Below are 144,179 nucleotides of genomic sequence, written 5' to 3' on the forward strand. Positions count from 1 at the left end.
AAAAAAATACCAGATGTAGGAGGAAGAGTAGTACATTATTAATGAATAGCCTTTAGGAAATAAATGTGACATCACTGAGAAAAGACCCAACCTCACCAAGTTTCCTAGTTTAAAGCCATTCCTCTTAGACTATGTTGTTGATTCCTCTTGAATCACTTGCCAGTTATGGTCTTTCCTGTTGCAGATGGGTGGCTCCAGGAATTATTATCAGGTTTCAGCTCATTTTGCTCGTGGGGGAACCGGAGCAGCAAGAACATGGAGTCTAAGGTGCATGTGTGAGGCTGAGGGTGTCCTCAGGCTCCATGACCTCTGTTAAGTATGAAAAACCTGAGGTGGGTTCTCAGGGGATCCTGTGTTGGGTGCTGTGACCCCCTCTCCTGGAACAGCAGTTGTACCTAATGTCCTTCCTAGAGAGAGTCTGGCTAGTACAAAATAGGTATCTTCAAGTTCACAGAGTTCTGCTTTGTCCATCTTATTAAAAAAAACAAAATTCCAAGCTGGTATTTAAGGAATGTGGTTATCATCTTGATGCTTGAATGCAGAGCACTTCCAGGCAGTTCTCAGAGCATTTCTTCATTTAACCAGTGTTTATTGAGCCCCTACTCTGTGCCAGGCTCTGTTTCACACCCAGGGGGACAGTGGGGAACCAGACAGACAAGGGTCGGCTGTCAAGGAACTCATCCTCTAGAGGAGAGAGTAGTAGTGTCAGTCAATCAGCTGTGTCCAACTCTTTGCGACCCCGTGGACTGTAGCCCACCAGGTTCCTCTGTCCATGGAATTCTCCAGGCAAGAAGACTGGAGTGGGTTGCCATTTCCCCTCTCCAGGGGCTCTTCCCAACCCAGGGATTGAACCTGGGTCTCCTGCATTGCAGGCGGATTCCTTACCATCTGAGCCACCAGGGAAGCCCCTAGAGGAGAGAGGCTGACAAGAAAGAAGGAAACCAACAAATAGGGTATTTGAGATCCTGAAAATTGCTGTGGTGGGATAAAAAGGATGCCCTGGTGGGCAGTGACACAGTGGGGTGAAGTGAGCAGAATGCTCCAGGCAGAGGGGGGATCAGAGGCAAAGAACCTGAGAGGGACCACATTCAGGACAGCAAGGGGGTGGCTGGCTGGGGCTGATGGAGGATGGAGGTGGCCAAAGGGGTCTCAGGGGAATCCGGAGGTCACAGGAGGGCCGGCCTCGAATATGAAAAGTTGAGTCCTAGGGAATATTGGCAGGTAATTGACTCCTGGGCTCACGTCCGTGTGATGGTGGTTATGTATGACAAGGCAAAGGCTGTCTGTCACTTAAGGCCTTAAGGAACAGACTGGGGGTCTCACACTGCTGCCCAGGTGACCCTCTCTGAGCAGAGCAGCCCCTCCCCAGCCGGCTCCACTAATGGCTGGGAGGGGGTCCAGGCCGGGCTGGCACTGATGTTAGTCCCTCCCTGCGGCCGGAGGCTCTGCCCCTCCCCGCTCCCGGCTGCGTCACGGGCCCCAGGGACCAGAGCCACTGCGTCACCTTGAGCTGCGTGGCTCAGGCCAGCTGCACCGCTGGGAGACTGAGCACATTCGTTTAGAGAAAGCAAAGAAATAACTTCTGTTGATAATCAGCATCTGTTAGTTAATAGGCCTCTGAGAGCTGTAGACAATTTAAACTTTTTATTAAAAAAGAAAAAAGCTCATTTACCCTCCTGGGAGCCTGTGCTATGAAATTATAAACTGCACAGGTTTTTTTTTTAAAACGTGACTGAACATACAATGGAGAACATTAATTTTGTTTTGTTTTGAATGAGAACTGTTGGCTTTACTTTCCCCTCTTCTGATTAAAGCTATCTTGAGTTCTCTGTGGAAGGTCCAGACATAATGATAAGGTGGGTCCCCAGCCCTGGAAGAGTCCCCTCAGTCCTCTGGGTAGAAACCCACCCCTCACTGGAGCCCAGAGTCTGGGAAGCTTGGCTTCTTGCCCTGGAGAAAAGAGCCTGGAACTTTCTGTCAGCAATGAGTGGGCTTTCCCAGGTGATGCTAATGGTAAAGAACCCATCTGCCAACGCAGGAGATGTGGATTCGATCCCTGGGTCAGGAAGATCCCCTGGAGGAGAGCATAGCAACCCACTCCAGTATTCTTGCCTGGAGAATCCCATGGACAGAGGAGCCTGATGGGCTATGGTCCCTAGGGTCGCAAAGTGTCAGACACGACTGAAGCAACTTAGCACACACACATCGAATGTTCCAGAACCAGGAAGCCCAGGATGGGAGGGTGCTTCCATCTCGTCCCTGGGGCCAGGAACCTTCTCTCTTCCTCAGCATAGGCTTCCTAATTAGGGGAGGCTCAGTCATGTCCTCCAAAGCAGCCCTGAACTGCTTTCTTCAAACACAGTCATGACTCCCACCCCTGCCAGGAACCGGTGCCCCAGTAGGACGCCACGAGTCAGAAGCTCTGCACTCAGGCTCTTGGGGCTCAGCTGTGGGGGCCTGGGGCTGATCCCTCTCTCCTCCAAGCCTGGGTTCTCTCTGCTAGTTGCAGAGTCCCACTCTACACTGTGGGGTGCCCCCCTCATGGGATGCCTCACCAGGCACGTGGCAGTGCCTTCTTTGCTGGTGAAGGTTAACTGCGATCACTAGCCTTGGTTCACCCAACCATATGCATCCCGGTGCTACTGAGCACCAGGTATGGCTGTACCAGTTGGAAAAGATCCCGGTGACTGATTCAGTCCTTCCCTCGAGGCAGAGAATAAACATGGATAAATCTGACAGTGATCAGCAAGCATTATAAGGAACATAAAGCAGAGTGATGGGGTGGATAGAGAGGAGAGCAGGAAATGGAGGCTGCCTTGGGGGTGGGGGGTGGAATATTCATGTGGCTTCCCCAAGGAGGTGGCACGCAGTCTGAGATGTGAATGAAAGGAGTCGCATCTCTGTGATCTGGGGGAGGAGGCACCGGGTGGCAACAATGACACGTGCAAAGGTCCTGGGGCACGAAACAGCTTGGCGTGGTCAGGAGACAGAAGCACACCCAGGGCAGCCAGGGTAGCCAGTGGTATGTCCAGACCTGGGATTTTATTCTGTGTGTGCTGGAAGCCCCTGGAGAGCTTTAATTAGCACAGGGCAGTGGTGTGAACTGAAGGAGCAACACAGAGAGAGCTAGGGTTCACCTCCACTGGTTTTATTCTCTTTCACATGTTCTCCACAAGATACTTCACTTCCTTTCTTTAGAACCATAATCCCCTTGGTTGACTTTAATAACCAGCAGGAACATTTTTCAGGCTGTTTAATTTTATTAAAAGATTCAAATTTGATGATAAATGGCAGTATGGCTGCCTCAAGCCTCGGATACAAGACTTGCTCAGCCATGGACATGTTCCCGCCACCCACCCTCATCCCCACCAGGAACACAGACACACGCAACCCCCACCGTGATGCAGTCTGAGACTGTAAATAATCTAATTATTTCTTGTACTTTGGTAAATATGCCAGGAACACTCATAGCTCTCTGAGACCTATAGAGAATATTAACTTGGTGGTTTTTTTTTTTTTTTTTTATAAAGAAGAATGGGTAGATAAGTTAGCAATTTCAGCAGACTGATTGAACCCCACACTGTTGAACAGAGGACAAGGGCCTCCCTCTGAAAGCATCATTAGCCTCACAGACAATTGTTCAAGATCTGCGATAAGAGCCATAGATAGATAGGATTCTAGGATTCAGGCAGAGGAAGGAGGGTGTGACTCATCAGCACAGCGTCCCGGAAACCCTTGAGCCCACCAGGAGGCCAGTTAATTTCGCGGTGTACAGACGAGGCCCTGGGAACACAGGCAGGGTCCCTGGAGAGGCACAGCCTGTCCCCACCATGATGACAGCTCCCTCTGAACTGAGAGCATGGGCACAGCAGCACTGCAGCAGGCAGGCTGGGCACGGTGTGGCTCTCCAGCTCATCCTCCAGACACTGCTGGGCAGCCCAGTGACCCTCGGATGGTCCCAGAGATGCACCGGAGGTTTCTCTCCCTCCTTGTCAGCCAAGCACAGGGAATCTTGAAAACAGAGGATGCCAGTGCAGGCCTAATTACAGAGCACGTTAGTGTTACCGCTGTCATTAGTATTAATTACTTTCCAAAGGCTGGAAACACTGCTTTCCTCCAAAGACCTGGCCCCGGCCGCTACCTCCACGCACTGGCGTACGGGGTGGGCAAGGGAGGCCGAGCTTCTAGGCTCAGATGGGGCCGCCTTGATTTGCTCCCTGGCCCAGGAGGGCTCAATTTCTCTGCACATGCTGTTGACAGCTTGAGGCCTGACTCGCAGAAGCACAGGCGGGCGCAGACAAACGCCAGCAGTCACAACTCAAGAAAGCCGAGTTGCCCCCAAAGAGAGACGAGCCCCTGCCGGCGAGCTGAGTTGTGCTGAAAGCCCGAAGCAGCATCTTTAATTCATGGCTTGGTTTTGAGTTGGTATTGCTAAATGCAAATTAATAATCTTTAAACAGCAACCCACAGACTCAGGAGAACTGTGGCAGCATGCACGCGGAGAACCATGTTCCCAGTTCACTGAATCCTGGGGCTCCAGGAGAGAACTGAGGCACCATCGGGCAGGGAGATGGGCGTAGTCCACTCCTCGGACTACCCAGGAAAATCAGAGTGAGCATGTAGAAACTCGGAGCAGGTGACTTTGCTGCCAGGCCTGAGTTTGTGGTCGTGACTTAAGTTGCTGGCCGTGGTGCAGACCCTGCAGGTGCTGAGCTGACGCAGCCAGGCTGTATCACTGTCCAGGACAGCCATGGGTGTAGGAGTCTATGGCCAGGAGGGAGTCCACGGGCCAGACGAGTGTCCTGAGGCACCAGCTGGAAGTATATACCTATTTCACAACCACTGGAAGAAGGCCGGCCTGAGGACCAGGAGTAGGACAGGGAGAGGGGCCACGTGGGGACATGGTGTCCCACCGCGGACAGGCGTCTGCAGCCGAGCCCCGTGCTGCGGGGAGAAGCCCCAGGTCACGCTGTCACAGAGCACCAGGGGTGCTTGATAGGAGGTGGGCCGCTTCTCCGGAGTGTCGGGACTCGAGCCGTCGGTGGGCCTTTGTCCAATGAAGAGCAGGCTTTGCCCAAGGGGGTCCCGCTCCATCCTGAACAGCTCATACTCCACGTGGGGCAGCCTGATGCCCAGTGGCAGGCACCCATTGGTGGCAGTGATGTCACGCTCAGCTCCCAGGGCCCAAGCCCCCGGGCCCCCGCAGCTGCTCGGTTCAGAGAAGTTGAGCATGGCCGTGGTGACCCGGTCCATGGGGGTGACGCGGGCCCTTGTGACCTGGAACACCAGCTCAGTGCCACCTCGAACCTTGACAGATGGTGTGCCCTTGGTATAGTGGCCGGCCGCATAGACAGTGAAGGTGGGCTGCCGGCAGGTGGGGTCTGAGAAGTGGTGGTAATATCCTTCCCAGGATCGGTTGTGACCGTGGAAGGTGAAGAGCCTGGTGAGGAAGAGCACGGCGGGGCGTACCTCGCACCCGGGGCTGACCCAGTGGCCGCCCAGGCGCAGAGGCAGGGCCGCCTGAGGGGGCAGCACGGGTGGGTGGTGCTCGTCAGAGCGGGCGATGAGGCTGCAGGCTGGACAGGGGTGGGCATGGTGCTGGCAGAGACAAAGGGGAAGGGGGTGACATCAGAGGTGGGGTGCCAGGGTGTGCCTGGAGTGGGCTGGCTTGTAATCCCACCCACCGCCCCCGCACCCATCACTTCCTTCATTCCTGCCTCCAGCCCCATGGTCACTTCACTCTTCTTGAACCTCTGTCAGCTCCTCCATCCTCTAGGCCTTTGCACCTGCTGCTGCTTCCACCTGGACCCCACCTTCCCCTCCGCCCCAACACGTGGCCTGACTGCCCTCTTCCCAACCTCTAAGTCTCAGCTCAGAGACCAGCCTCAGAGAGACCTCTTCTGACCTCGCCTTGGATGGTGGCCCTCAGAGATGCACCATCCCCTCTTTCCTCTTCTCTCCGCCCCTACCCCTTCATTGGACAGTAAGCTCCAGAGAGCCAGACCGTCTCTCCCTGGCTGTTATACCCCCAGCCGCGCAAGGTTCCTGTTCACAGCAGGTGTATTGGGTGAAGGAAGGAAGGAGAGATGGAACTTGTATCCTGGGATTTGAAAGGAGGTGTCCTTTCCCATACCTGGCCTGCTTGGTCCTAAAATCTGACCATTAACATTTATTATCCTTCTTGCCTGTAGTTACTCCCTTCACTCCCAACTCATTCTTTGTTAGGTGCTTCTTAAGGGCCAAGAGCTGTGCTGAGCGCATTCCACGCGCTGTTACTTTAGAGCCGCTAAAATTCTCATGCCCCCAGACCTGCTTGCTAAGGGTCTGTGCTGAGGTGTGGCTGAAAAGTTGGCAAAGTGATGAGACACAAAGATGTTCATTCCTGTGTTGTTTAGAACTGGAAACCCAGTCCCCACTGCACTGTCACGTGAGGGCACGGTCCTCAGTTGTCTGAGGCTGTGGGTTTGTTTTCCTCGCGCTTTGGCCTTATTTACAGTTGCCTCTGCCTTATAAATTCTCATGAGTTGGGTTTACAGTAAAACACGTCAACAGGAAGCAGATGCTGAACCAAATTGCGTGGGAGGAGTCAGTCTGCTTTTGGAGTGAAAAAGCTCAGTCCAGGCCAAGAAGAAACAAGATACTGACTTCTTTTTTTTTTTAAAGGGAGCTGCTGCCCAGAATTTAGTTGAGAGCATCATTCTGAAAGGTAAATGTCCTGGAACAGCCTCTTGTCAAAGCAAGCATCTCTAGCTTTAGCTGCTCCAGAAGGGGACTCAGGGCCAAGGGCATACAACAGGGCCAGGAAGGGAAATGCTTCTTGAGGGTCCAGCTGGGAAAACAGATCCAATTTTTTTTTCTTGCCAAAAAAAACCAAAAAACAAAAAAACATATTTCCACAGATTGCTGCTGGGTGAGTCTCCTGCCAAACAAGGGGCATTTGGGAGTTCTGATTTAGAAAGGAAATATTGGATGAGTGAGAACTTTTTTTTTTCTTATTTATTTCTATGATGAACCTACACTTGCCCGGAATTCTACTTCTATCATACAGAAAATGATATTCTTTTTGTTTTGGGGGATTTTGACCCAGAGGACCTGAAGGCACTTGGCACTGCTAAATAAATGGCTACAGAAGTGTTTATAACAAAGAAGCAAGAAAGCTGGGTAGTTAGCTGGAGTGCTGGTAATTGGAGTGCTGGCTGATAAGAGTCTCCTCTAATTTAGGCATTTTAACCCACATTCCAATTGTTGTTACACTAATGTGTATGGACAGGACATAATGTATTATATCAAAATAATCTCTGGGCTGCCTTTCTCCCTCAAAGGATATCTTCTGCATACAGGCTATCTGGGGATGCTGGCTGATGATCTGGGGCAACCAGTCTTCTGCAATGGCAGAGACAAATGGAGAACAAGCACGACTGGAAGCTGAGAGAGGGGGAGAGAGAGCATTTCCTTCTCCGGTGCTCTGGAAGAGGCTGGAAGGAAATACCCATCTCCCTCAAAAAGCCTTCCCGGGCATCACTGTGCACAGGTCCGGAGTTGCATGTGTTAATACACAAGACTCTGGCCAGCAGAATTCACACTTGTGTGCAAGCCAAACGCCTTCTGATTTAAGCTTGTTACATAAAGTTATACCAACAACACAGAACAGTTTCTAATTAACCCCTAGAGGTGACACCAGGCTTAGATGATTTTGGTCGATTAGGACTCTATATCCAGGCAATGAATTTGGGGATCAAATTGGCTTTAAATTAACTTCTAAAAATGTTCATATTTACCATCTGGTTTGGGTTGTGGGCAAGGCTTGGGACCCAGAGAGCTTAAGGTAATGACTAATTCGTTACTTGGGAGTCTATCTGCAGTGTATCCATCTTTGAAATTATCTTCCTTTTTCTTTTTCTATGGGGAGGGGGGCAGTTGGTGAGAAGACGTTTAATTTAATGTCTGCACATCTGGCCTGCCGGCCCAGGCTCCCATGCACGTGTGTCCTGCTTCACAATCATGCTGCAGATTGCATGGGTACCCTGGGTGGTCAGGCAACAGAAGGGCAAGAGTGTGTGGCCCCAGGGACGGTGTCATCCTCCACACCTTGGGGTCCTTCCTCTCTGTGTCTGGAGCAGACTGCCCTCCTAATGAGGTGATGGGTGCCAGTAACCACCCCACCACCAGCACTTGCTCTGCTCTGAGAAGGATGGACATCAGAGCGGCCTGGAACATTGGCTGGCAAACAGAGAATTGTTTCGAGGTCATGAAAAGAACTCGGGCTAATTTTCTGATTGCGAGAACTTATTATTGTGCTTCCTCCCAGATCCTGAGTTGGGAGGAGGGAAGAGGGAGAAGGAGAGAGAGCAGAGGGTGCCCCTGCCTCCCGCCACCCCCACCCCCAATACACAGTGGATGCTTCGCCTCATTTGATTTAATTCCTTAAGTGTCTAGTATACAGCAGGCACTCAATACACGCTGAATGTGTGAGGGTTGCCTGTGGGTTCAAAGAACACCTGATAAGGATACCTGAACAATTTTCACTTTTGAAAAATATCCCTTGGGTATCTCTTACAGACATTCTTAACCCAGCATCCTAACCTTGACTTCATTTTTACTAACCTCAACGTAAACTCAAAAGAATTAAAAATTCTTCCAATTGTGAGAGCGGGCAGCAAAGCCCTGTAGCCCTGTGGCTTCAGTGCCCCCCAACCCCCCAGTTCATATAGCAACGTTTATGGGCCCAGCAAGTGTGCCAGCCCCTGGGCTCTGGGTGGGGACACAGAGGAGCAGAGGGCTTCCCCCTTGCAGAGGATCCAGTGCTGCTGGGGCAAGGCAGTCAACTGCAAATTCAGTGCAGCCCTGAGTGTGTGCAGAGTGGGGATGGGAGGGGACAACTGAGCAGAGACCTGAGAGACAGGGACCTGCACCGTCCCAGCAGGGGCAGGAAAGAACCCTCTAGAGTCCAGGAGGGCCACACTCAAGAAGGCAACCCAGGAGTTCCTGCTGGAAAAAGCCAGTCCTCTCCAGACCTGAGGAAAGGCCTCAAGCAGAGGGAAGAGCATGTGCAAAGGTCCTGAGGCCGGCAGACCAGTGTGGGGTTGGAGTCGCGGGGAAAGAGGGCTCCAGGCAGGGAGAGGCCCCACAGGCTCTCAGAACTCACCCTCCCTGGACCCCAGACTCACCAGGGCGCTCTGCAGCGGACGCTGGTAGCCGGTGGGCCGGTAGTGCCGCCTCTCGGCCCGCTCGGTGTGGATGTCCCCCAGGTAGAGCTCCTCCACCAGGCGAGGCGCGGCCCGGGGCTCGGGCTGCAAGCGGCGCTGCACGCGCACCAGGCTGAGCTCGTGCATGGTGAAGCCCAGGGCGGCCGCGCAGTCACGCTCAGCCCCGGCGCCCAGCAGCTCGTACAGGGCCCCGGACAGCCAGGCCCGCGCCGGGGGCAGGCGGTGCGCGCAGTCCCGGCCCGCCTTACTGTGGTCCAGGCGCCTGGCCACGTCAAGCAGGGCGCGGCGGCTGTGGAAGACGACGCCCACCTTGTGCAGATGGTAGTCGGCCTCCGTGGCGCCGCGGGTGACCCAGGAGGCCCGGCGCAGGCGCACCCTGCCCTTGATGAGCAGCGAGTGGGTGGGCTCGCTGCACGAGGGGTCCCGGTAGAAGAACTGGTAGGCGCGGAACAGGCGGTTGGGGTAGAAAGTATAGGAGCGGATGAGGAACTCGGGTCCCGGGCGCACCTCGCAGCTGCGGGGCAGAGGGAGAAGAGTGCTGGGCAGTGAGCTGGGCTCGTGCATGGTGAAGCCCAGGGCAGCTCCGGGCTCCACCTCCCTCAGCCTTCCTCTCAGGCCTGCAGGCTCAGTTCCCCCAGCTGCCCTCAGCCCCACCCTGCATGCTGGGGGCCTTCCCCTTTTGCCTTATGGTCTCAACAGAAGCTTTCCTTCCATTCGGTCCTAAGCACCTTTTTCAGCCGACATCTCCCCCTTTCTGGCCTGGGTCCCCCAGGGATTCCCATTGGTCCAGGAAACACACAGGCTTTGCAGCCAGAGGCCCCTGGTTCAAATTCCATTTCAGTCCCTCATGAGGAGTGTGACCCGGGATGATGCCCAGCTTCTTCCTCTGGACTCAGGCATCAGATCCACAGGCCGGGCTCCCAGGAAGCAACCAGCGCAGTGACGGCACCTGGGAGGGGTTTAAGAAATGTGGGCTCCTTTGCTTTGTGTGGGGAACCCTGTGCTCTGAGCTCCAGGAGGCAGGGTCCTGCCTATTCTTTCCCCGGTGGATTCCTGGCACCTGCTCCAGGACCAGGCACACACTGGATCCCCCAACCCTGGTCCTCATTGAGTGACTTATGAATGATGAGCACTTACATTGTCTCCCCATTTGCCAAGCTGACCACCACTGCCCCCCCACCCCAAACCAGGTTTCATCCAAGTCTGTGACAGACTTGTTGGTCTAAACCGGGGGGGTCAGCACACTTTTCATGGAGAGGGTCAGACTATAACTATTTTGTCTTTGTGGCCAGGTGGTCTTTGTTGCAGTTACTCAAGATTGTGGTCTTGGAGCCAAAGTGGCCAGAGACAGTACTGTATGTAATGGGTGTGGTTGTGTGCCAGTAAAGCTTTATTTACAAAGCCAGCCCTGGTCCTCAGGCCTTATTCTGCCGGTGATGAAAACAGGACTCCTGGACCCTGTCACATCCTGGGCTGGGGCCAGGGAGCATCTGGGACTTTCCCGTGGGGGCTCAGCTGGGGTGGACGGTGGACGAGTCCCCCCACAAATAGGCAGTACCTGGACTGTTATTTTCTCAGTATCTTTCGTACTGGGGCTGCTGGAGCAGGAGAAAAGTTCTCACCAGCCTTTTCTTTCTATCCTATGTCTTTAATACCAACCTCCCCTTTCTCCCAAAGCAAACAGAATCGGGGCCTCAGGCAGGCAGTGAGAGACTCGGGTGAGAACCTAATGATGTTGTTTCGTTTTCAGACTTTCTTTTTAGGGTTACCTCCTATTTATGGCAAGTGGCTCAGCTCTCCATATCCATAGTGATACGACATTTCCTTTGAAACATAATCACAGTACTGTAAATGTGTACAGTGTACCAATTATCCCCCAATAAAGCTGTAAAAATACATGAATATATTTACACCAACAAAAGCAAGTTGGTTTAAAGAAGAATCGTAAGGAAATCATAAAGATTCTTCTTAAGAAGAATCGTAAGAAGAACTACCACCTGTAAGAATCAGTACAGGTGGTAGTTAAACACAGAGAGAAGTGACTCACACTCCAGCGTGGGGAGATTTGCCCAAGGGAAGGTAGCAGGTCGCACTAGATGTCCTCGTGGTTCTCAGACTCTGGGTCCTTCCCTATGCTGCTCCCAGAAAGCAACAGACCCTATCTGAAGGGTACAATGGAGGACTTTCTAGGAAGAAAATACTAGAAGCTTCTAGAACTATCTGGAATGCTATTGTCCCAGGGCAAGAACAGCCTGCAGCCAGCCCCCTTCCTCCCCATGTTCTGTCTCACACTGACCCTGGCCAGTGATGCCTGAATCCCACCTGGCCTGTGAAAGGTGGGGGCAGAGCCTGGGAATGCATCCAGAGCAACTTTGCAGATGTCAAGTCCCCACCCACCCCAGGGAGCTGCTAGCAGATGTTTGGCAGTGGAATTTCCCCCTGACCTCAGGAGGTGCATGGAGGACGTGCAAAGTCCAGTCCTTGACCCCAGAGTGGGACTGGCCCAAGGGGATGGTGGGTGAGGACGCTGCCTGCCTTCTCTCTGACCCTAGCGGGGAGGACTCTCCTGGCTGCCCCACCAGTGAGGGCAGAGCGCTAAGCCCACCCCTCAGAGCAGCAGTGGGCCTCAGAAATGTCAGGTGAGACTATCAGGTGAAAGGGAGAATTGGGTGGATGGCTCCTTCTGGCCTCCTAGGCTCACTCTGGGGAGGGTGACAAGCAAGCCCATGCCTGGGCAGCCTCTGGACAACCAGATGAATTGTGCCCGTTTCACAGATGTGAACACGGAGGTTCAGGGTGAGGTCTCCCGGCCCACGGGCCTGTGCTCAGTATGACCCTCAGGTCTTACCCAGTGGAGATCCAGGGCCCGTCCAGGCGTGGGGGCAGCAGCGCAGTGACCAGGGCTCTGTTGGGCAGGGGCTGCTGGCAGCTTGGTTCCCAGTGCAGATGGCCCGCCCCTGCCATCCCAGCTGCCTCTGAAGTGCGGGCTGCAAAGCAGACAGACCCAGGTCAGCGATCTGGGCACACCCTAGTTCTCTAGCTGACTGGCACCCCCCTCCTGGCTCAGGGTGCAGCAGAGAGCTAGGCAAGAGTCTGTGCCCACCTGCACCTCCTCCTGTGGCCAAGTGCCACTGGGCGGCTGTGAAAAGGCCCTGCACCAGGGGCAGGAGGCCGCCAGGACCCAGACAGAGAAGCCGGACAGTGGGACTGCCATCCTCTCCCTTACGAGCCCAGGTTCAGCTTGACCTCTGCCCCCTGGAGCAGCCAGACCTGCACCTGCCCCTCTCGGCCACTCCCTTCGTGGTCTCTCGGTGGTGCCAGGCCCAGGCATTGTCCATCCCCACATGGGTGGACCAGGAAGGCACTGGGGTACACAGTGATGCTCAGGATGTGTGTGGTAGGACCCGGGCTGAAGCACAAGGCCATCAGAGGGGCGGTGGGGGTGGGGTTGGGGGTGGGGGACTCAGAGGCCTCATGGAAGAGGGCCCCCCACCCTCTTCAGGGACCCCTCCCTCCCCTGCCAGATATGATCATCTGGTGGAGACCAGACAGGCCTGGCCAGATCTTCACTTCTAGGAGCGGCCCGGAGGTGAGAGCACCAGGGCCTTCATCTGCTAAAGAGCAGCAACTCCCCTGGAAACTGTCATCCCCACTCAGAGAGGCGGGCTTGACGTGGCCCAGATGCGGGAGGCTGTAAGCTTGGTGGTAGCAGCGTCCAAATGTTATAGCTGCTGCAACCCGCTGGCCCCACTCCATCGCCAGCCTTCCTAGGGTGTTTCCCCCTACACCACACCAGGTTCAGGAAAGGTGCTCGGGCCGGGAGGCTTGGGGTCCCCTCCTTGCCCCTTCACAGCAGTCTTCTGGGGCCCCCAAGCTCTCTGCTCCCCCTTGGCCTGCCAGAGGTCTGGGGTCTCCCTGGGAGACTCTTGGGTTCCCATGGGACTGGCTGAGAAAGCTGGAATGACGCTGATGGTGACGACGACACGAGGCGGCAGCAGCCCCTCTTAGCTGGGTACCGACTCTGGACATCTTTATTATGTTATTTTATAAATATTTTTACACGTTAGCTCACCATCGCGATGACCCTAGGGAATGGTGTTAGTCTCGACTTCCCATGATGGGCAGAGCCAAGGGCTCAGTGAACTGGGCTCAGCTGGCCCCAGGCCTGGCCTGCCCCAGGGGATGGAGCCGGGCTTGGAGCCAGGCCGTGGGCTCTGGCCTGTCAGCTTAACCGTGGCTCCTTTTGAATCACAGGCAGGGGAAGGGGTTGAAGGAATGAATGAGTGAAAATGCTGCTGCAGCACTGGGTCCTTGTATGTTCCTGCTGTGCCCTACACCTGATTTGTGGACTTCAATCAGCCAAATAAGACAGATGGAGACAGACAGCTGGTGCACCAGCGCTGCGGTGTCCCCAGGGACAGGGGGCACTTGGATTACCCCAAGGGCTGTCAGGGCCACTCCTCAGAGTAACTCCATGCAAGGAGAGGCTTGAAAGAGTAGTTCTGTGCTCACTCGGGCACATCTAGTCTTTTGGGGACCAGAGCCAGGACGCTGAGGCGCCTGAGTTGGGCCAAACGCCCAGCAAAGCTGATTGGGAGTCTGGAGCTGAAATACACACGCCAGGGTATCCACGCTTCACACCTTCTTCTTGAGCTCCCAAGAAGACGTTGGGTTCACAACATGCTGTTTTTTTTTTTTTTCAACTTTAAAAAAAAAAAATTTTAGTTTTTTTTTTTTGGACACCAAAAACGTTTTGTATTTTGACATGAATCCTCAGATACCATCTTCCCACTAAGTGTCTTTTAGTTTGTCTTGTTTTTCTGCGAAAATTTGGGATTTAATTAATTCAGGAGATGATGAGATATGGTGGGATCTCACCGTATTCAGAACATGTACACACGAAACACAAAATGGAGCCCTTCTTGGTAAAAAGCTCAGAGTGGAGCGTGATACTGCCTCCTGGCTGGAGCTTCAACTTCAAGGTTACAAAAAATGAAACCAACCGATGAGAAATGAACTCGTGAAATGCTTCCAGTCCCAGCTTTGGAGGCTGCTTATAGATTTTCTTTTCTCTCTCTCCCTCTCTTCTCCCCTAGAAAAGTCTGGGCTCAGGAAACCACGGCGGAAAGCAGATGGTGCCATGGGCTGGCTTGCACGACTTTTCTCAGGGACCTGATAGACGGAGTTAAATGCGTGGGCCAAATTGATTTTTATCAACCATGGATTTTTAATTAACAGTGGTGTCCACTTGCCGCCATCCATTATTTACTGTTTACCCACTAATTAAAAATTATGCTGCTTTTGCACTCATAGAGCAGGACATTTGAAATTAGATCGTGTCGTTGAAATTACCTGCAGAATGAAATCCGGAGCGTCCAATTGCTCAGACCAGACTACTGGGGTTTCAGATCTGATGTGCTCCAGCCTGTTGTGTGATTGTGAGTCAGAATGCCAGCAGTGGGCTGCACCGCAGACATCACGTGGAGCCTGCCTGGGGCCTTAGTGGAGAAGACGACTTCGGAGCCTGTCTTGAGCACTGGTACTTTGTGGTCTCAAGAGGTGGTCTCACCCCATAAGCACCCAGGAGGCAGCCGGTCAGCACCCTGATGGAGTGCCTACATGTGCCGGCCATTCCTACGGACCATCTGCAAGACCTCCCATGGCCCAGGTTCCGTCTGTGCCCCCATTTTGCAGACAAGGAAACTGAGGTTCAGAGGATGGAGAGTTGGCTGCCCCAGGCAGGTGCTTCATATTCAATTAACAAATAAAATAGGGTAAAATACACCTAACATAAACATTACCATTTTAACCACTTTAAAGCATACGATTAAAATTCAGTGGCATTTAAGATGTTCACCAGGTCACGCAAACATCAGCTCTGTCGAGTTCCAGAATCTTTTCATCACCCCAAAAGGAAGCCCTGCACACATTAGCAGTCACTCTCCACGCCTCTCTCCTCTCAAACCCTTGCAGCCACTAATCTGCTTTCTGTCTCGGTGGATTGGCCTATTCGGGGGTATTTCTTAAAATAAAAAATATGTGCCCTTTTCTTATCTGCTGTTCACAACACTTCTGTTAGGTGGACGTGATTATCTTCATTTTCCAGATGAAAAATGGAGTCTTGGGAGCCGGTTTATACCCAGGTGCACCGTCCTGTTTTCTTCAAAGATCATGAGACACGTGGGTCTGGATCAATAGGGGAGGGGGCGGGGGAGGGAAGGCGTGCGGTTCGTAGCCAGAGCAGATGGAGAAATATCAGGTCTTCAGATATCTTTCTGTTGGGGGCAAAAAGCAAAAGAAAAACACTCGCTTTTTTTTTTCTATCCTAATTGGCTTGTTCCGAGGTTCTGGGAGGTGTGCCAGGTGATTTTAGGTGCAGTGGTGAGCATTTCTTATTCCAGTGGTTATACATCGATTTTAGAGGGTGTTAAAAAGCAGCGGCTGTTACTGTAGCAAAATCAGGCTTTCACAGCCCACAAAGATAAGACTGAGTTTTAAAAGGGGTTTGGTCTGCATTGGATTTTTTTAAAAATTAAGTAACACTTTACGTAAATGATATTTAATAAGCAACTATTTAATATGTAGATGTGGTCAGTAGCCCGAAGGGGTGCACAGAATGGCAGAGGCCAAGGTTATCGCCTCTCTTCCCAACATGGCTGTGCATTCTGGAGCCTTCATGACCAAGGACAGCAAACTACGAGACTGAAAATGGCAGGACTTTATTCTTTCACAGTCTGGAGACCAGAAGTCTGAAATCAAGGTGTGGGCAGGGCTGCCTCTCTCTGGACGTTCCAAGGGAGGGTCCTTCCTGCCTCTTCCAGCTTCTGGGGGCCCAGGGCATCCATGGCTTTTAAGTGTATCATTTTACTCTTTCCCTGTCTTCACATGACTGTCTGTTCTCTATGTGTCTATGTCTTTGTAGCCAAACCTCCCTCTCCTCTTTTATAAAGACATCAGTCACTGGGTTCGGGTCCACCTTTATCCAGTACGACTGCATCTATATCAGCAGAGACCTTTTTCCAAATAAGGTCACATTTACTGGTACCATCTTTTTAGGGACACAATTCAATTCACAACCCATACCAAGCCACCCAGGCCTCCCAGGACCATACCCTTTGTCCATTCTCTTCTCTCTCCCCTCCCCTACCATGAACTTTGCATGGCCGTTACATGCTTTGTAAGGGAGCACGTGATGGCCAGAGTTCCTGTTCTCTCGGGGAGGCTGGCATTAATCAAGGAGACCCACTATGGATTGTAATTTCAAAGAATCATAAGTGTCTCAAAGGAAATTTACACAATGGCCAAAAACTTCCTAATACACTTGAAGTAGCATTCCATGCTTTTCCTTAGGATCTCCAGGGCCCTTCAAAATTGGCTGTCTTCCAAGGCCATCCGTAAGCCCCCACCATACTTCTCCACTGTGTGTTCCTGGGGATGAGCAGCAAAGACTCTCCCGCCTCGGGGCCGTTGCAGAGCTATTTCTTGGCCAGAGCATCCTCCCTCTGTTTTGAGCTGGGTGCTCTCCGCTTGCTGCGGCCTCAGCATAATTGGAATTCCTGGCAGGCTGACATCAAACCTTCCCTTTTGCTCTTTTCTACCTCTCTTCTCACCTGTACAGCACTCATCACCTCTCTCAATTACTTACCTGCTTACTATTGTTAATTTACTTTTATTTTTTGACTTTGCAAGTTGAGATCATTTCATACCTTACAAAAATATTGCTGAAGCAGTAGAAAGAGCTCTACTAGCCCTGATTTCCCCAAAGGTTACCATCTTGCATAGACATAGTACAATGGTCAAAACCAAGAAATTAACATTGATCCCATGTTATGACCTAACCTACAGATTCTATGCAGATATTACCAGTTGTCCCAGTAATGTTTCCTTTCTGGTCCAGAATCCAATGCAGGATCAGACATCACATTTAGTTGTTACGTCTTTTTGTTGTTGTTCAGTCGCTCAGTCACGTCCAACTTTTTGCGACCCCACGGACTGCAGCACACCAGGCTTCCCTATCCTTCACTATCTCCTGGAATTTACTCAGATTCATGTCCATTGAGTCAGTGATGCTATCTAACCATCTGATCCTCTATCACCCCCTTCTCCTTTTGCCTTCAATCTTGCCCAGGATAAGGGTCTTTTCTAACGAGTCATCTTTTCACATCAGGTGACCAAAGTATTGGAGCTTTGGCTTCAGCCTCAGTCCCTCCAATGAATATGCAAAGTTGATTTCCTTTAAGATTGACTTGTTTGATCTCCTTGCTGTGCAGGGGACTCTCAAGAGTCTTCTCCAGCACCACAGTTTGAAAGCATCAATTCTTCAGCCCTCAACTTTCTTTATGGTTCAACTCTCACTTCTGTACATGACTCAGGGAAAAACCATAGCTTTGACTACTTGGACCTTTGTCAGCAAAGTGATGTCTCTGCTTTCTAATATGCTGTCTAGGTTTGTCATAGCTTTTCTTCTAAGGAGCAAGTGTCTTTTAAATTCATGGCTGCAGTCGCAGTCCACAGTAAGGTCTCTTTAGTCCTTCAATCAGAAATGCTTCTTGAGTCTTTGTTTTTCATAAACTTGACACTTTTGAAGAGTACTGGCCAGTTATTTTGAAGTGTGTTCTTCAATTTAGGATTTTTGGATATTTCTTCATGATTACATTCAGTTTACATGGTTTGGGCCCAAACCCCAAAGAAGTGATTTTGTGCCCTTCTCAGTGCATTGCTTGAGGAAGCACTGGTGATATTAACTTTGACCACTCACTTAAGGAGGCATCTGCTAAATGACTATTTTCCTCTTTGTAATTAATAATTATCTTATGGGGATATACTTAGAGATCATGCAAATATCTTGTTTGCCATTATACTCCCCCTGCTAACTTTAGCATCTATTGATGACCAGTGATGATTCTTACTTACAAGTTATAACTGTGGTGTTTTCCAAATGGTCATTTGCTAGTTCCACCCTTCTTTCTGAATCTATTAACTGGGATTGTGCTATAAAGAAGCATGCTCTCTCCTCCTTGCTTATCTCTTTATTCGATTATTATTTGTATTAGTGTGAACTCAGCGATATTTGTTTTACAGGTTACAATCCATTGCTATCATTATTTAGTCTGTAGCTCAAATTATCCCTGTGGCCCTCAGGAGCACTATCGACTTACTTCCTGGGTCCTTTCTAAATGCATTTGTTATTTATTTGTTTTAGCATGTCCTCACTTTCTGGCACTAGATCTTCTAGGCTCATTATGTACGTATTTCTCCAAGGTGTCCTGGTTCCTTTTATTGGAGAATGGTATTTAGAAACCAAGATCTGGGTGCTGGGTGCTCACTGCTAGTGAGGTGTCACTCCAGACACCCCAAGTCTCTCTCTTCTTTTTCCTTCCTTCCTTCCCTCCCTCCCTCTTTTCTTTCTCTCTTTCTCCTCCTGCCCTCCCTCCCTCTCCTCTTTCTTTCTTTTCGTCCTTTATTTCCTCTTTTCTTTCTCCCTCCTTTCCATGAGGACAGGCCCTTATCTCTCTTGTTCCCTGCCGACTCCCCAGCCCCTTAGGACAGTGTCCAGTGGATGCTAACGATCTGTTGTGTCAAGACATGGACACCACTTAGGACAATGCCTTCACATAGTTAGCACTCAGTAAATGCTAGTCGTGGTCGCTGCTTTTAGTTGAATGGATGAATGAATGACTCATGCTCCATGAGATCAATGCCCATAAATTCCTTGTTGATACTTCGCCCATCCCTTGGGGCTTCCCCTCCTAAAAAACTGGCTGGTGATTTCCATCATGTGTGTGGCTAATAGGGTCAGGCTTGAAATGGAAGTGAGGAAAAAGAAGGCTTGCAGCTGTTGGGATCACTAAGAATCTGGCTGAGGGTAGAAGGATAATAAGTAAGGGAGTTCCCAGCAGGAAGGGAACCCTGGTTTATCCAAGTAGGGAGAAAGGAAAGACAAGTAGTCAAAGGGAGATTTAAGTCTGAGCCTCAAGTCCTGCCGAAAGTTTTGAGGATGGGTCAAATCTGGCATAAGCACCTGATGCTAGCTCCTTGGCTTTAAAGCCTTTTTGATCCTTGGGGCCTGCCCCGCAAAACTAGGACCCTGATATGGTTCTTCATCCCAGGGCAGGCTCCAGCCTGGCTCCACAGCACTGCTCAATAGACACATACTGTGAGTCACACATTATAAAAAGCCAAACAGTAGCAGGTGCAATTAATTTTAACAATATTTTATCCAGACCCAAAAGTGTCTGTAGTAAATTCAACATGTATAAATACAAAAACTAGCAGTGAGATATTTTATACGCTCTTTCAAACACAAGTCTTCGAAGTCGGGTGTGCATATACACTCCAGCACAGCTCAGTTTAGACGGGTCCCATTTCAGGGGCTCAGGGGCCCCTTCTGTACTGGATAGTACAGAGATGTCTGCATCAGATTTCACTGTATCAGAGGTTTTCAAGCTGGTTTCCAAAAACCAGAGATGTTTTTTTCAGGAGAGAAGGGGAGACCCAGTGAGTGGGACCCCGGCCTTTTTCAGCCCACGAAGGCCCCCCACCCTTTGCTCTGGTTTATGTCCTGGGAGGCTAATTAAGATCTGCTTTGAAAAAAGTGTTCTCTTGCTTAAAAAAAAAAAAATTCTGAAACCCTCTGGTTTATTTCAAAATCCTGAGCTTGAGGTAATTCACCTAGAATGTCTGTACTTGGAAGCTTACGCACATTTTCAATAAAAATCCCCACCCCAAAATAACCTCTCTTGATTAGAGGCGGCCGCCCTTTACACTCTGAGAAATGCTGGCGTGCAACGGCACACAGGGGACGTTTGGCCAACAAGCTTCGGAATCCGGCTGTTGAGATGGCAGCCGTCACCGCGTCGCTACAGCAGAAGACGTGCTTTGCAAGGCGGCCACGGCACAAAAGCCACGCAGGGTTTCCGTTTAAACTCCCCTGAGAAGGTCACAGATTGACATGCGGTGCCGGTACCAGCAAGTCACAGAAATATGAACATAAACTTTGAATTCTAAGGAGCCTAAACTTCCCCCTCTGGTGTGGACGGCCAGCCCTCACACCCCTCATATGGCCCTCATTTGGCCGTAATTGAATCTCATTATCCATCTGATCCGAGGGTCTTTGCCTTCAAGGCCAGAGGGAAGGGGCGTTGCGGGGGAGGGACTGGACAGGACAGACTTTGTATTTTTGGGAAACTCAGAAATGGCATGCTCTAGAAAAAGGACACTCTGCTTCCCCAGCCCTGCAGCTTCCCGGGACTGAGAAGTGTGCCTGCCTTTGCATGGTGAGTTTGGAGAGTTGGTGAGTTGAGCGAGCAACTTTCTGCTCCCTCAGGACATGGTCCCTCCTGAGGGAGCAGAAATTCTGGAGGGACCGCATGCCTAGGAAAACAGATTCTGAGCTTCTGAGATGCAGGAGGGCCTCAGACTCAGATGTCAGTGTGTTGAAAGGCTGTGGAAGGAACGTAGCTTGGTTTGTCACTGTCTCCCCTGTTTTGCATGAAAAGTTCCAGTTTGGGCTGGACCAAGGGATCGGTGGAAAAGGTGGACGTTATAGGTGCTGCTTGGAGAAGGCAACTGTTTTATTATGCTTGTGTTTCCAAAATTGAAAACATGTTGTCGAGGGGACTGGCTGACCACGTAGATCTCTCCCCAAGGCCTGTGTTGAGCGTTTCCTGCTAAGCGGAGAGAAAATGCAGGGCTTATGGGATGGGAAGGGAAGGGGGGATTTGGGAGACAGAGTCTGGCCCACCAGGCCTGGCTCATCAGCCAGGTTTTTTTTTTTTTTTTTTAAATTTGTTTGTTTGCTTAGGAATGTTCCAGTACTAAAACCGTTCCCATCAAAACTCCCTGAGCCCCATGATAATGCTAATCACTCCTCTCTCTGGCCGGGTCTTCCACCCGGATGAAAACTAGGAATTCCCAGCCAAGGTCCAGCTGCTTCCAAGCAGCCGAGGCGTCCGGGTGATTCATGGGAGCTTTTCCCTTTTCACCCAGATGTTCTGGTGTCTTGGACACATGTCCTCCTGAGCTCAACTTGAGTGCCTGTGTTCCCAGATCTGCACGTTGGCCCTGTAGATATTCATAATTTATACCAAATTTCCTGCTTCAGCCTCATCAGCACCTGCCTTCTCTCAGGGAAGAGTGGCTGATGACCCCAGGAGGAGAACGCCTGACATTTGGCCCAGAGCCTCTAGGGTGGGGTTGTCCCAGCCACCGCTGGGTGACTGCAGTGGGGAGCGAAGGGTCTTCCCAGGTGCTGATAATGGTAAAGAACCCACCTGCCAATGCAGGAGACATAAGAGATGTGAATCCCATCCCTGGGTTGGGAAGATCCCCTGGAGGAAGAAATGGCAATTCGGTGATCTTGCCTGGAGAATCCCAGAGACAGAGGAGCCTGGCAGGCTACAGTCTATGGGGTCACAAAGAGTCGGACATGACTGGGCATGCATGCAGCAGATACCAAATTTGGTCGATACTCTCCACAGATACCAGCCCTATGCTTTGAGGGGAGTAACAAGTGGCGTGGGGGTGGGGTGCTGTGCTGGAGTGTGAGGTCTCTGCTGGCTTCTGAACCTGCCTGGGTCCCACCGAGCATTCTAGTGCTGCCCTGAGGGCTGTAGTTACAAGTCCGTGTTTGCGAAACAGAACGTGTGTCTAGAAGTCTCCAGTTGCATTGCATCCTTGTTCGCTCTCCTGGCAGAAGACTGAAGGTTCCATTGTTCCATAGGACAGGAATTTGGCAAGGCAATCACAAGGCTTTGACACGTTCAGTAAGAAAGAAGATGTTGTGTCCTCGCCGTGAAGACTCCCGCAAAGAGGCTCAGAAGGGACCTTGGGGAGGCACCTTGGGGAGGCACCTTGGGAAGCTTGGTTGTCCACCAGGTCTTGCCTGGAGGGGCCAAGAATCCTCTTGTCTCACAGAAATACTTAGGTTTCTAAGAGAGAGGATTGGAGACTGTTGGTCGCCTCTTGAGTGCCTTTGGGTCTGAGAGCGGTCCGGAGGTGTGGGGGGGTCCCGGGTCGCAGCCCCCGGCGTTGGGGAAGTATACCACGTACGGGGCTGTTCTTGGAAGTGTCCACAAGGGGGCCCTCTTGAACTTTGGTTGGGGCGGTTGGGCGGCCTCGGTTGAAACCCAGCACCGTCTCCTCCAGCCTCGGCGTTCAGCCGAGGGCCAGGGCCTCTCTCCGCCCACCTTGGCGCTGGTGGAGGAGCCCTTGGAAGGCCGGCTCCGGGGCCCATGCCTTCTTCCACGTGGGGGAATCTTGGGCTCCAGTCCTACCAAGAACGCATTTGGAGACCCAAGGGCGAGGGTAACGGGGTCACCAAGCTTGGCCTCCTTTGGAAGAAGTTTGCAAGGCAGAGCAAACGCTCCAATTTGGAACCGTGAGAAAGGGGTCCGGGAAGCTTCATAAACAATCAAACAAACCATCCCAGCTCCTCTCGGCCTTTCCCCAAAGACGCGCATGGGAGGGCCTTTGGGTCAGCTACGCTGGGAAGCATGGAGATTTTAAATGCAAGAAAATTATTGCAATTTAACAAGTCAATTTTTCTTACATTGTGTTGAGATGGAGTTCATGGTCTCTTCCATACATTCAAAATCAGGAATTTCCCGAGAGTGTAGTTTTGTGGGAAAACCTACATCATGTTTTGAAAAACCCATTTTGTTAGGCATTACTAGATTTTATTTTTTTAAAAGAAATGGTAATATTTAATTACTGCATTATTTTACTGTCTAGAAAATTAAAGTGCTTTTGGAGTTTCAGGAGAAAGGTGAGCTGTAAGTCCAAACCCTATTTTTAAATTACCATACAAATAGAATCCCAAAGATGTAAATATTGGCTTAAGTGTTGCAGGCAAGGTGCAGGAAATGGGCTGGCTTCTTAAATGTTAAGTAAACAGGCTTGTAATTCTCACCTTTCCTTGCCACCCTGGATCAAGGGTTCACATCCCAGGGAGGCATCCCGGGGAGGGAGCTCGCAGCTCACCCAGGGGACACAGTCAGGCTAACTGTGTGACCACAGTGGATTAAATTTTGGGCGTCTAGTTACCATACTGACAAGACACAGGTTTCCTGTAGCTCTAGAGTCTGCAGAACCCACGTTTATTTATCTGTGGGGTCCTCACAGCAAGCCTTTGGGGTAGGTCTTGGGGTTGCCCACATTCTACATACGAGGAAACAGAGGTTCCAAAAAGGAGTGTCTGAGAGTGTCTAACTTCTGTCACACGAGTCGGTGGGTGGAAAGGCCCCAAATCCAAACCAACTGTGTTCCCTGCAAACCCCACGGTCCTTCCAAGTTCACACACAGGCCCAGGTCTCTGTGCCACATTGCACCTACCAAGTGCCTGACCACGGGATAGCAAAGGTGCTTTGACAAGGGGGCACACGGCCTGATGTTCTGCACTCGGGAGACAGAGGTGGGTGTTCTGGTCCGGTCTGCTAAGAGGAGCCTTGCCGCCTCTGTGCTCCTTGAGAGTCTTGGAGCAGGAGCGGCTTGATGGGTGGAGAGGGCCGTAATGGGCCCTGGGCAGAGGCTGGAGGGGTGGGGAGGTGTGAAAAGCAAGCCGGCTGAGCAGGAAGTCATTAGTCCCCAAGCAGAGAGCAGCAGAGAGCACACGGAGCCGAGCCAGAGCCAGCGGGCAGGAGAGGGAGAGGCAGGGAGCAGCAGGAGCTGCATGGAGGATTGCCCGCCCTCACTCTGGGGGTGTGAGGAAGCCTCGTGGGGGCGGGAGGAGAGCCAGTGGGCATTCTGAAAGGCATGCTTTCCCAAGGGCACTGTGCCCACCTGGGTGGCACAGGGGTAGGTGATGGACAGTTTACCTTTGAAGTTTACCTGTCTTATTTCGATTCAGCTCGATAACTGACACATCCAGCCTGGAATTTTGTTAGCACGAGGCTAAAGCATACAAGGATAGATTAATTTTTAAAATAAGTGAAAATGAGTTAGTTGATTTGGAGAGAAAGGTTGACCCTATTATAGGACAGGAGAATCAGATATGGCCAACTGCTGTTGGTGGCTCACAGTGACAGCGGCTAGGGACCGAAGCGCTAAGGCTCTGCGGGCTTGTGGTCAGGATGGTCGAGTGTATGCAGTGGTGGTGGGGCGGCTCACAGTGACCCGTGGGAGACCACCTCAAATCCCAGCACGAAGGTGAGGCTGGGGAAGAGGGGTTCTCAGGAGGAGGTGCCAGGGCGGCTGAGATGTGGGGTGAAGACAGGGAGGAGGGAGTGTGTCTGTGTGGGTTCTCAGCCGGGAAACTGGGGTCTGGGAGTCCATTCCTGAGAAGGGGGCCTGGGGAGAGTTCCATTTTGGGCGTGTGTCATTTAAGAAGCCAACAGGACATCCAGGAAGAGCCAGTCATGAGGAGCTGGCTTGGCCACACACCTGTCCACAGCACATACATGGGCGGAGGACAGAGGTCAAGTTAGACAGAGGCAGAGTCCCAGGGCAAGCCGCCCTGCTGGAAGGGGCAGGCAAGGGCCAAGGAGCCCCCACCCCCACCCATCCCTGCCGGAGATGCAGAAGCGCTGAGAGCAGGTTGTGTACGCAGATACAACACGGGACACCCACTTACATTTGATATCCAGATACAAAACAAGCTTTAGCATCAATGTCTCAGTGATTGCACTGACGAGTGTAGGGGTTTGGAGAAGAGAGACAAGACCAAAGGGATAGATAGATTGCGTTTTATGGCTTAATTATTATTTTTATATAAGTTCTTCCATGCCATACACAGGGCAAAAAATAAATAGATAAATAAACAGAAGATACAGAAAAGCATGAAGGTGATGTACAAGCTCACCCACATCACCTCACACAGAGCACACTGCCATTACCCTGCTGGTACACAGGTGACTCCCTGAATTCTAGAGTCTGGGTTGTCAAGAGAGCTGAGCACAGGGACCCTGGTCCCCTTTGATCCTCTACCACAATATCTGGCCCACAGCAGGCGCACAATACGTTTTTCTTTCTTTTTTTTTTTAATTTTATTTTATTTTTAAACTTTACAATATTGTATTCGTTTTGCCAAATATCGAAATGAATCCACCACAGGTATACATGTGTTCCCCATCCTGAACCCTCCTCCCTCCTCCTTCCCCATACCATCCCTCTGGGTCGTCCCAGTGCACCAGCCCCAGGCATCCAGTATCGTGCATCGAACCTGGACTGGCGACTCGTTTCATACATGATATTATACATGTTTCAATGCCATTCTCCCAAATCTTTCCACCCTCTCCCTCTCCCACAGAGTCCATAAGACTGTTCTATACATCAGTGTCTCTTTTGCTGTCTCGTACACAGGGTTATTGTTACCATCTTTCTAAATTCCATATATATGCGTTAGTATACTGTATTGGTGTTTTTCTTTCTGGCTTACTTCACTCTGTATAATAGGCTCCAGTTTCGTCCACCTCATTAGAACTGATTCAAATGTATTCTTTTTAATGGCTGAGTAATACTCCATTGTGTATATGTACCACAGCTTTCTTATCCATTCATCTGCTGATGGACATCTAGGTTGTTTCCATGTCCTAAATCTTCCTAGACTTTTCTTTTCACACACATGTATGCATATTCAAAATATATATATGAAAGTGAAGTGAAAATGAAAGTCACTCAATCGTGTCCTACTCTTTGGGACCCCATGGACTATACAGTCCATGGAATTCTCCAGGCCAGAATACTGGAGTGGGTATCCTTTCCCTTCTCCAGGGAATTTTCCCAATCCAGGGATCGAACCCAGGTCTCCTGAATTACAGGCAGATTCTTTACTATCTGAGCCACAAGGGAAGCCCAAGAATACTGGAGTGGGTAGCCTATTCCTTCTCCAGCGGATTGTCTTGACTCAGGAATTGAACCAGGGTCTCCTGCATTGCAGGTGGATTCTTTATCAACTGAGCTATCAGGGAAACATTTATATATATATATGTTTTCATATATATGTATATTTTTTCATATATATATATATGTTTTCATATATATATATATATATGAAAAAAATAGGACCATACTATGTATATTATATGGAATCTATATTTTTAAATTAATAATGGATTTTGGAAATCTTTGAGGAAGGCTGGCCTTTTAGGACTGGAGGGACTTTGAAGGAAGTCTTTGAAGGAAGAATCTGAGGAAATAATGAAATGGCACAAACAGAAGAGGTAATAACCAGGGAAAGTGGTGCCCTAATCAAGAAGAGTCCAATAAAAACAGGCTAAACTCTTCAAACAAAACAATATGTGGCTTGCAGCAGAATTTTCAAAATGTATAAAAAAGGTGTAAAATGAAAAGTGAAAGTTGCTTTCCACCCTGAAGCCCTTGTTGCTCCCTCCAAAGTGAATCATTTTAAGTTTCTTGTGCATCCTCCCAGAAAATGCATTCACGCCAATCTCTGCATATAAATGTAAATGTTTTTTTTATTTGGCTGTTAAATTTTTTTTATGAATGCAATCTTCCTATACACATCATTCTGCATTTTGCTTTCTACACTTAAATTATTGGGGCTATCTTTCCATCTTAGCCTTCTCTCTTTGTGGAAAAAACAAAACAGTATTCCATTATATAGATGAATCTTGATTTAGTTAACCAATCCTCTGCAGATAGTTATTTAGATTGTGGTCAATTTTTTAAACATACAGTAACATGTTGGACATCCTTTTAATACATCTTGGTATAAATTTTATGGGTGTCTTTTAGAGAAATTCCTAACAAAGAAATTTGTATGTGCATTTAACATGTTGACGGGATTTGACCAAATTGCCCTTTAAAAATGCCATTTCAATTTACCTTCCATCAGTGGTATATGAAAGTATCCATGTCCTTACACATTTGACCACACTGGATATTATCAGACTTTTCACTTTTTGCAAATCTAACATATGAACAATGGAAGAGAAATTAGAAGCTAATGAAAGTTTGTCGTCAAACACATATTTTTGTGTGTGATTATAAAATACTGCCAAATAAAGGGGCACAGGTTAATAAGCAGTTACTCCACTAACTTGGATTCATACCCTTATGCTTATTTTTATTGCCACTACTCTGGGTAAAGCCATCATTTCTCACCTGAATCGCAGGGAAGCCTCTGAATTCTCTGGTCCCCTGAATGAGCTGAAGTGGGACCTGTGGAGACTCTACTGAGGACAGAAGCCAAAGTCAGCATTTAGGGGCAGGGAACCAGGACTTACAGGGTTGCTGGTGCCCCTTGACACTTAGGAGAAGTAAATATGAATATTCTCCTGCGGAAAGCATGATCATTTTAGGTCCCAAAATTGTCCATGATGTCCCAGTTAAAGATCACCAAATACACAGTAAACAATCCACTATGGAGTAAGAGTTAGCAGAAAGAAAAGGCTAACATACCAAGAGCTTCAGATATTGGAGTTACTATCACATAATAAAAGTATATATGAAATATTTAATGAAGTAAAATATGGAATTAAAAAAATGAACAACAGACATGAACCTATAGAAATGACCGAACGGATTCAAAAAAGAATCAAATGGAACTTTAAGAAATAAAATAATGTACTTGTTGGTATAAAAACTTAGTACTTAGATCATGGGGTAGATTAGATGCTGTTGGAGAAGGAATTAGTGGACTGGAAAATAGATGCAAAGAAATTACCCAAAATTCAGGAAAGAAAGAGAGGGGGCTAAAAACTTAAAAAGGCTTTAATAGACATAGCAGCTATAATGAGAAAGCCTAAATAATATCTCCTGGAAGGAGAGAAAAGAAAGTTATAGAACAAGCAATAGGTGAAGGAAAAAAATGTCTCAATATTTTCTAGAAGTGATAAAAGAACCAAATCATTGGTACCCAGAAGGACAGTGAATACTAAGCAGGATTAATAAAAATAAATCAACAATTGAATCTGCAGAACTCTGAAGAGAAGAAGAAAAGAGCCATCAATCTAGATTTTTTTTTTTCAGTTCAGTTCAGTTGCTCAGTCCTGTCCGACTCTTTGCGACCCCATGAATTGCAGCATGCCAGGCTTCCCTGTCTATCACGAACTCACGGAGTTCACCCAAACTCTTGTCCATCGAGTCAGTGATGCCATCCAGCCATCTCATCCTCTGTCGTCCCCTTCTTCTGCCCCCAATCCCTCCCAGCATCAGGGTCTTTTCCAATGAGTCAACTCTTCACATGAGGTGGCCAAAGTACTGGAGTTTCAGCTTTAGCATCAGTCCTTCCAATGAACACCCAAGGACTGATCTCCTTTAGAATGGACTGGTTGGATCTCCTTGCAGTTCAAGGGATGCTCAAGAATCTTCTCCAACACCACACTTCAAAAGCATCAATTCTTCAGCGCTCAGCTTTCTTCACAGTCCAACTCTCACATCCATACATGACCACAGGAAAAACCATAGCCTTGACTGGACGGACCTTTGTTGGCAAAGTAATGTCTCTGCTTTTGAATATGCTATCTAGGTTGGTCATAACTTTTCTTCCAATAAGTAAGCGTCTTTTAATTTCATGGCTGCAGTCACCATCTGCAGTGATTTTGGAGCCCAAAAAATAAAGTTTGACACTGTTTCCACTGTTTCCCCATCTATTTCCCATGAAGTGATGGGACCAGATGCCATGATCTTAGTTTTCTGAATGTTGAGCTTTAAGCCAACTTTTTCACTCTCCTCTTTCACTTTCATCAAAAGGCTTTTTAGTTCCTCTTCACTTTCTGCCATAAGGGTGGTGTCATCTGCATATCTGAGGTTACTGATATTTCTCCTGGCAATCTTGATTCCAGCTTGTGCTTCTTCCAGCCCAGCGTTTCTCATGATGTACTCTGCATAGAAGTTAAATAAGCAGGGTGACAATATACAGCCTTGACGTACTCCTTTTCCTATTTGGAACCAGTCTGTTGTTCCATGTCCAGTTCTAACTGTTGCTTCCTGAGCTGCATATAGGTTTCTCAAGAGGCAGGTCAGGTGGTCTGGTATTCCCATCTCTTTCAGAATTTTCCACAGTTTATTGTGATGCACACAGTCAAAGGCTTTGGCATAGTCAATAAAGCAGAAATAGATGTTTTTCTGGAACTCTCTTGCTTTTTCCAGGATCCAGCGGATGTTGGCAATTTGATCTCTGGTTCCTCTGCCTTTTCTAAAACCAGCTTGAACATCAGGAAGTTCACGGTTCACGCATGTATTGCTGAAGCCTGGCTTGGAGAATTTTGAGTATTACTTTACTAGCATGTGAGATGAGTGCAATTGTGCGGTAGTTTGAACATTCTTTGGCATTGCCTTTCTTTGGGATTGGAATGAAAACTGACCTTTTCCAGTCCTGTGGCCACTGCTGAGTTTTCCAAATTTGCTGGCATATTGAGTGCAGCACTTTCACAGCATCATCTTCCAGGATTGGAAATAGCTCAACTGGAACTCCATCACCTCCACTAGCTTTGTTTGTAGTGATGCTTTCTAAGGCCCACTTGACTTCACATTCCAGGATGTCTGGCTCTAGGTCAGTGATCACACCATTGTAATTATCTTGGTTGTGAAGATCTTTTTTGGACCCTGCCAAACAACCTTTCAAGATTAAGGATGAAACAAAGACACTTTCAGATAAACAATACTAAGAGTGTTTATGACTGTATGAAATGATCTTCTATGCAAAGGAATTTATGATGAAGGAAGATCTAATTTTTAAGAAGATATAATGAACAAAGAACTTGAAAATGTTGTAAATCTAAAAAAAAAAAAACTGAATAAACTTATGATCTGTAATTTTGTAGGGTTAAAAAAAGGACATCAACAAAATTGCTGGAAAACAGTAGCATGTAATTTGGAGGAGAAATGATCAGGTTAATGTTCTAAATTCCTTGTACTATCAGGAAAAAGATTAAGATATTAAGATGCTATAATTTCAGAAGTAGCCACTAAAATAATAAATAGTATTATATAACTTCTAAATTTGAAGAAAGAAAAAATGGTATAAACAGAACCCAAGCTTATTAAAAAAAAAAAAAACTACAACCCTTGTTTAAAAAAAATACAAGAAAATAGGAAAAAAAAAACATAAAAAGCACAATTTTGAAAACTAAATATGATAAAACAAATCTCATTTACTAACCTGTTAACAGACACTATTAAATTGGATGTTTAAAACTTCTGCTTTATGTTATTTATATACTTGATGTGTAAAGACACAGAAAGGTTGAAAGTAACAGGATTGAAAGTCCTTACCAAATACAAAATAAAAGGAAACTGATATCAGATAAAATAGGATTACTAGAAAAAGCATTATTAAGGATAGTGATCACTCCATAAAAGATCCAATCTTCCAGGAAGATATGACTATAAAACGGCATCAAAATGCACAAAGCAAAAATTGCTACAGATATAGGGAGACAGTGAAAAATCCGTCATCTTAATGAAAGATTTTAGCACAGCTCTTTCAATTGTGTATAGGTCTGGCAGACAAGAGTAGTAATGTAATGATACACAAGGCTTAAAAAGACACAACAAACATGATTCATTTTATACAGGTGTGTGTACAGTACACATAAACATGTACCTGTGCACGTTTGTATGTATTGTTTAAATGTATATACACATTATTACTGGGCCAAACAATTAGAGAATGCACCTTTTTTTTTTTTTTTTGAGCACACATGGAACATTTACAGAAGTTGACCCATATGAGGCCACAGAATGTCTCAACAAATTCAAAGGACTGGTATCATACAGGTGACACTTCTATAACCGAAATAAAATAAGAATCAGAAATAAAAACAATTTAAAAAAAATCTGTGTTTGTAAATTTAAAATACTTCTGAAACAGTCAGACCTCAATTAAGAAATACAGATAAAATAAAGAAATAGAGCAAAAACTGAGCAAAAAGAGAAAATAGTCCCTATAAAAACACATTTCATATGTGGAGAAAGCAAGTCTTCAAAATAAGCTTATAGGCTTATACTTAAAAGAAGAAAGTCTGCAAGTTAAAGATACTTATCCAACTGAAAAAGGTAGAACATGAAAAGTAGGGTAAGCCCAAAGAAAGATAAAGGAAAGAGATAATCATAATAAAAAAGAAAGCAGACATTGATAAAGTAGAAAACAAAGCTTTGAAAGACAATCAACAAGGCTCAAGTTCATTCTCTAAAATCCTTTATAAATGGGAATCATCTCTGGTAAGACTGATCATAAAAACAAAGAAAGAGCAGCATAGTGGATGGGTGGGGAGAGATGAGAGGGAAATTAATAATACTGGGAGTGGAAAGGGGACATAACTACAGATCCTGCAGCAATATTGAAAAGAAGCTTCTGATCCAACAACAATATAAATCATCTATACCTCATTAAAAAAAGTCCATGATCTAGCATTTATACATACTGGTATATATATATATATGGGTAGTTCTATAACGGAGAAATTGAACAGTAATTTACCACCATCCCCCAAATAAACAAAGACCCAGGCTAGGGTGTTTGTACAAAAGAGTTCCACTAAAGGCTAAAGCAGCAGATCATTCTGATGTTACATAATCTCCTGCAAAGAGCAGGAGGAAAGGGCAGCCCCGAGCTCCTCTGTGGTCCTTTGTGTACACAGGGCAGATCCAGGTTTTGTGGAGCCTGAAGTTTATTCAATTTACAAGCCCCTCCAAAGAAAAGGGCTGCAAATTTATACAAAAATTCAAAATTGGCATAAAAGTACATATTGATTGAAAATGAGAAAAAAATCATATGAGATTACAAATTTTATACAGTTGACAAATGTTAAACTAAGATCATGGCATCTGGTCCCATCACTTCATGGGAAATAGATGGGCAAACAGTGGAAACAGTGTCAAACTTTATTTTGGGGGGCTCCAAAATCACTGCAGATGGTGATTGCAGCCATGAAATTAAAAGACGCTTACTTATTGGAAGAAAAGTTATGACCAACCTAGATAGCATATTCAAAAGCAGAGACATTACTTTGCCAACGAAGGTTCGTCTAGTCAAGGCTATGGTTTTTCCTGTGGTCATGTATGGTTGTGAGAGTTGGACTGTGAAGAAGGCTGAGCACTGAAGAATTGATGCTTTTGAAGTGTGGTGTTGGAGAAGACTCTTGAGAGTCCCTTGGACTGCAAGGAGATCCAATCAGTCCATTCTAAAGGAGATCCAACCAGTCCATTCTGAAGGAGATCAGTCCTTGGGTGTTCATTGGAAGGACTGATGCTAAAGCTGAAACTCCAATACTTTGGCCACCTCATGTGAAGAGTTGACTCATTGGAAAAGACTCTGATGCTGGGAGGGATTGGGGGCAGGAGGAGAAGGGGATGACAGAGGATGAGATGGCTGGATGGCATCAGCGACTCGATGGACATGAGTTTGAGTAAACTCTGGGAGTTGGTGATGGACAGGGAGGCCTGGCGTGCTGCAATTCATGGGGTCGCAAAGAGTCAGACATGACTGAGTGACTGAACTGAACTGAACACACATTATAAAACCCAGAACATACTATTTTCACTAATCAATGACTTGAATCTTCTACAGCAGTTTCTTTCTTCATCGTCTGGGTTGTACAAGCTTCGATTCCCTCTTTATATGACAAAGACTGTATTTTCATTCTTTATGGGAAAAGTGGAAAGGCCTTTCAGTCTTTCTTTTGCTTTTGTTGGTTGAGTGTATTTTTGGCTATTGATAGTTTAGAAATGTTTCTTTTTAGCTTCACAGCTCCTTATAATAGCAAATATTTTCCAGGTTGTCATCAAACTTTGGAAAACCCTAACCTCTGTTAAGCTGCTTTCACCTACAGGCTAGGAGATGTGAAGAAACATTTCCTAGCCTCGCCCCAGCTCTGGGCGGCTCGCGCCTTGTCTCTCCTCCACCCTTGAACTTCTGATGCTAGAGGACAAATTTACACATGCCTTCATGTCCTCACAGTGGGAAGGGAGTCCAGTGAGAGGCACGTCTTCTTGGAAGCCAGCCCCCCTACATGCTCAGCCAGCTATAACTACACAGGGGAGTAGCTTTGAGACACATGGACACATCTCACTAAGTAAAAGAATCTCCAGCTCAACTTCTCCTTAAGCTGATGCCTGAGTGCCCATGGTCACTGCAACACTTTACAGCAAGAGGCAGGGATGAAAGGTAGTCGGGGGTAAAAGGACCGACCAAGGAAAGAAAAGGAAGAGACTGTCTCCTATGTTCACATAGCTTACAGTTCCAGTGTCTGCAAAAACTGATGTCCACATGAAGACATGTGGGGTCTTGCTTCTCCTGGGGTCCTGCTTCTCCTCCCGGTTTTGGAAAGGACACTCAGGAGAGAGAAACCCTGAAGCCTTTTGAGGACAGTGTGAGGAAGGGAAATTAAGAATGATGTGAAAAAGGAAAGTTACAGAACAACCTCATTGATGGACCTGGTTGCAAAAGTCCTAAATTAACTATTAGCAAGGGACTTCCCTGGTGGCCCAGTGCTTAAGAATCTGTCGTACAATGCAGGTGATGTGGGTTTAATCCCCGATCAGGGAATTAAGATCCCATAGGCTGCAGAGGCAACCAAGCCCACGTGCCACCAGAAAAGATCCCACACAACAAAGACCTGAGGCGGAAAAATAGACAAATAAATATTTTTGAAAAATGAGCAACTGAAATACATAGTATATAAGAAGATCATGCATTATGTCCATGTTGGGGTCTATCGCAATGTGTTTAATGTTAGAAAAATCTATAAATGTCATTCACCACATTCCCATATGATCAGAAACACCACATGATATGACTCATATATGCAGGAAAGTCAGTTCTGTTCAGTCACTCAGTCACGTCCAACTCTTTGAGACCCCATGGACTGCAGCACACCAGGCCTCCCTGTCCATCACCAACCCCGGGAGCTTACTCAAACTCATGTCCATTGAATCAGTGATGCCATCCAACCATCTCATCCTCTGTTGTCCCCTTCTCCTCCCACCTTCAATCTTTCCCACCATCAGGTCTTTTCAAATGAGTCAGTTCTTCGCATCAGGTGGCCAAAGTATTGGAGTTTCAGCTTCAGCATCAGTCCTTTCAATGAATATTCAGGACTTGATTTCCTTTAGGATGGACTAGTTGGATCTCCTTGCTGTCCAAGGGACTCTCAAGAGTCTTCTCCAAAACCACAGTTCAAAAGCATCAACTCTTCGGGACTCAGCTTTCTTTACAGATGCAGGAAAACTTTTGATAAAATTCCACACCTCTTCACAATTAAAAAAAAATCCTTATCAAAAGATATCCTTATGCTGATTATGGGCATTACCCTAATATCTCTTAATAGTAAGCAAGCTCCGAGAGTTGGTGATGGACAGGAAAGCCTGGTGTGCTGCAATCCATGGGGTTGCAAAGAGTCGGACACAACTGAGCGACTGAACTGAACTGAACTGAATAGTAAAATACTGGCCAGCTGGGATCAGAACTGAGATGACATCACAGTGGATGTCAGTTACTCTCAACATTTACTGAAGGTCCTAGCAGTAGGATAAAAAAAGAAATAAAAGATTTAAGGATTAAATAAGAAATAACATGGTCACTATTTGTGGATGATATGATTATCTTAGAATAGAAGTCAAAATCTGCAGAAAAATGATGGGAAACAGCAAGAGTGTTTAGCAAGATCGCTGGATAAAATAAATCAATGTAAAAAAATTGATTACATTCTATAACAGCAAGAAAGAGATGGAGGGGGGCAGATACCATTTATAATAGTAATAAGAAGTATAAGGTACCTAGGACTATGTCTCATAAAGATGTGCAAGACATATTTGGAGAAAATTATAAAAACACATGGATAGATATTAAAGAAGATAGAAATGATATATATTCATGGGTAGGAAATATTGAGATGCCTGTTCTCTGAAAACTGATCCATAGATACAATGGATTCAGATCAGAATCCCAATAGGTGATTCTATTTTATTTTATTATTTTAGGATATTGACGAGATGGTTATAAAATTTATATGAAAGAGCGAAGGTGTCAGAAATTGAAGAAAAACAAGAAATGGGGGTGTGTTGTATTAGAGACCAAGATTTATGGAAAACTAGAGTAATTATAGCATTGAACATTCTGTGAAGAGATAAACAAATTAACTAAAAGAATACAATAGATCCTTCAGATACTGACTCATGAAATTCAGAAGATTGATAAGGGACAGGACTGCTGATCAGCAAGGATGAAGGCTATTCAATACATAGCCTTTGGTTATCCACATGGAAAATAAAAAGAAATTCTTCCCTTTCCTCATGCCAAGCCCCCAAATCAACTTACAATGGATAAAAAACTTAAATGTAAATTGTTGTGACTGTATAGTCGCTAAGTCACGTCTGACTCTTTTGCCACCCCGTAGATTGTAGCCCCCAGGCTCTTCTGCCCATGGGATTCTCCAGGCAAGAATACTGGAGTGGGTTGCCATTTCCATCTCCAGGGTATCTTCCCAAACCAGAGACTGAACCCATGTCTCCTGCATTGCAGGTGGATTCTTTGCTCTTGAGCCACCAGGGAAGGCCAAATGGAAACTGCAAAGTACTGAAACTCTCAGAAGAAAATATGGAAGAATATCTTTACAACTTCAGGGTAGGGAAGGATTTCTCAAACAAGATGCAAAAAGTGTTACACTGAAAGACAAGCAAATAAATACATTAAAGTTAGGAACTCCTGTTACTCAAATAAGGGAGTGAAAAGGAAGACCACCAACTAGGAGGAGACACCTGTCACACAGAGAACCAGCAAAGGGCTGATGTGCAGAACACGAAGAAGTCCCATAGACCTTAAGGAAAAGACAACACAATGGACAAAGAGGTGCAAGACACAAGCCAGGATCTTACAGAAGAGAAAACAGAATGTTAAATAAAGCTTGGTAGAGACATTCCAGCCCATTAACTGTCAGGGCCATGGAAATTAAGGCCCAATGAGGTAACATTTTACACTCACAAGATGAGCAAAAATCAGGAATTCCCCAAATAGCAAGTGTAGGTAAAGATTAGTGGGAACCCTGGTGTTTTATAAAACCACTCCCATACATGAGCATCTTAAAAGTTTGCAGTGTGAGACCAGTGGGCTTTACAAATGTTTGCTGGTGCCCACAGTCAGAAATCCATTTTACATCAGCAAGCAGCATTCACACATGCAAATTACAGAAACAAGGGATTTAGGAAACAATATTGATTCTTACCATGAGACAGCCATGCCTTTCTTACTGGTGCTGTTTTGTAGAACAATGTTGACAGGTTTTGTGGGAGTTTTTTCATATACTTAAAAAACATTAGGCTTCTCTTTTCATGTTTTAGCATTTTCATCATTTTTCTTTTGGTAACTGGAGCCATGTATCAAGTATGGGGGAAATTTTCCCTTGTTTCAAAAGTTTTGTCAATTTTTAGGTTGAAAAATTTTGCCTAGAGTTTGCTTTATTATGTTGAATTAAAATCGGTATTTCTCTAAAAACAGCAGCAACAAAACAAAACCTTTAAGAAAATGCACAGATTAGGGTCCTCGAGTGTGGTTTCCTGATGCATTAACAGATCGTGACTCTGATTTTATAACTCTTGCACATGTGTACCTGGTGCCAAGTACAAGAATGTCTATAAGAGCCTTGCTTGTAATAGCCTAAAACTGAAAACAGATGTAACAGACTGAAGAAGAGAAAGATAATCTAGACTGTTTTACATATTGGAATATAACACAGCAGTGGAAAAGCATGACAGGCAGCCACGTAGAACAGCATGCACACACAACTTAGAGACCTAATGGGGAGTGACCCAAGTGCAGAAGACCATGCACAGCTCCTAATAACTTATTCAGCTCAAGAACAAGCAACATATGTAACAAACTTACATTCAGGGTACACATACCCTGAAAAAAGCAAGGGACAGAAAACACAAAATTCAGGAAGGAAAGAAATATACAAGGATAGAGATACTAGTAAAGTTCTGGTTCTTGGTGTAAGAGATGGGCTCACAGGTGTCTATTTGTGACCCCATGGATGGTGGCCCACAAAGCTCCTCTGTCCATGGAATTCTCCAGGCAAGAATGCTGGAGTGGCTTGCCATTCCCTTCTCCAGCAGATCTTCCCAACCCAGGAATCAAACCTGGATCTTGTGCATGCAGGCAGAATGTTTACCATCTAAGCCACCAGGGAAGCTCTATTTTTATTTTTTGCATTAATAATTATCAAACATTATGTCATAAAAACATATTTGTGAGCGAATACCTATTTAAAATCCTTCCCATTTCCGAGTCCTTCAAAACCCAGTCTCTGCCTGCAATTCCTTTCTCTTAGTTTCTCCCAGCACTTGGCACATCACACACTGATTTACTGCCAATTTTTTTTTGTAATCACACCCAGTACTATGACAATGTTTGTGCCTGCCTCAAATACATAAGCTGAAGCCCTGCGCCCCAGTGCAATGGCATTTGGAGGTGGGGACCTTTGGGGACATTCATTTTAAATGAGGTCATGAGGGTGGAGCCCCCAGGATGGGATTAGCCCCCTTATAAGAAGAGAAAGTCCTGAGCCCCCTGAGGACACACCAAGAAGGCAGATAGGGAAGTAGGCCTTTAGTAGATATGGAATTTGCTGGCACCTTGATCTTGGGCCTCCCAGGCTCTAGAACTGGGAGAAACACATCTGTGGTTGAAGCTGCCCAGTCCATGGTAATAGCCATGTGGTAACAGCCGCCAGAAACAACTAAGATGCCCAGCTTGTACTAACCCCAGGGCTTTTTCCCTGGCAGCTCCTTGGCCCAGGAATGCTCTTTAGGACCTTTCAGCTCCTTCTCATCCTTCAGCTCAGATGTCACTTTTTTAGTGACAATTTCCCCATGATCCTGTCTCAAGCCTGCCCTCCAGTTCCCTCTTTGGCCTGTGGCCCCACTTCACTGTCTCCAGAGGGAACAAGGGAGGTTCTGGTTACCACCTTCCCAGCGATGACTGCTGTTTGTGCAGCACTTGGGGATCGTGGGCATCTTCAGCCGACTGAGCTTGGGGGGCGGCTGGGACCCTTCTGTCTAGGGTCGTGCCACTCCTGACAGATGCATGCAAGAACATTGGCCACTGGGACCAGCTCCATAAACTGGGGGCCCAGTGCATGCTGAAAAAGCAAGGCCCTTGTTCAGAAAGCATTAAGAATTTCAAGACTGGGAGCAGAGCGTGACACCCACATAGCCCCCCGTGTATGAATGTCTACAGCTGCCCCCTTGCAGATCAGTGCGTGAAAGGGGTGTGGTCTTAAGAAGGCACGGCAGAGCCTTGGGATCACATTGTGTCATCTAACCACACTGTGCATCACGTCCCTACTGAAGGCATGCCTCTGCCCAGGGAGCAGGAGGGGGCCTCTGTGCTTCCCTAGCCCCCAGTACACACCTGTGCTTCACCCCTGTGCTGAGGCCCCTTGAAGGCAGGGACCATGGTGGCTAGAGCCCAGACTGGACCCAGCAGATCCAGGCTGGAATCCAGGTTAGTGGCTTTGAGGGAGAAGCTCAGTTTCTCCATCTGTATAATGGGTTCAGAGGCTCACTGTGCAGAAAGAGGTAACACAGGCGAAGTACTCCACGTTCAGTCCATGCATGTGATTACTGTTGTAACCCCAAACATCAAACGCCAGGCTGTGATGCGCTGCATTTACTAAGGGTCTCCTGTCTCCTCGGCACTGACCTGACCATCCACACAACACGTGCTATCTCCTTGCTCTCCTCCAGCCTTGGCAGGAGTCAGGACCCTCAGCCCTGGGGTCACTGCTTGTGTGATCACGCAGCCCCATCACTCACTTCCGGCACAGGGACAGAGTGCAGAGCTGGGGCCGTGGAGAGCTGAGCACAGGGCTTGCCACGAGGCAGGCCGTGGCCACGCTCACGCTTTATGAATATTTTTATGAGCAGAGGAGGGCAAGGGGGCATTTCTATTCAGTCCTGCTACCCCTGAGGTTAATGAGTTCAGGTTGATTTTCTGAATCCTGAAAAGAAATTTTAGTGTATGCAATTACAGCTTTTATTTAGCAATAATCTACACCAAACCCTGGGTCAGGTGTGGGAGAGACTCGAAGAAGAATAAAACCCATTGTGCCCTGGAGGGGTTCACAGCCCCGCCTGGGAGCCAGATCCCAGATAAATCAACAGTGTGCGGTGGGGCAAGGAGGTGGGTCCCCAGAGTGGAGGGCGGGGGTGGGATGCTGGGTGCTGTGCTGGGTGAGTGGGGACAGATAGTGTTTACATAATCTCAGGGATGAAATATCACAACAAATGCTGAGGATGGGTTTGAGGGGTGAAGGGGAAAGCTAGCCAGGAGGGCTCCCTGGCTGGGGGTCCAGGGGAGTTTGGGGAAATGATATGTGGAAAGTAAGTTCAAGCTAAGGGAACAGCATGTGCAAAGGCCCTGAGGATGGGCTGAGCTGGAAATGGGCAAGGGGAGGACAGAAAGCTGCTGCAGCTGCAGCTCTGCCTGCAGGGAGAGTGGGGCCCACAGGGCACGGAGACTGCCTGGGTGGAGCAGGCTGGTTTGGGCAGGTGGGGCCGTATTGGAGGCAAAGGAGCCCTGGAGGTGCTTCAGGCAGAAGCAACTGAGGGAGCATGGGCCTGCAGTGGAGAGAGGGGTGGGGGAGCAGGGGACCCCTCAGGGGTCTTCCTGGCGCCAGGCAGGGATGGGTGAGGCTATGTCTGCGATCAGGGGCTAGGGAAAGGGGAAAGGGCTTCTTATGAGTGGCACTGAGGAGATGTTAATAAGATTCTGATTTACTTTGAGTGAAACAAAAAAAGGTAGGCAAGTCAAACTATATGAAAAACAAAAGTCACTGTGTGAATTTGCAAGTGTGTAAGGTCTTCCCTTGTGACTCAGCTGGTAAAGAATCCACCTGAAACACAGGAGACCTGGGTTCAGTCCCTGGGTTGGGAAGATCCCCTGGTGAAGGGAAAGGCTATACCCACTCCAGTATTCTGGCCTGGAGAATTCCATGGACTGTACAGTCCATGGGGTCGCAAAGAGTCCGACACGACTGAGCAACTTTCACTTTCGTTGCTAGGTCTGAACTCAGACCTGCTCACAGGGACCCCTCTGGGGATCGAGGCTGCAGGAGAGAGTATAGGGAGAGTTTCAGATTGCAGAAAAGCTGGGAAGAAAGTAGAGTCCTCATCTACACTAGCCCCAATTCCCCTGTTAATAGCATTTTATGTGAGTGCGGTGCGTGTTGTCATTGTGCTGCAGTCACTAAGTCATGTCCGACCCTTTGTGACCCCATGGACTGTAGCCGCCAGGCTCCTCTGTCCATGGGATTTCCTAGGCAAGAACACTGGAGTGGGTTGCCATTTTCTTCTCCGGGGGATCTTCCCCACTCAGTGATCGAACCTGCATCTCCTGCGTTGCCAGGCGAATTCTTTACCACTGAGCCACCTAAGAAGCCCACACTTACTACGATTACATAATCAATCTTGATGCATCATTATTAACTAAAGTCCATACATATTTTATTCAGATTTTCTCCAGTTTTATCTAACGCCCCTTTTCTGAGAAACATGATTCTAGCTTATATTTCAAAACTAAAATTCAGTTCAGTTACTTAAAAGAACACTTTTAAGCTTTGGAACAACTTGGGTAAGCATGTGCCTCTCCTTTTCAACAGTAAATTTTATAAAGCTTAAATATATAATGATTTCTGATAGAAATTTTATGCCCCAAATTTTGAATATTATCGCACATTATTTTAAAAATAATGCCAACTCTCAATAATTTTAAAATATTGGTTGTGTGTGGCAATGATAGTATTTTGGATATCTTGGGTTAAGTAAGAATGTCTTTAAATATGAATCAAACTGTGAGTTCAGTTCAGTTGTGTCCAATTCTTTGTGACCCCATGGACTACAACATGCCAGGCTTCTCTATCCATAATCAACTCCTGGAGCTTGCTCATACTCATGTCCATCGAGTCACTGAATCAAACTATATAATTACACAACTTCATTTTATTCTTTTTTCCTTTTAAAAGTGTGGCTACTAGAAAATTTAAAATTATACATATGGGGACTTCCCTGGCAGTCCAGTGGTTAAGACTCCACTTCCACTTCGGGGACATGGGTTCCATCCCTGGTCGAGGAGCTAGGATTCACGTGCAATACGTGGCAGCCAAAAATTACATACGTGGCCAGCATCTAATTTCCGTTGGCCAGCACTGGTTTGAGGGATAGAAGCCTGTGAAATGACCGAACAGGGATATCCAGAGAGAAGGGAGGGGTGTCAGAATGAGGGAGGCTGGGTGGGCCGGCAGGGGGCCAGGAAGCAGGCAGCGGGGAGAGGGGGAGGCAGGAGGAGGAGGGGGAGGAGGGAGAGGCAGGGCCTAGGGCAGGGCACGCCTACGAGAAGCCCCACGGAGGCCTGGATGCCCCGGAGGAGAGGAAGGGCCCGTGTGGGGACCCAGCTGAGGGGGATCGTAGGATCTTGGTGGGGACGTGGGACTCCTGGCCAGCAGTGCTAAGGTCTCAGTGGGCCTTTCGAGGACAGAATAGGGGAACGTGGTTACCGTGTGGGGCCAGGTGCGTGAGATGCGATGGTCCTAATCCCTCCAAAATTGCCTGGCTTCCTGTGCAGACTGCAGACAGGGACTGGGGAGGGGGCGCCGGCGTGAGAGCTGCTTGGGTGGGGGCTGGGCCTGTTGTCCAACTCGGGGCAATCTTGATGCCCCACTTCATGGAGGAGGATGCTGGACCCCCGCCCACCCCCATGCCTCACTCTATTAGGTCCCAGGGGAGCATCACCCAGCCCCCCACACCGGGGGCTTAAACCACAGAAATGGATTCTCCCTCCCTCTGGAGACCAGCTGTCCCAGGTGGAGGTGTGGCAGGGGGGGTTCCCTCTGAGGCTTCTCTCCTGGGCTTGTAGACGACTCCCTCCCCCCGTCCTCACGTTGGTTCCCCTCTTTATGAGGACGTCAGCCATTTTGAATTACAGTCCCCCTTCCCATGACCTCACTTTAATGCTATCACTCTGTAAAGACCCTTTCCAAAAAGAAGGGCACATTATGGAGTTCTGGGGGTTAGGACTTCATCATACAAATTTTGGGGGTAAGGTGCGGGGCATGCTTCAACCCATAACACAGGCCCCTGCCTGCGGGGCTGGCGGAGGCAGGACTCTGTCTACCCCCTATTAGTGTATTGGCATTACTAAGGAATAAGGCAGGGCAGCAGAATTCCCTTTAATCAGCCTTCAACCTCCTTCCTTTCCCAGCAGACCATTACTATCAATCTGCCTGTCTTTCTAGACCTTTGTTACGGAGGGATACACAGAAATACGTGTTGCAGGTGGGTGGGGGGCGGCAGACTGTTTTTAAAACAAAATTTAAATCCTCTTTACGGTGAAAAACCTAGCTAATGAAAATTATGTTTCAAAACAGACAGAGGCGTTCTTTGTGCTAAATATGGTGTTGTCTCATTTGCAATGGAAAAGTCCCTCATTAAAAAAAAAAAAATTATTAAGAGGCCTTACAATACAAACCACATTTTCCAACTCAATAGCGTATAAGGTCAGCCAAGCAAAGACAATGTAAACTAGCTTCGAAAGTGTGTTGCTCAATAATGAAATGTTTTCAGTAGGGGGAGGGAAGCAGCAAGATAATCAGACTGGTGGTGGTGCGGCTGAAATTTCAGCCCCCCCGAAATGTACCCCTTCAGTAATTGGGGACCTATTAGACGATGCTTAAGTGTGGCTTCAGATACTGCATTCCTGATTAACAAGGATATAATTTCTTGAAGGGAAGAAGGACTCTGTTCACACCCTTGGTTATCCTGAAGTGGCCCTCGTGCACAAAGAAAGGCCATTTGTCCAGCGGGAGCTGATGGGACACACCTGGCCAGGAAAAGGTTGAAGGGGCTGGGAGGGATGGAGGAGGAAGTTCAAAGGTGTCTGCCTGAACTGGCTGCCTGTTTGGACGTGGAGTCCAGTTTGGACGTGGAGACCAGCCAAACCCACACCTCCCATCCCTGAGAACTTTGGTTTCCACTCAAATGCCAGCCTCCCTGATGACAGGTCCTAAGCTGGTACTGCTTGGAGATCACAGGTCCTCCTCCCTCGGACAAAACCTCTCATCCTTGGAGGGTGCCCTGACCTTCATCACCTCCTGGTGGACGTCACCTCCAGCTGCTGTCCTTCCCTCACCAAGGCCACGGGCCCCACTCTCACATCTCCCTGTCCTCTGTGGAGTCTCATCTCCATCCTGTGTCCACCTGGGAGGCTGGCCTCCTCCTGGCTTCAGACCCCGTTGACTGCTCACGCCCTTCACCTGCGTCAGGACCACTTTTGGGTGCTGTGGTCAAGACCCTCAGCAGCAGTCACCAAGGTTGGGTGGACGTTCATTTCTCGTCTGCAGGTGGGGCTGGTGTGTCTGCTGTGTCCGGCAGAGTTCTCCAAACCCCAGCCTTCCGCTGTACCCTGTCCCTGGCTGTGACCTTCACCGGCGTGGTCTCCTGAGCCTCTGCTCCACATCCCACCCCACCACCAAGACAGCAGGCCCCCGTGTTCTCAGAACATGTGACCCAGGAGCATGGTGTCTCCTGGCCTGGACGCCCCTCCCTCTAGCTCGTCTCACCTCTGGGATCTTCAACCTCCTTTCCTGGGCCTCAGACCTAGTCAAGTCCTCTCTCACACCCCCTCTTCCTCACACCACTGCGCAGCTCAATTCACCTCCTCTGGAAGCCACACTTCCCCAGTCACCATCTTTCCTTAGTACCACTCCATCAGTCATTCTCTTGTTTCTTATTTATTGTCTGCGCTCCCCTACCCCACCCCACCACTCAATTAGAAGGCAAGCTCCACAAGGGCCATACCAGGCCCATTTTGTTCATGCCTGTGTCCCCAAGACGTGGAACAGTGCCTGGCACACTGTCAGCATCCACTGAACACCCCTTGAAGAATACTTGAATGAAGAAATGTTTCCATCATTGGAGTTGAAATTATACCAAGTTATCCAAAAACATAGTAAATGCATATTCATTCATTTCGTTCTAAATTAGAATTTGGAGGAGAGAGACAAAGAAGTTTGTAGTTAAGTGGGATTTAAAAAAAAGAACTTTCTGAGCAAATTATCTGTGTAAACAGGGGACTATGTTTCACCCTCTTAATAATGAACTCCAGCAGCTCTGGCCTCAAACACTCTGAGAAGCTCTGTGGTGATGAATATGCAAATTCCAAGCAATTCCATGTTTTGTTGAAGCCCTTAAAGGATTCTGGAAGCTCGGTATCCTAACCTCTATTCCCTGAGGCCCCTGCCAGCAGTAATAATGTAGAGCCTGATATAATGGGACTGGGCTTAAGCTCTTTACCTGGAACACCAAGTTTTCAAGAAGTCAGCATCAGGAAGTTTTCAGGAATTCACTGCTAAGCATGATGGCATTTCACTGTGGCAGAGATGAATACATCTCTGAATTGGCCCCAAACAGGCATCTCTAGTCCCTGAAGGCTTGGGGTGGGGTTTACCAGGAAAATGCAGCTAGTCACTCCATCACCAGGTTAACAGTTTTCTGAGGTCTTATTGGTTACTTTAAGTTGACCTCCCTGTAAAAGGCAGACGAAATGTAAAACTATCGTAAGAAAAAAAAGAAGGGCAAACATCAACTGGAAAAGCCCAGGCACTCTCACCCCCTGGCAAGTTGGTCTTCATTTCAGTTAACTGGGGGTTGCTGCTAAGGAAAGTGGAGCCCATCTGAACCCGGTTAGAGCTGACAGACCAAACAGTAGACTTCACTTTCAAACTATCTAGAAACCACACCCAACCACCAAAAAACACATGTTAAAACAACTCTTAATTGTACATTTCAGAGGACAAGTAATTTTGTTTTGCTGTGGTCACTGGTAATTCCAAGCTAAATACATCTCTGTGTTGAGCTCTGTTTTTACTCGTATTTGGGGGCAAGAAGAGGGTTAGGTGTGATTGACTGCTTTGCTTCTCCCTTTTTGTATAATTTAATATTGAGGTTTGGAGAGGGCAGCTCAGATTTTGTAATGCACATTGAGCTCTTGGAATAGCTGTGGGCACAGGCCTGAGAGTCGTGTCCCAGGTAGGAGGGGAGGCACCTTGGCTCACAAGTCCTCCAGAACTGGAGTTAGTAAGGGAAACTTTGCTGTTAGAGCAGAAAAAGGGAGCAAGGAACCTAGGCAGGCAGACCCAGCACTTGTCCACTGCAGTTTGGCTTCAAACAGAAGAAGGCTTGAGAAGGGGGTGGCGGGAGAGGATTACTCAGGACAAACCCTCCACTGTTAATTAGACCAACAGGTAGCACCATGGATCTCCCTGGCATTTGTGAAGGATCCCACCTTCCCTGGTTCCTCTCTGTGATGGGGAATGGGTCTCCTGGTCCCTGAGCTAACCATGTAGACAGACTATTAGTACCTTAGGGCCACCAGGGAGCAGTGAGTTGTGTGGACTTACTGGGTTGGTATCTCACATGCTGTGGATGGTTGCTGAGCAACCAAGAGCTCACTGGTCTGCAAACTTTTTAGGAACCCTAGCCCGTTGGCCTCCATTTCTTCAGGTGTGAAATGGCAATGACTGTAGTGTCCAAACAATACGGCAATCGTAAAGAAGTAATATAATGCTCCTACAATGCTTAACAAAAGCAGGTGCCCAGTGGATGTTGACTTTTTTACTTTTTTTTAAATTTAATTTTTAATGGGAGGAAAATTGCTTTACAATGTTGTGTTGGTTTCTGCCATACAACAATGCAAATCAGCCATAATTATATACATATCACCTCCCTCTTGAGCCTTCCTCCCTTTCCCCCATCCCACCCCTCTAGCTCATTGCAGACCCCTAGGCTCAGCTTCTTGTGTATACACTAGCTTCTCACCAGCTATCCATTTTACACACAGTAGTATATTTATGTTGATGTTACTTTTTCTGTTCGTCCCACTCTTTCTTTCCCCCACTGTGTCCACAAGTCCGTTTTCTGGGTATGTGTGTTGGTTGCTCAGTCTTGTTCGACTTTTTGCAACCCCATGGACTATAGCCCACCAGGCTCCTCTGTCCATGTAGTTCTCCAGGCAAGAATACTGGAGTGGGTAACCATTCCCTTCTCCAAAGGATCTTCCCAACCCAGGGCTCATCCTCTGTTGCCCTCTTCTCCTCCTGCCTTCACTCTTTCTCAGCATCAGGGCCTTTTCCAATGAGTCAGCTCAGGTGGCCAACGCACTGGAGCTTCAGCTTCAGCATCACTCCTTCCAATGAATATTTAGGGTTGATTTCCTTTATGATTGACTGGTTTGATCACCTTGCAGTCCTAGGGACTCTCAAGAGTCTTCTCCAGCACCACAATTCAAAAGCATCAATTCTTCAGCATTCAGCCTTCTTTATGGTCTAACTCTCAAATCCATACATGACTACTGGTAAAACCATAGCTTTGAGTATTTGGACCTTTGTTGGCAAAGTGATGTCTTTGCTTTTTAATACGCTGTCTAGGTTTGTCATAGCTTTCCTCACAAAGACCCCCCCCCCCCCGCCATCCCTCCTTCCTGAAATTCATGGCGCCGTCCCACCCACTGGATGGGCACTTCAGGTCCACTACCAGGCAAAGGCAACCCAAGCCCCCACATGCCTTTGAAAGCAGGAAGTCAGGCTTCTGACTCCTTTTTCATACTTTGCATCCCTGTCCTCCTCTGACTCTGTCCATCACCCTCTTTGACCCCTCCTCCCCAGCCACACTCCTGACATCCCAGACTGCCTTGCAGTTGCCCTCTCCGCAATCCCACAAGGAGAAGGATAGCATATTCCCCAGATTGGACCTTGCAGGGCAGTGTCTGTCACCTTAACAGTGATGTGAGTGACCTCACCAAGCCCCTGCTGTGTGCCTGGTGCTGTATTAAACACTCCACATGGATAGTAATACCGACTTCTCACAGTAGTCCCTTGGGGTCAACTTCATGAAGGAGGAAACTGAGGCATGGAAGGATGAGGTAATCTGCAGCAAATGGAGCAGCTGGAATTTGAATGTGGGAAGCCGAATTCCAGAGCCCAGCAGCTCTGCAGCCTTTGCAGATGGACAATTAGGATCCTTCCCTCTTCAACAACTCTCAGATTAACATTTAATTGGGGATTTAAAACGCTGTTCTTGTTAGCATGCCTGTGGTCTCTGCGCTGCGATCTTCCCCATTAAGTCGTGTTATGTAAACCATCAGCCCAGATGCCACAGAGCCTGTGGATCTCCTGGCGCCCAAACTTGGCTCAGAAGCCCAGTTCTTTCGAGCAGCAGCAGAGCAGGGAGCCTCTTGCCTGAGCTTTGAGCTGAACTGCCTCAGGAGAGGGCAGCTGAAGCAGGAAGCTTGGTGGTCCGCAAATCTCAGCCCCTGGGCTTGCCGGCTGGACGACCTTGGGTGTGTGGCCTTGCTTCTGTCATCTGTAGAATGGTGCCCATGGCACAGGAGGTTGCAAGAATCATGGGGTATCATTTATGACATGCTTGTTAGCATAGTGCTTGGGCTGTATCTCTCCCCTCCGAGGAAAGTCAGTTTCTCCTTCACACACAGACACCATATGTGGTCATTCATAGTAAGACTATCTGGCCATCTATTCTTCTCTTGGGTGAAAAAATGCACATTTTGCTTAGAAACCACATGCCTTCGCATGTTTCAGCGGAATAAATGTGAAAGAGACCAGGAACAAAGAGTAAATTCTCTTTCAGGAAGTTTGGGTGGACAAACAGAAAGCTAGGGAAAATGGCAATGTATATGGGAGACAGCTACTTCTCTCTATATAAAAAGCACTAACAAATCAATAAGGAGAAAAAAATTTTTTTTAAGTTCGATATAAAAATGGGCAAAGGAGATTACTGGAGGTGTCATAGGAAAGTCAATGAAAGGGGTTATATACAGACATTCTTCTTTACTCATAACTGATGGAATGCAAGTATAAATAACCAGGCATTGCCACTGGCAAGATTTTTAAAGAAAAGTAATGATGAAGGTTGGCAAGGATGTGGGGAAAGGGTCTCATAGCCCTTCCATGGAGGTTGTTGACTGTGCAAGCCCTTAGAAAGGAAGGCTCTGGGGAGAATTTACACACATATTTTGCTGCAGCAATTTCATGACTAGGGATTTACATCCAAATCTGCAGATGAAGGGGAGGCTGGGGGCAGGGAACAGTATTCTAAGCAGAGGAACAGCATGTGTGTGTGTATAGGCTGCGGTGGAAAGGGGCGTGGCCTGAAGGACAGGCTGACAGAGTGTTTCTGTATCCTGGTGGTGGCTGGTGATACCTTCTCTGAGGAGGAAGAAAGCCTGTCTGTGAAGTGTGCGGGGAGGAGGGTCACACAGGAAATGGGGCCACGGACAGGGGCTCAAAGGAGAAGGCACGGGTGTGAACACAGCTGAGCAGGACAGAGGCTCTGGCGGGGACTGAGTATCCCTGGAGGGTGGGGCTATCATCATTCCCAACTCGCTAATGGGGACATAGGTGACAGGGCTGGAAGGTGACAAAGCCAGGATGGGACCCGGGTCTTTTCAGTTCCTAAGATGCTGCTCTCAAGCTCTCCATAGCACACAAGACGTGTTAAACTCAGCCAAGACCAACCAACCTCCCAGTGCACAGGTGGAGGTCCTGGGGGACTAGTCCTGCCTCCCCAGGGAACCAAAGCCCACTTGAACCCCTGGTGGCCCTTCGCACAGGGAGGTCTGATGTTCTCTGGGACATCTGTTCACCATGACCCTTGCACTCCCCACTCTGGGTCGGGGGCTGGCTTTGGGCAATAAACTTCTGAAACCCATTCTGGTTTGAGGATCAGTCTCACTGCCTACCACCCAGCTACAACTCATGGCCACCTCTGGCACCAGCTTCAGAATTCAGTTCCTTCCCCGGATCACCCCCAGCTCAGCCTGAACTGCCCTCAAGTTCAAACTGAACTCAGTGGCCTCTTTTGGCATTGGGTTCTTTTTAGTTACTTTATTGATTAATTTACTTGGCTGCACCAGGTCTTTTATTTTTTGCCTTTTTAAATTTTTACTTTGCGTTGGGGTAGAGCCTATTAACAATGTTGTGATAATTTCAGGTGAACAGCGAAGGGACTCAGCAGGGGCTCATTTTGGCTTTCAGCTTCCATGAACATAGTGAGTATCCAATACATTTCCCAAATAGTTCTTCACACGTAGCTTCTTACTAGTTTGCCATCCAGATGGTTTGGAGACCAACGAAGCTGTTCTGTTTGTCTTGAGCTGATTATTTAGACTTTGGAGATTCCAGCGTCAGTCAGAATACAAGTGAAATAGCTGGCCACAATGATCCAAGCAGTGAGAGGAAGTTTTCATTCAAAAAAACTTTTTTTTGTTTTACGTAATGAATACAATTACCTATCTCCTTTCACCTTTGATTTTTCGGACCCATCTACTAAGTTCATTTTCTCCCCAGCTTTCACTCTTAGTTTTGAAACAGAGCCCCATATCCACAAGTAATTTATTATGGAATAGCCTGTGATTTTGTCCTAGTTAATCTGTCTCTAAATGATAACTTGCCATTGCAAAGTATATGGCTAGAGATAAAAGCAGGGCTGAAATTAGAAAAAAGAAATACAAATGAGAGGGGGAAAAAAAGAAGCTGTGGTTTTTCATTTTCCCCCTCAAGCATAAATTGTTGAGTAAGGAGATTTTTAAGAGCCAGAAATTGCTGAGGAGTGAACCAAAGCTGGAAGCCACTGCACTGGCACAAGACACATCTGGCGATGGAGGGTTTTGACAAGGGTCTGCTGCAGCCGGTAACTAGCCACCCTCACCCACAGCCAGCTCCTGTCATCTCCAGGGAGGACATTTTCAGAGACCAGGGGAGAGTGGACAAGCGGGAAAAATCAACGTCTAGATTAGAAACTACTTCAACTGTGTTGTTTTTCTTGAGGTCCCACTGTGCCTTTGATTTCCTGATTGCTCAGAGCAAGAATAACAAAATCCACCTAACCTGGTGATTTTTGACAGATTCATCTGAAAGTTGAATTTGATCTGCCCACACCAGTGGGTCTCAGCAGGGAACAATCGTGGCCCCTGGGGACATCCAGCAGTTTCTGGGGATGTTTGTGGTTTTCATAGCTGGGAGGTGTTGTTACTGGCGTGTGGTGGGTGGAGGCCAAAGATGGTGTTCCATGTCCTCCAGGGCATGGGATGGCCCCCAGCAGAAAAGGGTCTGGACCACAGTATCAACAGTGCTGAGGCTGAGAAACCCTGGTGGGGTGTATATGTGTGTGTGTGTGTGTGTGTGTGTGAGAAGGTGCATTCCCGTGGTGGGGCCGTTGGTGTGCCTACAGTAGTTTCTTGAACCTGGAGACATGAAGTCCAGGCTTGCCTCTGCTCAGGTACCTCAATTATCTAAGTATCTGAAGGATTAAAAGGGTTCTGTCTCCTTTCACTAAAGCACAAGGAACTTGTTGCCTGGTGATGCAGCCAGTGGTGAGAAGGACTTTGGGAAAAGGGTTCAGTGGAAAATGGGGCCCAGCTCAGAGCGAGGAGCTGTGAAGGCAGCCCGCACGGGTCTGTCACCCCAAGGTTGAGACCTGGGTCTCAACCGCAGGCTCCACAGCCGCCCCTTCTGTTCACCCAGGCCTCCGGGTACTCTCGGCTTCTCTCCTGTGGAGTCTGTCTGACTTGGGGTGGCGAGAGGTCACCTGGGAGCGAAGCAGCAGGACTCCAGAGAGCCAGGAGCGAGGCTACACTGGCGCTGATTTTATTGGCGTGACAGAAGCACGGGGCCTGCCAAGGACAACGGCCCTGTGCTGTGACCAAGGCTGCAGGTTTCTGGGGAAATGTACCCTACTGGGCTGGCCCGTCCCATCCCCATGGGATGGAACCACTTGGGAGGAGGAGAGGTGAAGACACAGCTTCCTCCTTCTCCCCCTCCCAGCTCTCTGCCCACAGGGCAAGCACACAGACTCTTTGCCCAGCCTTCCCCTCCGTGCCCCCTTCCTTCCACTCTTACTTTCCACTCTTACTTACTTTTGTGCCCAGTGAGAACTCCTTGGCCATGGACAGCCGTGCGACCTCTCGCCCCAGCCCTGAGGTAAACATCCCCTTTTGGCAGATACGTCTGCAGCTCTTCAAACTGCCTACACATCCTCCCTTGACCTTCCTTCAGACCCAGCTCATCTCTTCTTCAGATATCTAGCTGAGAAATTCGGGGCTGATTGAAGAGCTGCAGGGAGACCTGACTTTGCTCCTTGCCTGTAAGTGGAGAAAAGCGTGCTCAGCGATAACTGGGCAGTGTGTCTTCCTGCAGGATAGACACCTTGGGGCTGGGCAGTGTGCTAGTCGCTTCTCCTGCTCTCCTTCTTGTAACCCTCACAATAACCCCAGACAGAGGTGAGGATCTCATGAGCCCATTTGATAGATGAGAAAGTTGAGGCTAAGAGAACTGATGGACATGCCTGTCCAAGTTCACACAGGCTGATATGAAGCTGATCTGGACTTCTGAGTCAGGTGATCTGACTCCAGGGATAGAATTCTTAATCCTTCACAAAGTGAGGGTGCTTGGGGGTGAGCCCGGCACACTGTGATTACTATTGTCATCTTTGCCAATGGTGGTACGCCACGGTCAGCGGGCATAACAGAATTTTGATCTTCCTACCCTCTAAGAAGAGGCAGCTGGAGAGCAGTTAGTTCTGGAGACGACACTGTCCCCTCTACGGGGGTCCGGTCCCCTGACCCCCTACCCCAAGCCTGCTGGGCACCAGAATTTGAGGGGTGGGGTGAGGGTCACTGTGCCCTCCCCTCACTTCTTCTGTAGCTCTGCTGTAGGACAGCAGCTCTGAGTCCCAGCCCATCTAGGATTCAGTGGGCAAGACCAGATTCCGCAGCCCAGGTCTGAGTGACGTGGAGCTTGCACCTTGCTGAGGGGCTCCCAGTGGGCTCGGGATCCCTGGAGGTCAGGCTTCGCGGGCACTGAGCACAGAGGGGCGCACACGTGGTTCCGCGCCCGGCTTCCCAGCACAGGGTCCAGGAGGAGGCTGGAGGTGAAGCAGGTGCCCGGCCAGGTGAGGCTGGAGAAGAGCGCGCAAGACGCAGAACTGCCGGCCTGGCTCACCAGCCCACACTGCAGTCCCCAGGAAGCCCAAGGAATGTCAAATGGCAGCTCCCTCCCTTCTGACCTCAGGCAGCGAGGCAGTGGGGGGAGGGTGGCACCTACCTCCCAACAGCACCAGGACGCAAGCGTAGGGGAGCATGGCAGCCGGCATCCCGTCGAGGGTGGCAGGACGGCCCCTGGGGCGCCTCCACACTGTGTGGAGAAGAGGCGCCGGCGCAGGGCTCTCAGGCGGCCTCGGACAGCGGCGGCCCGGCTGGGGTCCTGCGAAGAAGTCAAGAGGGTCCTGCGCCCCTCTCCGCTCTTGCACGCGCTCGCCCTCCCGGGCTGTTGATAGTTGTAAGGAGAGCAGCGCACTCATAGGTCCAACTTTCCAGAAGAGGTGGAGACAGCCCCCGGCCTTGCTCGCACAGCCTCGCAGTGCGCCCAGCCCTCTGGCGCAGCTCCTCCTGCCATTCAGAACCCAGTCGACCCCCCTCCGTGCCCTGGTTCTTTCCTCTCCCCACCAAGTCTCTGCAGTGAGCCAGGAGGCCTCCCGAAAACTCTTGTCCTGGCCAAGCCAGACGTTGCGGTGCGCTCCTCCGCAAAAGCAAAACCCTATGCAGGTTGTCCCCTCCAAGGGCAAGGGGGTCGGGGGCAGCTCATCTGTGCCCACTGGGTCCTCAGACCCCCAAGGCTTCTCTTCAGGCCTTCCAGACACTTTTGGAAAAGTCGCGTCAACTTGGAGTGCAGGAGCGCAGTGAATGTGGCCAACCTGGGGCGCCCAGCAGCCCACAGCCGCTCCCTGTAATTAGCTCTTCTCTGCTCCAAAGAGCATCTGGGCAAACAGTGTGGAGCCGACCAGGGCGGTTCCCCCCACCCCCAACTCCTCCTCCTGCCCCCACTCCTAATCCCCATCTGAGTGAGTCAGCTGAGGGTGGCTGCTCAGAGGCAAGGCAGCTGGGAGAAGGAGGAGGGAGATGGATGGGTCAGGCCACCTCAGGGCCTGACCTGAGGGCCTGGGCTCCCCCAGGCAGCTCCTCAGTGGTAGGGAAGACTTGAAGGACAGGAGTAGCATCTGGGGAAGGAACCTCCCAAGTTATTGGATTTATGGATGAAGAAGCGACAGAATCACTTGGATTGGAGAAGTGGAAGTTGAAGGGCTTCCCACCTGCGGGGACCACCAGGAGAATGGAAGTAAAGCCGTGCAGGCGGGGTTGGTGGGGGGCTGAGATGTGTAGATCAAGGTGTCCATTTTCATTGTGTTGTCCTTAACAGTGAAAGAAGAAGAGAGAGTAGATAGAACCAAACGAGAGGTGAAAGAGAGAAGCTAGAAGGAGAGAGGGGGAAGAAAGATAAGGAAAGAGAAAAGGGCAGAGAGGGAGAGAGAAAGACAGGGACAAGGAAGTAAGGCAGAGAAGAGAGGCAGATAGAAAGGCAGATGGGAAAGGGAGGAAGAAGAAGAGAATGAAAAAGAGGGAGGAAGAGGGAGAGACAGAGATGGAGGATGTCCCTTGGGGAGGACTTGGGCACGTGGGGACATGTCTGTGCCCAGGGTGCGTGTCCAGGCAGCTGACCTGCCCTCTGAAGAGACCCACCTGTCCACACTTGTGGGCTGCTTGGCCCTGGGGGTCAGGAGACAGCACCCCGTCTTTTGATTTTTTACCCTGGGCCTCCGGAACCCTTCAACTTCCACCAGGGACCCCTCAGCCAGGGACCCCCCGTCCCCGGGATGTCCTTAGCTTTTCTTTTCTCTGGAGGAACAGACTCGACAAGTGTGGAAGGAGGCCACAGCGTGATCTTACACAAATGGAAATGTGAGAGAAACGATCAATTCCCTTCCTGAAAATGACATTTTTTTCTGGTCTCTATGGATTGCTGAGAACAGCATGAGGCTCGAGGTGGCCTTGCTGAAGCCGAGATGCCATCAGCTCCCCGGCAGACAGCGGCCGCGCGCCACATATTAAGTTTCGGTGAAAGGGGTAACGTGGGTGGGGGGTGGGGTGTGCTTATTTATAATTGCATAATGGTGATTGTTTGTGGCAACTTTGTGCCTTTAAATTTTAAAAATTTACAATTATGGATAGTTTTAAAAAAACTGCATGCTCTTTTGGCCCTGACTGTTTGAGGCTGTACTTTCTGTGCTTCCAGCTTGAGGGCATTTTTGCAGTCCCAGTTCACTGATGGGGCTTTGAGTAAGAATGGTTTGGCTTGGGAGGTGGATGTTACGCTGATGCGACGTGGGGTTATGATTTGGTACTTTCAGAACCTACTGTACTGCTATTAGAAAACAGAGCTTCCCTGCAAAGCCTGGTGCTCATGTATTAATTGTTATTTTGGCTTATTTATTTATATTGGCTTATTTATAAGAGGAATTGCTGATAATTATTGCAACCTGGAGAAGGAAATGGCAACCCACGCCAGTATTCTTGCCTGGGAAATCCCATGGATAGAGGAGCCTGGAGGGCTACAGTCCATGGGATTGCAAAGAGTTGGACACGACTGAGCAACTAATACCCACATTGAGACCTTGGTGTGGGCCAGGTGCTTTAGATGCATAGACTTTATATCTGGACAGCCTGATGAGAAATAAGAAGTATTGTTGGCCCCATTTTACAGAGCAGGGTAACTGAGTTCAGAGAGGTTGGGCCACTGCCTCAAGGCCACACAGCTGGAAAGTGGCAGACTCCTTAGTCCCTGCTTGTGTCTGGGATGCTCTGTGTCTCCATGGGATTCCCTGACTGACCGGGCTCTTGGCTCCATTCTGAGTTTCAAGTTCCTAAATGAGAAAACCCATTCTATTAATATGATAACACCCTTTCTTCGAAGAGGCTTAGGAATGGCAGGGAAGCCCTATTGCAAAGTGCTGCCTAGGTCTTAGCCAAACTCCTCTGTTGAGATTGAGATTTATAGGTGGTATCGTACTCGCCCAGCCCGACATGAACAGTGGGTGATGCTTGGAAGGATGGGAGAAGCTAGGAGGGGTCTTCAAGGCCCACTGGCGCTGCTCTCCTGGCTTTACAGGTGAGAAAACAGAAGCACAGGGTCAGATAAGTTCCCTGTTCAATGCAGATTTTACTCCAAAAAAAAGAAAGAAAATGAACAATTAGTGTTTGAACAACCCTCTGGTCATAAGATCTAACAAAAGAGAGAGAAGGAACCGAAGCTAAACTTACTTGACTTCAAACGTAGATATTTATTTTTAACCCCCCAAATTTGTATTGTCCAGACCTTGCATTTTGCTGCAGCAAGGGTGTTAATTGTTCTATTCCTGATCCCTTTCGTACCTACAGACCCGAGAATATTTGAAATGATTAGTAATTATAAGGTTGTCTGGGGAAGAAGCAGGTTCTTTCTTGAGCCTCGACTCTGCTAGCCATGAGTCATGTCTGTGGGCTTTACCATCGGCCTCCAGAGCTGACTTCTCTGGGTTGATCACTGCAGGGGTCTTCCCAAGTGGTCAGAGCTGCGGGAAGAGTGGGGGGACACAGGGCAGGCTTTCTGGAGCCATCCACAGCTGGTGTGAGGGAGGGGCCCTGAGCCAGACATCCACCCCACCCTCCCCCCAAATCAAAGCCCGAGGCTGGCGCAATAGGAGAGCTTTGCAGAATGAGCCTCTTTCTTTCCTCCCCACCAAACACCTACCTCCTCATCCTCCTGCATATTAACAGCACCACGGGAAGATAAGATCACCCCACGAAATCTTGCTGTAAAATGGTCTGTTTCCCCTGCTCGTTATCAGGGGTGTCTGATCAAAGAAACGGTGCCCGGGCCTGGTTATCTAATAACCCAATAAACATCCAGGCCAGCTTCCCTGGTGGGAAAGGCAGGCGGGGGCTGCTCTGGATGAATTGAGGGGCAGGTTGAACACCCTTCCCCCCACGTGGTGACCATCTCTGTCTAAAGAGCATCACACTGCCTGTCCTGGAGCCCCCCAGACCCTCACAACCAGCCCTCTGTTTCAGATGGAGAAACTGAGGCAGGGAGCCTGTGTTCCTGTCCCCCGGGAAAGCCCTTGATCCCCCCGCAGTTGTCCATCCAGTCCCCCGTGGCACTGGTACATCTCACCTTGTGTGTGATGGGGACTTACTACGTTTTGTTGAATGAATGAGCAAATGATCAAACACTCTATCACAGGATGAGCACTGGGCCCTGTTGGAAGACTCTGTTGCAAATCTTTAAAAGAGACTTTTATTTATTTATTTGGCTGCTCCAGGTCTTAGTTGTGGCATGCAGGATCTAGTTCTCTGACCAGGGATCGAACCCAGGCTCTCTGTACTAGGAGCACAGAGTCTTATCCACTGGACCACCAGGGAAGTCCCTCAGTTGCAAAACTTAATGCTACCACTTAGCAGCTCACCAGGGCCACAGCCAGCGTGAGGGACTGGGGCTCGAATGCTGAGGGGCTGCTCACTCTCAGGCTATGGAGCTACAGGGTGGGTGCCTGAAGCTGAGCACTGCCTACATTTTGAGGCCTGGGTGCCTCTCTGGACTCATCTGGTCCTAGCCTGCAACTCCCCACCTCAGTTTCCTCCTCTATAAAATGGGGATAATGCCCATGCGACCCTGAAGGATTAAGATGACAGTGTCTACAGAAGTTGACATTGGGTATAGGATCCAGTCTTCTCAGGCCCTGAGACTCCCTGGAGGGAAGTCAAAGGTCATACAGCTGGTGTGAGATGGAGCCTGAATGAGAAGTTGCTCTGGGACTTGAGAGTCCTGCTCCTCAACCTGACCCTAAACTGCCTGAGTCCTGAATGACTTCCAGTTCACCAGCTCCTGGGGAGGCAGATTGTGAGAATGTCCTGGGATGCCCAGAAACCTCCCCACCAGCCCTCACACCTCAGTCTTCTTGCCCCATCAGGCTGTAGTAGGGGTAGGGGACATTGGAAGGATCAACTCAGCACATTGACACAGAGGTGTTGAGTGAACACATTCTGGATGGATATGTAGATGAATGAGTGGGTGGATGGATGGATAGATACATGTTTGTGTGGGTGATTGGATGGATGGGTGGATGGATGGATAGAATGAATAACATTACAGTTGTCATGATTGTTGTTCTGGGGTGGTCCCTAAGCTGGTTTGTTGATTTTATCCTCTCATTTATTAATTGATTCATAATAATTCACTAATGTACCAACTCACCCTTGGGCTGCCGGTCCCCATACTGTGGAGATACATCCCAGTCCCTCATTCACAGAGGTGGGGCCATGTGTTCCCATATGAATAGCTTCATGCTAGTGTCCAGGGGTCTGTCTAGCTAAACTGCACGGGGGTTCCTGATGCTGTCAGAGAAACCAATGAGACACACACAACCGAAGAGAGAGATCTAGAAAATGTAGTGTCTTGAGAAAGAGGTAGGAAGCAGAAGGGCTTCTTCACGGAAGCTCCAAGCATAAAGCCGCATCCACAGGTTTTCATGTGTGCGTATCTAAGGCAACACGTCCGACAGATTTGAGAGGCTGCCTTCAGGCGTGAGAGGAGGGAAGTGGGCATGGGGTGGGAGAAGGAAAAAATGATAAAATACAACACATGAGAGGCCTCACACAGAGCTGAGTTATTAGCTCACCATGAACTCGGTTACGTGATGGCAGCTTTCTGCTCTGAGTCTGAAAAGTAAGATGAACAAAAGAGAGCGGAGAACGTGGACTCCCCTTCCTGAACAGGGGCAATTGAGACGCAGCAAGGGCAGGAGGCATCGCCCAGGTGGTTCTTTGCTCTTCATCTCTCCTCCTAGACCGTGGGGCACTGTGCGGGTGCCAACTTCTCCTGTCTGTGGTGTTTGCAAGAGGGCTGCCCAGAGCAGAGTCTCACCTTTCCCCAGCCCCCTGCCCACCCACCAGCCGAGTGGCTAGAAGGCAAACCTACTGTGACGATTCCTGTTTTGAGGGGCTTTTGTCAGAGGATGAAAATTACAAAAAAATGTTGGGGGGCATGCATGACTGTAGATGGTTGATTTTTTTTTTTTTAACAATAAATGTTACGGTGGTGGTAGTGCTCAGTCATGTCCGATTCTTTGTGCCACCATGGGCTGTAGCCTGCCAGGCTCCTCTGTCCATGGGATTCTCCAGGCAAGAATACAAGGGTGTGGGTTGCATTCCCTTCTCTAGGGGATCTTCCCAACCCAGGGATTGAACCCAGGTCTCCCACATTGCCCCAGTTAGAAACATCTATATATACACCTGGGATTTCAGCCCTGGGATTTCTTTGGAAGGAATGATGCTAAAGCTGAAACTCCAGTACTTTGGCCACCTCATGCGAAGAGTTGACTCATTGGAAAAGACTCTGATGCTGGGAGGGATTGGGGGCAAGAGGAGAAGGGGACGACAGAGGATGAGATGGCTGGATGGCATCACTGACTCGATGGATGTGAGTCTGAGTGAACTCCAGGAGTTGGTGATGGACAGGGAGGCCTGGCGTGCTGTGATTCATGGGGTCTCAAAGAGTTGGACACAACTGAGCGACTGATCTGATCTGATCTGATCTGATATATACACCTAACGTAGCATTTAAAAAGCACAAAATTGGTTATTTCTCTCCCATTATAACATGTTCCTAATAAATTTTCTTGGAAAATACAAAGTAGAATGGATAGAAATGAAAGTCACTCAATGTGAGGCCACAGGAGGACAAGTCCAGCTGACTCTGGGACATTACCACTTTCTTTTCCATTTATGTGTGTATTTTCCAACCTGTGGTCAAATTTAATAATGTAAACGTCTAAATAAACCAGTAATCCCCAAATTTCATCTTTTGGCTTAATTTTCTAGCCTTTAAGGAACTGTCAGGTGCAGGGCCACACAGCAGAGGGGACAAGAGGCCAGCAATGAAAGTCATATTCTTTCCTGGCCCGCGTGTCCCAATAGTGTGACTAGCTCTTGTTTCGTTTGAGCCTTTTGACAGGCATCTGTTTGTAAACTTTCCTCTGCTTCCAATTTCAGTCTGGAAGCAGCAAATTGATTTTAAATAGAAATACCTCGAAGGTGGTGGTGTTTAGGGGTTTAAAAATCCATCCAGAGGGCCCCTCACAAGTGGGGATTTTGCGGCTGCTTCGGTACATCAATAGAAGAGGCGGTGCGTTGTCTGGGGAGCAAGTAAGCTATAGTCGGTGAACAGACAGAAATTTGGGGGTGGGGGGAAGTTTACAAGCGCTCAAGGCACAGCCCAAGCAGAAGACCTTACATATTTTTTCCTTTCCTTCTTCTTTTTCATTTTTTTTTCGTTTTACAATTAACATTCAGAGTTCAGTCTCCACCCTCCCTCTTGAAATGGAATTTTTATCTCTTGATTCATGCTACAAGATAAAATCCCTGTTTATCCAGTTGCATGAATAATTGATAAGCTCTTTCCAACTTGCCAGAAGCAACTTAGCGGTCTCGCCTTGCGGCCTGGAACCCCTGGCAATTTCCGGAGTGCCCAGTGAGAGACCTTTGCACAGTTTCTGCTTGGAATGCACCGACTTTCTGTCTCAGGGGTGCGGTTTATCTCTTGATCCAGATTCGGGAGTTACAGATTAGGTACCTAGGGCTCCCACATCCAGGGGAGGTAGGGAGGAGGGGAGGGCTCCTGGGTGTCCACTTAGATTTTCTGAAATCGAGTCTGTGACAGGTGTGGATTCCGCCGGGAGCCTCCTGGCTGGCGGCTTCAGAGTTCACGGCATTAATTAACTCTAATCTGTTCCCTGATAGTTTAAACCAGACCCAAGATGTGAAGGTATTTTCTTTCCTAATATTTAATGGGCTTAATGAGATAGCAACCAGGGCCTGTGTCTCGCCTCTTTAATGCACTTGGCTCTCTGGCCGTGTTTATATGATAAAAGCAGTGGGGTGTAATTTATGCTCTTAGCTGGGGTTTATCCTTTTTAAACAGGTCTGGACGGCTTACCCTGTTACATTTGGCTCAAGCTGGCTTAAAAAAAGAATTTATAGAGTGTACTGCAGAATGTCCCAATTCTGCGACGCCAAGGTAAATGGAACCTGGGGTGATGGTGTAAAATACCCCTAAGGAAAAGGGTTAACAAGATACTGTTCCCGCCCCTCCCCTCTCCAAGCATCTCTTGGCCAGCTCTCTAGGTGGGTTTGATGCAGCTGAGATTGCTATGCCTCAAGGCTGGCGGGGTCTCAGATTGAAACCTGTTGAGAGGAGCGGCTTCCAGGTCCCTCGGGAGCTGTGCAGTGCTATCTCGCTGCGGGGGAAGCAGGTCTTTGATTTAAGCTGCTTTCATTTATCAACCACGCCATTCATTCCGGTCTCTCTCTCATTTGTGGAAGGTGGAGAGAAAATGAATCAGAGACCTTTTTCACCCTCCCCCTGGCCCATTACCCCGAAGCTCCAGGAAATTAAGAAGCATGCCATTAGTTTTAGGGAACAGTTTAAGCAGAGTCAAACCAAAGACCCCACCAAAAGCCTGGGATCTTGAAGAGACACCGTCAGTGGTCCTGTCCTTTCTGATGGAGGCTCCCAAAATGGAGGAGGAGCCAGGGAATGGGAAGAAGGGGGAGCACAGGGTGGGGGGTGGTATATGTGGTCTGCAACTGACAGACACCCCACCTCCACACAGACTCCTAGAGCCAGCGGGCCTTTCGTTGGAAGCTGGTCCCTGACACCACACTGGGTGGCCCGCTCCTGCGCCACTTAAATTCATAGGTTCTGGAAGTGTGTCCACGCTGGGCTGTGTGGTTTATTTGAAAGTAAAGTGTGTGTGGGCTTCCCAGGCGGTGCTAGTAGTAAAGAACCTGTCTGCCAAGGCAGGAGACCTAAGAGATGGGGGTTCGATCCCTGGATCAGGAAGATTCCCTGGAGGAGGGCGTGGCAACCTGCTCCAGTATTCCTGCCTGGAGAATCCCTTGGACAGAGGAGCCCAGAGGTGGACTACGGCCCATAGGGTCACAAAGAGTCAGACACAACTGAAGCAACTTAGCACGCATGCAGAGTGTGTGGTGGGTTTCAGCCATCTGTGCTCTAGCGGAAATGTTAACGGCTGAGCTCTGCCCCAGGGTGGACACGGTGGGACGCAGGTGCCCCAGGCTGGCTCGATCCTGGTGTTTAAGATGCACGTTCCGTTGGACCGCATTGATGGGTCTCCAATGGCTGTTCTGAGTAAATGAGAAGACGCATATAAAGCTGCAGTCCTGGTGCTTGGCCTAAGGTGACTGTTGAATGGTGTTGACTTCCGATGACAATAATGATGAACAGAAAGAGGCAGGGTGTTAGGAGTTCTGGCTCCAGCCCAGTCAAACCATAAGAGTGACCTCAGCAAGTCCCTGTCTCCTTTGGGACTTTGCCTATTTGTCCATAAAACATCCAAAGTGCGTTGGGGGGAGGTAAGAAGTGATCTTGAGAAGCTGACACCCTGAAACTGCTGGTCTCCGCTGGTGCAGGCTTCTTTCCTCTTCCTCTCTTTCTATTTTTCTCATTCCAACATAAAATACTTTTCTATTACAGAAACTTGTAATAAGCAGAAACATCCCCCAGGAAGACCAGAGTCTACTTGTCCTTCAGTCATTCATTCAACAGACCCTTGTTGAGGATGCAGTGGGAGGGGAGCCAAGACTTGGGTTTTCACATAGAAATCAACACCTCCATTCTAGAATACATAGGACTGTTTGGAATTGTGCTGACTCTATGCATTGGTTTTAGAAGATCTGACTCCTTAATATGGTCTCCCAGTCCGTCAACATGGCATCTTTCTCCATCTATTGAGGTCTTTGGTTTCCTTCGTCACTATTGTTTTGTTTTCAGCATATGGGTTTTGCATGTATTTTGTAAGAGTCATACTTAATTATTCATGGTTTTGGTACTATTGTATTAAATGGTACTTTCAAATATTTTCATTTTCAATTGGAAGTGTCTAGAAATACAATCAGTTTTTGTATATAGACCTTACACCCTAGGACCTCACTACATTTGCATCTTAGTTCCAGTTATTGTTCAGTCCCTAAGTTGTGTCTGACACTTCACAGCCCCATGAACTACAGCACACCAGGCTTCCCTGGCCTTCAGTGTTTCCTGGAGTTTGCTCAAACTCATGTCCATTGAGTCGGTGATGCCATCCAACCATCTCATCCTGTCGCCCGCTTTTCCTGATCTTTCCCAACAGTTTAGTTCTAGTAAGTTTTTCATAGATTCTTTGGAACTTTTTTGTGTAGATAATTATGTAATCTATGAACACAGTTTCATTTCTTTCCAATGAATATGCTCTTTTTCCTCTGGACTATTTGCAGCAGCACCATACTGAAGAGAAATGACGAGAGCCAATCTCCTTGCTTGCTCTGGATCTCAACAGTAAGGCATTTGGTCTTTATATGTGTGATGTTAGCTGTAGATGTCCTTTAATAGTTTACATGCTTTTCTAGTCCTTGTTTTCTGAGAGATTTTACTTTTTCTTAAATCATGGATGTGTCTTTATAAAATACTTTTTCTGCATCTTTTGTCATGATAATTTGATTTTTCTTCTTTAACCTGCTAGTACAGTGAGTTTCAGTGACTGCTTTTTGAATGTCGAGCCAGCCATACCTTCCTGGGATAAAGCCCACCTGACTGTGATGAATTATCCTTTATATACACTATTGGATTTGATGTACTTATATTTTGTTAAAGATTTTTATCTATATTCACAGAGGTTACTAATCTATAATTTTCTTTTACTGTGATGTCTTTGTGTTTGGCATCAAGGTAATGCTGGTCTTATAAAATGAGCTGGGAAGTATCCGTTCCTCTTTCATGTTCCAGGACAATATATGTAAAGTTGGTGTTATCTCCTCCTTAAATATTTAGTAGAATTCACCTTTGAAGCCATCCAGGTCTGGGGTTTTCTTTTTTAAAAAGGTCTTAACTGTACATTTTATTTATTTAATAGGTGAAGGTTTATTCAGATTATTCATTTTTTCCTGAATGAGCTTTGGCAGTTGGTGCCTCTCAGGAATTACTCTGTCTGTAGGCATAGAGTTGCTTGTAATATTCCCTTATTATCTTTTAATCTTTGCAGTGTGAGGGTCCAATCTTTTATTCCTGATATTGATAACTTATGTTATTCTCTTTTCCTATTGGTTAATCTAGTTAGAGGTTTATCTGCTTTATTTTTTCAAAGAAGCAGCTTTGGGTTTCATCCATTTTCTCTATTATTCATCTGTTCTCAATTTCAGTAGTTTCTGCTCTTATCTTTATTATTTCCATTTTTCTACTTATGATTCTATTTTATCTTCCCTAGTGGCTTAGTATTTATATCTTAATTTTTTTTAGCGATTGCCCTACGTTTTACAGTGTAAATCTTTAATTAAAATTTTTGACTTCAGTTAAAATGATACTGCTTTATGTCTAGTCTAGGAAACTTACAACAATATACTAATAATTCTTTCAAATGCTTTGTGTCATTGCGGGTCAAGTGTTTCACTTTTGATATGAGCACACAGAAGCTTGCCAATACTTTTGCTTTTGCTACTCCTTTTTTTGAAAATCAGTTATCTTCTGGAGTTGGCAAATTTTTTTCTTTAGAGTCAGTAAATATTTTAGGATTTCAAGCCATGTGGTTTTGTCAGTGTTTTGACTCTACTGTTGTCACGTGAAAGCAGCCATATAGACAATACATGTTTGAATTGTATAAATTCAATACCGCTTTATTTACAGAAATAGACAGCAGGTGGAATATGGCCCACAAACTGGGGAATAAATTTGGGGTTGATAGGTTCTTTTTCCTTTTAGCACTCCAAAGATGCCATTTCCATTGTCTTTTATCTTGCCAAGTTTCTGATGAGATGTCTGATGTAATAATTATCTTTGTTCCTCTATATGAAAGGTAAAGTTTATTTTCCTTCTGTTTGCCTTTGGTTTTCTCCTTGTCCTTAGTTTTCAGCAGTTTGAATATGCCTATCTTGGTGTTCATTTTTATTTATTTCATCCTGGTTGGTGTTCTCTGAGCTCCTTGGATTTTTGGTTTGATGTCAGTCATTAGCTTTGGAAAATATTTTTTGTTTGATTTCAGTGATTAATTTTGAAGTGTTAGCATTGATTTCCTGGCTCAGAATACGGTTCGTCTTGCTGAATATTCCTTGTGTACTTGGATGGAATTTTCTAAAAATGTCAATGAGATAATTATTTCTTCAAATAGTTTTTCTGCCTCATTCTCTCCTCTCTTTCTCTGATTCCAAATACACTTCTGTTGGGCCATTTGTTATTGTCCCATAACCGTTGGAGGCTGATTTTTCAAAAACTCTATTCCTATTTGAGTTTCAATTTGAATAATTTCTATTGGCCTGTCTTCAAGTCTGTTATTACCTGCATTATATTTTTTAACGAGTCTGTCAAAATCACTGTGGTTTTTATTTTCATTGTTGCCATTTGATTCTTTCTTTTGGGTTCTAGTCTTCTATTGAAATCACCCCTGTGATCATTAGTGGTATCTTCATTTCTACTTGAGCCATTGACATATTAATCAGTTATGTTAAGTTCCTGTCTGATAATTCCAACATCTGTACCATACCTGGGCTTCCCCAGTGGCTCAGCTGGTAAAGAACCCGCCTGCCAATGCAGGAGACTCATGAGATGCAGGTTCAATCCCTGGGTCAGGAAGATCCCCTGGAGAAGGGAATGGGAACCCACTCCCTTGTCTTCTTGCCTGGAGATTCCCATGGGCAGAGGAGCCTGTGAAGTCCATGGGGTCACAAGGAGTTGGACACAACTAAACACACACACATATAAGGTACCATATCTGAGTCTGATTCTGTTGATTCTTTTGTCTCTTGACAGTTTGTTGCTTTTTTTTTTTTTCCTGAGTGCCCTCAAAAATCTTTTTATTGAAAGCCAGACATCTAGTGTCAGACAATAGGGACTGAGATAAATAGTTTCTAAAGTCTGGAATCGGAACGTGCCTTTATTTCTGCCAGGCCTTTAGGATGGGGAGATGAGTCAATCACTTAAGAGTTCAGCTGATCTTAAGGTTTTGTTGTTGCTATGGTTACCCTCAATGCATCACTAGCTTCAGAGTCCTCTTTTGTTAGCTTGTGTTTATTTTGGGGATTGCTTTGTGAGAGCATTTTCCTTAATGTCTGCTCCACCCTCAGCTTAAGTCTTCCTTTGCACTTCACCAGAGAGAGAATCCCTCTGCACCCTTTTGCCCCTCTCCTGGCAGCAGATACTGTTAAAATGCCGGTGACTCTGCACTGATGTGCCTGGTGGTGGAAGTGTTCTCTGTTCTGAATATGCCTTGATCACAGCCAGGCCCTGTGTGACCCTGTCCAGCCCCACCTGGAGGTCTGGGCTCAGGATGTCTTCCTTTGCATTTCCCCACTGCAGGAATAGAGGGGGTTTATTGCTGTTTCCTTCAATCAGCTTCATTGCTCTTCACCAGTGTCCTAAGGGTACCAGGTTTTATTGTCCTGCCCCTGGAACTTTTAGAAGATGGGGAGAAAGACCTGCGTGGTGCTTTGTGCTTCTCCTGTGGTGGCCACTGTTCCCATCCTTCAGTCTCGCCCTGTGAGGGAGCTTTCTCAGAATCCTCAGCCTACCTTGTCTTGTCTTATCTGGATACCAGTTCAGTGGTCAAAACAAACCTGTGTGTACAGGACCTCCCTGGTGGCTCAGTGGTAGGGAATCCGCCTGCCAATGCAGAAGACATGGGTTCAATCCCTGATCCGGGAAGATCCCACATGCTGCAGAGCAACTGAGCCTGTGCGCCACAATTACTGAGCCTGTGCTCTAGAGCCCATGCTCTGCAACAAGAGAAGCCACTGCAGTGAGAAGCCTGTGAACTGCAGCTAGAGAGTAGCCCCTGCTCTCCACAAGAGAAAAGCCCATGCAGCAGCAAAGACCCAGCACAGCCCAAATAAAATAAATAACTTATTTAAATAAATTTATTTTTAAATTAAATTAAATATAATTTTAAAAATTTAAAAATTAAATATAATTTATTTAAACCCTACATGTAGAATGAATTTCTCTTATGTCATTGGCACCAAGATGTCCTGCATTGTCTCTCTAGCCCACATCGAACCTTTAGCAATTTGTTAAATATTTTAGCTGTTTGTCCAATGGCATGTGCCCTAGGTAAGCAAGTGCCCCAGTTCTGTCTGTCCCTGGAGGCATCTGTCTTTCCTTAGATTTCAGGTGAGTTGATTCCCTGGCACCCTCAGATCTCTGCTGGATTAAAGAAAAGTTGCAAAATTTCAAGTTGTCTGGCTTCTTCTTTTGTTGTACTAGTAAGGATGGGAGTGATGCTCTTTCTAGCTTTCTACATCTGAAGCTGTCTGACTTAAAGTTAACTTTTTTTAATGAAAAATAATTTCCTTTAAATAATAAATTCATAACATGAAACCAAGGGTAGTACAAGGAAATGGCAAAAAAAAAAAAAAAAAAAAAAAAAGGAGGGTGGGGGGAGGTGATAGGCAAGGTTGTAATCTAGAAAAACCCTGGGGTAGGGGCAGGAGTTTTGGAACCAGTGTTCCACCTCAAGATGACTGTGTAACCTTGGATGTGACCTTGGGTGAGGGACTTGACCTCAGTGAGTCTCTGTTTCCGTTTCTCCTTTTGTACACTGGAAATCAAACGTGACCACTCCAGAGGATTAAAAGAGCTAATTGGCTTTTCTTGTGGCTCAGTGGCTCAGTGGTAAAGAATCTGCCTGCAGTGCAGGAGACCTGGGTTCGATCCCTGGGTCAGAAAGATTCCCTGGAGCAGGAAATGGCAACCCTATCCAGTATTCTTGCCTGGAGAATCCCATGGATGGAGGAGCCTGGAAATACATAGGAAGTGCTTGGTATGGGACGTGACTCATGCTACGTGCTCAGTAAAGGGAGGTTATTCATTTTCATAAATCTGAAAACTGTTTTCACAGTGTGGGAGGCACTTCTAGAAGCACACAGATGAGAAATGAATGGGTTATTTTCCTTTTTTTTTTTTTTTAAGTTTATCTTACTGAATATAGTTGATTTCCAGTGTACTTTGTTAGTATGCCAAAGTGATTCACTTATATAAATATATACATTCTTTTTCATATTCTTTTCTATTATGGTTTTTCAGAGGGTATAGTATAAAAGTTCCCTGTGCTGTACAGTAGGATCTTTTTGTTTATCCATCCTATGTATAATAATTTGATTCTGCTAACCCCAAACTGCCACTCCATCCCTCCCCTCCCCTCCCCTCCCCTCCCCTTGGGACCCACGGGTCTCTGTGCCTGAGATTCTGTTTCACAGACAAGTTCGTTTGTGCCGTATTTTAGATTCCACGTATAAGTGATACCATGATTCTAGCCTTTCTCTTTCTGACTTACTTCACCTAGTATGACAGTCTCTAGGCCCATCCATGTTGCTGCAAATGGTATTATTTCCTTCTTTTTTATGGCTGAATGATATTGCATGGTATATATGTACAGCATCTTCTTTATCCCTTCATCTGTAGATAGATATTTAGGTTGTCTCCATGCCTTGGGTATTGTGAACAGTGCTGCTATGAACATAGGGGTGCATGTTTCTTTTTGAATTATAGTTTCATCTGGATATATACCCAGGCGTGAGATTGCTGGATCATATGGCAACTCTATTTTCAGTTTTTTTAAGCAACCTCTGTACTGTTTTCCATAGTGACTGCACCAATTTACATCCCCACCAAGAGTGTAGGAGAAGGGTTCCCTTTTCTTCATACCCTCTCCAGCATTTATCATTTGTCGACTTTTTAGTGATGGCCATTCTGACCAGCATGAGGAAGCTTCTGCACAACCTCCACCTTGGAATCACCTAAGAAAATGGATATATATCCATATCATAGATATCCATATCATAGCCTAAGAAAATGGATAGATCAGGAAATGTTTTAAGGAGTGAGAGAAGGTGGAAGTAGTCAGCCTAGCATGGGGCATCTAGAAAGCACTCAGCAAACACTGGCAAGATGAGAAAAAGAGGAAATAGTCAGCTAGGGCTGGAGCTAAACTCCCGGCTTAGCCTTATTTTTGTCAGTCATGTGTCTGTTGAACTTGGCCAAGACCCTTGACTTCTCTGAGCCTCAATTTCCCACCAGCAAGATGGCAGACATCTTTGCGGCCCTCACTTAGCTCCTGGATTGTTATGAGGTTAATACGGGACAGTGTCTTCGATCATGTGAAGATTCCACAAACATAGAAGGCATTAGTATTAAAAATGATCACTCCAATCCATGCTGAAAGGTTGAAGGATACGTGGATAGTGGACCTCAGGGCCTTCTCAATTACGGCTTCAGGAATAGTTAAGGTGAAGCCAGTCGGCGCACGATCGATTCTTTCTGAAGCTTCTCTCCCAAGGAGGCACTGGGACTTTTGCAGCTGCCTGACGTGTTTCTTAACAAGTTACCTCCAACCAGAGAAACATCAGTAGTTGTCGAGGCCACAGTTTGTCTGGCTGATTTATACAAATCGGTGAAACAATATCTCCAGCCTGTTCTTTGATCTTGGTTTGAAGCAAGTCATCTTAAACACTCGTGGGAGCTGGAGGGAGATCCTTCATATAAACGTGTCCACAAATCTTTCCTGGACGCTCAGGGTGAGGCCTCCGCCAGTTGCTTCAAAGGCCTCATCCATCACGACAAAGGGAATAAAAACTCGAGTTATGCTGTATTCATCTTATTGATCGCCACCCTTGACCCAACTCAACCCACAGCCAACTGTGGCAGGAATTTCTAACTCAACTTTTCTTCTAGACCTCCCCTCTCTCCATTGCCACCCCCTCTTCCCTCCATCCGCACCTCCCCCCACCCCCCGTTCCCCTGTGACCATCCCTCTCTTTAATCAAGGAGGCTAGTTGGAGGAGGAAGCTCTCGTTGCTGGAGACTGAGCACTGGAGGTTAACTGTGACTCTGGAGCCCAACTGCCTGGGTTTGAAACCCAGCCCGAGCCTGTACTTCAACCTATACTATGCTAACTGCAGATCAGCTGTAGAAACTCTCCTCTGCCTCAGTTTCCCTGTTTAGAAATTTAGATAATGTATCAGTCAGGGTTATACTAGAGAAACAGAGCCAGTAGGGTATTTATATTACAAGATGCATGTATTTATTTATTTTTATTGTTTGGCCATACCATATACCATGTGGGATCTTAGGATCTTAATTCCCTGACTAGGGATTGAACTTGTATCCCCTTCATTGGAAGCATGGAGTCTTAATCACTGGACCACCAGGGAAGCCCTAAGAGATGCATTTTAAGGAATTGGATTACAGGATGGAGAGGGGGTAAGTTGAAATCTGCAGGCTGATGCTTGAGGCTGCTGTCCACAGGCAGACTACCTTCCTCAAGGAAACTTCTGTTCTGCCTTTGAACCAATTGGGTGAATCCCTCACGTTATCATGGATTGTCTCCTTTATTTAAAGGCACCTGTCTTGTTTTTTCAAAAAGATATTTAATTTTTTTTATTTTTTTTAGAGCAAAAAAAAAAAAAGTTTCCCTGATGACTCAGCGGTAAAGATTCTGCCTGCAATGTGGGAGATGTGTGTTCAATTCCTGGGTGGGGAAGATCCCCTGGAGAAGGAAATGGCAACCCACTCCAGTATTCTTGCCTAGGAAATCCCATGGACAGAGGAGCCCGGTGACTTACAGTCCATGGGGTCACAAAAGAGTTGGACACGACTTAGCAACTGAACAACAACAGAGTAAAAAGTTTACTCATATGACCCATAAAATTGGGGGTGAAGGTCCAATGTCAGTTTAAAGTTTTTCTTTTCCTTTAAAAAATTTTTGTTTTATTCATTTATATAATTTTGACCATGCTGTGTCTTCTTTGCTACCCAGACTTCTCTCCAGTTGTGGCTGGAAGAGGGCAATCCATAGTTGCGGTACCTGGGCTTCTCATTGGAGTGGCTTCTCTCTTGTTTTGGAGTGTGAGCTCTAGAGTGTGCGGGCTTCAGTAGTTACGGCATGCAGGCTCAGTAGAGAACAGGCACACAGGATTAGCTGCTCCTCAACATGTGGTATCTTCCCGGACCCGGGATCAAACCCAAGTCTCCTGCATTGTCAGGTGAACTCTTCATCACTGAGCCAGCAAGGAAGCCTCTCAAATTTTGTTTTCTGAATGAAGTCAATTTACAGCTCAAAAAAATAAAGAAAAAGGCACACGGAGTTCAAGTGTATGCAGAAAGTTGCCTTGCTGTGCTCTGATCCAGTCTCTTAGCTGCATGTGTGTCATGGGGTGGCAAAGAGCCAAGCATCTGGGGACACAGAGATGGATTTAGTGTCACATTTATCTCTTGGTACTTTATGGTCGTTGGGAATTATGTAACCTTCCTCTATATCATTTAATAAGAGCACAATGTGAGAAAATAATAGTATATGTCCTGCAGGAGTGTTGTGAAAATTAAGTAAGAGAACACCAAATTCTTCCCCTCAAGCTTTGTGTGCATTCATAAATGCTCATTATTAATCATGGAAAATGTATGTACACTGTGCATCTTCAGGCGTGTCCAGCTCTTTGTTACTCTGTGGACTGTAGCCCACCAGGCTCCTCTGTCCCTGGGATTCTCCAAGAATATTGGATTGGGTTGCCATGCCCTCCTTCAGGGGATCTTCCCAACCCAGGGCTCAAACCTGTACCTCTTATGTCTCCTGCATTGGCAGGCAGGTTCTTTATGACTAGTGCCACCCACTATGAATAAAATAGATAATTCATGAGAAACTGCTGTATAGCACAGGGAACTCTACTCAGTGCTCTGCGGTGACCTAAATGGGAAGGAAATAACAAAAAGAGGGGATGTATGTATACGTTTGGCTCATCCCCTTTGCTGTACATCAGAAACTAACACAACATTATTAAGCAATGATACATCCGGTCCTATTATTTCATGGCAAATAGATGGGGAAACAGTGGAAACAGTGTCAGACTTTATTTTTCTGGCCTCCAAAATCACTGCAGATGGTGATTGCAGCCATGAGATTAAAAGACGCTTACTCCTTGGAAGGAAAGTTATGACCAACCTAGACAACATATTCAAAAGCAGAGATATTACTTTGCCAACAAAGGTTCGTCTAGTCAAGGCTTTGGTTTTTCCAGTGGTCATGTATGGATGTGAGAGTTGGACTGTGAAGAAAGCTGAGCGCCGAAGAATTGATGCTTTTGAACTGTGGTGTTGGAGAAGACTCTTGAGAGTCCCTTGGGCTGCAAGGAGATCCAACCAGTCCATCCGAAAGGAGACTAGTCCTGGGTGTTCATTGGAAGGACTGATATTGAAGCTGAAACTCCAATACTTTGGCCACCTGATGTGAAGAGCTGACTCATTTGAAAAGACCCTGATGCTGGGAAAGATTGAGGGCAAGAGGAGAAGGGGATGACAGAGGATAAGATGGCTGGATGGCATCACCGACCTGATGGACATGGGTTTGGGTGGACTCTGGGAGTTGGTGATGGACAGGGAGTGCTGCGATTCATGGGGTTGCAAAGAGTCGGACACAACTGAGCGACTGAATTGAACTGAACTGAACTGAACTCCAATAAAAAATTTTTAAAAAGTCACCTGTCAATGGTCACTCATCTACAAGATACCTTCACTGCAGTACCTAGGTTCATTTTTGGTGGAATAACAATGTGCAGTAAACCAGCCAGAGGGACACGTGCCACTGTCCATCCCAGATGCACAGAATTGAGGGAAAGAAGATAAGGGGTTATCTGTACAGTGTGTAGGGTGGGGCCTGGCGGAGAGGATGCTCTCCATAGATGTTAGATTATTACTAGGGAGAGGATGAGGTGAGAGAACACTCACTGTAGCTCAGCACATAGTAAGTGCTTGGTAAACGCTAGCTGTTATGATGTCTTTGTAATTTTGCTTGGTAGATCTGTATGGAGCTTCTCCCATGTGCCAGACATTGCTGGGTGGGAAATATGCTGATGGGTGCACGGACTCAGACCTGTGGTCACAAGTCATCACACACACACACACACACACACAGCCAATGACAGTTGCTCACTCCAGAGGCTGACACGACACCCTGGAGGGTCTGAGGGCTTGCGGAGACTTCCTTGAGAATGTGAGTTTGGAGCGGAGGTTTGAAGGGCAAGCGAGGGTGACTAGGACGTGGGCAGTGGGGTGGAGGGGGCGGGGCTGTGGGAGAACATCCTGGGGAGAAGGACAGGTACAAACACAAGCCCCCCACGCAGGGGCCAGGCGCTATAGGCTGGACCCCAACCAACATGTGCGTCCTGACCGTGAGTATTTGAGTGCTGTGAATTTATATTTGTATCAATAGGTCTTTTCTCTCTTAGGCTGCAAATAATGAAAATAACTGTCTTTCGGTTTTGTGTAGCTGGGTGCCCTGTCGCTTAGTCGAGTCTGAGCTTCAACCCCATGGACTGTAGCCCACCAGGCTCCTCTGTCCGTGGGATTCTCCAGGCAAGCATACTGGAGTAGGTAGCCATGCCCTCCTCCAGGGGATCTTCCCAGCCCAGGGGTCGAACCTGAGTCTTCTGCGTTGTAGGCAGATTCTTTGCTGCTGAGCCACCAGGGAAGCCCTTCGTGTAGCCATTTCAAAGTAATGAAATATTATTACTAACAAGATCATTATTCCTAAAAAGAGTTTAAGATCTCTTTGCAGTTCTTTTTGTCCAACCAGAGTGCACATCCTTATCAGTGTATTTTTAAATCACCAAATATGATTTTTCTCTGATTGGTTAAACCAAGACTTGGCAAACCTTTTCTTAAAGGTCAAGTGGCCCAGGTACAAAGTGGCTTGTTTTTTTTTTTTTTTTTTTTGATTTACAATGTTGTCTTAGTTTCAAGTGTACAGAAAAGTGACTCAGTTATACATACATACGTGTGTGTGAAAGTGATAAATATATATACATTATTTTTTAGATTCTTACATTACATTTTAGATTCTTTTCACTATAGATTACTACAAGATACTGAGTATAGTCTCCTATGTTATGTAGTAGGTCTTGTTGCTGATCTATTTTATATATAGTGGTGTGTATCTGTTAATCCCAAACTCTTAATTTATCCCTTCCCCACCTTTCCCCTTTGGTAACCATAAGTTGTTTGTTGTTTTTTTTTTCCTGTGTCTGCAAGCCTGTTTCTGTTTTGTAAATAATTTCATTTGTATCATTTTTCAGATTCCAGATATAAGCAATATCATGATATTTGTCTTTCTCTGTCTTATTTCACTTGGTTTGATAACCTCTAGGTCCATCCGTGTTGCTATACATGGCATTATTTCATTCTTTTTCATGGCTGAGTAGTATTCTACTGTATGTATATATCACATCTTCTTTATCTAGAAAATGGCCCTTCCTCCGAAGGGTATTAGGAGGATGAAGCTGTTTAGCCCAGGCACGGTGCTTGGCCCTTCACTGGGCATCCCCATCGGAGGTCAGTGTCCTCCAACCCTTGCTGCTCACTAACACGTCTTACAGCTTCTCCACCCACCACCACAGCAGAGAGTAATTGAGATTGTGTTCTTTTACATCTGGTTCCTTTTGCCCAACATTTTTTTTTGGTATATGTTTCAATATAACTTTATTTATAGAACACAGATACTATGTACGGCCTACAGGTTTGCCAAATTCTACTTTGTACTTTCACTGGGGCCAGCGCCGACCACCTCCTCCATGCAAGGTTAAGACTGTACAGGTAGAAATCCCATGAGCTACATTTTCTAGACGAGATTAAGTTTTTTAGTGGCACTAAACAAGTGATTCCCAGTCTTCTATTTAGGATCTGAAAAAGACCTTTGAAATATCAAACAATAGATAGAGTTCTTCCTTCTTGTTCCCTGTTTGTCCTTCACTTCTTTCTCTCCCCTGCTCCCTCTCTCTTTTTCTAACATCAGTATGTTTTTCAATTTATTTTTAATTGGGGGGGAAATCGTTTTACGATGCTGTGTTGGTTTCTACCATACAACGATGCAAATCAGCCATGATTATACATACATCATCTCCCTCTTTAGCCTCCCACCCCTCCCCCCCGTCATACCCCTCTAGGTCATCACAGAACACCAGGCTGGGCATCCTGTGTTACATAGCAACTTCTCACCAGATATCTATTTCACACACGGTAGTTGGAGAAGGCAAAGGCAACCCATTCCAGTACTCTTGCCTGGAAAATCCCATGGACGGAGGAGCCTGGTAGGCTGCAGTCCCTAGGGTCACTAAGAGTCGCACACGACTGAGCGACTTCACTTTCACTTTCACTTTCATGCATGGGAGAAGGCAATGGCAACCCACTCCAGTGTTCTTGCCTGGAGAATCCCAGGGACGGGGGAGCCTGGTGGGCTGCCATCTATGGGGTCACACAGAGTCAAGCACAACTGAAGCGGCTTAGCAGCAGCAACAGCAGCAAGAGCGTGTATGTGTCAATGTTACTTTCTCCATCCGTCCCACTCTCTCCTTTCCCCACTGTGACCACAAGTCCATTCTCTACATCTAAGTCTCCATTCCTTTCCTGAAAAATAGGTTCATCAACACCTTTTCTAGATTCCATATATATGCGTTAATATGTGATACTTGTTTTTCTCTTTCGGACTTACTTCACTCTGTATTGCACAACATTTGTAAAATGAAACTCAAGTGTGCTGCTGTGTGTGGGTACAGTTCTTTGGTTGCTTTGCCATATAGTATTCTGTTGGTGAATTTGCCAGTATTTGTGTACCCATTTTGCTCTTGATGGCTGTTTGGGTTGTTTCTATTTGGGAAGCTCCTACAAACAACACTTATGTAAATATTCTTGTACAAGTTTATTTCTGTTGGCACAAGTTGATTTTCTGGGTTATAGGGTATGGTCGGTTTTTATAGGTGGCCAGATGGTTTTCTGAAGCTGTGCTCCCAGTTTATCTGCCTGCCAGCGGTGTACCAGAATTCCAGCTGTCCTAGACCCTTGAAACACTTGCTGCTGTCTGGTGGTTTTGTGTTTATTTTTGTGTCTTTAGTTTCTCATTCTCTGGGTGGATATAGTATCTTCCTGTGCTTTTATGTGTTCAATTTTTAAAACCATCTTAATCATTTTTAAGTATATTCCATGGTAGTGTTAACTATCGGGACTTCCCAGGAGGTGCAGCAGTGAAGAATTGACCCGCCAGTGCAGGAGATGCAAGAGACGTGGGTTTAATCCCTAGGTCGGGAAGATCTCCTGGCGTAGGAACTGGTAACCCACAGTACTCTTGCCTGGAAAATTCCATGGACAGAGGAGCCTGGAAAGCTATAGTTCATGGCCTTGCAAAGAGTCATACATGACTGAGCACACACCCATTAAGTAACCTGCAATACATCTGTAGAAATTTTATATCTCACAAAACCGAAACTCTTTACCCATCAAACGACAGCTTGCAATCTTTCTGTGCTCCCTACCCACCCCCCACCCCCACCCCTGGCGACCTCATTCTATCCTCTGTCTCTATGAGTCTGACTATTTTAGAAACCTTGTGCATGCAGTATTTGTCCTTGTGTCTGACTTATTTCCTTGAGCATCCTGTCCTCAAGGTTCATCCATGTTGTGGCAGGTGTCCAGATTCCCTTCCTTCCTAAGACTGAAGAGCTTCCCATTGTACAGATGCATGCCTCTCTATCCATTCCTGTCCATGGATATTCAGGTTGCATCCACTTCATGGTGCCTTCAACTTGCCTTTCCCTGATGGTTGATTAGGTTGAGTCTCTTTTCATTTGCTTATTGGTTATTTGCATATCTTTTTTGTGAGGTGCCTGTTCAGGTCTTTTGCCCATTTTTTTGCATTAGGTTACTTGTATCTTCTAGTACTCTTGCCTGGAGAATCCCACAGACAGAGGAGCCTGGCCGGCTACAGTCCACGGGTCGCAAAGAGTCGGACACGACTGAGCTGTGTAGTGTGACTTGTATCTTCTCTTTGACTTGTAGTAATTCTTGGTATTAATATAATCTGGGTATGACCCTTTGCCATTAGTATGTGACTCAGTGGAAAAGTGAATCTCATCCAAAGAGAAGTCTGATCATATCACCCTCATGGCTCCTCTTTCTCTGGCCCTCGTGTTCTGACCTCATTATTTCTGTAGCCTCCCCATGGGCCATCGTCTCTGCCTCCCTGCCTTTGGCCAGGCTGGAGTCTCCTGAATATTCTGCTCTCTGCCCTGGAATCTGACAAAAGGCAGAATAACTTAGAGGTGAAAGGCATGGACTCTGGACCCAGACCACCTGTGTTTCATCCCTTATGTTTCTAGTGATGATAGTAATATTAATAACAGCTCATAGACTTGTTGTGCAGAAACTGGTGTTTTGGGGTGTTTTGCACGTGGTAAAGGGGACGTGAGTACGCACAGCGTGGGCTAGTTTTCAGCCCCACTTGCCCCTTCCATGGGAAGATTTGTGCAGTGCACACTCTGCCCAGCTGTATGTGGTGGCCCCAGCTGGTTTTCAGGTCTTGAATTCCTCCAGAGTGGCTCAATTCTCAGGAGGCTCTCCATTTTTGTGTTACCAGTGATTTCAGCAGGACCAGGCTTACATTCTGCCAGTTTCATAACCCCCTCCAAGAGAGAGCACTTCATCTCCAATACTAGGAGCAGGAAATCGAGAGCCAATGTCCAGGCTAGGATGAGTGTCCTTCCCTGGAGGCGGGGAGGGTGGGAAGGGCTGCTGCAGGGCCACCTGGAATGAACTTCTTGAACTGAGAGCCTTTAAAGTAAAAGGGAGGGTTATTACTAGAAAAAGAGTCAATTCTGAGCAGGAAAAATCCATCATCTTTCCCATCTCCTCCTTTACCCTTCAACCATGGAATCCACCCACTCCCAGTTTGAAGGGAGAATGCTGTGCTGTGCAGTGCTTAGTCGCTCATTCGTGCCCAACTCTCTGCCACCTCATGGACTACAGCCCTCCAGGCTCCTCCATCCATGGAATTCTCCAGGCAACAATACTGGAGTGGCTAGCCATTCCTTTCTCCAGGGGATCTTCCCAACTCAGGGATCAAACCCAGGTCTCCTGCATTGCAGGCAGATTCTTTACTGTTTGAGCCACCAGGGAAGCCCTCATAAGAAAACTCACTCCCTCAAATGTCCATTCTCTGCCTGGAAAACCCATCCATCCGGTCACAAATGAGCATCAGACAGAGGTCTTCATCTTTTATGAGTTTAGTGGGCATCAGTTTTATCAACATCCCCGTCATTAATCAAGGAGGAATTACCCAGTGGCAAGGTATTATGGTTTTCTTTTATAACTGGCTTGTTGTAAAAAAAATTAATTTCAGTTTCAACTTTTAAGCGAGAGAAGAGAAAAGATAATTGTGCCGCGTTTCCTGAAAAGTTATGAAAGCAAGTGAGGGGTCATTTTTCAGAACTTCGCTCCTTACGATTAATAATCATCAGTCTTGGGTCTTTCATGTGTCTTGCCACCGAGCTGGGAGCCCTGGAACTAGCGGACTGGGCTCTGCTTCCAAGATGCTTCTTGGAGTCTCTGATTTCAAGGAAGGGGCTTAGATTTAGAGAAAAGGCTGGGGTGTAGCTGGGTGGGTAAATTCTCGCTATAGTCTGATGGTTTCTGCATTCTGCTAGGAGGAAGGCCTCTGCCCACTCCCACCCTCTCTCCAGAGCAGCCCACACCCCAACCACCATTTTTTCTTTTCTATCGTGATTTTTATTCAAATCGTTGGCTGTGTTGTGCTCTCAAGCCTGAACAAGGACACACGGAGTTCTCAAACTGTAATTTATCATGTGGATGAACGTTTTATCTCTTGTCTGGTGCCCACAACATTGGGGTTCTAATTTCCACCCCGGATTCAGTTCCCTGTGGAGCAGGCCAGGCTTTGTCTAACCTTTCTGTGTTAGTTTCATCTTCTGGAAAATAGAGTCAATATCAACCCTGCTCATAGTAGCACAGGAATTAGTCACTGTTTTTCAGAGGGCTAATCTCATACCTTAGTTGGCGGAAGGCAATTCCACCAACAGCCCCCAAATTATATCTGATAGCGTAGTTGCTGATGAGTGGTATTTATTATCACTATTTCCATTGTGAGGCTCCAAACTCATACTTATGAGGTCGCCACTTAATTCATAAATTCAAGAAGCTGTCATAGTCACCGCAAGGAGTGGGGTTCAGAGCCGAGGGCCGCTTGGCAAAAACTCTCCACCCACCCAGGGCCATGTCTTCTTCCTGAGGCTGGGCAGGCAATCGTGGTGGAAATCATAAGGTCACAGTGGGATGTGGCTTCATTCCTTTCTGTTACAGGCTATGATTAATCTCTTCTGATGTTTTTTTATTTGAAAGAATAATCTAAAACCAGCCACAGACAAAATCAACTCTCCTGAAAGGGGAAATCTAGGTGAAAGAAGAGAATGTTTGTGGAGAAGAAAAGGCATGAACACACTTGGGTGGGGGGAGGTTTGGAGGCCACGGAGGACGCTGGAAGGCCGGGTCCCTTAATTTATGGCTTAGAAACGGAGAGCTCTTTCTTCTAGCAAGTGGGTGATTCACGACCTCATTTGGGGGTCTGACTCCATCAAAATTATGTCTAGTTGCAAGAGCTGCCAACAAAGGTGGGTTTCTGCCGTCTGTGAGACCCCACACAGTGGTGTCTCCTCCAGCCAGGGGACCTGGGTGTAATGTGTGAAGTGAAGATGTGAGGTCCCTCAACTTGAGTTTTCCTGCTCTTCTGAATTGTAAATAGTCCAATAGTCCACAAGAAAGACCCTTCAGGAGGCAGGCTGCTTTGGTCTGGCTGGTTCCCTAGGGCAGGGATTCCCAGCCACGGTGCCACTGGTCATCGGTGCCAGGCCACCCAGTGTTTTGGGGTCGTCCTGAACACCGTAGAGAGTTTTGCAGCATCCAAAACTCTAACCCACTGGATGCTCTTAGCTGCCCCTTTGCCTCATTTGGGACAACCCCAAACGTCTCCAGTCATGGCCAAATGGCTCCAGAAGTCAAAGTCAGCCTGGTAGCCCCTCATGGAGCTGTGGGGTCCCATGAGCCCTTTCAAGGCTGCCCCTTGCTGTCCCTTCATTTTCACTGGGGAGGCTGAAAGCCTCAGAAACTGGGTTAGGTGAGTGAGGCTGTGGGGTGGCAGGTAGCAGAGATGCTCTGACTCAGGGAGTATCTTTTTGCCAGGGCAACCTTGCTGCTGGTCATGGTGGCCCGCCTTCCAGGTGTCCCTTTGAACTGTGTCTGCAAACCAGGTGGTTAATCAGCGCTGCGGTGCTGTTTGGATGTGTTGCTGCATGTAATTACCAGTTCGCACCCTCAGCCGTGGGCATTCAGGGGAACAGGGTGCTCCTTGCAGGAGAGGGGAATGGGGGAAGTGGTCTTGGAAGTGTGACAAGGATGTCTGAGATGACAGGGACTGGGCCTTTGTTGACAGGCAGTCCCTGGGCTCTCGCAGGTTGTGGCACTCTCTCTGAGCATCTCAGGGGCCCCCTACCGTGGGTGGGTAACATCTGAAGTATGGGAGCCCTTAGGAAGAATTTCTTTCGGATGCCTCACTCCCCATCATCTCCCACAAATTAAAACACACCCACACTTTAACTGTAATTTATTGGCAGTAAAAGTATTTGAAGGGAGTTTAATGATTTTGCTTCTTCAATTATCTGGCTGGCGGGTAATTCATCAACGTCGCAATTACCCTGATCCCGCCCAGAACCAATAGCATCCTGAGGAATTCTCGCAACTGTTTTCGCAAACGTAATGAAGATTTTATGACGATGACATCGTAACACTGCAGCCAACGAGCAGCGGGAGCGGGTGGTGGGGCGGCGGGGCTCACTGCTGCCTTTGGCAGGCGTTTAATGAAGCACTTATTAATTTTGATTTTGCTGCTTTCGTGTCGAATTTCAGAGCCGATCATTTTTCTTCACATGGCACGCGCTTGCACAGGCCCCAGAAAGGCCAGTGCTTCAGGCTCTGAGGAGCAGCCTTGCTCTCCCAGAAGGTGAGAAGAAGATTCCAGAGGCTGCAGAGCAGTCATTGTGCTGGGGTCAAGGGTGTGTGCTTGGGGGGTGGGTGGTTCACCCGGCTGTCAGAGTCACTCCTGGTTTTCTCTTCCTTCGTTTTCATGGAGGTAAAAATTAAGTCGAACCATCTGGAGATCCACATGTGTGATCCCCAAACGTCAAACACGGGCGTTCATTCCTTATTTCTTGATTAATTTATTGGACGGCAGCTTTCTGATCAGCCCTATGCTTTAATCACGGGGAAATTGCCTACCAGCTGGGTATTTTACTTTTCTCTGTTACAGCAAATGAAGCATAATTGCCGGGACGCGGACCAGTCGGAAAAACAAGGAGAAATTAGGTGTAATTGGGCAGCATTTCCTGACGAGTTATAACACCGAGCCCCCAAATGGGATTAGCCGGTGTTTTATTTTCTTTTTTACGAAGAGGGACCTCAAGATTATTAATAGTGCGCCAGCCACCCTCCCTACCACGCTGAGATGAGTGGGTCTGAGCCAGGAGGGCGGTTCCCTCCCCCACCACAGCCAGGGGTGGTGTGTCTCCTGGAAGCTTATGGTAATATTTGCAGATATAAAAAGGGACAGGACAATTAAAAATGTGCACGAGTAGCTGTAGGGCTGACGTTATTGATGCCTTTGTGATCAATAGCGCTATTTGTATTTGAATTGCTGGCTACGAAGGTGCCTTAGGAGGCTCCAGCCCCATAACTGAGAGCCTGACGGAGGGGAGTAAAACCTCGCAGTGACTGCAGTGTCAGGCCCAGGAATAGCGGCTGATTTAAAGCCATGGGTGATGGAGTGAGGCGGGGTTTTCATCAGCGTGTGCCCAGGAGAGGGGATTACATCTGCCCAGCTTCCAGACCCCAGGTGGATTGAAGCCGTTTATAACAGAATTTGGCCGCAGTTGAATTTTAATCTTGGGATCCCCCGATTGCTTTAAGGGCAAGCCCCAGAGGCTGCCATTTGCTTTCAGTAGCTTTGCCCAGAGCCTAAAGAAATCGCTGCCCCCACCCCCCTCAACCCCCCATAGCTCCCATAAGCTCTGTCTGGGGCTGTTTTTGTGGAAGGGATTTGAGAGTGAAAATTTCAGGAATAGGAGCCCTGGATCACACTTCTTTCTGGATGAACTGTCTGGCATTCGTTTTCTGATCATAATCGCAGCTAATGTTTCCTGGGTGCTGGTGACTCACAGGGCACTGGTAAATGCTTGCTTGTCTTGCTTGTTTTCAACCTTGTTGCTTGTTTGAAACCTGAGTTAGACTCAATTCTTGGGCGTGTTCTCTGGGCCAGCACTGGCCAATACCATGACAGCTCATGGCGAGTGGCTCTTAAGTACTTGAAGTCTGGCTGGTCCACACTGAGAGTAAAACACAGGCTGAATTTCAGATTTGGGAGGAAAAAAAAGGAATGTAAACCATTAATTTTCAATCTGATTATGTGTTCTGGAATGCTACTCTTCTGGACATATTGTGTTATATAAAACATAAAATTATCTTCTTTAGGCTTTTCACTTTTGTTGTTAATTGTATAAAAATTTGGCTGCCACAGAATAAACACTACAGCTGTGGCTTGCGTTCTATTTCTATTGCATAGTGCTGGTCTAGAGGGAGAAAAGAGGCACAAAGAGGTTAAGCAGCTTGCCCAAGGCCACACAGCGTCCTAGTGGCCACATCTTTTAGAAGTTAATGGCATCACCTCTACTGGTACATGAGTCTGATCTTCTCCATCGGCTTTCTGTCGTTGGCCCTGGTTGAAGTCACAGCCATAACTCTGTCCTTAGTCTTCTCAGCTAGGTCACCAGACAGTTGGGCTATACCATCACGGTGGTTTTTCCCAGAAACTGACATTCTCAGTTTTGAACTCTTTGGCACATTGCGGTGTAGTGTGGGGAGAGAGTGTCAGTCCTTCTCTTAAAGCTTTTTTAATTATATTTAACTAGGAATCTTGTAATATTTTAGCCGGCAATTGGTCTCCTGGGGCCATCTGCTGCAAAGATTTTTGAAAAATCTAAACTTTATTCTTTGCCATCAATCTGTGTGGTTAATGGGGCTGAGTAGGAATAATTTCATCCATCCTTCTGACTCGGAACAAGAGACAGAAGGAGAGGCTGAGCAAAGACGGCCAGGCATCTGACAGCCAAGGTGGCCAGACTCATTCATCCGGGTACTTGCCTATAAGTCCCCACACTGTGCCCTGTGCTTGGATCCCGGAGATACCTGAGCCCCGGCATCATGTGTCCTGGCTGACATGGTGCCCTAGAACTGATGCTTGCTCCTGATATAAAGAGGGGTCTGTAAGACTTGGCTCCGCTTTTCCACGTTCAGTGCTCTTGGACCAGTCATTGGTTCCCTGGGCCGCCCTCACGAAGGCTGATGTTTTCTTACCCACTGTTCCCCTCCTGCTGGGCTGGGCAGGACACCCAGGCATGGGACTGAAGAGAAGGAAGCTGTCTTTCAATATGCTTGCTGGAAACTTGGGAAACTCAAGAGCAAGATCAACGTCACCTGTCCCCACCCAGAGGCAGGCTTCTCTGGGGCCAGGGCAGTGAAGGGGGCCAGCACTCCTCCAGCCTGCCTTCTGCACCCCCTCTCCCAGCATTTAATCAGTGTAGCTGATTAGTTGCAACTCACCGCAGAGTAGTGGAGGACCCTGGCTGGTGGCCCGCCGCTGTCATTTATGGCTGGGTGATTTGAGGCCAGCTTCCCCACCCCACTGAGCCTCTGATCCCTCATTTGCAAAATGAGACTCACTGGATCTGCCCTGCCTCCCCTCCCTGAGTTGTTGAGAGGTTCCCACAATGTCTGAGAGAGTGATATGAAAATGTGGGTAAATAGGAGAGCAGTATTTAAATGCATGCTATTACCATAATTGCCTGGTATTGTGTGTGTATAGCTCATCTCCCCAATTAGATGTGAGATTCTCGGTGACAGGCACCACGTCTCACCCCTTTTGATATCCCCTCACAGCCAGGATGGTACCAAACATATGGCTGCCACTCAATAAATATTTACTGAATGGAATTGCATTTCAGATCCGCTCCAAATCACCCTAAAACGCAGTCAGGTGCAGCTCCAAGGATTTCTCGAGGAGAGGGCAGAGTCGGGGAGGTTCTGCTGCAGGTGCCAGGAGGTGTCTCCGAAGGAATGACTCCAGGAAGGGATGGGTGCCTGGTTTGCTTTATCCTTCCAGCTCTTGGCTTTTAACAGTAGCCTTGAAATCTGCTGTCTCCTCTCAGAAACGACTTTGCCCTCTGTCCTTCGGGATACACTTTCTGCGCCGCACCCGCTATAGTTCAGCTTTCTATTAAGTAGTCAAACATAATATAAAATTTCCAACAAAAAGATTGTTCCTGGATTAATTAATCTCCCCTTTGCGTAGGCAAAGACATAAAAGAGAGCATAAGATAAGAAAAGAAAATGAAATTAATCTTATACTTTCTATGGCTGCCTGTTAATTTCAGGCTTTCCTGCATCCGGGCGCCTGGGCTCCTGTTCAGTGTCTGGATGGCTTGGTACTTAAATGAAACATCTTATTAATCATTTCCCAGGAATGCTGGGCAGCCAAAAAGAAAAAAAGAAAAACAACCCAGGCATTCAGGAGCCCCAATGAGTTTATTTTTATAGGAATGCATACCTTATCACCGGGTATGGCCAATACATCAAAACGATAAGCCAGATTTGTACATCATCGCACACTGGTATCGATAAATCAGGTTAACACTAAGCTGCCAAATCAATTCTGACCTGACGCCGACCTCTCCTCGGAGGACAGATTTGAGAATAAACATGGAGGGAACCAGGGAATAAGACTATCTGAGAAGTTTCACAAAAGAAGCTGAACTCTGCTAATCAGAAGGTAGATGTGTTTTTAATTCCAAGATGACTGGGCAGCAATTCAGCAGTCCTGACAACAGGCAGAACATCCCCGCTCCCAGAGTTGGAAGAGACGGCTTACGAATCTTGCCCTGCCAAGCCTACGTTCTCACATTTTCCAAAATGTCCATTAATCCCAGAGGACATTCCAGCTGGCCCCTTGCTCCACTGAGACGATGTCAATATTACGATGAACCAGTCCACATGAGCATCAACATTTCTTGATGCTCCTCTTCTCTGAAAAACGCATTAGCTCCCGGCAGTACTGTCCCGAAATTAATTCACAGACAACCGAGCATCATTACCCGTGATCTGCCCTGGCTAACTGCTTTCTGTTAGTGAATTTGGTGAGGGAAATAAGCTCTTTCCATCCACTTTATCATCTGGAGACCTCAGGACACAGTGTGTCTCTCCTGGGTGCTATTATTAGAACCTGTTTGTACAATTGCTATTACTATTAATTCTGCAGAAACCAGCTCCCACCCAAAGCCATCAGCCGGGTGGCTTTAAGTCTCAAGATCAGCCTTTAATCTACACTTTGAAGTTGTTGGCAGAGGCAAGAGTTTTATTTCAGCCTGATGACCATGAGTTTTAATTTTTTTGAGGAGAGAGCTATTCCCGCCCTCCACCCCCCTCCCACCCTCCACCCCCCTCCCACCCTCCACCCCCACCAATGTGCTGGAGTCCACAGACTGTTCCCTGAATGCAGCCCAGCTTGGGAGAAAGCCATTGTGAGCGGGCCCAGGTGCAGCAGCTGGTTGGGCGCTATGTGGGTATGGAGGTCTGCAAGGCTTCTTGAAGGACAGCGTTAGGGATCATATGTCTTCTGAGCTCCAGACCCACACCCAGGACGTCCTGTGGACAATTCTCCCACAGTGCATCTTGCCCCACCTTGTCCCCTGCATTTTAAAACCTTGATCCAGGGGCCATGTCCCATCCCCAAGTACATGGGCAGCCCTGCCTTCCTGTGGACCTGATATCCATCTGACCACTGTGTTCATCCCCCAGATTTGTTTCTGGTTTATCAAGGAGACACACGTGACCCACGGCGTGGTCAGCTTCTGCTTGGCTGAACTTCCCTGCGAGGGCTTAACTCCTAGTGCTTGTGTGCTCAGTCACCTCAGTCGTGTCTGCCTATGTGTGACGCCATGCACTGTAACCCACCAGGGTCCTCTGTCCGTGGGATTCTCCAGGCGAGAATACTGGAGTGAGTAGCCGTGCCCTCTTCTAGGGGATCTTCCCAACCCAGGAGTCAAATCCACGTCTCCTGCATTGCAGATGGATTCTTTACCACTGAGTAACTGGGGAAGCCCTTGACACCCAATGCTGCTGCTACTGCTAAGTCGCTTCAGTCATGTCCGACTCTGTGTGACCCCATAGATGGCAGCCCACCAGGCTCCGCCGTCCTTGGGATTCTAGCTCTCTGCAAATACATCTTAAACAAATGCATATATATTCAAATCCAATCGATAGGAAAGAAAGAAGGGAAGGAGGATTTGATAAACAGAAGGCTAAGAAATGGCTTCCAGCTCTGATCAGTTCTGATCTACCTCACTGCAAATTAAAAAAAAAAAAAAAGAATTGAAAAGACACTCAATGTACACTGGCCCCCTTGGAAATGTACTAATCGTTATTGTCATCATGGCTCATCATGGATTGAGCATCAGGTCTCTGCTGAGCTCCATGCCAAGGACTTTGCATGCAGTAGCTTGTTTTGACCCTAGAAAATCATCTGAAGTACATCCTATGCTGACCCTGGCTGTAGGTCAAGCGGTGGATGGTCAGAAAGCCTAACTACCATCACATAGCAGGAGACCCTGAGCAAATACTTGAGTCCTCGGGGGTGGACTCGAGGCCCCTCCCACTGACAAGCTGTGGTCCCTGGGCTCCTTTAAAGGCTGTGTGAGGCACAGGTCCTGTGGAGGACCCTTACAAAAAGACATGTTCTTTGTTTTTGTCCTGGTGCAGAGCATTTTTTTACCCACCAATGTATTCCACTCAGTCGCTTAAGACGATCAGTAATATATGTTTGTCAGCGGGGGAGGCTAAAGCCAGACTTTACCTCTAAGAAAAGCTAATAGGCCCAGTTTCAGGGTGGGGGACCACGAGCCCCTGACCTTGGTTGGACCAGCCCCAAGCACTAATCAACATTGCCGAGAATGTCTGTGTGCACTAACAAAGCATAAATATTTGTTCTCTATTGAAGGCCTCCAGGGCCATGGCAAATAGCAGCCTTAAACATGCACAGTCCACCTGCCTGTAAAGAAAGAGAAAACACAGAAAAACAACCCTTTGAATCCACTCTTCCCCATAGAAACAGAAACGATGTTCTGATCATTATGTCTAAAAACGCAGTAGATACGAAAATTGGATTTGGTCGGAGCTGGAATTTAGCTGCAAATGGGTGGTTTTTAATAAAGTGCCTCATAGCAACCGATCTGTGAAAAGCTGGTACTTAAAAGCAAGTTCATATGATCTCAGAAAATGGCTCATCCAGACAGGGCAGTCTGTAACTGTTTATTTATAGTCGTCTGCACCAGATCAGATAAGCTGGGACTCAGGGAAGCGGGGGGCTTCCTGAAAGTACCATCCTCAGTCCATTCGTGTGACCGGGAACTGGATCATCAGACACGCTTTGGAAAACAGGGCTCAGGTCAGATGGGAGACAGGGGTGGGTGGGTTCTGCCCTTGGACAGATGTGCTCCAAATGCAGAGACTCAAGAGTTGTTTGTGAAGGTGGGGCTGTAAAAGCACACGGGGCTCAAATGGTGGTCCTTTTTTTTTTTTTTTTAATGTAATTAATATTTCTGCATTGGGTCTTAGTTGCAGCATGCAGGATCTTTTCATTGCAGCACACAGGCTCCAGAGTGGGCAGGTTCAGTAGTTGTGGCTGGATGAGTTAGTTGCCCCGTGGCATGTAGGATCTTAGTTCCCCAACCAGGGATTGAACTGGCATCTCCTGCATTGGAAGACAGATTTTTAACCACTGGACCACCAAGGTGTTGTTGTTCAGTTGCTCAGTCATGTCCAACTCTTTGCGACCCCATGGACTGTAGCATGCCAGGTTTCCCTGTCCTTCATTATCTCCCAGAGCTTTCTGAAACTCATGACCATTGAGTCAATGATGCCATCCAACTATCTCATCTTTGTCATCCCCTTCTCCTGCCTTCAATCTTTCCCAGCATCAGGGTCTTTTCCAGTGAGTCGGCTCTTCACATCAGGTGGCCAAAGTATTGGAGTTTGAGCTTCAGCATTGTCTTTCCAATGAATATTCAGGGTTGATTTCCTTCAGCATTGACTGGTTTGATCTCCTTGCAGTCCAAGGGACTTTCAAGAGTCTTCTCCAGCACCACAGTTTGAAAGCATCAGTTCTTCAGTGCTCAGACTTCTTTATGGTCCAACTCTCAGGAAATCCCTTAGATGATGGTCTTTCAGGGAGTAGACCTGGGTGGAGTCAGGTCTCAATTTTCTGGCTGTGTGGCCTCAAGCTAATGCATTTCCTTTCTGTTTGAGCAACTTTATTGAGATGTAGTTCACATGCCATACGATTCATTCATTTAAAGAATTAGAATTTAATGGATTTTCATATATTCACAGATGTATGCAGCCATCTCCTCAGTCTGTTTTGGAACATTTCCATCATCTCAGGAAGAAACTCTGTACTTTTTAGCCACCTCCACCCCACACCCCATCTGCTCCAGCCCTAAGCAACCTCTAATCTGCTTTCTATCTCTACAGATTTGCTTATTCTGGACATTTTCTATAAATGGAATCCTCCCACCTTGGTCCTTAAGGTTCTGGCTTCTCTCACTCAGTGTCTCAAGTTGTATCAGCATCTCATTGCATATCAGGGCCGATCTTTCTGGTCTTCAGATTCCTCGTCAGTCAAATTGGTCAAATGCTGCCCCCGATTCTAAGGTGGACCTAGTGATAAAGAACCTGCTTGCCAATCCAGGAGACACAGCAGATACAGATTCACTCCCTGGATCAGGAAGATCCCCTGGAGGAGGGCATGGCAACCCACTCCAGTGTTCTTGCCTGGAGAATCCCATGGACAGAGGAGCCTGGAGGGCTGTAGTCCATGGGGTCGCACAGAGTCGGACACGACTGAAGTGACTGAGCACACATTACCTCACTGGGCTGGAATCTGAGGGGAAATGTCGTTGGGAGGCTGAGCTGAAGAAATCTCCCCCAAGGGGCAACTGTATCCTGATCACCACCCCACACACTGAAAATCGTGATCAAAGCTGAAGCCTAGCACACTTCATCCATCACAATAGACTGATCCCGTTTCTCCCCCCGTGACTCCTGTTTTCCCCATGAGATGCATCAATTTGCATTTGTCTCAATAATAAGAGTAACACGATTCGCTTGTATTTATTCTGCCTTTCGAGGGCCCAGGCCTCACGCTCAAGCGTCACTTACAACAGCTCATGTCAACCCCCAGAGGCAAGAATCATGACCCAGCCCCCGAACCCCCCTTAACTGATGAGGAACTTGAAGCTCAGAGTGGGTAAATGAAGCATCTGGGGTCTTCTGCAGAAACCTTACTTCTTACATAAATGCTTATGGGTTAAAGAAATAGGATTTGCTTGGACAGGAAATTTGGAGTAGGTCTAAGGGGACCTGGGGGTGTGGGGGGGCGCTGGTCTCCAAGCCCTGAAGCAGTTCCCCCAGGCACCTGTACACCATGAACAAAGAGAAGTCAACAGGTCAGGCCAGCAAGATGGTATGATGGTGTGCTGTGGGCAGGGGTGGTGGCTGGGGAGACTGCACGCCCTGAACAGATACTTCAGGGGGAGGGGCTGGGAGAAGTTTCCCCCTGGAGGTAGCCTTGAGCCAAGTCTTAAAACATGAAGTGAAGTCCCTGAGGTGGGCGAGGGGAGGCCCTCCATCCATCCTTTGATTAACTGTAGTTAGAGGAGGTGGTATAGTGTCCTGGGCACAGCAGGGCGGGGTGATTAATCCCCCTGTAATCTGTTGGCCGCAGTTTTGCTGTTGCAGGAGGTTTTGCTGGAGAGATCGATGGAGTCTTAACAGAGTGGTGAAATGGCTCAGCGTCTCCGTGCCTGGACCCAGCACAGCTTCACCGGGAGGAGGAGTTCAACTCCAGAACCAGGCAGCTTTGGGGGTGTCAGCTAGTGTTTTCCTTCAAGGACTGGGGAACAGTTTTCTCAAAGACCTTATTTGTGTAAAGCAGGAAGTAGGAAGGTCCAGAGAACAGGAGAGGAGAGAAAGGAAGAAAGGGAGAGGAAGCAGTCGTAACAGTGCCTTTATTCCTTCAGTTACTGAAAGGTGAAGCTGTGTCTTTATCTGACATCCATAGTCATCCTTTCTCCCAACCCCCACCACACCCCTGCAAGACAGGAAATTTGGGGGCCCAAGAAGTGAGGTAACTTGCCTGAAGTCGTGTGGGTAACCAGTGCCAAATCCAGGACTTAAACCAAGGATTAGAAACTCCAGGTGCAGTGCACAGCCGGGAGCAGAGAGCAACTAGTGCTGCCTACATGTTCCTGGTTCCCCCGGAAACCCTGGGGTGCGGTCTGGTGCTGGATTGTACCAAGACAATCTTGCCTCACTGCTGGGCTGGAGGATAATTGAGACATGGTTGCTGGGCTGGGGAAGCACAGGGAAGGTCACTGAAACCCACTGGGGAGGTCAGCAATGGATCTTTGGAAGAAGGGGTGTTGAGCTTGGGGTTTCGATGGGTGCCCAGGAGTCCTTGAGTTCAGTAAAGGGGAAGCTCATTTCAAGGACAGAAGCTCTATATGCAAAGGATCAAAGCTGAGATTGATGATGGCATATCCAGGGAATATTAGGACTTGCAGACTAGCTGGTGGGTAGGATGTGGGGCTTGTGGAAGCAGAAGAGAGAGAATAGGAAGGAGCATGATGGTGCCTAGCTGTTCATCAGCCCTGCCTTGCTAGGGTGGGTGCAGGGAGCTTTTTTCTAGTGGGTGGGATTTCATTAGGGCCAGGGAGCTGGGAATGGCTTTGAAGATTTCTGTGCTTAGTGCCCTCAACCCTTTGTGGAAGCTAAAAATGGATTCTCCAAGGAGTAAGAGCAAAACCACAAGCAGAAAAAGACTCTGCTGGTGAGATTACGTAGCTGCTTCCCTCTATCATTATCTAATTAAGGAAGGGGTGGGGGGAACCCCAAGGCTTTGAAGTAGCAAGAGAGAATTCTGAAATGGCTCCAGCCAGGTCCTGCTGGAGGGATCTAATTACAGAGCAGCATTCTGCAAGGGTGCGGTTACTCATTGCGCAGCGGGTTGGATGGCGTGCGTGGAGTGGCTTCTAAACCAGCATCTAAACTGCCAGGACTGAAATACCAGCATCCACAGACCCAAAGGCCATGGCTTGCATGCACTTTCTCTTTCTGGGATTAATCACAGTGGATTCTAGACACTTGCACTGAAAATCTGTGTGATGGTGCGAGGCATGGCAGAGGGAGCCCTGGTGCTGGGTACTCTGCTCCAACTTCTCATCTTGGCTCTCAACAAAGAACAATTTCCTTTTTCAGGATGAAAGTGAAATTCTTTCTGAAATAAATATTCAGGTCCATCACTCGACGTTTGGCCAGAAGGAAGGAAAGAGGAAAGATGGGTTATCATCCCAACAACTTCCTTCGGCCCCATGAGTGACCTTCAAGGTGGAGGTAGTGCCAGGTAAGCAGGTAGATTTTTGAGTGGTGATGGGTAACACCATCTCAAAATACTACTCTCCAATTCCGCATGGATATGCCAATTTTAGGCAGTTACTAATTTGACAAATCTTTATTAAGCATCTGTTATGTGCCAAGCAGGTCTTCCCAGGTGGCTCAGTGGTAAAAAAACCAAACAAACAAAAAAATCCCACATGCCAAAGCAGGACACATGAGACACAGGTTCAGTCTCTGGGTTGGGAAGATCCCCTGGACGAGGGCATGGCAACCCACTCCAGTATTCTAGCCTGGAGAATCCCATGGACAGAGAAGCCTGGCAGGCTATACTCCATAGGATCGCAGAGCCAGACACGACTGAAGTGACTTAGCACACATGCACACACGTGCCAAACACTATGTCAGGGGCAGGTAATATGTGAGGTGAAGTACTGTAAACAAGTCTGGTCATCAGGAGAGGGAGGTCGGCAAGGGCAAAGATGTAGACAAATAGATATAACTCCAGGTGGGAACAAACTCTGAGAAAGGAGGAAGTAGAGGGGGATGGTCCAACTGACAATTCTTTGGAGGGGACAGCTGAGCTGACCAAACAATGCTCAGAGAATCTTCTGCTGAATGGGAAGAGGGTGGTCCAAACAGAAACAGGGGCAAATGCAGAGGCCAATGGGGCATTTCAGAAATCAGCAGAGGGTCCATGTGACTGGAGGCGTTGAGGCAGGGAAGGGAGAGGTGAGAGAAGCTGGACCTTTTCGACACTGGCCCCAGTAGGACCCGCCCTCCCAACTTCTGCAGGCGCGGTCTCCATAGACTGCCTCCCTCCCCTTAGGGGATGTGGGGAAGGGGTGACAGGTAGATTTCTTCTGAAGTTTCTAAGCCTTTGCATCTTAAGTTTTTGTATTCTGGAGCCCCTGAAGAGGTTGGAGAGCCTTTAGTTTGAAATGTAAGATGATTTCTTCAGGAAAAATGATCAGATTCCTCACGACCTCTTGTTCCAAGGAGAATAGACAGTATTTTATCATTGTGGCATTGTATCATAGCTACAGCTAAAACCATCTGAATGCTTGCCAGTGTAACAAAGGGAAGATAAAGTGGGATGACTCAGTTTTGGGTTGTGAGAGCTCAGGAAAGCGAGACAGCGTCACCACCCCCCTCTCCAGCCTGGGTACAGGAGGAATAAAGGCTGGTGGGAGCAAATGTCTTCCCAGTCTCCAAACAAATTTTTCATTTACCAGACATTCAGGTGCCCGGCCCCAGTCCTTGAGCTTAGGGTCTTCACCATCTCACCCACCTGCTTAGAATGCTAACCAGTTTTAAAAACCTTGGATGAGGGATGCTCTGTGAGTGAAGGCTTTAAGCCAACATTAGAAAGGGTGTTGGACTAAACATGCTCCCTCAACACTAATTCTGTCAACATGCTGATGGGCACTGTGACCACTGCATAGGAAGTCATGGTATACAGTGTCACTCAAACTTATTTAAGTATGAATATTTGTTTTGAGATATATATCTTAGGGACTGGGGACTTCCTGGAAATCAGCTTGAGATGTGCTGCTTTAATCTGATATTATTGCCCCATTTACCACTGTTGTCATCAGGAATAAATTTTACAGTGGCAGCAAGCAACCATTCATTCATCCATTCAACCACTTAGTCAGTGAACCATCTGTCCATTCATCCAATCAGTCATCCGTCTTTCCATCCACCCATATACCCAAATATGCACCTACCCGCTCACCCACCCACCCACTCCTACAACTATGCATGAAGCCATCCACCTATCATCCATTCAACATCCATCCATCCATCCAACAAACCATCCATCCACCTGTCATTTGGATAGCCAGCTAGCAGCATCTAGCTGACAAATGTTTACTGAATGGGTCTTTCTGTACTCTGGGCTCAATAATAGGACTTTGGTAGGTCTAAGGTGCCTTTGGGGATCTTTTGGTGTACAAATAACCAGACTTGTCGGTTGGAAGTGATTTTTGTCCTTGGGGAAATGAAGTGCTAGAAGCTCAAGAAGGCAAAAGCTCCCCTCCTCAGGTGAATCCTTGGAAGAGGAGGTGGCATTTTAGTTGGAGGAGAGATTTGGATGTGGAGAGAAAGAAGCTGGGTGACGGCTGCCTGCAGTTGAGACCACTATGAACAGAGGACCACATGGCCACAAGGGCAGGCTGATGGAGGGTCACCCTGCATACCCTTCTTCATCAAGTCTCTGCTTGGCTGAGTCATGGCTGCACCATTGATGAAAACTGCTGTCCAGAGGCCCCATCACTGACAAGATGGTCTCTAACAAAGCCTTGTTCTTCAGTCCAAGTGCCTTCTTTGGTGCTGGCTTCAAGAACACGTAGTTCCATTTAGAATCAGACACAGAGGTGTGCTTGTCATTACAGCCCTCAGGGACAAGGCCCTCAGCCTCACCTGCGGCTACACTGGGGGTGCATTAGCCTGTGTCTCCACCTGGCACCCAGCATTATGCACCTGGACCCTTGGAGGCTGACTTTCCAGGACTTTCTGCCCCCGGGCAGGCAGCAGAGAGTTGGCAAGATCCCCATACACACACAGAAGGAGAGAAGAGCCTGATCCTCTGCAGAGAAATTTTACCCAATAGAACCATCTGTGCAGCATTCTAATGAGGGGAGACACATGCTCAGCCAGCAAACAACTCAGTGGGATAATTGCACATTGACATAAACTCTCGAACAATGTACAAGAGGGTGAGTTTAGGGGAGGACAATTTTAGAGAGTAAGTTCAGAGGTAGTCAGGGAGGGCTTCCCAAGCAAGTGTAAGCCAAGACACGGGTGCCAAGAAGGAGCCAGACAAGGGAAGGGCTGGAGGAGGGAACAGCCAGTGCAAAGCCCTGGGATGGAGGGGAACTAAGGCATTTTAAGAAGCAGAAGTCTCAGTGTGGCAAGAGGCCCTCAAACAAGGTGAGGGACAGTACAGAAAGTCACTGGTAAGAGGTGTGTGTGTTAAGTCACTCAGTTGTGTCCAGTTCTTTGTGACCCCCATGGACTGTAGCCCACCAGGCTCCTCTGTCCAGGGAATTCTCCAGGCAAGAATATTGGAGTGGAGTTGCCATGCCCTCCTCTGGGGGATCTTCCCCACCCAGGGATCAAACCTGTGTCTCTTACATCTCCTGCACTGACTGGCAGGTGCGTTCTTTACCACTAGTGCCACCTGAGAAGCTGGGCAGGGGCCAAAATCAAGTAGGACCTGTAGGCCATAGGAAGGAGTTTTGATTTTAAGTGTAGTAAAAAGCTACAGGAGGGTTTAGGTGAGTAGCTCTGTTTTGTTTATTTTTAAATTGCTCTATTGTAAAAAATTTATTTATTTTTGCCTATGCTAGGATTTCATTGCTGGACACAGGCTTTCTCCTGTTGTGGCTAGCTGGGGCTACTCCCTAGTTGCAGTGTGAAGGCTCCTCATTGCGGTGGCTTCTCATGGAGCTTGAGCTCTAAGCACAGCCTCAGCAGTTGTGGTACATGGTCTTAGTTGCCCTGCAACATGTGGAATCTTCCTGGCCCAGGGATCGAGCCTGTGTCTTCTGCACTGGCAGGTGGATTCTTAACTACTAAACCACCAGGGAAGTCCAGAGTTTCATTTTGAAATCCTTGCTCTACATGTGGGGTTGAGGGGTGTGATGGGGATGGCAGTCGAAGCCTGGGGACCAATGACGGGCTGAGGGACCAGAGGCTTTGGACTGTGTTGTCAGGGAATCTGGGGGGAAGGGAAGAGTTTGGGGTTGTTGTGGAGGTGAAACCTGATTGATTTGTTATAGGTGGGAGAGAGAGGTGCCTGAAGGTTTACTCAAATCAGGGCCTGAGAAGCTGGGTAGTTGTGGCTGCACTTCCTGGGCTGTGGGCAGGTAGGGAGGAGCAGGTTTGGGGGCAGGAGAGTCAGAGTTCCGCATGACCCTATTGCATAAGAGATGCATTTTAGACACCAAGGAAGAAGTTGCATGTATAAGTCTGGATTTAATGGGGAAGTCTGGGAACCAGGAGAAGCAGAACCCACTGGAGTCAGGAGATGGCATGGTAGGCGGGAGAGTGCACAGCTCTGGTTTGATCTCCTGGATCTAGCCATACCTGAAACTTGACCACCTTGTCTAGCTCTAGTCATATGAATCCCACCCCCTCCTTTGTTTCCTGAATCAGTTTGAGTCCAGCTTTTCTCACTTGCAGTGGAAGGACTCTTAACCCAATATAGGAGGCAATTTCAGTGTTCCAGGCTGACTACACTGCCTCCCCTCTGCTGTGAGCTAGATTTACATCACTCCAGGGTGGTGAGCAGAGAGGTAGTAACAGATTAGAAAGAGGGGATCCTTTGATATCCAACAGACCCAGGGCTCAGTCCTGGCTTTGCCTCTGGCTGCCTGTGTGACCTTGGATGAGGAGACTGGCTTCTCTCCTTCTCTGTGTCTGCATCCTCACCTGGAAGGGTTGTGTAAGGACGAGAAGAAAGAAAACAGGGAGGGTGTCTGGCCAGGGACGGGTGCACGGCAGGTGCTTTGTAAGTGTCAGCGATTTGGCTCCCTCTCCCCCCGCACCACACACACACTGATTAAAAGCTCAGGTTGGCAGTTATTTATGTCTTTGATTAATTGAACAATTGGGAAACAAATTAATTATTACTCAGCGAAGGCAGTTTAGACGACACAATCTTTGAAAACATGAGGCCTGGCGGGGAGGAGAACAAAGTGATGCTCAGCAGCGGGCAGGATGGAAATCACTGAAGTAGAGAATCTTCAAGGTCCCTCTCATCTGGAAGATTCGCCTTTTCTGGACATGCAGAATGTGGCTCCCTACAGATAAATGTTGACTTATGGTTTGAGTGGCTTATTATATGTCACGATGCCTTCAAATGGCAACCAGACAATCACTCTGGTATCACCTACATGGAGTTTATCCAAGGCGAGAGGTGGAGAGGGAGAAATTGGACTTGAGTCACAGCCACGTGGCTGGTCGCTGCCGTCATTCTGGTTAAAGCCACCTCTGTCACTGTTCCCCACGGTCCCCCATGGCTTCCCCCTTCCAGCTGTCAGATCTGGACGGTGGGCGGCATTAAAACATCAATAACAGTGGCTGAAACCGTGCCCTCGGCTCAGTCGGGGAAGCGGGGCAGGCGGGGGAGAGGAGTTGTGCTTGAATTTCAAAACAGCCCAAGTTTTTCGCCCCATTAAGTTATCATTTGCTTCAAGGAAAAGTCCCGGGAGTCCAGGAGGCTGTGATTTCTGGCCCCCTCCACCCCCACCCCATAACTTCCTTGCTCTTTGTGGCCCCCTGGGCCACGGAGCACGTGGTCCCTCCCAAGGAAATAGCATTTCAGCCATTCCCTTGTCGGTCTAATGCCGGTACCGCTTGAGTGCATCATCTCATTTTTTGAAGGCACCGCTGTGGTTTATGGCTTTCTCACCTCCAAACCTGCCCTCCCCAAGTGCAGGAGAAATTCTGATTTGTCAGGAACCTGTCCAGTCATCCGGAACCTTCCCCAGGGCCAGGAAGGTTAACTCCCGCCATGGGTCATATTGATTTTATTGGATGGGTTTTTCCAAAGCAGTCGAACAGGGTCAGTGCAGGGGCGGGGGTGGTGGTGGTGGTTCCAGTTTGGCTTGTGAGAACCCTGTCTTTTAAATGGCTGCTGTGTTTTAAATGACTCTCCTCCCCACTTGAGTATTGAACTCTCCCTTGATCGGCACCCCCCACCGCATATTATCAGAGTGGGGCTAAATCCACCTGGTTTCTTGAAGTCTCTGTGACAGCCTGGGCTACTTGTCACTGCAAAACGAGACACCTCCACTCACCCCACGGAATAGATCAGATGAGTGCAGTGACGCAGCCCCTGCCATCCCCTGACAAGGAATGAGATGGTGATGGATGCTGGAAGAGTTAAAACAAGGGGAGGATGGAGAGATGGATGTGAAGGAGAAGCCTGTTGGGTCCAGGGTCCACTCTCACCACCTTCCAAGGAGGTGTTTATAGATGCAATACAGGTGAAGACTCTGGGATGTAGGGGTCCTGTGACCAGGGAACTGGGACCAGACAATGGCCTGGCTCCAGAGTCCTCCTTGTTCACAACAGAAAGAGTGGTCGTCCTCTCCATCAGTCACAGGTGTTTGTCAAAAGTGCTGAACTGCAGGGAGAAATAGACAAATTCAAATATAGAGTGGAAATTTCCACATCCCCTGAGTCAGTAGAAGTAGAAAGAAAATTGGTAAGGATATAGAAGAGCTGAATAACGTAGTCTAATTGATGTTTTTATGTATAGAACCCTCCACCAAGCAGCAGGGAACACTTTCTTTTATATCCATGTGGAATATTTACCAAGATAGATCACAACTTGAAAAAGAAAACCAAAAATGCCATAGACAGAATAACTGGACTCTCACCCTTGGCTGGTGGGGACGTCAAGCAGTACAGCCACTTTGGTAAATAGTTTGGCAGTGTCTTACAGAGCTAAATACACACTTACTATAACACCCAGCAATCCCACTTATAGGCATTCACCCGAAGAAAATATACACATAAAAAGTGTATATAAAAGTTTATAGTGTACAGATTCATAACTGCCCCAAACTGGAAACAACCCAGATGTCTGTCAACTAAGGGTGGATAAATACCCTATGGTACATCCATACAAAAGAAATTCATACAGAGGCACAGTTTAGCAACAGAGAGAAACGAAATACTGAAACATGCCACAGCTGGCTGAGTGTGCAAGGTATTATGACGACTGAATGAAGCTTGGCTTGAGAAAGTATGTAATATATGCTTCCGTTTACAGAACATTCCGTAATGGCATTCTGTAAGGGGCATGAAGGAATTTTTTTGAGTATAAAAAAAAGAACTTCTGACACAGTTAAGAAAATGAAAAGACAGAGACTTCCCTTGTGGTCAGTGCTCCCAATGCAGGGGGCCCTGGTTCAGTCCCTGGTCAGGGAGCTTTAGGTCCCACCTGCCGCAAGTAAGAGTTAACATGCTGCAATGAAGATGGGAGGTCCCGCATGCAACAAATAGTAAATAAAATAAATATTAAAAAAGAAAATAAAGAGACAAGAGAGGGGAGACTAGGAGAAAATATCGAAGCACACACATTTGACAATGGACTTGTATGTATAATATATAAACAACTCTTGAAAAGTGAAAGTGTTAGGCACTCAGTTGTGTCCAACTCTTTGTGACCCCATGAACTGTAACCCACCAGGTTCTTCTGTCCAGGGGATTCTCCAGGCGATGGAGTGGGTTGCCATTTCCTTCTCCAGGGGATCGTCCCAACCCAGAGATTGAACCCGGGTCTCACACATTGCAGGCAGACTCTTTTCCGATTGAGCCACCAGGGAAGACCTCTTACTCTTCAATAGTAAAACAGCTCTTATGCTTCAATAATAAAAAGATAAGCCATTTTTAAAATAGGTGAAGGATTTGAAAAGACACTTCACAAAAGAAGATATATGAATGGCCAATGAGCACATGCAGAGATGTTCAGCATCATTAGTCATCAGTGATATGAAAATTAAAACCACAGTGCAATACCACTGTGCTCATGAGCTGGCTAAAATTAAAAAGACAGATAACAACAAGTGTTGATGAGGATATGAAAGGATAAATTTTCCTACATGGTTGTTTGGAAAAGAAGCTGGGCAGATCCTTAAGAAGTGAAATATATTCTTATCATTTGACCCAGCAATCCAATTGCTTTGCGTATGTGCCCCTGGTTGATGATCATTGGAGATTTGCTAGTCGTCAACTCCATTAATGGTTCAGGTCTGCTACAGCCACACACGGTTTGCCCTGCCAGGTCTCAGAGTGCTATGTCTTTTTATGTGCTTATGTAATTGTGATAGTTTTTCTAGCTGGTTTCTGCCACTGGGTTGTCAGAGTAAATTCTTGTCAGTGTTCTTATCTGTAGCAGCCTCTCTCTAATTCTGCCTTCAATATGCTGAGTTCTTAATGAGAGTGAGGATGCTATTGTTATGACTGTTTCCTGGCTCCAGTTCTTTATGCCCTATTTGCACATTATCTCATGTCATTTGCCAGGACAGGAACTGTCTCTGTCATTACCACTGGGTACCCAGGGCTGGCACAGTTTTGAGATTCAGATCCAGGTAGACCTGGCTCCAGTGTGTTCACAAGTGCTGAGCTGAGAGTGTGAACCTTGAACTCAGCAGTCAGCTCCGTGCAGAGACCGAGCTGGATGGGGGAGGCTGGGGAGGGGCTGCAGGGGCAGGCGGGCTTCCCAGAGTTAGACGGGATCTTGAGTCTGGAAGCTCTGGGCAGCAGAGAAGAGCCTGAAGCCCAGCTAGAGTTTCTCCAAGTAACCAGCCCAGTGGCCACCTGGGAGGATGGCGGGAGAGCCTGAGTACAGTGCATTTGGTGCCGGATGTGCTGAGCCTCGAATGCCAGGCCATGGTGTGATGCTAGGCCTAGGCCTCAGGTCCAGGGACCCCATGGTAGGGTCAGTACTAGCCTAGTTAACAGCCCTTGTGGATGAAGCCACACTGTCTAGAGCTGCCTCCCCAAGAGACTGGGTCCCCTCCCCTTGCAGGAGGGAGGAGAGGGCTCGGGAGTCAGGCACCGCACAGAGAGGTCCCCCTCAAGCTTTCCCGTTGCGTTTGCGGGGACGTCTCCCTTTCTCGTGAGATAACAGCTTTTCTTTTCCTCCCTGTCTGCTCCCCTCCAAGGGGTGTCCCCTTCCCCAGTGGGAGCCAGTGGCCACAGTGAGTGTGAACATCAGATAAGTGACCAAAGTCCCAGGTAAATAGGCTCCACTTCTTCCTGAGCACGTTCCCATGGCAGCGGGAAGTCGCATCCGGCAGGCGAGCCCACACCTCCTGCAGCTGTCCCAGGAAGGCTCCAAGCAGATGGTGGGGCCCCGGTGTCTGAACGTGCTGTCGGCCTCCACCCCCAGGGCGTCCTTCTTTGTCCACTTCCTTTCCAAGCACGAGCAGCTGCAGGAGTTTCAGGACCTGGACCAGAATGAAGATGTGAGGCGCTCATTCAAAAAACACTCAGAATTTCAAAATGGAGACAGCAGAGCATTAAAACCGAGTGTGGGATGCTCTGAGCCCAGGGCTCCATGGGGCTGCCCGAGTCATGCACCCTATGCCCCGGCCTTGCCTCGCTCTCTCCTGCGAGAGAAGCTAAGTTACATGTCCTCCACTTGTGGGTGGGGTGGCACGAGGGGGCACCTCTCAGCCCAGGGATGACACCTCTGTCCCCTGCTTATTGGGCCAAACCCAGCTGGGTTCCAGCTCCCCTCGCTTGGGAGAAGGAATAAGGATGTATGTTCTTGATTTTCCTCCAACTCCTCTTTCTGTTTGTCTGGGCCCCACTCCCACCCCTAAACTTAGTCTTAACATACTGTCTTCTCTCCAACCAAGCCCTCCTCCGAAACAATAGATTTCCTTGTGATCGATATGAGTCCACACGCCGTGTCGATGGCTTTCAGCACATCCTTTCATATCCCCACGAGCTGGTCCACACTCTTTCTTCAAAGTGCGGGCTCCAAGCAGGGCAGGTAATGAGCTGAGCTGGCCGCTCTTCTCTGGCCTCCCAAGGCTTTGACACGAACCAGCGCCCCTCCCCTCCCAGAGTCCATCTCTGCCCTCAGCCTGGGGACGCTGCAGCCCATGAACAAAGGCCTAGCCTCAGCCCGAGAAGCGTGAGCCCCCAGCAGGTTGAGCTTGCTTGCTTGTTCAGTCACCAATCTCTGAGATGTGCCAGGTGTAGGCAAGGCCTGGGAGGAAGCTGGAGGAGGGATGGGAAGCGGTCACTCGCACCCCAGGGTCTCAGGTTTGAGTTCCAGCTCTGCCACCCACTGGATTTGTACCTAGGCAGGTGTTGGAGCTCCCCCTGCCCTCAGTTTCCCCAGAACCTGCCTCGTGAGGCTGTGGTGGGCGAGAGGGAGCAGGACAGGGGTGGAGCAAGTACCTGTCAACAAGGGCTTGGGAACTGTGAGCCAAGGTCAAGGAGTCAGCCTGCGCCCCACACGTGAGAGTCAGAGCCAGACGTTCCCGGGAGGCATGTGCTCAGCCTTCAGACTAGGACCCCAACACTCACCCCCCCGCCCTGAGGCTCCATCCAGTCTCCTTCCTCTCAGGCCCCTTGGCCCCCTTGGATCGGGGTGCCTCCCCCTCAGGCTCTGGGCTCCTGGGAACACACCTGTCTCCCTGGCCTCCAGCTCTGGTCACGCTTCAGTCCCCAAAACTGCCTTTCTCAGGGACGTGTCCCCCAGCCCTTACTACAGCAGGGCCTCTTGAATGCGCTCCTGGCCCCTGGCCTGGTATTTCAAGATATATATGTACATAGTTTTACATTTTAATTATTTGTGTGACTCTTTGGTTAACTTCTGCCTCCACCGCTCACTGGATGCCCCAGAGGACAGGGGTGTACCCACTGTTCCCCATCGTGTCCTTGGTGCCACACAGCACGCGGCCAGCTGTGAATGCCTGGGAAGTTGTGGTTGCACAAGGAAATGAGTCTCTAGATCAGAGAGACAGAGACAGGGAGAGAGAGAGAGAGAGGACACAGAGAGACACGCACACACAGAACTCCAAGAAGGCCTGCGTGGTTGGGGTGGGGACAGCAGGGAGGGGCAGGGGGCTGCAGTGGGGTCCAGATGCCCTTGGGCTGCAGACCACCTGGCCCTGCAGCCTGGACTGAGAATGTGGGCCTCTCTCCCGAGGGCACCGGCATCTCTGAAGGGCACCTCCTGGCCGCGTGGAGGCCCCCGATGTGCATTTTAGGAAGATCACCAGCAGCTATTCGGAGAGTGGATTTATAGCCCGGCTCCTTTGTTCAAATCCCCAGGGTCATTTTCATCTTTTTTATAGGATTCTGCTTGTGAGGAACTGAGCCTGAGCTGATTGTTTCTTCCTAACTTGCTTTGTGACCTTGGGCAAGTCCTGGCTGCTCTGCAGGAAGCAGGGGATAGACCCCTGGCTGCTCCTCCCAGCCAAACAGCCGTGGTCTCCCAAGCCTACCACCCCTCTCCCTACCTGCCACTGTCCCCTACCCTTGAAAAGTCCCCTCAGCCTCACAGGGCTACGAGAAAGGGGTCTTCTTTCCACTGAGTGTGGGGCAGTCTTTAGAGTATCACACTTGTGATTTCTCCAGGAGGGGTGTACCCATAATCTCAACAAAGCTGCTCCCCAGGGCAATGGCTGTTACTCAGTTGGTACAAATTATACCTGGATCTGTGCTGTTTGGAGGCCTCCCTGGTGGCTCAGTGGTAAAGAATCTGCCTGTCAAGTAGGAGACACAGGTTCAATCCCTGGGTTGGGAAGATTCCCTGGAGTGGGACATGGCAACCCACTCCAGTATTCTTGCCTGGAAAATTCCATAGACAGAGGAGCCTGGCAGCTACAGTCCATGTGGCCGCAAAGAGTCGGACACGACTAAGCTGTTTGGCTCCCATGATGAGGGCAATTCGACTGATTCTTGTTTCCGCCCAACTCCCATTTCCCCACCCTATCCCTTCAGGCCCCTGATCTTGGCTGTCCTTGGTGGCCACCCTGGAAAAGCTGGTGGTCTCCCAGGTGACGAGACAATCTGACTTTTTACTCTGTGGCTGCCCTTCTGCACACAGGGGTAGGGGTCCCAAAGGTTATGGAGCTCCTCTGGGTACCATTTAAAACAACGTCGGCTGAAAAACACCTCTCGGCTCCTTAATACTGCCTAAGCCAGCTCTCCCTCCAGATTTATAAAGTTCGCCTAACTTTCTTCTGCCACCCAGGAGGGACCTTCACTGCACTTGAAAACAAAAAACACCACCTACGGGTTTTTTGCTGTTGTTATTTCTCTCCAAAACACGGGAGGGATTTTGGCTAGAAGTCCAGGAGAGCTGGGGTGGGCAGGAGGGAGAATAAGTTTTGCAGTGGTTTCTTGTCCTAAGGAAAACATGCTTTCGGTTATGACGTACACCCCCTTGAAATCTCACTTGACATTCTGTAAAGAAAGAGGAACTTTTCAAGAAGCTGGCTGAGCCACCTAATACCTTGCCTCCAGAGTGAAGCCTTTTTTGAAAGATTAATATCAAGCTGGAGACAGCCAGTGACGGTGATTGTACTGATCCTGGCTTGTTCTCTGCCCGCATTGTCTCGGCCCTGGAAGCCGCATGAAAGCTCCATCCGGTGTGTGCCCGGGGCTGGTGAGGCCAGCTTAGTTCCATGAAAGGCTGCCAGTCCCGAGGTGTCCTCACAGCCCCCGGGGAGGCGGGTGGATCTGAGCAGCCGCCGTTCCCTTCTTACATCTCTTTCCCGAACGGGGAGGAAGGGCCAGGCGCTGCTTTTGGTGTTTCTGGGCATTTTTTAATGGAATTAAGGATGATTTCCCTAAACCCAGCTATCTTTCATGCCGCTTCCCTCCTGTCATCTGCTTAAGAGCTATCACCCCGAGCAGGCTTCCCTGCCTCCCTGCTTGTGTCTCTTTAACCAGAGAAAACCACGGAAAGGAAACAGGGGCCCGAGGCGGGTCCTGGGCCTTCTGAGACACAAAATACTCCCATGGATACTCTTTGCCATGCTGTGTGCTGGTTAAAATGAAGTGTCTAAGTTGTGGTCTTGGCCTGGGTCAGGGTAGACTGGACTGTCTCCTCCAAGGCCACAGAGGAACCTCTCAGACTGGACAAGTGTGGGTGGCAGTGGGCTCGAACCCTGCTAAAGCTTAGAAGCATCACCCCCGGAGCAGGACCTGTGGGTTCTGCAAGGTTGTCGGGACATTGCCTCTACCTGGAACTGTGGGGGTCAGCTTGGAGTTATCTGTTGGCTTTTACTTTTTACCTCTTCTATCCGCTTGGCTGGTCCTACCAAGCAGGCCCAACTTCACCTTGGGCAGCCTTGGGACCTTGGCTTGCTTGACCTGCCCCAGACATAGTTGAAGTCTTTCCCCTGCCCCCACCCCACTACCTATGGGGAGGGGGGAAAAAAACAAGCCTCAGGCTAAATGATCTTTTTATGCATCATTCCATGGATAATGAATTTCCAATGGTTTTATCTGCAAGTAAGGTTAGTTTCAGAAATGTAAATCTTATGGAAACATGAGTTTCTTCATCCAGAGGGAGGTGGGTGGTGCAGAAAATCTGCTCACCACGAGTGTGAGTTCCCCGCCCACATCCAACACCTGATCACTGACCCGCTCTGGACTGGATGTTGATTAACTTCACCAGGAGTTTCCCCTCGGTGTCTGAGGGCAACTTCTGACCCGGATAAAGTCTGCACTCAGCGTGTGACCTTTCCAGGGAGGCAGTGGCGCTCCCCTCTGGGGTCTGTGAAATAATAAATCACCAGAGGGCTGCTCAAGGAGACTGACAAAGGACAAAGAAGGGACAATAGCTCTAACTTCCAGGGAGCAGTGATTGTTTTGAAATGTAATTATGATCCAATAATACAAATATCAACATCTGGAATTCTGCAGTCTCTCTCTTTGCATGATCTGTTTAGAAATGGAATGCTAATCAGGCACAATGTCTTCTCTGTTCACCGGTAGAGAGCAAGGCGTTTGGGGAAAGCAGATCTCTTAGTGCAGTTGTCTTTGAGAAGCTCCAAGGGTGCGGGGCCATCATCGGTCAGGTCTCTACCCTCAGCGACTGATGGTCCAAAGAAACCTGAACCAAGAGAGGCCTGGGAAAAATACCCTCAGAACCAGTGAGGTTTGAAGAGCCCCAAGAAAGAAGCCAGGCTTGGTCAAATATTTGCACTTGTCCTAAGCGCTTCTGTCCTGGGCTAAAATGATGAATTCTAGACCAGGAATCTGAGGACTTTTTTTTTGTTCTTCTGGAATTAAGGTCAGGGAAAGGAGAAGATGCTTTGCCCTCCAGGAGGCTGAACTGGCTGCAATTTGCCCAGGGTCTCGGTTATTTGTGCTGAGTCCCTCTGGAAATTCTCTTTTCTGTGTGCTTGGAGCCTCTTTTATTCTAAACTTGCTAAACTGTTTCCAAGCCATTGATGAGGTTGGGGAAAACAATCCCAGATTCCTACCTTCAGATCCCAAGCTTTGGAAAACCCAAAGTCTGTCCTTTTCCCTGGTTTGATGACCAAAGGAGAACTGAAGTCAAAAAGACAAAATGAGACATCGAAAATTACCTTGCAATAGTTCTCTCGAACCTTTCAGGGGAAATATTCCCAGGCATTTTCTTTCAGTCAGAAAGCAGAGACCCTCTCCTGGGAGAAAGAAAAACGGCTTCAAATTTCTCCAAGAGGTGATTAATTCCTCAAGTTTATTAATTTTTAACTTTTGATGGCTTTTATTACCCAAGCTTATGCATTCTGCCTCAAAGGCCCTAAGACAGGAAAGACGGCCCCAAAGAATCTGGCAAATACTTACAAAAAACAAATAAAAAACCCCCAAGAAATGCTACAGTTTTTGGATTCATTGCTCTGTGTTCTTCCAGGTCCCAGTTAATAGGGTAAAAGAAGCTCCAGGCTCCAGGTGTCCTGAAAGTGCTGACAAACCCAGAAGGATTATAGAGCTCCTCCCTTCAAACCCAGAGCCCACATAGTTTTAATAACCAGATGTTTATTTAGCCAGAATTCATTTAGCTGTGTATGATACAAGCTGCTACAAAAGGCAGAAATCAAGCAGTTTGTCAATGCATAAAGTTTGATGGCTGGGAAGAGCAAATCTTTATTTTTTCTTTCAGTAAACTGGACAGATGTTCTAAACAGGGAATAACAAAATGGTTGTGGTTTCCTATCCACTCCCGGACTCAGAAGATCATGGACCCTCAGGTCTAGAAATGTGTCTGTGCCCCAGAGGGGAATGTGGGAGAGGGTGCCCGTGAAGCCAGGTGGTGAGGCTGCTCTCTGGGGTCGTGCATTTTGTTCTTAACTGCTTTAATGATTTTTTTCTGCCCTCACATCTTTATTGAGAGCGAGCAAGGAGGCCCTGATGCCTCAGCTCCCACCAAACTCGCTTTTGGACACTTGTATTTGTGCCGGAGCCGTTACATTTTCCGTTTTCTAGGCGGGAATGGAATGTTGATCCTGTGTGATTGTTTTATTTATTTTATACGTTTTCCTTGGAATGTCTACACGTGGCTGCTGCCCTGGCTTTGCGGCCTCCTGATTTACGGTAGTTATAAACATTCCAAAGTAGACATGTCAGTTAAATGATACAATAACATTGTACAGTTACCATTCTGTTATAAATGTGCCCAGGGTTCCAAAAGGCCCATGTTCTGTGCCCCTCCCCCCACCCCTCCCTTCCTGCTACCTACGCAGTGATGACTTTGGAAGCCCCCAGCACCATGGAAAGACGGCAGAAGATCTAAGCTTTAGTAAGAAAGTGGCCTCAACCCTACCAGCCCTGCGCTCTGGAAAATATTTCCAAGAGCTCCAGTACTGGTGTCCAGAAGCAATATGCTTGTCTGAGGAGCACATCTGAACTTTCTTTCCACTGAAAATCACATTTATTTCCATAAGCAGTGTCCTCCCAGGAGAGGTGCCGCTCCAAGATGGCTGTCGGTTGAGTGGCTGAGGAGATGACCTATCTTTCTCAGGCCACCACTGCCTTTCCACCTCACCCACACAGAAATAGTGGTTTATTTCCCTGAAAGATGTTGAAAGAAGGAAAGAAGAAAACCTTTTCATGAACACAGCCATTTGGAGGCTTAGCATTCGATCAGAAAGCCCTGTCAGCTCAGTATCTCACATAGAGACATATCAAGGTGAGATTCCTTACACATCTTTCCACAGAAAACACCAGACAGCATCCAGACTGCAGTAAATGCCCATTTTTGACTGACAGGTACAAATCTGAGAACAGATATTTGAGGTAAAATGTCCATGTGGAGAATTTCCATTTTCTATCCTACAACAGGGGTCAGCAGAGTATGGCCCTAGATAACTCTTCAAACCAACCACTTCGTTTTATCACTATCTCTTTCCAGGTCACCACTCTCTCTTTTGCATGATTGCAATAGGTTCCTAGCTGGTTTCCCTAAAGCCCATCCATTCATTTATCCCTTCCACCATCCTATCATACATCCATCCCACCGTCTCATCATCCATCTGTCCATCTATCCATCTCACCGTTCATCCATCCATCCATCTCACCATCCATCTGCCCATCTATCCATCCATCCATCCATCCATCTATCTACCTAACCACCACTTGTACATTTTGTAGTGACTATGTCCCATCAACCAAATGCCAAGACCCAGAGAAAGGGCTGAAGAAGTTTGGATAGGAGGAGGGAAGGGGACCATCTCTTTTCTTTGGTGAGATAGGCTGCAAACCTACATTTAAAAAAGAACTAGGAGAGAAAGGAAAGAGGGAAAAGAAAAGACTTTGTGATGTTGGGACAGGAGTGAATGGAGGTGAAGTGAATGAGTCTCAGAGGGAAACTGGGTGGGAGAAAACAAATAGAATGTAAGCTGTGATTCTCAGACTTTCAAGGGCCAGCAAGAGCTCACAGGTGCCACTATTTCTGTTTTAGGGTGAAACATAGACTGTTTCAATCTGAGTCCAACAGAATTTCTCAGTGCAAGTCGGCAGTGGTACCATAACGCATTTTCACCCTCAGATGTTCACCAGGACCACCCGAGTCCTCTCTCAGCAAAGAAATGGGTTCTGACCTTTTATTCACATGCCTCTGTCTTATTTGCAGTGCCATCTGCAATTTCTTGTGGACACATTAGGGCTCTTCGGGAATTTCAAACCCCAATCCATCCTCCTTCACAGGGTAATTTCCACTTGGTCCAAATTGTCTAAAGACAGTTCTTAGGCTCCCCTCCCCAACTCTACCAGAAGTTTTTCTGTTCTGTTCTTTGCGTTTCTTTCTTTAGTATCATTTTTATTGTTGTTCTATGAAAAAATGCAAGTTAAAGTGTGAGATTCTTTCTTAATTTCTTTAATAAGTTTGACTGTTTGAAATGCATATCTCTGAGGGTCACTTGATGGTGAACTGTTTGCGGGCAGGAACTCTGTTTATGTCTAACCCCCGTGCCAAGCATGGGGCTGGCACTTAGCATGTGCTCAGTAAATATTTAGTGGGGAAGGAGTCCTTGGATCCCAGGACAGTGACACCCTCCCTGAGATGCCCTGGAGGAGCCATTCTCTGAGCTCATGCTTCATTTCCTGTCTCACGCCTGCAGAAATGGACCAGCTGCTCCATTCCAGTTGTTTAATGTTGGACTTCCATCTTCCCCCACACCAGGCTGGCCTCAGCTCTGCCTCCATCAATTCTCCAAGGCCGACCAAGGAGCCTCATGAAACCAGATGTCTGCAGATGGCTGGCGTGACCCAAGGAGGTTCACGCCTCACTGCCTTGCAGTCTGGCATCCTCTATCAATATCCGCAGCCTGAGCAGGGTCTCCAAGCAGACCCCTTTCCCTGCAACTCCCAGAGGGCCTGCCTGGCTATTCCTGGGTGGGCACCCTTCCGTGTCAGGGCCATTGTAGCAAGCAGTGGTCTCGATCTCAGTCTCAACCTTCACCCCTCGTCCAGTTAGCTCTGCGATGCTGGGAGGGAGCCCTGTCATCCTCAAGCCTCAGTTAATTTTCTGTAAACTGGAGATAAAACAGGGCCTGCCGAGTAGGCACCCAACACACCATGCAAGATTTATGGCCCCTGTTCTTGATTGACGACAAAGCTTGGTCTCCGGGGAGGACTTACAGAGCTTTGGAGCAAGGTCTTTTTGGGTGCCCACAGTGGGGGCAGGGAAGTGGTGTTTTTACTCTCTGATTCTGTCCTCAGAGATGCAGGAAACTGCTGACCCAGGTCAGGTGGCTGGACCTCCCCGCCTCTGTGACAGCCTCCCCTTGTCACCCCGACAAAGGCCAGGCATCACCCATGCCTGCCCATGGCTTTCCGTGGCTACATTAAAATACCTGCTGGCAGCTGGGACTCCCTCCCAGAGACCTGCGAATGAGCGCCGGCCCACGTCGAAATGATTTAAAACACGCTTTGTTTATGCTCTTGCGGGTGGACGAGACCTGCATGTGAAGCAGTCCAGCGGATCCCAGGAAAGGGAGGTGTGGTGGTTTCGGGGCTGCAGCTGTTTCTGGGGTGTGGCCCTGAGGCTGATAAGGTGGAGGGGTAACCACTGGGGGCTGGGATGGGGACCACAGGTGACCAGCTCCTTTGTCAAAGGAGAAGCCCAGAGAACATGGGGGCAAAACTCCATCCTTTCCTTTGGCATCTACACACCGAGCTTTCACCATGTGCCAAGCCCATGGCTCAAAGTTGGCTGGGAGTGGGGTCATTTACAAAGTGATAAACTGACTCTTAAAAGGAGTGTGGCGTGGGCAGGGTTTAGGAAAAGCAAGGACCAGCACCAGTGGGGAGACGTTCCCACCCCTGGGGGAGGGGTTGAGGGGATGGGGCGATGCCCGGAGCCCAGGGAGGGTGACTGTACGGGAGCTGCTTGGCAGGAGCCTTGGCCTTTAGAAAGGGAACCCAGCATCTGGCTACCTGTGCAGAAAAGAGCCTGGAGAGGAAATGCCCTCAGGTCTCTGGTGGGTCACTCCACTGGCCAAAGAACCCAGAAGCTGGTGGGCTGTGGCCTGCCAACAGGTCCATGTGGAGCAGACTCCTGCAGCCAGGATGAGGAGAGGGCAGATGTGGCTCTGAGGGGGTCACTGGAGCTGAGCTAGCACACATCTATAAATTGCAGGTAAGCGACGTAAGGGAGGGGTAGAGAGTGTGGCAAATGAATGTGTTCACCCTGGGAAGGAGAGGGGCGTATCTCCAGGATTTTTTTTTTTTTTTTTTTTTGATGGAAGCTAGAAGTTGAGGGTTTTTTTTTTTTTTTTTTAATGAGCTCTTTATTTATTTGACAGCGTCCACTCTTATTTGTTCCATGGCATGTGGGATCTCTGTTCCCAGACCAGGGATTGAACCCACATCCCCTGCATTGCAAGGTGGATTCTTTATATATATATATAATTTTCTTTGTTTATTTGTGGCTGCGCTGGGTCTTTGTGGCTGCATGGACTATTTCTAGTTACAGGGATCAGGGCCCACCTCTCTAGTTGCAGTGTGGTGCAGGCTTCTCATTGAGGTGGCTTCTCTTGTGAAGCACAGGCTCTAGGGTGCTCAGGATTCAGTAGTTGCAGCACCTTGGCTCAGTAATTGTGGATCCTGGGCTCTCCAGCACAGGGTCAGTAGTTGTGGAACATGGGCTTAGTTGCTCTGAGGCATGTAGTATCTTTCCAGACCAGGGATCAAACCTGTGTCCCCTGCACTGGCAGCTGGATTCTTTACCACTGCACCATCAGGGAAGCCCCTGCAAGGTGGATTCTTAACTACTGGACTGCCAGGGAGATGCCATTATGAGCTTTCTCTTGATTTAGAATTTTAATAGTCAAGTTTTTGAAAAGAAAACATTTTATGGGCAGGACAAATGTAAATTGTCTGTGAGCTGGCTGTCACTCCCGAGTGGCTGGTTAATGGGTTTCTGGGCAGTGAGGACTATGAGATGGACACGTGTGAAGCATCAAGCTAAACTCACTCTCCTGGCCAGGAAGGGCCCAAGGTGGGCATCGGGGGTGGGGGGACTGCTGGTGTAGGTACTGAGCTGAACCTATTGCTGTGAATTAGGAACCTGGCCCATTCTGGGTGTTCACACCCATGCCTGGTGTCCCTGACCCCACCCCATCTTGCACCCCCCTGTTCTCTACCTCCACAGTTTTTAGAGCATTTATCCCAGTTTATGCCTGCATTCTGTTTTACCTGTTTATTTGCTGTCTCCCTCCCTTCCTGAGAACTGGCATGTGTTTTCTACCTTATTCCTGGAGCTAAGCAAACAGAAAATGATGGATGGCTATTTGTTAAGTAACCATTGTTACAGCCCTTTGGGGGTGGTATTGTTTTTATTTTACCACTAGTAGTAGCAATTGTTACCATCAGTCCTCACCCATGTTTTATAAGCAAGGAGACAGAAGCAGAGTGATTAAAAGACTTAGTTAAGGTTGCACAAGAAAAGTATGAAGTTGGAGACTCAAACTCAGGACTGACAAATTCTCAAGACCCCTGCTCTTAGCTTGAACGCTGGCTCATTCCTAGACATCCCTTAGATATGAGCACAGACCTCACTGCTTCCAGGAAGCCCTCCCTGACTTACCCACAACTGGATTAGGAGCTGCCACTGGGCTCCCCTTGGGGTCTTCTATGCAGGATTTATTTCTCTGTAATGTACCTTCCTTTCCCCCTTCCTTTCACCTGGGTTGTAAAGTCCACCTTGAAGGCAAAGAGTTTGTTTTGTTCAAGATTCCATTCCCAAGCCTTTATAGCTCAGGCCTAGCCTGCATCAATAATAGCAGTGCTGCATGTGTGTGCGCTAAGTCACTTCAGTCATGTCCTCAAAAAAGGAGAAGGCTCTCATTAAGGAGTGACTACTATGTGGCAGGAACCAAACTTTTACTTAATCTTTATCAGGAAACTGGAATACAGAGAGCAGCTTGCTGGAGGCTACACAGCTGGCCAGATGGGGATGTAGGATTTAAATCCAGTGCTGACTGTCCCTGAAGCCACCATATTGGCCTCTAACCATTGTGCTGACAGGTGCCGCTGTGGGTACTTGATAAATACCAAATAAAAGGAGTCAGCAACCTTGTTCTGTAAAGGTCAGATGCAAACGCTTTCAGGCAGTACCACTGTCTCTGACCCAGTGGCTAAGTGCAAAAGCAGCCCTTGACAACATGTAAATGGATGTGGTTGTGTTCCAATAAAACTTTATTTACAAACACAAGTGGTGGGCCGGATTGGGGCTGTGGGTCTCAGTCTGTGAACTCCTACAATATGTTGTTGATTCAGTGTCAGTATTACAAGCCATCCTGGTTCCAGAGAAATTATAATACGAAAAACTGTGCATCTTAGCATCAAGGAGATCTGATATTTGCTGAGTGAATGAGTGAGTGAGTGAGTGAGTGATATATCCAAGTGGGTGCCCCTGAGTGTTAGCCAGGGAAGCTGAGTGCTCAGCCATGGGTTCTATGAATGTCTCATGAACATCCTCCAAGAAGCCTTGGATCTTCCTGGGGACCGCCGCTGTCCCACGGCAACTGAGTGGGAACCAGGGCCCCAGGAAATCCAGGATTTCTTCATGCCAGCTGGTCACAGGGGACCTGGCAGGGGCCAGGTTTCCTGGCTCCAGTGCCATCCAGATTAATGGGCCTCTGGAGGTGTAGTTCCTCATCAGCCAAGCAAGCCAACCCCAAAGTCACAGCAAGTGCACAAAGAATAGCTTTGCACTTCAGTTCCATCCAGATGAATTCAGTAAGAGTTTATTGTACACCTTCATCACGGCTACATGGGGAAGCAGGGGCTGTAAAACACCACTCCTGCCCTCAGGGAGCTTAAGCAATCTAATCTTATAAACCACCCAGATGGTAAAGCAGTGTGAGAATTCAGAGGTGCCAGGCCCTGTGCTGTCCCCATGGAGCCTCCCAAGGTCTGTGCCGTGGATATTTTCCAAGCAGGAATTAATCACGATTTCTGCAGCACTCTGAGCCAGACCCTCCTTAATGCCTTCTATAAAGAGCCTTATTACACGGCAACGCTGTATATTACATTCTTCAGCGCACACCAGCCTTGTGCGCCGACTGCTCCCTGCAGCCCTGGGCCAATAAATTAGATTTAGATTACTAGGGGAGCAAAGCGGCCGACGCGTGAACATACTAACGGTCGCTGCGGACGGAGATGTCTTGATTTAGACAGCCGAATGGCCCTGCCAGGAGGCTGGGAGGGTGCAGGCTGGCACATAAAAAGCTCATAACCTCCATAAGCAAACCAGCACCTTGAACAAACAGGCCCACCAGTGGGGGCTGGGGCTGAGGGCTAATTGACAGTTTGGATCCAACCTCACGCTTATTCAGAACCCAGATGGTTTTCAGCTACCGGTTACTGATCCCGCTGAGGAGGGTGGTCTGCCCTTGACCCAGAGGCCCCATGGTCTGGCTGGAAAATCTCCAGATTTGGGGCATCCTTGATTTTCAGGTGCCTCTGTGGAACCAGAGGCCAGCGCCAACCAAGCTGATGTGAAGCGAGCATTACCGTCACCCCAGGGCCCTGGTGGATGGTGGGTCAGCTGTGGATGAGCAGGCAGTCTTGCCTGCAGCACAAAAGTGTGAGGTGCCCCGAGGACAGGAGGCAGCGGCTAGAATGGCCAATGGCCAATGTCCCCAAACTTGCCTGGGTGGAGGAACCCTTGGGCTGCAGATACTGGTTCAGTGGATCTGGGGTCTGGCTTGGGGTGTAGGGGCTTTCACAAGCCTCTCAGGTAACTGTGAGTGTCCTCAGCTGCAGGTCTTCGGGAGGCTCATCTAGAATCTTCTAGCCAGAAAGCATCTTTGAATTTGATGCCCTGAGAGCAGACGAGGATGCTTCCATGGCTGCTTGCCATCCTCTGCATGGAGTGGCCTGCTGGAGGAGTTCTTGGGGCAGGGGGCTGGGCATTTTGCCTTTGGTTGGCCAGAACACGCTGCAGAGAAGGTTGGTGGAGTGCAAGATGGAAGGGAAAGAAAACAGAAAGAATGAAAGGGGGTTCCTAGAAGGGACCCTAAATGATCCCAGGAAAGGCCAGGGAGTCCACTGGAGGGATTTGCTGGAGGGTGGGGAAGGAGAGGATGCAAAGGCAGAGCAAAAACAGTATGGACTCAAGGATCCAAGGGTGCGTCCTTTTCCAGACGCTTCAGCAAGGAGCTGGCCCTTCATTATCCCCAAAGGTAGGCTCATTATCAAGTGTGAACACTTCACATAAAAATACATGTGAACCATTTTCTCCCATTAATAGACCGTATTTTAAGTTCATCCTGCAACTTGTCTTTTCCACTTAGTATGTCTCAGAGGCCCCTCCAAGCCATACCAAGAAGTCCCCCCAGTTTTTTTTAAAACAAATCACCATGATTATTTTTTTACCCCATTCTTTATCATTTCAAAATTGTGATAAATACATAGAATGTAAAATATACCATTGTCTCTATTTAGCATACACAATTCAACGGCATTAAGTGAATCCACATAGCTGTCTAGTTCGCCATCACCATAAAGGGAAACCCCCACCACCGTTAGCTCTCAACCCCATCCCCATCCCCACCCCCACCAGCCCCTGGCAACCACAAATTCACTTCCTATCTCTGTGGATTTGCTTTTCCTGGGAATTTCCTATGAATGGAATCATACAAGGCGTGGCCTTTTGTGTCTGACTTCTTTTACTTAGCATCAGATTTTCGAGATTTGTCCATGTATCAATTCTTCAATCCTTTTGATGGCTAATGAGTATTCCATTGTGTAGCTAGACCACATCTTCCTTATCCATTCCTCTGATAATGAACATTTGGGTTATTTCCAGCTTTTGACTACGTGAAGAGTGCTGCTGTGAACATGTGTGCAAAAACTCCCATAGGATCCCCGCTTTTCCTTTCTCTGGGGGGATATACCAGGGCATAGACTTGGTCATATGGAAACTCCACAATTAACTTATTGAGGAGTCGTCACTCTTTTTACCTGCTGCCTAGTATTCCAGGTTGTGGCTCAGAGGAGCTTATTTCACGACTCCCCTGTCAATGGAATTGTAGTTGTTTGCTGTTTTTACCATTTTGAGTCATGCTGCCATGAGAAGATTCTTCGTGTCCTTTGGGTGTTCACACATGTGCTCTGGGTCTGTAGACACAGATCTGTTGGGCTGACCGCCCTGCACATTGACAGTTTTACTGCTATCACCACCCTGTCCCCATCCATGCTAATGGGATGTGCGGTCATCTGTCTTCTCCCTTCATCCTTAGGCTCCCCAGCTATTATCAACATTGATACCTTCTGCCCATCTCATGGATGCAAACTGATACCACCTTGTTATTTTAATTTGTATTTCCCTATATCTATGGGAATAGGAGTTAGTGGGGGTAAGAAGGAAGCAAAGAACCTTCCAGAAAGGTGCAGCTGAAGGTATAAGAGGGAGGGAATAACACAATGTTCGATATCCCACAAGTTATGGTTCTGAAGAGGTCAGGCAAGTGGGGAATCAGGTATCAACCTGCAAGTTAGAATCAGGGCCAGTCTGTGCAGTCGTTTCATCTCCCAGATGGGCCAGGCCACCCCATGTCAAAGAAGGAAAGGCTCTCGGGAGAGATGGGGAGGAAGACCTGGCAGTGAGATTAGCTGGAGAACCAGGCTGCTCGCCTTCAATCCCAGCTCTGCAACTTGCTCAGCTGTGGGCCCTTTGGCAGCTTGCTTTAACCTCTGTACACCAGTTTCCTCACCTATAAGACAAGGACAAGGAGAACTCTTACTGATAGTCATGTAAAACCAAGTTGGTGGGACCTGGGGTGGAAAGGCTTCAAAGCTATGGATGTGGAAGTTGTGAGCTGGCATTTGTTTACAAGGAAACAGTGAAAGTGAAAGTCGCTCAGTCCTGTCCAACTCTTTGTGACCCCATTGACTGTACAGTCCATGGAATTCTCCAGGCCAGAATACTGGAGTGGGTAGCCTTTCCCTTCTCCAGGGGATCTTCCCAACCCAGGGATCAAACCCAGGTCTCCTGTATTGCAGGTGGATTCTTTATCATCTGAGCCACAAGGGAAGCCCAAGAATACTGCAGTGAGTAGCCTAACCCTTCTCCAGGGGGGTCTTCCCAACCCAGGAATCAAACTGGGGTCTCCTGCATTGCAGGCAGATTCTTTACCAACTGAGCTATCAGGGAATATCCAACTCAAATAGGTATAAGCCAGAAAAGGGGATATTATTAGCTCCTTTACCAGAAAAGACCAGGAGTGTATCAGCTTCAGGAATGACTGGATCCAGGTGCTTCGATGATGTCATCAGGACTTGGATCCCTTCACCAACCTGAAGGTTTTATGTTGGCCCAACTCTCGGGCAGACTGTCCCTGAATGATGGCCAAGCAGCAGCTCCTGGCTTAGCTGCTTGGCCATTCCCTTAGCTCAGCAATCTTCAGAGTTCCTGTGAAAGTCCCAGGATTAACTCTGATTGGACCATCTCGGGTCACATACCCACCACTGGAGCCAGGGATCAGGAGCTGAGTCTGACCTCCATTATATGCACTGGGAGCAGGTGATGGTGGTGAAGTCGGGATATTCCACAGAAGGAGTACTGGTGTTAGGCCAAGCATCCTTGACATGGAGTGACCCAGGGCCCCCCACAAGTGGAACCAACAGGGAGGAGGAGGGGCTGTTGTCAGAGTCCTGGAACATGGCAGCAGTTTGCTGGAAACAGCCGAGGAGCAGGGGAGAGAGGCTTGAGAAGGGGCAGCAGCGACTCCAGAGCCAGCCTGCCTTCTGCTTCCCGCAATGCCAGCCCAGGAGCTGGAGTGCATCAGCGAGCTTCCCCGAGTCACTCAGAGAGAGCTACATGGCCCACATCAGCGATTCCCTTTGTGGCTTCTCGGCTACCAGGATGCAAGCTGAACTATTTAAATGTGTAGCCTCTTCCTTAACCTGAGTATCTGGGAGCTTTTCTGACCCTCCTCCTGGGTGGTGTTCTTGATTTTTCTCTTTCTAGTTAACAGCCTTCCCATTTCATGTATCGTTTATCGTAAACCGCCTCCAATCCTTTTTTTGGAAGCAGGCAGGGTATAAATTATAAATAGATTTAATTTAAAAAACTCAATAGGGTAGTTTCTCTGTAGGGCTCCCAGGTATCGTTTATGCTGACATTTCCCTCAATACCCTTGGAGGTGGAGGGAGGGCGGTCAGAACAGTCGAGCGCAGGGGGCTTAACCCTTGGGACGCTGGGCCTCGGGGTCACCTGCTGGTGATCCCGGTTCAGAGGGATCCATCTGCTGCAGAAGTGGGGCGACTCATGTATCCGACAGCCCTCTCCACGCCTGGGGGTCCATCTGTCCTGCACTTGCCCCTGAGTTGTGTTTCCACACACACACTCCTCTGGCCTTCCTGTGTTTCTGCCTTCCCTTGGGCCATGCGCCTACATAGCACGAGGGACGGACCCAGTCCACTTGCTGGGTTCTGCAATCAGGAGAAAGAAGGCAGGAACTGAACTCTCGGGGCTCCCTGCCTTTTGTGGGTCCCTGGGGCCATATACAATAGTTCACTCCTGTCACTAAGCTGTAAATGTAGGTGTTGTTCTGACAAAGTGGGGGGTCACATCAGGAAGAGGGATCCTGGCTGGGAGTCAACCTAAGGGGTGAACGTGCCCCAGGCTGAGTGACCTTGGGTGAGAGACCCAAACTCTCTGAGCTCAGCTTTCTCATCTGTAAAGTGAGTATAAGAATGGAAGCTAGTTCGGAGGGTTGTTAGGATGATGATTTAAGTTATGAAAATGTATCTAAAGCACTCAGAATGCTGCCTAAGTACCTTTAAGAACTTAACCCGATCTTTGCTACGATTCTGTACTTTTGCTTTGGGGGAAAACACAAACACACGCACACACACACACCAATGTAGATCATTTTTACAATTTTTACTCTTCCGTCACTGGCCTCACCCAAGAACCCACATCATGTAATGGAGGCAAAGTCATATGAGCCATCCATTCATCTGCTCTTCTTTCCTTCCTCCCCTCCACCCCTGCCTCACTTCTTTCATCATTTCAGGTGTTTGCTGAGCACCTACTTTTTTCTTGGTAGACAGGGGCACAGATCAGATCAGTTGCTCACTCATGTCCGACTCTTTGCGACCCCATGAATTGCAGCACGCTAGGCCTCCCTGTCCATCACCAACTCCCGCAGTTCACTCAGACTCACGTCCATCGAGTCAGTGATGCCATCCAGCCATCTCATCCTCTGTCGTCCCCTTCTCCTCTTGCCCCCAATCCCTCCCAGCATCAGAGTCTTTTCCAATGAGTCAACTCTTCACATGAGGTGGCCAAAGTACTGGAGTTTCAGCTTTAGCATCATTCCTTCCAAAGAAATCCCAGGGCTGATCTCCTTCAGAATGGACTGGTTGGATCTCTTTGCAGTCCAAGGGACTCTCAAGAATCTTCTCCAACACCGCAGTTCAAAAGCATCAATTCTTTGGTGCTCAGCCTTCTTCACAGTCCAACTCTCACATCCATACATGACCACAGGAAAAACCATAGCCTTGACTAGACGGACCTTTGTTGGCAAAGTAATGTCTCTGCTTTTGAATATGCTACAGACGGGGCACAGTGAAGAGCAAAGGTAGATGTGGTCCTTGTCCTCGTGGAGGCCACCTTCCAGGCAGTTCTTAAGAAAACAGACACAAAGATGTTCAGGAAATGGAAATGCTGTGAAGAGAGTAAAAGAGCCTGCAGGCTAGGTTGTGAGAGGTGGGGTTGCCGGTTGGGACTCCTGAGGAAGGGACACTGGAAATGATCCCTGAGTGATGAGAAGGGGCAGTAAGTGAAGCTCTGGGCAGAGCTTTCCACGTAGCAGGAGCAGCAGGTGCAAGGACCCAGAGGCAGGAACAAGCTTGGTGAGGTTAGAGGGGATTGATCAGGGTGGGCGGAGGGTGGGGAGGTGGGCTATGCAGGCAGCTGCTAATTCCCACAGAGCCTGGGGCCCTGGGGAGGAGCTTGGATTTTATTCTAAGTGGTTAGAGCAGAGAAAGAGAATTCCTCTCCAGCCACCCTCCGCCCCCATATAAAGACTCTCAAGCCAGCTGACCAGTCCTGCCTTTTCTGCAGGACTGTCTATCCCTCCATCATCCATCCAACACAAATTTTTAATGGAAATAAGATCCTTCTAAACATACTGTTTTGTGACTTTCTGTTTTCCCTTAACAATTTACTATAAGCACTGTGGAGGGATGACAGTCATCAGGGGTCCTTGGCGGCCTCACCTCTGTGACCTGTCGTTGATTTCCACCAGGCTGGGGCCTGCGTCTCCCGGAGCCTTTAGGTTTGCGGTGCTGTGGCCACTGGGCTCTGCTTGTAGCTCTAATGAAAGGCTGGTGGCTCTGTTGATGTCATTGGTTTGTGTTCCATCTGTACCAAAAGTTTGTACTTTATTAAATATCATTCACCTCAGATTTTCCAAGGGGAGAACAGTTCTTTTCCCTCCCGCCCCAAGCCAGCTATAGAACTCCGCAGTTTAAAGAAATGCTGAACTGATTCATTCGCTTCTCAGGGAGATTTGTTTTGCGTCTCCTCCGTGGGGATGTCAGGCCTGGAGGACACAGAAGAAGGAAGAGGTCATCATCACTGCCCTGGAGGAACTGGCAATGGAGCAGTTTTCTTAGCATAAACCAGAAAGTTAAAAACGACAAAGTTTGACTTGCCGACAGAACCTGCGTGTCTGTGCACCTCAGGATAGTCCTTCTAGAAGCTGCTGAGAGAAGCTGAGGAGGAAAGAGGGCTTGTGACCAGATACACTGGAATTAAGCAAAACTATGAATAGCTGTCTCTTCTGCAGGACTGTCCATCCATCCATCCATCCGTCTATCATCTCTCTATCAATTATATCTACTTATCATCTATCTATACACAAATTTCAAATGAGATGAAAGGAAATGAGATCCTTCTAAATATACTGTTTTGTGACTTTCTGCTATTTTCCTAACGATTTATTATAAATGCTGTTCTGTGTCAGAAATATGGGTCTCCTACACCACCATTTTTACTGCTTGTACGGTATCGCGTTGTGTGAATGTATTGTGTTTGTTTAACTGATTTTCTGTGGGACGTTTAGGTTGCTTCCATTTTTCTTGATTGTAAACAATATTGCAGTGAATGTGCCTGTTTATGGGCCTTTGGGAACATCCACAGTGATTTCTTTAGAACCAGTTCTTGGCTCAAAGAGCGTACCTTAAAAAGCTGGTTTTAGTGTCTTAAAAAACATTTTTGATTGGGTCTTAATGATGGATGGAGACCTTGAGCAATACAAAGCGCCCTCTCCCAGGTTATTTTTACCTCTAATTTTGTTTGAGAAAATGTATGTGAACACAGGAGTGACTGTGAGGGTGGCGGTGAAGGCTGGGTCAGCTGACATAGTTGTCCCAGCACAGAGCGCCCTCCCTGCGGACACCACCAGTCATGGTGGGGGTCGTGTGGTTGCCACCTGCTGCTCCTGTTGCCACTGAGCGTTCCCCTCTGGCTCTCAGGAAAGGGATTCACCACTGTGTACTTTGAACATTTCAGACTTCTTTGCTCTCACATGGTCCCTCTGTCCTGCTGTGCTTGCTTGTCCCCTGGTCTGTGAGCTGCACCCATATGTCTTCTCTTGGGTCTGCTGGAGTTTGGAAGCCATGCATCCTAGAGGTTCAGACCATGAGCTTCAGGAACCCAGCGTCCTGAGTTGGAGTCCTGACTTCACCACTTATTTGGGTCTTCAGGCAGCTCACTCACCACTCCGAACTTCAGGTCTGACCCCTACCTGCCCCAGGATCAGCGGGACCATCCCCGACATGAGAAAGGCTGAGCTTCTCAGGCTGTGCTATGACCAGCAGCCTTGACCTCTTGTTCCCTGGGGTGCTGTTCTGAGCTTTTCCTCACCTCTGTAGGGTGGGGGGAGCACAGCAGGCCTCTGGAGGAGGAGCTGGGGCGAATACCCCAGTTTCACAGGGGAAGTTCTTTGCTCCAGGGTCCAATAGTCATTTCATCCAGAGCAATTCATTCACTTGGCCAACGTTTATTGTGCTTCTAGAGTATTCCAGGAGGGGTGATTGTACCATTTCGTCCTCTCAAGAGCTGTTCTATAAATGTGAACCCCATTTACAGAGGAGAAACTGGGTCCAAGTCCAGAGGTCATAGATGGCCAGATTCAGCCCATGTGGATTCTGGGGGAGCCTGGAGGACAAAGAGCAAATTCCTCCAGGCGTTGCCTACAACTCTCCAGACCCCAGGCTCCGGCTCATGCCCTCAGCAGTAGGACAGGCCAACAGTGAAGCCCAGAGGCCTGAGGGGGAGACTCTGAAGTCAGCCCCCAAGAGATGTGCTCACCTAAAACCCAGAACCTGTGACCATATCACCTTACATGTGAGAGAGGTTCTGAGATGTGATTAAGGACCAGGAGAATGAAAACATTCCTGGATTATTCCAACGTGTCACAGGGTCCCTGTAAGAGGGGGATTGAAGGGTCACGTGCTGGCTTTGTAGCTAGAAAAAGCAAAGAAAGAGATTCTCCTTCAGAGCCTCCACGAGGAAAACAGCCCCTTGAATTTAGGACTTCAGACTTCTGGAACCGTACGATAAAGAATTTGTGTAGCTTGAAGTCACTAAGTTCATGCCATTTGTTACAGCAGCCACAGGAAGCTCATACAGACTATATCTGGAGAGATGATTCCAAACCGCGGCACCACAGGGAGCCGGGGGGTGCTTGAAGGAACGGGGAAGTGTGGGGACACAGATGGTGGCCAACGGGGCTGAGCTGTCCCCTCTGGGGCCACATCTGAGTGGCCATCTGCACTGTTCTTCTCCACACCATCCACTGGTATCATGGCACCCCCAGCGGTCTCTCAGCTCCCTGTGCTCCTCAAAGGCTTTCTGAAAAGGAGACAAGGTCTTGCCCACAGCTGTTCAAAGCTGTCCTTTGAGAAGAGGTGAGGGTGGGGAGGGGGTGGCTGGAGAGAGAGATCTTGATCATCAGCAGTCAGCTTGCCGGGAAGGATTGGACCATAATGGGATTAGCTGGCCCTAGGGTGAGAGATGGGGGCCAGACGCCGCTTGTCAAAGGCAGAACCCACATGGCCCCAGCCGCTCTGTCTTCTTGGCTGCACCTCTTTCCACTTTCCATCCATCATGAGCATCCAGCTTGGCCTCTGCCAACGTTGCTTTCTCTTGGGCATGTCACTGATTTCCTAATGGGATTGATCGCGCTTTAAACTTGTTCCTTTGCCCACTGGTTCAGCAGAGACTGGGCATGGGAGTCAGGGGGTCCTGCCTTACACTCTCAGCTCTGTGGCTTTGAGAAAGCCTCTGAGACTTGCCTGCGGCAGCTGTTCCCCATTCTTGTGGGTTACTGAGTAGATGGTCTCCCTGGTTAGGGCACATTCACCATGATGTCCTCAGTGCCTGGCTCATGAGAAACAGCTTCTTTATGCTTGTTGAGTGAATGGAGCACATGGGGATGTTCGGCTCTTAGCACCGTGCTGGGCACAGAGCAAGTCCTTGGCCAAAGCTTGGCCGTGACAGTGCGGTTGATGTCACACTCCCATCCCACCTTGGGTCCCGGCCTCGGTCTTCTTCTCACCCTCCCTCCAGCCTTCTCCTTCAAGCTGCTTCTTGCCTGCCTACATTTTGACACTTTTGGTAGAAGAGACATTTTTAAAATCCTCTTCCCCTTTATTTTCTTTGTAAAATTGTTCATTGGCGTATAGAATTGCTTTAGAATGTTGTGTTAGTTTCTGATGCTGCTGCTGCTAAGTCACTTCAGTCGTGTCTGACTCTGTGCGACCCCATAGACAGCAGCCCACCAGGCTCCCCCATCCCTGGGATTCTCCAGGTAAGAACACTGGAATGGGTTGCCATTTCCTTCTCCAATGCATGGAAGTGAAAAGTGAAAGGGAAGTCACTCAGTCGTGTCCGACTCTTCGTGACCCCATGGACTGCAGCCTACAAGGCTCCTCTGTCCACGGGATTTTCCAGGCAAGAGTACTGTGGTGGGGTGCCACTGCCTTCTCCGATAGTTTCTACTGTATAGCAAACTGAATCAGCTATAGATCAGCTATTGAGTCAGCTATCCATATCTGCTCTCTTTTTTTGGATTTCCTCCCCTGAGAAGAGTACCCTGTGCTACACAATAGGTTCTCAGTAATTACCTATTTTATACATAGTAGTGTATATATGTCAATCCCAATCTCCCAATTCATCCCACCACATCTTTCCTCCTTGGTAAGCATAATTTTATTCTCTATATTTGTGTCTCTGTTTCTGCCCCTTTATTTTCAAGAGAACATCTTGGGAAGTTGGGCCTTTGAGGTCCGTGGACACAATGTAGGTGCCTGTCTTTCTATCTCATACCCCACGGGCATTGCTATCTCCCCTGCCATCTGGGCAGCTTGGCAAAAGCAGAGAAGCACTCAGGTTTGTCTCTGCTCCTTGGAGGCGCCTGGCCACGGACACCTGTGTTGATGAATGAATGATGGATGGATGGAGGAATGCATGCTTCCATGATAAATGAAGAGATGAACTGGAGAATGAACAGTGAGCTCTGGTTTTTCTTTTCTTTTTTTTCCTGTGGCTCAAATGACCTCGCAGAAGGTATGTGTATAGTCTGCCTTTTGTAAAGCACGCTCCACGGGTAAGCAACACTGCCAAGCCCTTGTAGGTGTTATCCAAAAAATACAAAAAGGGGAGAGGGCTTCCTGTGGCCAGAACAGTTTGGAAAATACTGGTGTTTGACAAAGTCAGAAAGGTTTCTTGCTGGCAGGACTTCTCAGAGCCTTTACTATGCTTTGCAAATATCCCAGGCGTGTAGACTGTGCCATTTCCTCCAACACATGGATCCTGGAGTCTGTGTTTCAAGGACATGGAGTGGGGGGGCAGGGGCAGGCTGGCAGAAAAGCTCTCTGGGGGTGGGAACCCCCTTCAGACTGGCAGAGGGAGACCCAACCGACAGAGAAGCAGACTGTGCTGGCCAAGCCCCAGCTGTTCCATCAGCCCCGGGTCAAGGGCAGATCCAGGGAAGACAGCCTTGGTCTTGTCCTGAAGCTAGCGACCTCCTGTCCGGCAGACTTGGTGTCTCACGGGAGCCAGGACGCTCTTATTGTTGCTGTCAGTCGACAGTGATCCGCTTCTCTTCAGGGCTAACCAAGGGATTCTGCCAGGTTTTCTGTTTTCTTCATTGTTTGCACCTGCTGGGTCCCTGCCACGGGCTATGGTTCCCCCTCAGAAAGTGCTCTTCGAGGGTTAATCCATAAGGTCACTTGAAAATGAAGCCATTATTCCCTTCTTAAAGGTTAATGTGTTTTTTCCAGGAGTGTGTGAGTGGAAATCTCAAGTATTCCACATTCTTCATTTCGCGGGGTAATGTTCTGAGCTGCTCCAGGAAAACGAGCCCTGGAACGGCAAGAGAGGGGCCCCAAGAGGAGAGAGGAGGGCAGTGGTGGGGAGAGGAGCGAATCGCGGGCGTCACTGCTTGCAGAGGAGGTGAAAGCAGCCGACTCGCTGAGCCCCCAAGGTGGGAGATGATGGAAACCCACAGCACACGGCGCAGGGGGAGAGCCGTTCAGTGAAGGGTAGGGGGGCATCAGGGCACCGGAACGAGAGTACCAGCAGGTCTCGGTGAGTCTGGGCGTCTCTCAAATGCTTCTTTGGTTCTCTCTGCAGGCCCCCACTCTGCTTCCCCAGATCCCTAAGTCTGCGGGTCCCCAGTGTGAGATAGACCAGAGGGGCCGTGTCCTAATTCCAAACACCCTCTCAGGGCAGACATCCACCCCTGACCCCATTAGCCACAGTTGGGTTGGTGATGCATAGTATACCCATGGCTGTGCTGGGCCCCTCTCCCATGAGTGGGAGATGACATACAGCTCAGAGACCGGAAGACTGAGTAAGGCCAACACCCAAAAAATAGGTCTCCTTCAGGCCTGGACAGTAGGCTCCAGCACCTACCCTGTGCCTGTCTCCCACACACCTCAGGATGCCTATGGATGTCCACTCCCACCCCCAGGACATCCTTTTTTGTTTTGTATAAGGCGTTAGCAAACTATGGCCAACTGGCCAAATCCAGCTTACATTTGTTTGGTAAATAAAGTTTTATTGGCATACAGCCACACCCACTCATTTACACATGGTCTGTGGTTGCTTTCTAGACACCATAGTAGAGTCAAGTGGCTGTAACTGAGACCCTGTGGCTTGCAAAACCAAAAATATGTACTAGCTGGATCTTTGCAGAACAAGTCTGCCAACTCTTGTTGTGCAACCCTTGCTTAGCGAACAGGAGTCCTCGGTAAACATCAGGTGTGATGATGGTGGTGATGATGCAGAAGGTCTCTGTTCATTTAGCAGGTACTTACTGACCATCAGGCATGTGCTGAGACCTGGAGATAAAACAGTGAACGAGGCAAGGTCCCTGCCCTCACAGAGCTTCCTACCTTGAGATAGTACAGTGTGTTTTCCTCTAAAAAATGACCAGAGCGCTCAGCCCTGGGTGTTTACCTCCTGGGAGTACAGATCTGGGACTGAGGGTGGTGGATTAGGTACAGACTACAGAAGAAATGGAAAGTTCTATGGACAGAGGAGCCTGATGGGCTACAGTCTGTAGGATCACAAAGAGTCAGACATGACTGAGCAACTAACACACACACAAAGAAGAAACGGGATCCCTGGGTCAGGAAATAAGGGTCTGCTAGGGATCCTGGGACAGAGTCCACAGAAATCCCCAGGTTCCAGAATAGCCAAGCGCACCCAGCAGAGGGAAGGGTGGGCCAAAGAAGAGGATGATCAGTTCAGCTGGAGTAATTAATCCTGACAATCTGCCTGGAGGAGGTGAATTTTGCATACTGCTTTGAATGCATCTGGTGGCTCAGATGGTAAAGTGTCTGTCTACAATGTGAGAGACCTGGGTTCAATCTCTGGGTTGGGAAGATTCCCTGGAGAAGGAAATGGCAACCCACTCCAGTACTCTTGCCTTGAAAATCCCATGGATAGAGGAGCTTGGTGGAGGCTACTATCCATGGGGTCACAAAGAGTCGGGCACAACTGAGCGACTTCACTTGAATGCATTGAGAAGGGAGGGAAGTCATCCATATGGCCCAAGGGTGTACTCAAGAGAGGCTGGGGCTGGAGGCTTTGGTTCTCACCCTGACTCAATGGACATGAGTTTGAGCAAGCTCCAGGAGATGGTGAGGGACAGGGAAGACTGGCATGCTGCAGTTCATGGGGTCACAAAGGGTCATACATGAGTTGGTGACTGAAAAACAACTGCCTTCATCACACTCCTCTGGGGAGCCCCCTTTGGATTTTCCTTCTTCTACATTAATACACTATAACTAGACATGTGATCACCCCCAGATAAAGATCTCACTTCCCAACCTCTCTTGCAGCTAGATGGACATGTGGTAGATTTAGTCATTGTGCCTTGAGTGGAAATGGCATAATCCATTTCCAAATTGTGCTTTTAAGGGAAAGGAATGGGCCCACTTCTTGCCCCTTTATTCCTTCCCACCTGCTGGAATGCAGAAGTAATGACAGGAACAGGAGCAGCCGTTTTGTATCTTGAAATGGACAGTACACGTGAAAGATACAGAGAATGTGGTGAATGGGACCTGGGTCTCTGATGACCCTGGAGCTGCTCCATCAACTCAGGTCTATGACCCTAAGCCTTTACGGGAGAGGAAAATGACTTTCTGTGTTGTTTAAGCCACTATCATATTGGGTCTCTTTGTTATAACAGTCAAGCCCCCAAGGCATTCCAAATAAACACACAATTAAATATACGTGATAGGTTTGCTATGTAAATGAAGCTCTGAAGCTTCTTCCCCTTGGAAATTCTGGGGTCCCATTGCTACTGCTCTGCAGTCTCCTCTGTGCATCCAGACAGCCTCCCTCTTCTGACTACAAGCCAGTTGCCAACTCCCTTCCATAGCCAGGTCTCAACATGCATTTCTGGATGGAAGAAGTTAGAAGGATAAAGGGTGGGGGTGCTTGGCCAGCTGAGGCCAATGGAGACTTCTAGTCCTCAGAAACCCCCTGACCCTCACCTTGGCCACCTGCCCTGTGAATGGAGGCAGCTCCCGAAGAACCCCCGGTCAGCTGTGCTGAGGGGCTGCTGGGAACAGAAGGTTGTAAAGGTCTGCAGATGAGCTGCCACGATGTCGGAAGAAAGATTCCAGTCCCCAGCTCATCTGGCCTCTGCTGGGCGGGGCTGATCTCAGCCTTCCCCATCCCAGCCTGGTTCCCATAAAATCACAGGAGTACTGCCAATTAGAACCTGCCAGCCGAGGCCCCTCAGAATGTAATCAGCCATAATAACTTAATAGCTTGAAGTTGGGGAAGCTTCATCTGAAGCTCAGAATCTTCACCCTGTAGTATCTCAGCTCCCCCGGAAGAGCCTCTGTCTTGCCCTGACCATTCCAATTACCATCGCCATCCCTGATTGCCTGGGCCTACCTCCACAAGCCTGTCCACTGCTTCATTGACAGGCATAGTGCGTGCTTCATGTTCCCCCACTGCCATTCCAGCCAGCATGCCGCACTGACCCCCGAGAGAAAACAAGATGTCATACAAAAGGCTTGGCCTCAACCCCTCACGTCCACACACATCAAGGGAAATCAAAGTGCCCACTGGGTGCCAAAGATCACTGAAGACTGAGGAGGACTGTAATCAGGGAGAAAGTTTAATATGCAAAACTTCACGTTGGATTAAGTGTCCTACGCAGCTGGGAAATGAGGCTGTAGATAGAAAACAAATGTTCAAACGTCTTCGTGGGTGACCTCCAAGTTTCCACCCTCTCCTAATCCTTCTGTCATAATTCAAGCTCGTTGGCCTGGAGATGATGGCTTGGCGGTGGAATTCCATGATCTATTAGCCGTTCTTCCAAGGCAGCCAGTGGTTCCCTCTGTGGACCCAGCGTGCTGATCTGTTTCTCTGGCAGGATGGGAGAGCATGTTTCCATCTGGCAGGGCAGAAAACCGCCTCTGAGTTCATCTTCCCAGGAGCTGTCCCATGCAGGCGGTGGGTGGTGGGGGTGGGGGGATGATGCAGAGTAGGGAGGGTCCATGATATCCAGCAAGCATTAGGAGGGCCACTGTTTCCAAAAGAGCTTATCCTTCCAAAAGAGGGGAACAGGGGCAGGGATCTTTTAAGATTTTGGCAGGACCAGTGAGTACCAAAGAATTTATGCTTTCAAACTGTGGTGCTGGAGGAGACTCCTGAGAGTCCCTTGGCCAGTAGGAAGATCAAACCAGTCAATCCTAAAGGAAATCAACCCTGAATGTGCATTGGAAGGACTGATGCTGAAGCTGAAGCTCTAATACCTTGGCCACCTGATGTGAAGAGCTGACTCGTTGGAAAAGACCCATAACCTCCCTGGGGATGACTTGTAGTTAAATTCCCTCTCTGGGGAAGGCCTGGCAGAACCAAGGTGGAAACATCGCCCAGCAGATGGGCATTGCTGAGTGTGGATGGTTGGTGTCTTCCTGGATTCTTTCAAGCCATGACCTTGGAGGCCACATCTCAGAGGCTGAGGTTGGTCTCAGACTCACCCCAAAATGGAATTTCTGGTTTCTGGGGCACATGATCCACAGAGGGAGGAAGATATGGGATGGGAATATCTTGAAAATATCACCATTAAGATGGATTCTACCTGGTGTGGGGTGGGTGGTCTCCATTCAGTGCAGGAGCCTTACCCAGGGCTTGGCTGGGGTTTCCCATCTTCCACCCAGCACAGGCTGGGGCTACCCTTTCTTCCTCCCATCTTCTCTCCCTTCCTCCTTTCTTTCCTTCCTCCCTTCCTCCCATCCTTCCTTTACTTTTTTTAAATTTATTTTTTAATTGAAGGATAATTGCTTTACAGAATTTTCTGTAAAACCTCAACATGAATCAGCCATAGGTATACATATGTCCCCTCCCTCTTGAACCCCCCTCCCATTTCCCTCCCCGCCCCACCCCTCTAGGTTGATACAGAACCCCTGTTTGAGTTTCCTGAACCATACAGCAAATTTCTGTTGGCTATCTATTTTACATATGGGAATGTAAGTTTCCCTGTTACTCTTTCCATACATCTCCCCCTCTGCTCCCCTCTCCCCATGTCCATAAGTCTATTCTCTATGTCTGTTTCTCCATTGCTGCCCTATAAATAAGTTCTTCAGTACCATTCTTCTAGATTCTGTATATATGTGTTAGAATATGATATTTCTCTTTCTCTTTACGACTCACTTCGCTTATATAATAGGTTCTAGGTTCATCCACCTCATCAGCACTGACTCATATGCATTCCTTTTTGTGGCTGAGTAATATTCCATTGTGTACATGTACCACAACTTCTTTATCCATTCATTTGTTGATGGACATCTAGGTTGCTTCCATGTTCTAGCTATTGTAAATAGTGATTCAGTGAGCAATGGGATACATGTGTCTGTTTCAGTTTTGGTTTTCTCAGGTACATGCCTAGGAGTGGGATTGCTGGGTCATACGGTGGTTTTATTCCTAGTTTTTTAAGGAATCTCCATACCATCTTCTGTAGCGGCTGTACTAGTTGGCACTCCCACCAACAGTGTTGAAGGGTTGCCTTTTCTCCACACCTTCTCCAGCATTTATTGTTTGTAGACTTTTTGATGGCAGCCATTCTGACAGTGTGACTTGATACCTCATTGTGGTTTTGATTTGCATTTCTCTGATAATGAGTGATCTTATCTTCTCATGTGTTTGCTAGCCGTCTGTATGTCTTCTTTGGAGAAATGTCTGTTTAGGTCTTTTCCCCACTTTTTGATTGGGTTGTTTGTTTTTCTGGCATTGAGTTGTATGATCTGCTTGTATATTTTGGAAATTGTTTGTCAGTTGTTTCATTTGCTATTATTTTCTCCCATTCTGAGGGTTGTCTTTTCACCTTGCTTATAGTTTCATTTGCTATGCAAGAGCTTTTACGTTTAATCAGGTCCCAATTGTTTACTTTTGTTTTTATTTCCATTACTCTAGGAGGTGGGTCATAGAGGATCTTGCTTTGATTTATATCATCAAGTGTTCTGCCTATGTTTTTCCTCTAAGAGTTTTATAGTTTCTGGTCTTACATTTAGGTCTTTAATCCATTTTGAGTTTATCTTTGTGTATGGTGTTAGGAAGTGTTCCGATGTCATTCTTTTACATGTAGCTGTCCAGTTTTCCTAGCACCATTTATTGAAGAGGTTGTCTTTGCCCCATTGCATATTCTAGCCTCCTTTGTCAAAAATAAGGTACCCATAGGTGCATGGGATTATTTCTGGGCTTTCTATCTTGTTCCGTTGGTCTGTGTTTCTGTTTTTGTGCCAGTACCATACTGTCTTGATGACTGTAGCTTTGTAGTATAATCTGAAGTCAGAAAGTTTGATTCCTCCAGCTCCATTCTTCTTTCTCAAGACTGCTTTGGCTATTTGTGTTTCCGTATGAATTGTGAAATTTTTTGTTTTAGTTCTGTGCAAAATGCCATTGGTAATTTGATAGGGCTCACATGGAATCTGTAGATTGCATTTGGTAGTATAGTCATTTTCACAATATTTATTCTTCCTACCCAAGAACACAGAGTATCTCTCCATCTATTTAGGTCATCTTTGATTTCTTTCATTAGTGTCTTGTAGTTTTCTGTGTACAGTTCTTTTGTCTCCTTAGGTAAGTTTATTCCTAGATATTTAATTCTTTTTGTTGCATTGGTGACTGGGATTGATTCCTTAATTTCTCTTTCTGATTTTTCACTGTTAGTATAAATAAATGCAAGTGATTTCTGTGTATTGATTTTGTATCCTGCAACTTTGCTAAATTCACTGATTAGTTCTGGTAATTTTCTTATACTATTATTAGGGTTTTCTATGTACAGTATCCGGAGAAGGCAATGGCACCCCACTCCAGTACTCTTGCCTGAAAAATCCCATGGATGGGGGAGCCTGGTAGGCTGTAGTCCATGGGGTCGCTAAGAGTCGGACACGACTGAGCGACTTCACTTTCACTTTTCACTTTCATGTATTGGAGAAGGCAATGACAACCCACTCCAGTGTTCTTGCTTGGAGAATCCCAGGGACGGGGAAGCCTGGTGGGCTGCCATCTATGGGGTCGCACAGAGTCGGACAGAACTGAAGCGATTTAGCTTAGCTTAGCTTAGCTTATGTACAGTATCATGTCATCTGCAAACAGTGAGTGTTACATCTTCTTTTCTGACCTGGATTCCTTTTATTTCTTTTTCTTTTCTCTTTTCTGTAGATAGAACTTCCAGAACTATGTTGAATGATAGTGGTGAAAATGGACACCCTTGTCTTGTTCCTGATCTTAGTGGGAATGCTTTCAGTTTTTCACCATTGAGAATAATGTTTGCTGTGGGCTTATCATATGTGGCCTTTACTATGTTGAAGTAGGTTCCTTCTGTGCCCATTTTTTGAAGAATTTTAACCTTAAATGGGAGATGAATTTTGTCAAAGACTTTTTCTACATCTATTGAGATTATCATATCGTTTTTATCTTTCAATTTGTTAATATGGTATATCACATTGATTGATTTGCATATATTGGAGAATCCTTGCATTCCTGGAATAAACCCAACTTGATCATGGTGTATGAGCTTTTTGATGTGTTGCTGAATTCTGTTCACTAACATTTTGTTGAGGATTTTTGCATCTATGTTCATCAGTGATATTGGCCTGTGGTTTTCTTTTTTTGTGTTGTCTTTGTCTGATTTTGGTATTAGAATGATGGTGGCCTCACAGAATGAGTTTGGAAGTGTTCCTTCCTCTGCAATTTTTTGGAAGAATTTTAGAAGGATAGGCATTAGCTCTTCTGTAAATGTTTGATAGAATTCTCCTGTGAAGCCATCTGGTCCTGGGTTTTTGTTTTGGGGGAGATTTTTGATCACAGCTTCAATTTCAGTGCTTGTAATTGGGCTGCTCATAATTTCTATTTTTTCCTGGTTCAGTCTTGGAAGACTGAACTTTTCTAAGACTCCATTTCTTCCAGGTTATCCATTTTATTGCCATGTAGTTGTTCATAATAGTCTCTTATAATCCTTTGTATTTCTGCATTGTCTGTTGTAACCTCTCCTTTTTCATTTCTAATTTTGCTGACTTGATTCTTCTCTCTTTTTTTCTTGATGAGCCTGGCTAAAAGTTTGTCAATTTTGTTTATCTTCTCAAAGAACCAGCTTTTAGCTTTATTTATCTTTACTGTAGTTTCTTTCATTTGTTTCTGCTCAGATCTTTATGATTTCTTTCCTTCTACTAATTTTGGGGTTTTTTGGTCTTCTTTATCCAGTTGTCTTAGGTGTAAAGTTAGGTTATCTATTCAATGTTTTTCTTGTTTCTTGAGGTAGGATTGTATTGCTATAAACTTCCCTCTTAGAACTGCTTTTGCTGCAACCTATGGGTTTTGAGTTGTTGTGTTTTCATTGTCATTTGTTTCTAGAAATTTTTTGATTTCCCTTTTGATTGCTTCAGTAACCTGTTAGTTATTTAGGAAAGTGTTGTTTAATCTCCATGTGTTTGTGTATCTGACAGTTTTTTTCTTGTGATTGATATCTAGTTTCATAGCATTGTCGCCAGAGAAGATGCTTGATATGATTTCAATTTTCTTAAATTTACTGAGGTTTGATTTGTGACCCAAGATGTGGTCTATCCTAGAGAATGTTCCATGTGCACGAGAAGAAGGTGTATTCTTCTGCATTTGGATGGAATGTCCTGAGGATATCAGTGAGATCCATCTCATCTAATGTATCATTTAAGACATGTTTACTTACTTATTTTCTGTTTTGATGATCTGTCCATTGGTATGAGTGGGGTGTTAAAATCTCCTACTATTAGTGTGTTACTGTCAATTTCTCCTTTAATGTCTGTTAGTGTTTGTCTTATGTATTGAGGTGCTCCTATGTTGGATGCATAGATATTTATAATTGTTATGTCTTCCTGTTGTATTGATCCCTTGATCATTATTTAGTGTCCTTCCTTATCTCTTGAAATATTCTTTAAGGTCTATTTTGTCTGATATGAGAATTGCTACTCCAGCTTTCCTTTGCTTCCCATTTGCACGGAATATATTTTTCCATCCTCTCACTTTCAGTCTATATGTGTCTTTAGGTCTGAAGTGGGTTTCTTGTAGACAGCATATATATGGGTCTTGTTTTTGTATCCATTCATCCAGTCTGTGTCTTTTGGTTGGAGCATTTAATCCATTTACATTTAAAGTAATTATTGATCTATATGTTCCTGTTGCTATTTTCTGAATTGTTTGGGGTTGATTTTGTAGATCTTTTTCCTTCTCTTGTATTTCTTGATTATATAAGTCCCCGAAAGTAATGACCAACCTAGATAGCATATTGAAAAGCAGAGACATTACTTTGCCAACAAAGGTCCATCTAGTCAAGGCTATGGTTTTTCCTGTGGTCATGTATGGATGTAAGAGTTGGACTGTGAAGAAGGCTGAGTGCCGAAGAACTGATGCTTTTGAACTGCGGTGTTGGAGAAGACTCTTGAGAGTCCCTTGGACTGCAAGGAGATCCAATCAGTCCATCCTAAAGGAGATCAGTCCTGGGTGTTCTTTGGAAGAAATGATGCTAAAGCTGAAACTCCAGTACTTTGGCCACCTCATGTGAAGAGTTGACTCATTGGAAAAGACTCTGATGCTGGGAGGGATTGGGGGCAGGAGGAGAAGGGGACGACAGAGGATGAGATGGCTGGATGGCATCACTGACTCGATGGATGTGAGTTTGAGTGAACTCCGGGAGTTGGTGATGGACAGGGAGGCCTGGTGTGCTGTGATTCATGGGGTTGCAAAGAGTCGGACACGACTGAGCGACTGAACTGAACTGAACTGAACTGAACATTTGTTGTAAAGCTGGTTTGGTGGTACTGAATTCTCTTAACTTTTGCTTGTCTGAAAAGCTTTTTATTTCTCCATCAATTTTGAATGAGATCCTTGCTGGGTACAGTGATCTTGGCTGTAGATTTTTCCCTTTCAGTACTTTAAATATATCCTGCCATTCCCTTCTGGCCTGCAGAGTTTCTGCTGAAAGAACAGCTGCTAAGTGTATGGGGTTTCACTTGTATGTTAATTGTTGCTTCTCCCTTTCTGTTTTAATATTCTTTCCTTGCGTTTAGTCTTGGTAGTTTGATTAGTATGTGTGTTGGTGTGTTTCTCCTTGGGTTTATCCTGTATGGGACTCTTTGTACCTCTTGGACTTGACTGACTATTTCCTTTTCCATGTTGGGGAAATTTTCAACTATAATCTCTTTAAATTTTTTCTCATATCCTTTCTTTTTCTCTTATTTTGGGACCCCTATAATTCAAATGTTGGTGCATTTGATATTGTCCCAGAGGTCTCTGAGACTCTATCCTCATTCTTTTTACTTTATTCTACTCTTCAGAAGTTATTTCCACCATTTTATCTTCCAGCTCACTGATTCATTCTTCTGCTTCAGATATTCTGCTATTGATACCTTCTAGAGTATTTTTAATTTCAGTAATTGTGTTGTTTATCTCTGTATGTTTATTCTTTAATTTTTCTAGGTCTTTGTTAATTGATTCTTGCATTTTCTCCATTTTTTTTCAAGTTTTTTTTTTTTTTTTTCATCTTTACTATCATTATTCTGAATTTTTTTCAGGTAGTTTGCCTATTTCCTCTTCATTTATTTGGACTTCTGTGTTTCTAGTTTGTTCCTTTATTTGCATAGTATTTCTCTGACTTCTAATTATTACTATTTTTTAACTTACTGTGTTTGAAGTCTCCTTTTCCCAGGCTTCAAGGTTGAATTCTTTCTTCCTTTTCGTTTTCGTTTCTCCCCTCTAAGTTTGGTCCAGTGGTTTGTGTAAGCTTCATATGGTGAGATTTGTGCTGAGTTTTTGTTTGTTTGTTCGTTTTTCCTCTGATGGACAAGGCTGAGGGAGGTGGTATCCTTTCTGCTGATGATTGGGTTTGTATTTTTTTTGTTTTCTTTGTTGTTTACATGAGGAGTCCTGCACAGGGTGCTACTGGTGGTTGAGTGGTGCCGGGTCTTGTATTCAAGTGGTTTCCTTTCTGTAAGTTCTATCTGGTACTCCCTAGGGTTAGTCCGCTGGTAGTCTAGGGTCTTGGAGTCAGTGCTCCCACTTCAAAGGCTCAGGGCTTGATCTCTGGTCAGGAACAAAGATTCTACAAGTGGTTTGTTATGGCATTAAGTGAGATTAAAATAAATATCCAAAAACAAGAAACCAAAGATGAACCCCAGGCAAATGCCAGTTACGAAATCAGACAAATAATAATTAAAATAACGGACTATACACATATACATATACACCCATGAGCAAAGTCAAAGCAGCCCAACAAAAATAAAGTACTGTAGACTGACCTGGCAATCCAAGGAAGTCAAAACTTATATTTACCAGTTAAGAACAAAACTAAAGCACAAACTGGAAAACAAAACTAAAGTAAGATGCCAAGTAGGGAAAAACTAACAAATATGTAAAGAGGAAAGGAAAGAAAGAAAAGAAAGAAAGAATAGATATGCAAAGTTAAATAGAGGTAGATGATGAAAATTTATATACATTAAAGATTAACTATAAGGGGAAAAGAATGATAGGAAAAGCAAGCAAAGGAATACAAGTAGAAAAAATATAATAGGTTTTAAAAAAATAAAATTATAAAAAAGAGAAAAGAAGAAGAAAAATGGAAGAAGAAAGAAAAAAAGGAAAACTCCACAAAACTGCAAAAGCCCAACGTAGAGGCAGATGTTTATAACAACAGTGAAAAGCGTGACTGAATGTACACGTATACATATACACCCATAAGCAAAATCAAAACAGTACAACAAGAATAAAGTACAATAGATTGACCCAGTGGAAAAAGGAAACCAAAAATTATATCTACCAGAACAAAACTAACTAAAGCACAAACTGGAAAACAAAACTAAAGCAAGGTGCCAATTGGGGGAGAAAGCAATGAAAATAAAACTAACAATTATGTTAAGAGCAAAGGGAAGAGAGAAAAGAAAGAAAGAATAGATGTGCCAAGTTAAACAGAGGTAGATAAAGAAGATTTATAACCATTAAAGATTAACTGCAAGGGCAAAAGGCAGTAAGAAAAGCAAACAAAGGAATAAATGTAGAAAAAATAATAATAGGTTTAAAAAATTAAAATTAAAAAAAGAGAAAAGAAATAAATAAAATAAAACTCCACACAACTGCAAACACCCAACATAGAAGCAGAGGTTTATAACAACAATAAAAAATGTGACTGAGGGAAAAAAAAAAGCTCAAAAGCTTAATTAGATTTCATAGAGCCAATAAAATCGACAACTACAACAGGGGTCGGGGGGAGGTAAAAAAAAGAAAACAAAAATCCAAAAGAGTCTACAGAACAAGTCAAAGCATAAGAATAATAAATGTTTTTCTTGAGTCACTTATGTCAGAGTCCTTTCCCTTGCTGGGAGTCACACTCCACCTCACCTCCCTAGGGTGCCCTCCAACACTGTGCTGATCTCTGGACCTGCTGTGGGGGCAGTTCAGATTCTAATCTGGTTCTAATCAGATTCTAATCTTGAATTCTTGTGTGTTCTTGCCTCCAATGTCCACAGTTATCAGAACTAGTGTGTTTTCTTTTGTGGGAGCTCTCAATAACCTTTTGTATATTCCATACACAGAGTCTGCCTAGTTGATCGTGTGGATTTAATCTGTAGCCTGTACAGATGGTGGAAGGTTTTGGGTGTTCTTCCTTACCGACACTGTCCCTGGATTTCAATTTATTCTTATTTATTCTTATTATTCTTATTTCCACCTCTGCATGTGGGTTGTCCATTGGGGTTTGCTCCTGAGGCTGCCCTGGAGGACTTAGGTTTGCCCCTGTGAGGGCCAGGTGTGGAGGTGATGCAGCTGCTTGGGTCGCAGGGGTTCTGGCTGCACCAGGTACTCAGGGGAGTTGGTAGCTAGGGCAGCAGGAAATACAGTGCTGTGATGGAATTCCAGTTGAGCTATTTCAAATCCTGAAAGATGATTCTGTGAAAGTGTTGCACTCAATATGCCAGCAAATTTGGAAAACTCAGCTGTGGTCACAGGACTGGAAAAGGTCAGTTTTCATTCCAATCCCAAAGAAAGGCAATGCCAAAGAATGCTCAAACTACCACACAATTGCACTCATCTCACACGCTAGTAAACTAGTGCTCAAAATTCTCCAAGCCAGGCTTCAGCAATACATGAACGGTGAACTTTCAGATATTCAAGCTGGTTTTAGAAAAGGCAGAGGAACCAGAGATCAAATTGCCAACATCCGCTGGATCCTGGAAAAAGCAAGAGAGTTCCAGAAAAACTTCTATTTCTGCTTTATTTACTATGCCAAAGCCTTTGACTGTGTGGATCACAATAAACTGTGGAAAATTCTGAAAGAGATGGGAATACCAGACCACCTGGCCTGCCTCTTGAGAAACCTATGTGTAGGTCAGGAAGCAACAGTTAGAACTGGACATGGAACAACAGACTGGTTCCAAATAGGAAAAGGAGTACATCAAGGCTGTATATTGTCACCCTGCTTATTTAACTTCTATGCAGAGTACATCATGAGAAACGCTGGGCTGGAAGAAACACAAGCTGGAATCAAGATTGCTGGGAGAAATATCAATAACCTCAGATATGCAGATGACACCACCCTTATGGCAGAAAGTGAAGAGGAACTAAAAAGCTTCTTGATGAAAGTGAAAGTGGAGAGTGAAAAAGTTGGCTTAAAGCTCAACATTCAGAAAACGAAGGTCATGGCATCTGGTCCCATCACTTCATGGGAAATAGATGGGGAAACAATGGAAACAGTGTCAGACTTTATTTTTCTGGGCTCCAAAATCACTGCAGGTAGTGATTGCAGCCATGAAATTAAAAGACGCTTACTCCTTGGAAGGAAAGTTATGACCAACCTAGATAGCATATTCAAAAGCAGAGACATTACTGTGCAGACAAAGGTTCGTCTAGTCAAGGCTATGGTTTTTCCTGTGGTCATGTATGGATGTAAGAGTTGGACTGTGAAGAAAGCTGAGTGCTGAAGAATTGATGTTTGTGAACTGTGGTGTTGAAGAAGACTCTTGAGAGTCTCTTGGACTGCAAGGAGATCCAATCAGTCCATTCTGAAGGAGATCAGCCCTGGGATTTCTTTGGAAGGAATGATGCTAAAGCTGAAACTCCAATACTTTGGCCACCTCATGTGAAGAGTTGACTCATTGGAAAAGACTCTGATGCTGGGAGGGATTGGGGGCAGGAAGAGAAGGGGACGACAGAGGATGAGATGGCTGGATGGCATCACTGACTCGATGGACGTGAGTCTGAGTGAACTCCGGGAGTTGGTGATGGACAGGGAGGCCTGGCGTGCTGCAATTCATGGGGTCGCAAAGAGTCGGACACGACCGAGCAACTGAACTGATACTGCTACTGGAAGGGTATGGCAACCAGTATTGGCCAATATGCTCCAGTATTCTTGCCTGGAGAACCCCCTCCCTGACAGAGGTGGCAGGCCACAGACCACAGTGTCGCAAAGAGTCAGACACAACCAAAGCGACTCTGCGCATGTGGACACAAGACTTTTTTTGCCTGTGGCAGCTCTGCCCCAGTGAGAGTTGAGTGTGAAGGTGACACAGCTTCTTGGCCTGCGGGGACCCTGACAACACCGTGTGCATGGACACGGACTGCCTCCACTGCAGGAGTTATGGCCCTAGCAGAGTCTTTTTTTGAGCCTCTTGTAGCTGGCGATCAGAAGGCCTCTTTGGCCAGTCTTTCTCTGCAGCTCCCTGCATTCAGGCACTTAGAGGGCTCCCTTGCCTGGGGTCCTCTGTTTTTTGGCAAGTCAGGCACATAGAGGGAACTCCCTGGGTGGGGTCCTACTCTGTAGATCAGCAGGTCAGGCACTTAAAGGGGCACCCTGGGTGAGGTCCTACTCTATAGTTCAGTGCGTCAGGAGTTTGATGAGCCAGCCTCTCTATTGTTCAGCTGCCGATGCTGGTGTGTTGGGAGAGAGAGGCTATCGTGATGACTCCACCCACTACGCATGACTCAGCAGTATTGCCTTGCTTCCATGGCTTCCTGGCTTTCCTCCACAGGCATTGCCCACCACAATCTCCTCTCTCCCATCACCTCGATCCGTCTCTCCACAATCAACAGCAGGCCTTGCCCTGGGCTTGCTCCACTATCCCTAAACTCCAGCTCCCAGCCTTTGCACCTTCCAGGGTACCTGTGTACCTATCTGGGGTATGTATGGCTGCGGCAAGGACTGTCTGATTCTCATTCCATTTAGGTTGCCGCAGATCAGATGTTTCACTCTCAGCCTTAAATGTTTCTCCTCTGACTTAGACAATTGCCCCGATATGGAGATCAGACTCCTGCTTCAGTTTCCTCACCCGCCAAGGGCAGGTCCATTCCTACTAACACTCCTGTTTTCCCCCTAGTTTCTTTATCCTACTGAGTTTTGCATGGTTATATATATTATTGTCCTGGAGAAGGCAATGGCACCCCACTCCAGTACTCTTGCTTGGAAAATCCCATGGACAGAGGAACCTGGTGGGCTGCAGTTCATGGGGTCGCTGAGGGTCGGACGAAACTGAGCAACTTCCCTTTCACTTTTCACTTTCATGCGTTGGGAAAGGAAATGGCAACCCACTCCAGTGTTCTTGCCTAGAGAATCCCAGGGATGGGGGAGCCTGGTGGGCTGCCGTCTCTGGGGTCGCACAGAGTCGGACACGACTGAAGTGACTTAGCAGCATATATTATCGTCCACTGGTCAGGTACTCGTGTCCACTCTCAGCTGGTATTCTGCATGCACTTCTGTGTCTGAAGGTGTATTCCTGATGTATCTGTGGAGAGAGATGTACTCCATGCCCATCTACTCCTCCACCATCTTGTTCTCCCTTCCTTTTACTTTATTGAGATACATGTGCCAAACTATTCACCCATTTTAAGTATATATTTCAGTACTTTTTAGTATTTTACAGTTAATGCCCAATCAGTCAATGTCAAAACATTTTTGTCACCTCAAAAAGAAACCCGTCACCATTAGCTACCATACCCCTATCGCAACCTCCACACCCAGGCCTAAACAACCACAAACCTGCTTTCTGTCTTTATAGATTTCTCTGTTCTGGGCCTCCACGTATGTGGAATCATATTATTTGTCTTCTGTAATGTTTTCGAGGGTTATCCAAATCATATCATGTGTCAGGACTTTATTCCTATTCACAGGAGGATAATGAATTTTCCATTATTTGGATGAACCACATTTTGTTTACCCATTATTCAGTTGATAAAAATTTGGGTTGTTTTCAGCTATGGTGGATAGTACTACTATAGACATCTGTGTACAAGTTTCTGTGTAGACATATGTTTTCATTTCTCTTGAGGATATATCTAGGACTGGAACTGCTGGGTCACATGGTAACCCTCTGTTTAATCATCTGAGAAACTGCTATACTGTTTTCCAAAACATCTGATCCTTTTTAAATTCCCACCAGGCGTGTATGATGGTTCTGATTTATCCGCATCCTTGCCAACACTTATTAGACTTTTTGTTTCGAGCCACCCTACTGACTGTAGCGTGGTATCTCATTGCACTTTTGATTTACCTTTTTCCATTTTGAAGGAGATTAGCCCTGGGATTTCTTTGGAGGGAATGATGCTGAAGCTGAAACTCCAGTACTTTGGCCACCTCATGCGAAGGGCTGACTCATTGGAAAAGACTCTGATGCTGGGAGGGATTGGGGGCAGGAGGAGAAGGGGACGACAGAGGATGAGATGGCTGGATGGCATCACTGACTCGATGGACATTAGTCTCAGTGAACTCCGGGAGTTGGTGATGGACAGGGAGGCCTTGCATGCTGCGATTCATGGGGTCGCAAAGAGTCAGACACGACTGAGCGACTGAACTGAACTGAACTGAACTGATGACTAATAATGCTAAGTATCTTTTCATGAGATTATTGCCCATTTGTATACCTTCCTTGGAGAAATAACCTTTGCCCATTTTAAAAATTGGGTTACTTCTCTTTGTGTTTAAGTTGTCAGTGTTCTTTATATATTCTGGATACAAATCCCTTATTCAATTTGCAAGTATTTTCTCCCATTCTCTGTGTTGTCTTTTCCACTTTCTTGATGGTGCCTTTGAGGCATAAAAATTTTTAGTTTTGTAAAAGTCCAATTTATCTATTTTTTCCAATTATTGCACATACCGTCATATCTAAGAATCTTTTTGCCAAATTAAGGTCATGGAGACTTGCTCCTATATGTTCTTCTAAGAGTTCTGTAGTTTCAGCTCTTATATTTAGACCTTTGATCCATTTAAAATTACTTTTTGTATATGATGTGAGGTAGGGATCCAATGTCATTTTTTGGCAGGTGGATATCTGGTAGTCCCAGCACCGTTTGTCAAAAATACTGTTCTTTTTCCATCGGATAATTTTGGCACTCCTGTCAAGTGATGGGGATCTTTCTTTCTTTCTTAACTTTAAATCAGCTTCCCAGGTGACTCAGCAGTAAAGAATCCACCTATCAAGCAGGAGATGTGGTTCCATCCTTGGGTTGGGAACTCCCCTGAGGAAGGAAATGGCAACCCATTCTTGCCTGGGAAATCCTGTGAACAGAGGAGCCTGGTGAGCTGTAGTCCATGGGGTAGCAAAAGAGTTGAAGGTGACTTATCGACTAAACCACAAAAACAACACTTCAAAGCAGAGAGTCGTGAGGGACTTTTTCATATAACTGTAATTATTTTACACATTTACATATGTAACAGACTGTGATAAGCAAAAGCAGTTTCCCCCCACCCCCAAGAGGATTTATCTTAAATCAAAATTTAAAACCTATGCTTCTGGCTATTAATACTTGGATATGAGTCTCCAGAGTCCCCCAAATGCCAACGAGAAGCTTTTGAAACATTCAAAGGGAGACAGGTAAAAAGATACTGAAAAACCACAGGCAGGGGTAACTTCCTACCTTCTCTCTCTTGTTGAAGCTGCATCATATTTAACTGGATTGTTTCTAATTTTCTGCTTTTAGAAAAAATACTTCAGTGAGTGCTGCTGCTGCTAAGTCGCTTCAGTCGTGTCCGACTCTGTGCGACCCCATAGACAGCAGCCCACCAAGCTCCCCCGTCCCTGGGATTCTCCAGGCAAGAACACTGGAGTGGGTTGCCATTTCCTTCTCCAGTGCATGAAAGTGAAAAGTGAAAGGGAAGTCACTCAGTCATGTCCGACTCTTAGCGACCCCATGGACTGCAGCCTACCAGGCTCCTCTGTCCATGGGATTTTCCAGGCAAGAGTACTGGAGTGGCGTGCCATTGCCTACTTCAGTGAGTAATGGTATACAAATACCCATTTATATGTATGCAAGTATTTCTGTAAAATAAAATTTTAGAATTGGAATTGCTGATTCCAAAAGTACATTATGAATTTGTTATTCTTGTAAATATTATCCTGTTATATTCTATTAAGGGTTGTGCCAAATGATAAACCCACCAGCAGTGTATGAGAGTGCATGTTTTTCCAAAGTTTAACCAACAGAATATCATTAAACTTTTGGCTTTTTGTACATCTGATGGGTAAAAGTGAGCAATTCAATATGGTTTTAATCTGTATTCCTTATAAGTGAGATCGTTTTTACTTAGTTGCTATGTTGTGTCTGACTCTTTTGCAACCCCTGTGGACTGTAGCCCGCCAGGCTCCTCTGTCCATGGGATTCTCCAGGCAAGAATACTGAAGTGGTTGCCATTTCCTTCTCCAGGGGGTCTTCCCACCCAGGGATTGAACTTGAGTCTCCTGCATTGGAAGGCAGATTCTTTATCACTGAGCCACCTGAGAAGCCTATGAGTGAGATTACATATCTTTTAAGACACAACTTATGTTTCCTTCATGGTGAATTATCCATTAATAGGCGATGGCACCCCACTCCAGTACTCTTGCCTGGAAAATCCCATGGACGGAGGAGCCTGGTGGGCTGCAGTCCATTTGGGTCACGAAGAGTCGGACACGATTGAGCTACTTCACTTTCACTTTTCACTTTCATACATTGGAGAAGGAAAAGGCAACCCACTCCAGTGTTCTTGCCTGGAGAATCCCAGGGATGGGGGAGCCTGGTGGACTGCCATCCATGGGGTCGCACAGAGTCGGACACGACTGAAGCGACATAGCAGCAGCAGCAGCATGCTTTACTCATTTTTATTGCTTTTTTTTTTCTTATATGTCAAAACATGCTTTATATTTTAGGGATATTAGGTCTATTTTTTTTTACCTAGGTCTTTGTCAGTTCTGGTCTATACAGGGAGAGATCATACGAGGGTAAGCGTGAATAGCAAGAGGTGAAAATCGGTCACCTGGTGATGGGTGACGATGTTTGTATTTTCATTTTCTTAGCAGCCTTTGGAATTTGATTCTCCCTTCTGAGCCTTGGTTTCCCTATCTGAAAATGGGGACAATATTTTCCACTTTTGAAAACATGTTTGCAAGTGCTCTGTGCACCTGTCGGAGCTGTACCCTGCCTTAACCCTACTCTCCTTCAGCTGCTTGAACTCCAGCTTCTCCCAGGCCCCAGGGCATCCATTCCCTCAATCCGTTATCCGCTGAAAACCCACCTAACACTAGTCCATGAGCCTGAAGCTGTTCCAGATTAGTGCTAGTGAGCCAGCAGGGCACAAAATCAAGGTCCAATCCCCATGGAGCTCCTCCTGAGAGATGGACAGTAAGCCGACACTACAAGGAAATGTGGACTTACCAGCATAGCATCCACGACCCACAGGGCACCAACAATGCCACAGGTCCTGTGTTCCATGCTCCTACAATGACCCTAGAATGAACAGTTGTCAGCTCCATTTCATAGATTTGAGAAAGGTTCAGAAAGCTTATGTGACTCACCCAAAGTCATAGTCAGAGGGTTCAAACCCAGTGCCATTCAGCTTTTAGTACCTGGGGAAGAGAGTCAACCCCTAAACTCCCAAAGCATCTTCAAGGGTGTTTGGGATGGAGTGAGGTGCATGCTGGACCAAAAGGGAAAAGAGGAAGTCTCACAAGTTAAAACATTGCTCAAGAGAAGCTCCTTGGCACCCCCTCACCTGCTCCCAACCTCAGACACAGATCGGTCCCAGCACAGCCACTGACCCCTTGGCACCTGATCAAAGATAAGCCAGGTTTCATAAGCAGTTACATTCCATGTAACTTAAGACAGCGGAGGAGATGCTTAATTAGACTCTTGCTAAACCTTGGGTTTCTAGGAGATGAAACAGCCAGAGGGGCTGGTGGGTGTTGTGTGCGTGTATATTTTCTCCTTCCCTGAACCAGGCTCAATCTCCGCAGCTGGAAGGAAAACAGAGCCGGCGGCTGCTCTGAGCCATGCAAAGGCATCTGGGCTGATCTCTTGCTCCCCTACCTGGCCTCTCTACCACCCTCCTTCTCTGCCTGGCCATCTGGTCACTGGGGGTGGGAATCTGTCTCAGGGGTGCAAGAGTGGGCCATTTCCTGTGCGGGAGGTGCCAGGTGTTCAAGTCTGAGCCCAGATGGCCCTGACTGCCAGGAAGGCCTGCCTGAGCTCCACTGGGGGTCCGGCCATCCACTGGGCCTCTTTCACCAGCCCCTCTCAGAGATGTCTCCACCAGCATTCCCTCTCTGAGCCTCGCTCTCCCAAGTCGTGCATGCTGGTGGTGACCCTGGGCGGTGCACCTAAGACCGGGACCTCTCCTGTGTTACTCATGCTGGAGCCATGATCTTGAAGCACAGTCGGCACACCCCTGTGGACTCCATACAGACCTGCCCACTGGGAGAGGTTTTATTCCTTAGGTACCTGTATCACCCAGGGAAAGGGTTCCTAGGATAAATGCAGGACACCCAGTTAAATCTGAATTTCAGATGACCAGCAAGTAATCTCGTAGTGTATGTCCCATGACACATTTGGGACATACTCATGCTAAACAGCTATTAGTTGTTTATCTGAAATTCAAATGTAACTGGGTGTCCTGCATTTAATTTGCTGAATCCCTACTTGGGCAGAGTGTCAGTTGCTCAGAGATTCAGGGTCAGTGGTGTGAGGCCCAGGAACATGCATTTTGGTCTTCTTTACTGGACACCTCAGTGCACAGGGTCCTTCATCCACACTTGGAAAAACATGCAGTGTCTCCTGTGGGGCAGGATTAGGGGCTGAGAATGAATGGCCTTCCCCTTACCTCCTCTGTTAAGGCAGCAAGCCCCCAAACCCTCACTGCACCCCTGGGCTGGG

General features: G+C 47.4%; 1 protein-coding gene across 1 annotated transcript; it reads right to left on the reverse strand.

Moving 5' to 3' along the window:
• Nucleotides 1–3,127: 3,127 nt before the first annotated feature.
• APCDD1L (APC down-regulated 1 like) lies at nucleotides 3,128–52,983 on the reverse strand. Its single transcript, XM_086330943.1, has 4 exons — nucleotides 52,274–52,983; nucleotides 12,055–12,193; nucleotides 9,168–9,720; nucleotides 3,128–5,598 (listed from the first exon to the last, which is right to left on the reverse strand). Exons 1-4 carry the CDS (start codon nucleotides 52,527–52,529, stop codon nucleotides 4,834–4,836), a joined length of 1,713 nt encoding a protein of 570 aa, XP_086187069.1. The 5' UTR covers nucleotides 52,530–52,983; the 3' UTR covers nucleotides 3,128–4,833.
• Between the last annotated feature and the right edge of the window lie 91,196 nt (nucleotides 52,984–144,179).

This window comes from Bos grunniens, chromosome 13 (genome assembly GCF_055505025.1).
Source record: "Bos grunniens cultivar Pamir isolate PY7600 chromosome 13, Bosgru_T2T1.0, whole genome shotgun sequence".
NCBI classification, from domain to species: Eukaryota; Metazoa; Chordata; class Mammalia; order Artiodactyla; family Bovidae; genus Bos; species Bos grunniens.

Coding starts and splice junctions, on each gene's coding strand:
- APCDD1L (XM_086330943.1), bottom strand. CDS start 52,529: ATGAGTGCGCTGCTCTCCTTACAACTATCAACAGCCCGGGAGGGCGAG. Junction 9,721..12,054: donor GGGCCCTGGATCTCCACTGG/GTAAGACCTGAG, acceptor TCTGCCCCGCAG/CTGCGAGGTGCGCCCGGGAC. Junction 5,599..9,167: donor GTCCGCTGCAGAGCGCCCTG/GTGAGTCTGGGG, acceptor TGTCTCTGCCAG/CACCATGCCCACCCCTGTCC.